This window comes from Camelus ferus, chromosome 36 (genome assembly GCF_009834535.1).
Source record: "Camelus ferus isolate YT-003-E chromosome 36, BCGSAC_Cfer_1.0, whole genome shotgun sequence".
NCBI lineage: Eukaryota > Metazoa > Chordata > Mammalia > Artiodactyla > Camelidae > Camelus > Camelus ferus.
Window position 1 is genome coordinate 13307439 of NC_045731.1, and position 125317 is coordinate 13432755.

Below are 125317 nucleotides of genomic sequence, written 5' to 3' on the forward strand. Positions count from 1 at the left end.
ATGGCCAAAAGATGACTCCTGAGTAAGGATGAGGGGCGTGGCCAGCTCCCGCTATATGCAGTCGGGGCTGCCCAAGGGTCACGAATGGAATTCTAAGTCACAGAATCAGTGACGGTGAGGGTTAAGTGGAATCTGACAGTGCATCTGAGCTGATCCCTCATTTAAAGCTCAAGTCTCCTTTATAAGATTCTGAACATCAACAAAACATGCCATTTTCAGCCTGCTGCACTTAAGTACATCAATAATGTCCATGGCTCTGCCTTAATTTCTGCCCGAAACTGCTTCCCTAAAGGTCCCAGTATTACTCGTATTCTGCCCTCTTAGATGGTACAGCACAAGCTTAACTCTCTATCCTGCAGCAGACCTTGTTGGTATTTTGAAGAAGCAATCGTCTCGTGCCTCCTCAAACCACGACCCCCCACTGCACCCCTCAATATAGGTCTTCATTTTTCTAAGATAAACATCTTCCTTCCTTTAAACATCCCTTCAACTGGAACCACTCCAAATCCCCTTGCTGTTCTGATTCTTTGCTACAATTTTTAAGTACTTGATTGAAGTGAGGAATAGTAAAAACATTCTGGGTATAGTCTAACAAAGTTAATGCCACCACCTTTCCTATTTGGATGCTGTGATAAGCAGAATAATGGGTTCCCAAAGAAATCCACACCCCAATCCTAAACATAACCACATAATCTGTGAATATGTTACCTTATATAGCAATATTCTGGACTATACAGGTAGGTCCAATCTAATCACATGAATGCTTAAAAGAAAAGTAGAGAGTCTTCCCTCACTGTAGTCAGAGAAAGAAGTGTGACCACCCAAAAAGGGTCAGAGAATTGCTGGTTTGAAGACGGAAGAAAGAGGCCACAAGCCAAGGAATATGGGCAGCTTCTAGCAGATGGAAGAGAAAAGCAAACAGATTGTCCCTGAGAGCCTTCAGGAAGGAACGCAGTCTTACCAGCGCCTTGACTTTGTGGATTTCTGACCTCTGCAACTGCAGAACAGTAAATCTGTGTTGTTTTAAGCCACTGATTTTGTGTTAATTTGTTACACTGTTACAGCAGCAATGGGAAATTAATAAAGATACTATTCTATAACTAATGCAATATAAAATCAAATTAAGGGGTTTTATGGGGAGGGAGGGAGAAATTACCTTCAAGAAGTGCTTATTGAAAACTTGTGAGGGTCCAGGCATCTTATCAGATACACAGGCCCTAATTTTGAGGAGTTCAGGAGCTAATGGGAAAAAGTGATTCATTAGAACGAGGTGCATAGCGGTTGTAATAATGAGCTTCCAGCCATCCTAGACACACTCTCCTGCTCACCCACACACCCCTCTCCCAAGATCTGTGTGGTTGTGGTTGTGCAGTTTTATTGTAGGTGACAATGCTGCTGTTTGGAAAGGAAGAGGGATCTTTTAAGAAGGTTCTATTTATTTTACTTATATCCTTATTATTTATGGTAAAAATCTAGACATTAATATTAAACCTTCAACACATTCACAAACACACACATACACAAACAACTAGATTTTTTAAATAAGTAGAAAAGAATGTATTCATCTCAATTTTGGTCTTTATCACACACAAAAAATTGTCTTTCTGGATGAGATCCATCAACTAATTACACTTTTTTTAACCATTTTTGGTTTATCCAAAAATATATAAGCATCATTATAAAATGTATATTTATCAAAGTAGCTATTAATGTAACCAATATGGTTGTTTCTAACAATTCATCTGTGGGCATCTATTTGAGAAAAATACCATAGATTACTTCTGACATCATAAAGCTGAACTCCTTTAGCTCAGTTATCCCCAGTGCTTATCATAGTGCTTGACACACAAAAGGCACTAAAACAAAATAAAAATCCATTTGTATTAGGACTCTTGGCTGAGATGCAAATACATGGCCTCTTGAGTTGTTCAACTGGAAATCCATCCCAGGAGAAATGGCCCTGATCCGACCTGTTCTTCGTGAAACTGGAAACGGATTTTAGCAGATTATTTGCTTCCTCTATAGATGCTTGCAAACCATCTTCTTAAAAATCCAGAGCGGGCTCTTATTGAGAAATGAATGGAACTTACCATCAGGGGTCAAAAAATTATCTTTCTTCTTTAGAAACCTGGATAGTTTGCCTATCGTTTAAAACTCTCAATTTTTCATGATTCTGAAAATATTTCCAACAGCAATTCAGTATCTCTTCCCTAAGTTCTCTCAGCAGCTTAAAAAAAACTGTACTCAACAGTGACTGTACATAGCTGCTGTGTTCTCATGATCTCTTCCCTTCACCCTCCTTTCTAGTGGAAAACCAGGAGATGAGAGGAGACAGACGTCCCTGAGCACCAACCTCAACTCCTAGTAACCCTGTAACAGAACAACTCCACTGCTACTGTATGTCCCTGTCCCTTAGGTGAATATTCAGTCTATTTTACATTGCTATGACTGTCACTGTGAATCTGCAAGCAGGGAGCATGAGCATGAGGTCTCAGGTCCAATCCTACGGGAGAGCCTGACAGTCAGAATTGTAAAGGGAAGTGAATAATAATAACGGTTGCTCATGAGCACCCACCATGTGGCAGACACCACCCTAAGTGTGCAAGATACCCTAAGGACAAGCAAGTCTTCAGTAGGCAGAACATCAATCAACCAGGTTCTTGGGCAGGAGTTTCAGCATCTAAAGTTCTTCTTGGTGGGAGTTAACGATGTTCTTGGTCACATGAAGAAGGCCAGAGGTAAGCAGAGAGACTTGCATGGGGCCCCACTGCCAAAGGCAATGCACACTCATTCATAGGTTATGTGTCTATGTTTAGTTCCTAAATGTTGCTCATTGCTTTGTTTATAACTTTCAGCCTGTTCTCTGGGCCCATGAGGCTAAATGAAGAGGCAAGGTGGCTGAGTGGTGGGGACCTGGGAGTGACCCTCCAGGAGCCGCTGAACCCAGGACAAGAATAGGAAATGCAGGTACCAGCTCCCATTCCCATGGGCTGGCTGCCAGTCTTTAGGATGAGTATTTCACTGAATTGAGGAGGAGAGTTTCCTTTCACAATTGACTGATCTTGCGCAAATGGTGCAGCTCTCTGAGTCTCTGAGTGGTTTTTAACACGGAAGATGGGAACAACATTGCAGAGGATGACCAGGGGTATCAGGTAACACGACGTGTGTCAAGTGAGCTGGTGCACCATCCACATTAGGCTTCTCCTCTATCCTGCCTCTAGCTGAAGATCATTCTTGATGAAAAAAATTTAAAAAACAAAAATAAGATAAAATTCCCTTTGTTAGCATTCCAGATCTGACTCAGGTTTATTTCAACAGGCCAACTTCTCACCAAGTGCCCACAGTTCTCCACACCCCCATACACCCATCCTCCCGCCTAGGTCACCAGCAGTTCCCCAGATCTTTGCCTGTTCTGCTCCCCTCTGGTTAGAAGGCCCTTCTCTTCCATCTATATGATAAGCTCTTTGTTAATCCATTCAACAAACATTTACCAAGTCCCTACTGTGTGCCATATGTTCTTCTAGGTGCTGAGTTACCATCAGCACTCTCCAAGGAGGCTGTATATGCAACATATACCACGTTCCCATATTTGTTTAATTGCACTCTTGCTCTTCTAGACAATTTTGAATTCCTGGTCTCAAAAAAAATTGTGTTAAGAAATATATGTTCAATAAATACATTAATTTAATAATGAATGAACAAATGAATGGAAAATTTGCCCCACTATCCTTCAGCATGTTACTGGGGATAAAGAAGCTGTGGTATATTTATACAACGAAATACTACTCAGCCATACAAAAGAATAAAGTAATGCCATTTGTAGCAACATGAATGGACCTGGAGATTGTCATACTAAGTGAAGTAAGTCAGAAAGAGAAAGAAAAATACCATATGATATCACTTACATGTGGAATCCAAAAAAAAAAAATTTACACAAATGAACTTATTTATAAAACAGAAACAGACTCACACAGAAAGTAAACTTACAGTTACCAGGGGGAAAAGGGTTGGGAGGGATAAATCGGGAGTTCAGGATTTGCAGATACTAACCACTCTATATAAAACAGATAAACAACAAGGTCCTACAGTTCAGCACAGGGAACTCTATTCAATACCTTGTAATGGCCTGTAATAAAAAAGAATATGAAAAGGGATGTATGTGTGTATAACTGAATCACTATGCTGCAAACCAGAAATTAACATAATCAAGTATAATTAATGGAAGGAAGAAAGGGAAGGGAAGGGAAGGGAAGGGAAGAGAAGGGAAGGGAAGGAAGGAAAGGAGGAAGGAAGGAAGATGTTACTGGGGATATTGATCCCTACGTCTGCAGTGTCCCATTATGAAGGAGAAAATTTCTGAATGCTTAAAAAATGTTGTGTTTCCACATTCCAACGTTATTTTTACTCTTAGAGACTCTGTACTTAATTCATGTGACAAATTATCACTTGCCTGTCCCAAGACAGAACCATGACAGTGAATAAGATGTGCTCTCTAACCTCTATGAGCTTATATTCTCATGGCACTGAGGGCATTAGAGTCTCTTCATTTTGGTACCTGGAAAGCTCGGAGGCAAGTGTACAACACGTGACGTCCCAGCTTCCTGCTTCCCTCCGCCACCCTGACTTACTTTGTTTCCTTCCTGTGTGCCCCTGACTTTCTCCCTCACACACCTTTTTCATCTATTATTTTGTATGTGTTTATGTAAGCAGCTTCAAATACTTTGGAGAACAACATAAACACTATACAATGAAGTAAACAGAAATGAACACATTAGGAGGCACAATGCACTGGGCTAAGAACACTGGTTTGGTGGTGTTTTTCCATTCTGAAAGATCCTTGAATTCTCTGGTCATCCCTCTCTTTTCCCTTCATCCTGATTATTTCTACTATAAAATTTCATTTGGTGATTCTCCTGACTTCCTGGAAATAATGTCTCTTTCAGAGTCTCTGATTTGTCAGTAAGAGAAATTGTGGCAAAAATGCTTTTAATTTAATTTTTAACCTGAAATTTCTAAAAATCAATCTTTCAAAATCTAGAGGATACAGAGATCATTAGTGTTCCAAGATAGTTTGGTAAATTTCCCCCTTGTTTTTACAAATTAAATAAAACTTGACAACCAAAGGCTAGATGACCATAAACAATGCCTGTTTTGATTCAATGTATTTTTATTTATCTAACTGTGTTTTTTAAATTGGTAAATACACTTAAAATTTTGTGAGTGACAAACAACAAAACATTTTTTCCTAAGGTCATAATTTCCAATCTTGATACTATAAAACTCTAATCTCAAAATATCTAATGAAACTAAACATCCTCAAAACAAAATTAATTCTGGTTCACCTTAATTTAGAAAAAAATGCAAGAATGGCAACGCTCAGCACCCAACAGTGCTGAACAAATGTGTAAACAAGTATAAAGTCAAACTTTCAGAAAACCGGAATGGTTTTTTTTTTGGAGATTTTAGGGTAGGTTCTTTTTTGTCTTGGAATAATATATTATAGATCCACAACACTTCTCTGCCATTCCAACAACCAAAATCTCTGAAAACTGAAAGCTTTTGGCAAAGCAAGCCTGACTGCCAGGAGGGTGCACGTACACTATGGTGTGAATCCTCATTCCCTGGACTGCACAAGCAGGATGTGCTTGACCGCAGGGCTCCCCGGGTTCCACCGTGGGTGTAAGGCAATGCACAGTACGTGCATATTGCTACCTTTCAAAAATCCCCGAAATTCTGAGTTCTAAACACATCTGGCCCTAAAGATTACGGATAAGGGATTGTGGCCCCATAGTCCTAGACGTAAGGCAAGACTGAGTAATCACCTTAAAATCAACTGTTTCCCTATGATCATTATTGAAACAGATTTTTACTGCTCATGAACCGTCACTATATGTCTCTGCCACTCAAATGACCTGTTTAATCTCTGTTTTGTATTATGACATTTAGTTCTTGAGTGTCATCCTCCCTGCTACCTCCCCCATCCAACAAACAATATGACAATAGGACAACAATCTGTAATTTTAAATAACCTGGAAACATTCACAGGCCTTCGCATCTTACATAGTACAGGAAGAACAAACTCTACAGGGGCAATGAGAGGCTTTGTTTTTGTTTACTGCTACGCCCCTAACGCCTAGCACAATGCATTATGTAGGTGCTCAGTAAAAACCTAGATGATCCAGTATCAGTCTTATTGAGTTGAATTAAATTGGGTTGAACATTGCCACCTGCTGGCCAAAGGTAAAATCTGCATTCCATGGTACACTGTGATCCCTTGTTGGAATTTTTATATAATGCAAATATTTTAGGGCAAGGATTTACTATTGGGATTTTTATATCACACAAATACTGTAGTGCAAGGATTTAATATTTTCACAGGATTTGATGCCGAACAGCCTTAACTAAGATAATGCCATCAAAGCACCAAGGCCCTGAAGAATAGCTTACACTGAACACAGCCGTATCAGGATCCACAGTCTCATTCACCTCATTCGTGGAGGCAGTTTACACGCCATTAAATCGAGAGCTACTCACACAAGTAACTCACACAAAGGGACTTATATTACAAAAAAATCCTTCATTTTGAAAAAAGAGTCCAATGCCTAGCTCCAAGTTCAATTCCATAAAGAGCTCTATTAGTGCACTTCAGTGCATTAGCTCTTGAAAAGGGCAAAAAACTTGAAACTTATTTTTTAAAAACCTGACTTCAATTGCAGTCAACACACCATAAAACATTTCAGAAACAAAACTGAGGACCAAGGGGGAAATTTTTTTGATACATTAAAGTAGAAATGAAAATTACGTAACATAGGAATATACCTATTATATAAATAAATGCACATTTAAGGACTGTAATTTTGATTTAATATACTCACTCCTGTGTTCTGTTGTTGTATCTCTGAGGGCACATGTTACACTCCATATACCAGTTCCCCTCTTTGGTCTCTTGGCTGTGAAAGTGCTTTGCATGAATCTTGCGTGCATGACTTAATTTAGAGAAAGACGTTTTCATCTATTCTTGTTCTAGGGTATGTTGCCTTCGCCTTAAACACTTCTGCCACTGGGTCCTTCTTTATCTGTAAAGATGAATACAGACTTTGTAATTTCCACTCCGATGACTTTTCCAAGGAAGGACTTGTAAGAGGCTCAAATGAGCCCAGGGTCCATTAGCCAGTTCAGATCATCCCCCAAAGGAAAGGCAATCCAAGTAATGAGAAAGTGGGCAGTGGGGAGACATATCCATGTGACCTTAGTGCCCCCAGGTCTCTGTGGGGGTAGAACAGCTGGTGTTGGAGTGGTGTGAAAGCACAGTCAGAAGCAGCCAGATTACTGCAGGTGCTCCAGCCTTCTCTTCATGTCTCACTCAGCCAAGTCCTTTAAATTCTGTTCAACTACACATGTCATAAGGGGTAAGCACTTGAAAATTAGGACCTATCAGGATATTCAAATAGCATAAAAGCTAAATAACAAAAAAGAAAACAGCATTAAAAAAAACTAACACCTAGTACTTACAGAGCTCTCACTTCCCCCAGCACGATTCTAAGTGCTTTGGGCTTATTAAATCATTTAACCTCCACAACAGCCCACTGCCATAAATGCTGTGCTTTCTCCCATTTTATCAATAACAAAATCAAGGCAACTCTGAATCTCTCTATGGCAGAGTTTCTTTGTATGAACTGATTTGTGTACCCCCCAAATTCATATGTTGAATCCCTAACCCACAATGTGACTATATTTGGAGTCAGGGCCCACTAGGTGGTAAATAAGATTAAATGAGGTCAGTAGAGTGGGGTCCTAATGTCACCCGAAAACATGGAAATAAAGTCAGGAGTTAGACGCTCTAGACAGATCTCAGTTCAACATCAGCTGTCAAAGAAGTATTACAAAGTGAAAAAAGTAACAAGGCTTCCATTTTCATCTTGGAGGTTACAGAACTGGAAAGAGCATTCTGCCACCTTTTCCACAAGTAAAAGGTTAGACACACTTCAAATTGATTACTTTTCTTGAACCCGAGGGATAATTGAGGTCTCAGGTAAACAACTGCCTATAGGAAGAAAAGGAATTCAAGCGTTTGCTAACTTACAGATTTACAGTGGAAAATGCGGGATGGCGGGTACATAAAGTTCTAGTGAATCGCCAAGGCCAAGTGCCTAGATAGGCCAAGGGCAGTTAGCATGAGGACTGTGCAGCTTCCATTCAAGGGGTCTAATGGGCAATCATGCTATTGTATCACTAGAGTCCCAGAGGGAGAAGACAGAAAATGGGGAAGAATTAATGACAGAGGATGTTCCTAAATTACATCTCTCTCGGTTATAAATCACTATTATTATAACAGAGCCCTGTTGGTATTTTCATAAGGTATGGGGGAGGGGAAATTTTTATAACTTTATGATGAAATCTCAGCGTCTTAGTGGGCTTAAGTCCTTGGATAGCAACTTCCAGAAGCACTTCTTAGCCTTTTTTCCCTCTCCCACTACGTGAGACAAAAAGGCCACAGGGTACCGGAATGGTCGGACTGTTCTTTTCCCAGGTCACAGAAGACTCTGGAAGTTTCCCTGGAGGGACAGACTTTTATGGAGAACTCCCTGGGTGTATTTCATTTCCCCTGGATGTATTTTCAAATGATTATTTTTGTCTTCTCCCTGCTGGAAACATATGGGGACTTATTTAAATGATGAATATTTGTACCTCAGTGCAGCATACTATAAATGGGGATGCTTATCTTAACAATATTCAGTCTTCCAGTTCATAATCATGGTATAGCTCTCCATTTATTTACTTCTTTTTTCACCTCTCTCAGCAGTGTTTTATAGTTTCAGTGTACAGGTCTTTGTTGAGTCTTTAATTTGATCCTACCCCACTTAAAACCTAAGCTTACTACAGTTTCATAGATGCCAGCAAGACATGAGACACCCGTATCAGAAACAAAAGATTTTATTACGACACAATAAACAGCATAAACTTCACATCCCATGCGAGTGATGCCCTGGACCCACACGGATTCTGCACATGTAGCAGTTTTAACGTTAAGTGCGAAACACTGAGCTTGGTGTATCTATCACTTTTGTAACCTGTAAGTAAGCTTTATCTTTGACCAGTGGGGATACATTACTTTACCTTTCAAAGTTACTAGCTGTATAATCAGCCCTGGGAAAATGACACAAATAAAAGAATGGTTAGAGGCTTACCATTTCGGTATACCCCTAAGAAGCATAAACATTAATAGATCCAAAGAGGATTGTCTCTTTGCACATTTGTAGATCAAAGGTATCCCTATTTCATATTTAATGTATTCAAGATGACTTTTTAAACTCCAATGTCTATTTGTTTATTGTAGCATATATGAATAAAACTATACTTGTATACTGATTCTGTATTCTGCAACCTCATTAAACTTACTTGATTAGTTCTAGTAGATTTTTGTGGATTCCGTAGTGTTTTCTACATAGGCAACCATGTGGTCTATGAACAAAGAGCTTTTACCTTCCTATCAAGCACGGATGCCTTTTACATCCTGTGCTTCTTACTGCGTTCAGCTGGGACAGGGAAGAGACGCGCTGGGGAGCCACCAGTGGAGTGCCTGTGGAAGTGGCTGGGAAATGACTTGCGGGGGCACCTGGGAGGCTCCCTTGAAAACCAGCTGGGACGCCAGTGGGACGTGCCGCCTGGATGGGCGCCACTGACACTTGCTGGGGGAAAGGACCACTAGGGGTCTCACACTCTTCTGGCTGCCACACCCCAGAGGAGCAAGAAGAGAGAAAAGCCCGTAGGTGTGGAGGAGACGCCCCTCGCTGGGGCAGTGTCCCTCCGCACCACCTACTGACAGAGCTCACCATCGTGTCCGCTGGCCGAGGACACGTGCACAGGCCCCAGCTCCAGGGCCACACGCGGGACAACGAGGCGTGGATCTGGAGCGGACAGCACCAACCTGGTGCCTGGCACAGCGCAGTCCTCCTGACTACTCAGCCTCCAGATGCACCCTTCTGTTCACATTCCAGCTTCTATACAACAACTCTATTTCCCCACCTAGCCAAAGGAAAATCGTCCCAACAGTAGTCGTACCCATTCCGGTTCCCTAAACTGCTTCTCCAAGTCAGTCCGTCTTGTGACATTCACTGTTACCTAAGGACTATAAACGGTCAAGTTAAGCTCCAACGTCTTGTACGTAAAAGCAGACGGAAAAAGACAAAGGAAACAAACGATTCGCAGGTGCAAAACACCCAAATACTCACACTCGTAACACAGAGAGGATTCCCGAAGCTTCTCCGGCCCTCACGGCTGTAACTGGCCCGCGGGCTCAGCTGCTATCTACTTCCATCTCTGCTCCCTTTTTTTTTTTTTTCTTCTTTCTTTTTACAGGTTAAGGTTATTTATCTAAAAAAGAAAACTTTTCTAGCGATCTAATGTCGCTGACCTATTTCAAACCGACCACCGCATATAAAGTAACACTGAGACGTTTCGTGTCTTTACATGACGCCTGAAACTAGGGCCCTTTAATCAATGTATCGCAGGAAACGGCTATTAAAGGAATAACAGGGGGGCATTTACTCCATCAGTCAGATTTTTTTTTCCTTTGAATTCTTTTTTTTAATTTATTATTTTTTTTTATTTTATTTTTTTTTAACTACCAGTTACTTCACTTGCCCTCGGCCTAACCTTCGGCTGCTCGGGGATCTTTACCTCACGCAAGGAAAAAACTTCCTCCCCGAGTCCCCGAAGGGCCTCTCGGGACCCAGCGCTCCGCGCCTCCCCCGTCTCTCATTCCTGCGTTTCAGGGCTTCCCCTCGGGGCGTCGCTCCTCCCCTCGCGGCGCGACCACCGCGCACCTCTCCCGGGGAGACGGTCCCTCTTCCTCCCGGGCCCGCGGCGCCGGGGGCCCGGGCAGCGGGTGACGGTTCCGTGTCCTAGTTCACGCAGGAAGCCCTTTGTGAGGCCCCCCGGGGGGGGGGTCCTGCCCTCCCCGGGCCAGACCCCCCGAGCACAGGCCGCTGCAACCTGCTGAGATCGGCAGCGAATGTTCTAGAACTGAGTTGGCGTCCCAGGCGCCATCTGCGGAGTCCTCGCGGCTGCGCGAGGCGGCCCGCACGCCTTCCCTGGCGTTTCCTTCAGGCGAAGCCACGCTGGGACCCCAGGTCCGCCACAGCCAGCGAGGGCCCTCAGTCTGGGCGTCTTCCCGCGCCGACCACCGGGGCCCACCCCACCACCTCTGAGGTGAAGCTCATCACAGTCCCCTCCGGCCCTCAAAGGCCGGGTCGGCTGGCTCTCGACCCTAGGAAGCACCGTGCATCAACACGACCGTGAGAAGACCCGCGCGTTCTCCACACACGTCCAGTCCCCGCCCGGGGCGCGAACCCGCGGTGACGCGCGAAGCTCGCCCGCCCCGCCCCGCGGGTGCCGGAACCTGGGGCGCCGAACGGTCGCCTCTGCGCTCGGCTCTGCGCAGGCGCGGCCGCTCGCTTCCGCCGGGGGCGGGGCCCGGTGCGAAGGCACCCGGGCCCGGTGCGAAGGCACCCGCGCCTGTGCGCATGGAGCGCGGGGGTCCTGGCGGCCCGGCCCCGGACCGGGGTCTGGCCCCCGCGACACCAGCGCCGCGGCAGGAGCCTGGGACAGGGGCCGAGGCCGGGGCTCCCGGCCCGGGTGCCGTCGGATCCCGCCGCCTCCTGCTCTGCCTCTACCTGGTGGGCTTCCTGGTGAGTGCGCGCCGGGCTGGTCGCGGAGGGCTGGCTCTGTCCGCGACCTGGACCCGGTTAAGGCTGCTTTTCTTCAAGCTCCTCGGGTGGTCGTCGGGCTCCGCCAGGGCTGGGAACCTGCGATCTCCCTGGTGATGCCTGCCCCCTCTTGCCCCGTAACCCACTCACTCTGCACCTGGCCACAGGTGAGGTTTGCATTGGGTCCATCCTGCGCCCCCTACCCTACCCCGCGGTTTAAGACGCTCCAGCACCGACCTCAGTTGTGACTTGGTGACCGCGCCACCCTCGAGGGTGACCGCGGGTGTTAGATACTGGGGCAGGTGCATCGCATGCAGCCTGGAGAGCTGGGGCGCAGGGGCAAGCTTGGTGGCTGCCGTGCGGTAGGAACGCGCCGGCCTTTTCACCAGGTCACGTTCTAGGTATCGCTGTGATGACCCCACTTGGGCAGAATGAGGCACATTTTCCTTAGAGTCCCTGGTAGACTGCAGTGTTTAAACCTGCAAATCACAGTGAATTATACACACCTGCCTTCCCACAAACTGTTTATATATTGCACAATGCAGATTTGTTTTTGTTGTGACGTTGTGTGCATGTCCTGGTTTAATAAGCACAACTACGGATTCCCCAAGAATGGAATGGAAAGATTTGAAAACTGAGTGTGTGTTCGGCCAGCCAGCTGTCCCCTCATTTCTTCATGGAGTTTCTGAAAAGCTGTTATGTAGTAAGGGTTGTGCAACTCCAGTCACTGTAATACACAGCCCTGCTCGGAGGAACTTGCAGTCTTAGTAAGTTTGTGTTGATAGTTCCTATGCCATTATCTGTGGGAACCCTATGTACCCCTCTTCACTCCCCACTTCCCAAGTCTAGAGCTGGTTCAGTTGCCCTGCTTGTGAGCTAGTGAGCTAATCGAGGTTAGGACAGACTGGGGAAAAGACACCGTAGGATTTCCTCTTTGCTGGGTCTGGGACTTTATCTTGAGGACAAAAGGAGCTGGTCAAGTTCAGTGTCAATGGGAGGAGGCTGTCTTCTGAGGCCTTGAAGATGGTCCCTGAGGGCACTGGGCCCTGACAAAGAGGAATTACTGTTTTCTGCTCCTGTGCAGGTTAGGACCACTCCTCCGCAGTCTAATGCCTGGCTAGAGTTAGGGTGCTGAGCCGTGCTTGGCTGGGAGAGGAGCAGGGAGCCAGTCACCCTCCTCAGCCTCACTGCAAGGTGTTCAACAGTTTGTAAAGTTTCCTTTTGAATCAGTAGTTGTTAAGATGATGACGAAAGCGTACACATCCAATTGCTGTGGACACAGAACCTCCAGCAGGTGCTGTTTGCAGTGGGATCTCTGCCTCCTGTTCGTATAGCAGACTCCACACCTGGGATCAATGCTTGAGTTCAGAGCCTGGTGCACCTTCTAATCCCATTTCTTCAACCTTAGTTCTCAAGATGCAGGTCCCTCTTCAACCTTCCAATCCAGTCATCCAGAATTCAAAACCATAGAGGCGGATGGTTCTTCAAACTTGGAAAGGGAATTAGTTGTCATCCATGACTGCCCTGCTGGATAGTACGGCATCTGGCTCTGCCAGGCGAAAAGGATTTGGACCCTCACCTGGAAAGTCCAGACCAGAGTTTAGAGAATTTTGGAGACCAACCTGACCTAAAATTCAATATAGTTTGAGATTTTGAAAATAAATTTGCAGGTCATTCATGATGGGCTTCTGATACAGATTTGAGTATCCCAAGCTTTCCCTGTATGTTATCTACATGCTCTGCACATGGTACAGTCCAATCTAGCAAGCCTGATGGAAAGTTCTAATAATTTGAATAATTTATTCAAGAGAATCATTAGGTCTTTAATATCTTCGGGGGGAAATGTAAGATTTTCACAGAGTTAAAAGAGAGTAGAGATTATTTTAAAATTCAAAATATTGTAAACAATTAAAATGTACACCACTCTGGGTATCCTTGAAGGACCTAACGTCTCTTCGTTAGGTAACATCTAAGGAATGTTATACATAACTTAGTTATTACTTTGACTATATCTAGAGATGTAAAGAGCCCGAAGACTTCTGGGAAGATGGTTTCCAATGGGGAGAAGGAAGGGAATAAGATTAAAGCTTTTGCCAAAATGTTTTGTTTTTAGCTCTGATCTGTGCTTCCAGATTTTAATTTGTTGAGGAAGGAGGACTAATGAGCCTTCAGGTGCTTTTTGGTTAGCACACTAAGCAGCGCTAAGGTCTGTGATTGTGGTCCTTCCCTCCAGATACCCGGTGAGACTTAATTCCATTTCATCAGCTTTAGTCGGGTGATAATTCCTTTTTTTAAGATAATCTACTAATCAAGAAATGTTTGAGTTCCTACCCTGAAAAGGTCCTAGAACTTTGGAATGTATTCTTCAGGTATCATTGAGAGATGGAGCTCTTCAAGGAGAGTTGCAAGCCTTACCTGACTTCCTTACTAAAGTGCTGTTTTGCTAAGAAAGAGGCATTAGCTTTACCTCCTTCCCCGTTTCATTACACCCCCCAATTTTTTCTTTTTTTTTTAATATATACTTTTTTTTATTGAAGTACAGTCAGTTTACAATGTTGTGTCAGTTTCTGGTGTACAATATAATGCTTCAGGCATACATAAACATACATATATTCGTTTTCATACTCTTTTGCACTACAATTTTCTTTTCTTTTTATTTGAAGAATGTCTGTAGCACATCCTCCTTGAATATTAAGGACCAATTAATTACAAAGAAGCTGAAGTTACATGGATTCCAGGTCAGGGTGATCCAGGCATTGACAGGTGGCAGCTGTTATAACACATTGTATTTGGATTCCCTGGTAACGTTAACCTGATGACTTTGACATACTTAGAGTGCAATTATGAGTTCTTGATTGCTCAACACTTTAGAGATTGGTTTTATTTTTTAAATCAATTGTAATTAGGATCACCACTTTAAAAACACCTAGACCTCCGTTTCCAGTGCATGTTTGTTTTGCTGTTTAGGATTTGTTCGGTGTAAGCATGGTCGTCCCTCTACTGAGCCTTCATGTCAAGTCTCTCGGAGTAAGTCCAACAGTTGCTGGAATAGTAGGTGAGTGGTTAATCCCGCACATTTTCAGAGAGCACTGAATTTTTTAAACCCCCTGAACTGAGTACCTGAAAACAAGTTAGTTTTGTTTAATGAATGAAGAAATAGTATCCAAAGGTAAACTGAAAAGGGGAGGAAATGAATTTTCAGAGGATTTCAGAATATGACCCTGAAGCCAGTGAAATTCATCTTTTCCTAGACTCACTGTTTTCAGAGGGGTTTTCAGGTATAGCATCATCTCCATGCCCCGTGCCACCAGTGACGTCACAGATACTTCCTGAGCCTCTCCAAGGAGCTGACTGTGTATATGAAAGGGTAGGCATGGACTCCTGCCCACGGGAACCTGTAACCTCACACAAGACCAGAGAGACGTAATCTGCAGAAATCATACCAGGAGGAACGGGACTCGGGTGAACCTTGACGGATTGGTTGCAAGCTTCCTGCATCATCACCAGCATATCTTAGAGGCCTTCTATCCATGTGCAGCATAAAGTCTCCATCCAGAAGTCATTGATGTACCAAGGAGGCAGGAAATAGCAGGGTTTAGGACTATGCTCATGAGTGAGAAATTGTTAAAATTAACAGCACTTTGTCTTCCACAAGCTGGATGAGCAAATGTTTGGGGGAAGTTCTGCACATAATACTTGGTTAAGTTCTGGGCCGTGCCATGATTTGTATTTCCCTGGAGAAGTGTAGTTGGAATTATACCAGCCCATGCAGCAGTGTGAAGGGCTCCATGCAGAGCAGAAGGAACTTGTTATGTGATAGAATGTAGTTAGAAGTACTTTGTAAGTTCTTTAGATGCATTTTATAAGACTGAAGTGTTAGACACATTTGAGGTAATGTTAACATTTTAAGACTTAGTAGAATTTTTGCGGGATTCAGAATTCTTCCCCTGTGTACTCATGCTGCCGCCTTCTCGGCCTGGGGTATGCGCTCCTCCCGCTGTGTGAGCAGGACTCTCTCAAGGCCCCTAAGGGTGACCTTGGCCTTTAGTCGCTCTCTTCTGCTTTCCCTCAGTTTTAGTTTGAAGGCCTTTTATTAAACATTGTATTCCTTTACTCTTCCATCTGGAAAAAGATAATTGGGTAATTTCCTTTTTAAAAAATGTTTTTTTTTCTCCTAATGTTTTTCTGTTAATTTAAGCCATTTTTGTGATGAGTCTAGCTGATTTTTGTGATGTTACTTATGTCTTCTTCAGGCTCCTCCTATGGCATTTTGCAGTTCTTTTCCAGCACATTGGTGGTAAGTTGTCTTCCATCCGGCAACATAACGGTATGCTTCTGACGGCCACCCGTCGGGCTGCTGTGGAATCGGGGTGTGAGGTTAACCACAAAGCAGACGTGCAGGTGGTGAGGACATGCAGTGTTAGATCAAGGCGGACCCCTCATCATCTCTCTCCCTCAGTTGACATCTGAGAAGACGTAGGTCTGAAGGGCTGGGATGGCTGAATCGGACAGGACCTCGTTGAGTTGGAGTGAGAGCCCACTTTTTCCACTGTAACGTGTTCTTTTCCTGGTTCCCTGCCACCTTTTTCCTAGGAGAAAAGAACATGAACAGAAGTCATTACCAATTTTGTCTGTTTCAGTTAATTGGCAGTAATCGAATCCATCGAGATCTTAAGGCTCTATTGGAAGTTGTACCTTTCGCACTACATGGCTTATTAATTATAAAACTTAGGTGTATAGACAGAGGAGCCACTGGGTGTGGTTGGTTGTATGTCGACCGCGTGGGATAGAAAGACCCAGGGCTGACCTTGTCACCTCCACTTCTGGTCCCTCAGTGGTTTCAAGTCCAAAACCTTAACTGACCTGCCCTGCCCTTCCCTCTGCTGGGTGCTCAACACTGTGGCCATGCTTGTCCTGAGCCCTCAAGTCCGGTGGTTCCGGCAGTTGAAATAGAACAGCCAGCTTAGTGCCAGGGATGGATCAGCCGTGGCCTTGTCTGAGTAGCTGGTGGTCTCACAGCAAGTCAACACCAAGCACACACAGCACTGTCTTTCCCAAGAGTGGCTAGTGGGTAAAATATATTTTAAAATAGAAATTCGGTAAGAGTCCATCATGAATTCTGAGATAACCAAGTAGCTACTCCTGGACTGATCTTCGTTGAAGTGTTTCATGTTTGAAAGTGGCATAGCAGTAACAGCCTATCCTCACTGAATTGTTCCCATAGCCCAAGAAAGTAGTTCGATGTCTCCTTTTTACAGAGTAGGGCATTAAGACTCGCAGTTTAACCAATTTGACAAAGTCACCTAATCTCAGTATCTAAACTCTGAGCACATACTGTTTTGTTCCTACGCATAATCTGTCATTGCCTTGATGATCTAAGAAAGTAAATAGATAAGGACCATCAGGTTATACCAGGGACACATGCACCTGCTCACAGGGGAGCTCGTCATGTTTCATATTCTCTTGTGAGAGAAGAATTCAGGATACATCTTGTAAATATCTTTTCTGTTTTATTTGGAAACTGACTCCCAGAATACTTGATATGCATATGTGTATCAGATCAGTTGAGTCCCAGTGGATTTTAATTACTCAAGTGCCTTTCTCCTGGTGGACTCTGACCTCCCCGAGAATGAAGGAGACCAGGCTTGATTTGTTTTCTTGTGTTTATCAGTAGCATTTATCAGAACTCTGGAACATGGCAACATTTTATGAATGTGGATTTTTTTATTGCCACTGGTGGCCCAACCCTCTTTTTCGAATTGATCCTTTGCTTTATTAGGTTTGTGCTTACAAAGCACATTTCGTGTATGTCGTAGCTGTAACTTAATGAGAACTTTCCTTAGAAATCCTTCAGATAGAGGCATACCTACTTAAAATGTCCTTTTTAACCACTGCTTTTACGAATACATATCTTAATTCAAAGTTTTATTAAAAAAACAATTTAATTTTAAAAACAAATGTTTATGAAGAAAAGATTTGCTAGCTCAGATTAGTCTAATATGTTTAATACATGTATTTTAATAAAGATGACTCATATTTATTAAGTACTTACTGTGCATCAGGCCCTGTGCTAAGCACTTTATTACATTTAGTTCTCATAATGACTCGTCTTAACCACCAGTGGTGGTTGTGGGTTTTTAATGAGTCATATTCCATAAAGCACATAGCAAGTGTTGACAGGGGAGGAATCTCCGAGGCAGATACTACGATTACTCCTATCTTACGGGAGGGAAACTGAGCATGGAGATACACCTCTGTTGTGTAATTATGCTAACTGATAACATGCGTGGCATATGGAGGGATGAAAGTTCAGAGCTGCACCCAGACAGCTGGCCCAGGGCCCAGGCCGTGACCGCCAGATTGTATCGCTGCCCTGTGAACCCAGGAGGCCAGTGCCCTCTTACCCAGCTGGAAAAAGTATGGAGAATTTCATTTTAGAAACTCCATAGAAATGAAAATGGAGGAAAAGGATGGATGACTTCTGTAGAAGAATGATAGTATTTTCAAGGATTTACTCTCAAATGTTTTATAAAGGAATTTTACAGCAGTTTATATCCTTATGTAAAGAGATCTTTTGGGTCCTTGAGAAAAGGATACACCCAACCAAAAAGATAGGGGGAAGGGGGTGAACAGATGGAGCTGGCTTCTGTCCGGGAAGAGGGGTGGGCTTGGGTCACAAGAGGGTCGGGGAGAGTCACCAAGCATCACTGAGGACATGGTGCTGACCCCTCCCGGCCAGGTCCAGGAGCCAGCGGTCACTTGGGGGGTCACAAGGCTCTGGACACCCTTCTCAGACAGTGCTCTGTGGCTATTACAGTGTTTAGCTTTTTTTTTATTTTAAGGCAATTACATGTTTTTTCGAACAGAGCCTCACCCAGAAACTCAGTATATAAAGTGGGTCAGTGTGGACACACTGCAGGGGGCTGGGCGTGCGGTCAGGCTCGTGTCCACCTGCTCGGACAGAGCACTCCTGAGGCACCAGGAGGAGCAGCGGGCCAACTGCCCTTCTGCCCAGTGTCTGAGGGACTCCTGGGGGCCCGGCTGGCCGGCCCTGGGCATGTTCTCATCAAGGGGAGGGGAAGGACGAGGCAGGAAAGGCTGTTGGCCACCAGTCCCCACCCCAAAGGGACTTTCTCAGAGGCCTGGCCAGGACTGGTGGCTGGTCAGGTGGAGAATGAGCTGCCAGGGCGGCCCTGATGCCCTGATCACCTGCTGTCCTTTGTCCTCCAGGTATCCGGGGCCTTAGACAGAGGAAGACACATACTTGTGTGATCTCACGTATATGTGGAATCTAAAAAAGGAAAAAAAAACATAGAAAAAGAGATTAGATTTGTGGCTACCAGAGGCAGGGTATGGGAAGTGGGTGAACTGGGTGAAGATAGTCAAAAGATACAAACTTCCATTTATAAGGTAAGTAAGTACAAGGATGTAATGTACACATGGTGGGTATAACTGACCCTACTCTATGATTTACATGAAAATTGCCCAGAGAGTAAATCCTGCAAGTTCTCATCACCAAGGGAAATAACCCATATTTTCCTTTTGTGTCTGTATGAAGTGATGGATGTTAGCTAGACTCTCTTGGATCACGGTACAGTATAGGCAGGTCAGGTCACTACGCTGCACCCCTTAAACTTCCGCAGCGCTGCAGGGCAGCTATGTCTCCATGAAACCGAAGGGGAAAAACAACGTGGGAAAAGGTGCATTTCAGTGGTAATCAAAGAAACTCACATTAGAGCAGTGACAGGTCATTTTAATCTGCAGATTGACAAAATTAATGATAAAAGATATGGTTGTCAGTGATGGTGGGGAATAGACAAAACAAACAAAAAAGATAGAAAAGATAGGGGCAAATTTTTAATGACGTGGAATGATCTTCAAGATATATCGGTAAGTGGAAAAGCAAGCTATAAAATGGAGTGTACCGTGTGATCATTTGGTTAAAAGCATGTAGATATGGGGATTATGAGGTATGTTTATATTCATTTTGTTTTTTAGTATTTTCTAAATTTCTAAATAGTGAATGCAGTTACTAAGCCGTTGAGTTGCATAAAGCACTGAGAATGAAGACAAAGTGAGGCTTTGTAAATTGTATTTCACCATTTCTCAGGCCATTCTTCACTACCAGATCAACATAGGCACTTTCTTTGGTATCTCAGGCTTTTTCAGATTTAAAACAAAACAAAACAAACCCTATGTTGTATTTGTATTTTCCTGCTCAACACGTGGAAGACCAGAGATGACTTACTCTGACAAGGGGCACAGCAGACTCGAGCATCTAAGCATCTTAAACCAAATCCCCCGATGTCGTCCCCTGGGTCGCGTCTGAGGGGCATTTCCGTGGTGCTGTGGCTGTTCCACGGGGAGTCAGAGATTTTGTGCCTTGCTCCCTCAGGGCTGCTGGAGTGACGTAGCTGGCAGGCAGTCTTCCTTGCTGGTGTGCATCCTGTTCAGCGCCCTGGGGTATCTGATTCTTGGAGCATCTACCAACGTGTTCCTGTTTGTCCTTGCTCGAGTGCCTGTGGGTGAGTTCTTGCCCTGTGCCTGCATCTTCATCCAGAATCAGTCAGTTTATGGGTCTGTACCAGGAAAGCCCGCCTTGCCTCGCAGTGCCTCTTAGATGAGATCTTGAAAGAGAACACAGTGGCAACAGCAGTTATCAGCTGTAACAGCAGGAGCTGCTGTCGGTTGAGCGCTTAGCATCCGTCAGGCTCTGCCCGCCTGTCCGGGGCTACAGACCATGCACATGACAGCCTGGGGCCCTCGGCGCCGGTCCGCACGAATGTCTGTGCTGGCGCATCAGGACCCGTCTCGGGTGCTGGGCGGTCTGGCGGGTAGGTGGTTACCGTGAAGGCTCTGTTCCAGTGCTCGCTGCCTGGCCGTTCAGGGAGTGTTGGCTCACCTTGTGCGTCAGGGCAGCGACAGACCCTGCCACCCTTGGGCACAAGTCTGCAGCCCTGGACCTCGGCCCACATTCAGTTAAGCCGATTGTTTTTAACTAAACCTGAAAGGCTTAGAGCGTAAAATAAGTCATTTTAACATAGAATTTTGGCGATTTCCACCCCATTTCTGTGACACATACACTTACTCTTGAGTCCCCCTCCAAACCTCATACTGAGCCTTTTTGTTGACCAAGAAATCAGTTTATGAAGGTCTTTGCTTTTGGTTTTTGGCTCTCTGTTCCTCACATTATCCTCAGGGTCAGGGTTAGTGCTGGGCGTGCAGGAAATGTTTATTCACTGAGCAAGTAAAGAGTCTCCGTATGGAACCCGCCATGACCTGCACTTGGGTAACAGACAGGACTGGAGACCCTGGGACATCCTGGCGGGAGGTGGGCAAGCTGAGGGGTCAGGGCTTGGTTCAGATGAAGTTGACCGACCAGGATCGTGAGGCTGGACTAGGAATCCAGTCACGGTGGGTGGAACCTGCAGGCCACAGAGGATCAGAGCAAATGGAGATCAGGACCCCAGCAGGGCTGTGGATGAAGGGCAGCGTCCCCAGGGAGATACTTTTGATGTGGAAAATGCACAGAACGTGTTTCTTGTCTCCTTACAGGTCTCTTTAAACACACACTGTCCATTTCAAAGGCTCTGCTCTCTGATCTGGTTTCAGAGAAGGAACGGCCACTGGTGCTCGGACAGTTCAACACGGCGTCCAGCGTGGGCTTCATCCTGGGCCCTGTGGTCGGGGGGTACCTTACTGAACTGGACGGAGGGTTTTATCTCACAGCCTTCATCTGCTTCTCCGTCTTCATTCTCAATGCTGGTAAGTGGATGTGGGGTCACGACAAGGTTGTCAGGTTTGCCTGCATCCCAACCCGCCTGGCTGCCCTCTCTCCTTACAATTTGTTTTTCTTAGAATGGGCGGACTCGTCGTCCACGAACGCCGGTCAGATCACGGCATCCCCTGCTGCGGACCCCCAGGGGCTCCATTGTGCTAAAGCCCTGTGTGTGTGTGTGTGTGTGTGTGTGCATGCGTGCGTGTGCGTGTCCCTTTCCTCACCCCTTGACCCCTTCAGACTTAACGTCCATGCTCTGATCTGCCACCTCGCCTGAGAAAGGCCTGTCCTGTCTTTTTTCCCCATGATTTCTGTTTCCGTAGTTAGGAACTCTGGAGCCCCACAGACTGGGCTGCCTCGGGCTGTCACCCCAGCTTCCTTATGTGTGAAACGTGGTCACGGGACGCAGGTTTGTCCTGACAACTGCAGGAGATTCTGCATGTAGGCAGGTGACCCCGCGGCCTCTCAGATGAGGACACAGTAAATGCAAGCTGCTGTCATTGTGATTGTTTTTATTATCATTTAAATTACACTCTTCCTTTTAGTTCATCAGCAATAGTCCTTTCACGTTTTTATCCAGATTCTGTAAAACAGCCAAGGACCCTTTTAAAAATGAGAATAGATAAAAAAGATGTGCAGGCCTGCATTCTCATGTGGTTAGTCTCCTGCCATGAGTTACTCCCTGGCTAATACCAAGTCCACCAGCGTAGTTGCTGCAAACAGCCTTTAGCAGCACGAAAGAGCTCCTGGTCCAAGTGGTGCTTAAGTGCTGAAGGGCTAAAACCCTGCAGGGCTGAGTTTGGAAAGGTTTCCTAGAATGGCAGGCTTGAATTCAGTTTTAAGAAAGTTTGGGGGCACAGATGGGCAAGAGGCCATTCTAGTGGGAACAAATGAGGCAGGAACGAGCCAGTCACCTGAGGGCGGAGGGTCGGATGCCTGCTCAGAGCTGCAGCGTCAGGCTGTGTCCTGGTCTATGAGGACGCCCCCACCCCCAAGGCTGTGGGGTTGACTTGCAGAAGCACACAGAGGCCCTGGGTGGGGCTGGATCCCGGCCGGTGCTGCCCCAAAGGTTGTGGTCTGAAGCTGCGCCTCCTCACCCCACGTCAGGACCTGCATCTCTGTCCGAAGCATCATGTGCCCCCTCCCCCACCAACAGCCCTCACCTGTAATCTGATTTCCAGGTTACTTGTCCAAACCCCCTTTTAGGTTGGAATTTCTTGAGGGCATGGATGTCTGAGGTCTTGTTTGTTAATAGAGCCTGGTATTTAGTACAAGATTCAGCATTGAGGAAGCATCAGTCTTCCCTCTTGGAATGGATGAAGGAAGGGTGATGCACAGATGATGCTGGGGCAGACAGTGGACACACAGAACTGAAAAAGTACGGAAGGGAGGAGGAATTTCCACATGAAGCAGGAGAATGTAGGTACGAAATGATGGGTCAGGAAACCACAGAGGCTCTTGAGCTAGGAAAAAAGTGACTATTTTACAGGTAGAGATTTTTTTTATTAGGGTGAATAGCAGAATTCTGGTATCGAAGTGGAGTCTGAGGAGCTGCGGGAATGGTTACAAACAGGACTCCAGGATGCAGCTTAGTGAATTTACCTATTCAGAAATGCAGAGTGGTGGCCTCCCCACACAGCTGCTCGTCCCCCCGGGAGGTCCTGCTGGAGCCCCGTGCCCCCGCCTCTGTTAATGGGTCTCCTGCCACTTAACAGGTCTCGTGTGGATCTCTCCATGGAGTGACGGGAAACGTGGCGGTGCGAAGGATGGCCCGCGATGGGGCCAAAGCCATGCGCTTTGGGGAAGGACCGGCTCTGGGACGCAGGCAGCGGCCAGGCCGCCGCAGGTGGAGGTGGTGGCCACCCTGCGGGGCCTGTGGCACCTGCTGGGCTCGGCTGCATGGGACGTGCTCCTGGTGCGCTGGCTCATGGCCCTGGCGGTCATGCTGTACCACAGCAACTTCGTCCTGGCCCTGCAGGAGCGCTTCGGGCTGCGGCCGCGCATGGCCGGCTACCTCCTCGGCTCGGGCAGCGCCCTGGGGGCCCTGGCCGGCCTCGCGCTAGGGCCGGTGCTGCGGCTGGCCGGCCACCAACCGCGCCAGCTGCTGCTGCACTCGAGCGCGCTCACCTGCCTGCTGCTGCTGGCCTTCGCCGCCACCCGCAGCGTGGCCGTCATGGTCCTCTGCTCCACCCTCCTGTCCGTCTCCACCTCCATTGGCAGGACCTGCATCACCGACCTGCAGCTGAGCGTGGGTGGCGCCGGCGCCGGCGGCGCCCTCCTGGGCCTGGGGCAGTCGGTGACGGCCGTGGGCCGGGTCATAGCCCCCCTCCTCTCAGGGGTGGCCCAGGAGGTCAGCCCCTGCGCCCCCCCTGGTCTGGGGGCGGCATTGGCCTTAGCGGCCGTGATCATCATGTCACTAAACAGACCCCACTCTGGAAGCGATGGGAGTGACAGGTTAAAAAGCGAGTAGGTGCATTTGGACCACGCCAAGAGACAGAGTCCGAGCTGTGTCCGCGAGGACAGAGGCCACACTCAGGGGTGCTCTGGAAAGGGTCACTGGGACAGCACGTGGCCATGCTTCGCTGGTGGACATCCAGTCAGACCTGCCAGACGAGGAGAACCAGCATTGGACACGCGTTGGAGCAAAGCTGTGCAGGAGGGGAAGGGATTCAGTGTTTCTCCACGGGTCTCCCCTTCCTCCTGGCTGGCGGGGTTAGAATTCTCCAGGGGAGCAGTGTATCCCCAGTGCAGGATAGGGAAGTGGTGGCGAGGCAGCGGACTCCAATATGTGCAAAGAGGGAAGCAGCCATCAGGATTTCTCTGATAAATAAAAGTTGGGTAACATGAACACTGACCAGCTTGTCCCTCGTGTCGGGTGAAATTCTCTCAGCTGAGAGGGTCTTTCCTGCTGTTGAAATCCCCGAGATTGAAGAAGCTGCTTTATTAAAACCAGCCTGTCACATTCTCAGATGACACCAAGGGCCCACCCGGGATGCTGGTTTTAAACCAGACGCCCATCCTCACCCCCAGAGATGGAGCCCGTGGGCCTGGGAGAGGCCCAAAAGTCTACTTTGAGCCCCACTTGCAGTTTGTCCTGGAGCTAGAGAAAGGCTCGTTCTGAGACCTGGTTTTCATTAAAGGCCAGAGGCTTGTTGTCTTCCGTGATCACTAAGTCAGTTTGGACTGTCTGTTGAGATCATGCGACTCCAGTGTATTACACTTTCCCCTGCTCTCAGCACCCACCTCTTCACCGGGAGAAACAGGTCCACGGGGCTGCTCCCCTGCCCCGCAGGCAGCCCAGCCTGTCCGGGACCACAGCTCCCTGGCACCAGGCGCAACCATCTGCTCCTGGAAGCAGCTCTCCGTGGGGCCGCCTCAGTCTGGTGGCGAAGGAAGCTGGCGGAGAAGCCAAAGCTCAGGAATGCTCTTCAGGTGAACATTTTGTTCAGAGCACGAGAGAGTCCCGGGTCGGGCCCCATCAGAGGAACTTAGTGCTATGGTGTCTTGTGTATTTATGATGAAGACTTAGTTAGAAGTTTGAAGATTGTCCTTTTTCCTATCTAGCTACAAGAAAAACACTAACTTTTTATTAAGTGGTATAAACTTCTATGTAAGTGCTGGGTGTTTTTGAGGAAGCCAGAATATTAGATGGCCATGCTCCAAAGGGGCCACCAAACTGTCATGCAGGGTAGACTCAAAGGGACAATAGATAGTCAGAGGTTTATGAAATGAAGTAGAATTTCAGAGGAATTTCTCCAAAGACTCTTTTTTTCATCCTCAGAAATAGATAAGTTTCTTTTAGAAGCTCTTAATATAGTCATTTTTATTTCTTAAATCATAGCAGTTTGATTTTGAAGTCAAATAAAAGCCTGTAAGCTCAATGAGGCTTTCTAAGTAGAGACATGGAAACACCAAGGACCCTGAAGACTGACCTTCGTAAGAGCAGAGACACGTTTTTGTTATTCTCCACTACTAAGTTTAGTGTTTTGTTCACGTGACTTTTTTTAGATAAATGTTTTCTTGGAGTTCCTCTTAAATCGTCTAACGTGCTGTTACTCAAAGTGTGGGCCAGGGACCAGCAGCGCCCCAAACCCTGGAGGTCGTCCGAAGTGCAGACACCCGCCCCCCTCAGGCCTGCGGGGGCCACTTGCACAAGACTCCCAGCTGCATTGTTTGCAGAGTGAAGTTTGAAAACCGCCAGTCTGATGGGCCATTTTTGTATAGTTTACGGACTGTGACCTCAGGGAAATTAAATCTGCTCCGAGTTTGTGTTTTTAAATTCTCTTGGGTACCTTCTGTAATCTTCTCCAAGTGTTAGGTTAAGCCACGTGAAATTGCTGTTTTTGTTAAGTCAGAAATATCCACAGCTACATCTGGTTCAGCTTAACCATTGCGTGGAGCCTCGCTTCAGAGGCCCCGGGCTTGCCCAAGAAGTCGGTGAAGGAAATGGTGCCCCTTCCAGCGCTTTGGCAGCCCCAGCTGTAAGTGCTCTGAAGCAGCCTGGGGCTCAGGGCTCCAGAAGAATGGGCCTTCTCCCCAGAGGGAGGTGCACCTGTGCTCACGTCCGGAGGGGTGAGTGAAGAACGGAAGGGGACGGGCATGCCTGGCACAGAGTGACACATGGGGGCTCCCCCTCCCCACCACGGCCCTGAGGTCTGGTGCGAGTTCTGCATGGAGCCCGGGGAAGGGCTGGACTGAGGGGGGGCGTGGGGGTCCTCTGTCCTGGCTGCGTGTTAGAGGCACCTGATGCCCAGAGCCTGCCCTGGACCTCGGGAGGCAGATCCGAGGTGCCCAGGTGCTCGGTGCCCACCCCGAGTTGAGCATCACAGGGTTGGATCCTGAAGGGCTCACCTGCCATGCCCGGGGGTGACTTGCAGGCCTACGGAAGACGGGAGCCCTGAGCACCTTCACCTTTTAGGAAGGCCCCTCTAGCTGCAGCAAGGAGACTTAATGGAGGCCAGGAAAGGGGCCATGATCCCAGCGCCTGGGGAGGTGGGGATGGGGAGAGGTGGATGCAGGGATGGAAGGAGGCAGGTGGGGGAAATCCCAAATGCCTCAGGGAGACCCTGGGAGGGACTGAGGGCTGCCCAGGTTTCCGGTCTGTTAGAGCTCAGCAGGCCAGGTTAGAGAGGCTGATGAAGAGAGCAGAGCACACCGTGCTGTCCTGTGTTGCCCGCAGGGACACCTGTGGGCATTTAGGGGGCATTTACGAACAATCAGAACGTTAAGAAGGCGTCTTTTTCTGAGGACACTTCTGTGAGGCATCTGGGCGGCTGTGGAGAGACGACAGCTTGTAACTGGGAGGGCTCAGTTTAGCCAGCATGGTGTTTCCCTGCCCGTCCCCCCAGGACCAACATTTAAGAGTTTGAGGCAAGGTTCCTGCAGATCTAGCCAGGATGCAGTCTAACGCAGCTCTTCTTGGAACAGGGGGAGGGGTTGGAAAAAAACATTGTCCAGTCCAATTTTTTTTCCTGAAGAATCTGCCAGTTACATGGTAACAATTTTTTAATAATAAAATCCCTTTGAAATGTTAATGAGGTGTCATTTATTCTAATAAATCACAATTTTTAAAAGCCATAGTTGCATCTTGATGTATATTTTAACTCAGGGTTCTGAAGTGCTGGAAAACTATGGCCGCCTGCATGCTAAGACATGTCTTAGTAACAAAAACAAGCCTTTGGCTTGTAAACCATGTAATACCAAATATATACTTAATCTGAAATGTGTTCTACACTGATGGTGAGCAAAGAGAATGGACCCACAACTGATTGACTGTTCTTAGAGGTAGTAAAGTAGAATTTTATTTGAAAAAGAAATTGTAGAAAGTTAGAAACGGAAAAACGATGGACCAGTGCAACACTGAAAACTTTCAACGACCCCCTAACCGTGAGGGCGTTTGGCAGCACACGCGCTGACATGCCGTCAGAGGGCGTCAGCCACGTGGGGGAGAAATCTGAAGGGAGGTGGCACTCCTCGTGGACGAGAGCTGTGGTCGCTGCCAGGCAGCTGTCACCTGCTGGGCTTCTGCTGGCCTGATAGGTGGGCTGAAGAAAGAACCTGGTCTAAAGGTAGGATATAAAGCACTGGCCAGGTGCACCCTTTGATCTAAATGTGAGATAGAAACATGAACCCGGAAACCCCAGATCACCGGTAACTGAATCATGAGCGTGACTTGTTCGTGGTCATGAAGGGACTCCATTTTCAGGGTTCAGGCCTATGCAGATAATGCCAACGACTACTTCCACTGCACAAAGAAACCCTTCAGTCACTCCTGAAAGATTAAAGTTCAGTGTGAACTTGGAACTGACAAAACATTACAGCCCTCATCCTTGTTTGTGAAATGCCAGGTTTCACATAAACGTGATCTGGACAATGCAATAAATGCGGAGCACGCTGAGACGTGTAGTAAACCACAGGGCTTCTCGCTTTTTATGGAAACAGACCTGCCCCCCGCCCCAGGCAGAGCAGCACCCCCCCCCCACTACAGAGCTTAGCGGAAGCCCAAGGGAGTTGCAGCCTGGACGTTTGGGGGACATATATAGCAAACGCATGTCTTTTTAAAAATGTCAGACTTTGAAGCCAATTTCTAGTTTTTTGCTAGCTGACACAGCTGCTCCCAACAGTTGGCCTTGGCTTTGTACGTCAAGAAATAAGCCCTGACTCTTGTAAGTAGTTCAAATCAAATTTGTCACAATAAACGCCAAAGACCCATCAAAATTCCGTAGTCACATTGGAACTTTGGTTGGATCCATCATTATTGAAACCAGAGAATCATTTGAAAAGGATGCAGATGTTTCTGTGCCAGAAACACAGAAATTTAGATTGTTAACAATATTTAGTTAAAAGGTTTCAACTCCATACCCTTTCCTTCCGCAGTGTCTGGAATTAAATAATTTCATTAAAAAAGAAGAAAGTATATAGAAAAAAGGTAAATAAAGTCAAATTTATTTTTCATTTTTTATATCATTCCACAAATAAGGAAAAAATTTCAACGGATAATAAAGATAAAATGACAGAAGTGTTCCTTTTTAGAAATTTACACAATGTCATCCATACTTTTTATCTGATTTTTAATTAGTGAAAGCGGAATTTGGTCTACCTGCTTAACAAGATGAAGTGTCATAATAAACATTTGCATGTTTTTTCCATCATTTCCCGAAAGTTAGACACCTTAAAATATTAACGTAGGACACCAGGGAAAATCAGGAAATTTATTTTTAAAGTCATTTTCCATTTCAACCTTCCATTTCAGATTTCGTACACCGTCACTTCTGAGAATTTACTCGTCAGATTCTCAAAAATACACATCACGTATCTTGATGAATCACAGTCCTATAATAAAATTCTAAATTAAGTCAGTTTTCATTTATTTTCAGCAGATGAAACATACATATTTTATATAAATATTTTCATTTAAAATTAAGAATTTTGGCACAGAGTCCTAAGCTTGTAGTTTAAATTGTGTCTACACTGCTTTCCACTGATCAACTTGGGAGAGTGTGGGCAGGAAATTGTACTCTTTATGAACTTGTACCTTGTGTGTTTGCCCTCCCCTCAGTCTCACGCCCAACAATCTAACAGTATTCCAGCATTTTAGAACATGAGGAAAAAAAAAAAAAGGTAGATTTACTTCTAGAAAAAGGAGATAAGAACCACGGCCAAGAGTTTCTACGTACAATATCTTTCTGTTTAATTTCCAGAAATTAGACAGCTGTCACTTGGATCGTTTGCTGTATCTCCAGTGTGAATCCAAGGGACCACATGAGTGGCCTCATTTCATAGCTAAACCCAGAAATTTAGTCTTGTTCTGGTTAAGTTTTAAAGAGGGGGCTTTCTGGGAAAATGACAGGCCAATGAAATCTATAGCTTACGAGAGAGATTTCAGTATTAATCCTAAATGACCATACTCCACTTCTTGTCTTTCTTCTGTACTTTTAAAAAGTACTCAGAGGAGCAGAACCCAATTTTATATGAAGAATTTGAGCTACTACTTTGTTGAAGGGGGAGAGGTAACAAATTACAGACTAGTGCAAAAAAAAAAAAAAAAAAACAAACAAACCCTAGAACGCCCACATTCTCCAAAGTGCTTCCTGAATAAAATCCAAAACCGGAATTCTCACCCATCTGTTAAATATTTGGAATCCTCTTTATATAAAGATCCATCCTTGTCTGCTCGGAGCCTCTGACCTGGATTGGAAGCTCTAGAATGTTCTACAGAAAAGTTCTGGAGCCAGGTGGTCGTAGGTGGGCATGACAGGGACTCTCCTGCCTCGGCCTCCCAGGATTGCACAGTATCAAACCCCCCGCCTGCCACAAGCCGGTGCTGCCCTGTCCCCTTCCTCACACACCCCATGGGGCCCACGTGGATGGCACTTTGTCACGAGCTGGCACTGAGTCTCACTGGCTTCCCCCCCGGCGGTCTCTCTCCCCCCCACCCCCGGCGGTCTCTCTCCCTGTACCATGTAAACACGAAGGGGAGATGGAATCTGTGTCACCCGCAAGTCCGCTGTAGAAGGAGGAACAAATGGAAAACCAGCCGCACTCTCGTAACTCGGGGAGCCAGGCCACCTCGTCTGCCTGGATGTTCCGACGGCTGGAGTCCTCGGGGGTCTCTGTGCTGCCTCCCCCCAACCCGCGGGACAAGGTCGGCCCTCCACGCCCAGCCGCCCCTCCCCCTCCATCCCCAGGAGCTGCCCCTGACGCCCAGGACAGGCGTTCTAAGTACTTTTAGTGCCAAGTGCTTAAACACGAATGACAGATACACGTAGTTTTTCATAAATAAAATCTGAGGCATATATGCATATATTAAAACTTTTCACCAACAAAGGTGTGTTAAAAATTTCAAGTTCTGTCCTTCAAGTTCAATAAAGGCACGGGTGTTTTTTTCTTTTCTTTTCCTTTTTTCTTTAGGCTTACAAAGACTACAACTGCTCGCAACAAGTCCTAAAAGCCACTTCATGGGACTTTTTTAATTCGATTCTCTTCTTCTCGGGTTAAGCGCTGGCCCCCTGAATCCTGGCCTGATTCTACTACCAAAGACAGTATTTAGATGCAGAGAGGGTTGCAAGTGGACTCCCCGCTGCCGGGCGGGGGTCACCCCAAGTCTGCTTTGGCCTTTTCCATCAAGGCTTCTCGCTGCCCAGCCGGCCCTTCCGGTGTCCAGGTTCCGATGCCCTTCGCACCAGCCTGGGTGGCGCCTTGGGTCGGAGGGCTTGAGTCACCCCGTCTCCACGCACGGAGCCAAACTGGCCTTTGGAGAGGAGGGGCTGGCACAGTACCCCCGGGGCCTGGGCGCCCCCCTCTTTGCCGTGGGCAGCTGGCGGGGTGCGGGGCCGCCCCTGGTCGCAATCCACGTCTACCTCGTTCTTCCATTCCATCTTATAGGCCTGGGAGCTTCTCTTCGAGAACTGTTCTGGCAAGAAGCGCCTCGCTCGGGGCTGCAAGTTGAGGACGGTGGTCCCGACATCTGGGTCTGAGTCGCTGCTGTCGTCACCTGCAGGGGAGCAAAAGGACAATGTGGGCGGCATCGCAGGAGGTGTGACAAGCGACGGGACAATACGATAGTAGGTCCGGCAGCTGCTGCGCCCCCTGGTCGTCGGGCGCGGAGGTCAGAGGGCACAGGCTAACGCCCCCGAGTCCTGGGCATGCGCATAAGCCCTGTGAGCGTCTGTGTCCACGTGTACACGGACTGATTCTGAAGAGCTTACCACGTGCCAGGCACTGCCCTAAGCACTTTTAAATGCAGTAACCTACTTAATCCTCACATTCACCCACTTTGCAGATGAAGTAACTGAGGCTCAAGAGATGCTAGTAAGTGGCGGCGCTGGATGTGAAACTGAGACCGCCTGGGGGCAGCAGCGAGGCTCTCCCCTGCCCCGACCCAACAGTCCCAGGAGGGCTCAGCTCGGTCCCTGGCACCGGTAAACAGACCACTCATTAGCTGTTAATATGAAGATTCTTGTCTTGATCTCGGATCTCAGGCACAGCTTTCTTTCCTTTATATTTTCATAAAATGGTCAAAACACCAATATGCACTTTCCAAACAAAGGAAGGAGGCATGATTAGAACCAGCTGTCTCCCAAAATGCAGGTCTGAGAGCACTGAGGGTAACACACTGAGGGTAACACAGTCTTAACACAATGCTAAGACTCTTGGGAGCCAGGAGCCTGTATGACAGGTGCACAGTGGTGACATGCCCACTGTTGGAAATAGCCCCCCTCCTCCCCTGGTCCCCCTTCTCATTGGTCACCTCACCCTCTATTTCCATCAGCCATCATCAGACTTTCCTCTTCTTGGTTAATTAAATAAACAAGCCAAAAAGAGGAGGGGTATTACTGATACATTCCACATTTTAATAACATGATATCCTAGCATATTTCTTCTCAGGTTCATAGAAAATGGAGTCATTACCTGCGTTAGAAATATTCTTTTTCTTTTGTAGCTTTTCTGGAAGTTTTGTATTTTTGGGTAAGGATAAATATCGAGAAGCTGAAGTAGAAGCCTGTGGAAAAAAACAAAAACAAAAACAAAACCTTCACGTGTCATTTATTGTATATTAGAAGTTTAAAATTCTATGGCAAAACTTGGTGTTAAAAATTAAAAGTTTAGTTCTTGATTCCAAAATTACTGGGTGAGGAGCTGTAGGGGTGGGGAATGGCATTCCAAGCAATAAATATTTTATTTAACATAAGTAAACTTCTAAAATATAATGGAAATCAGGACTAAGGAAAACAGAAGTAAAGTGGAAACAAGACGTGAAAACCACTGGGTTCTCTTAAAGAAAAGCTTCGGAAACACCCACTTATAAGGGCATTACTAAAAGAGACTTGGAACCTACGTGGATGGGGAAGAAGTTATATGGAAAATGTAGCACGTTCAAGCTGTATTTACTTAATGTCCTGAAAATGGCATTCAAAAAGTATGACTTGCGATTTTACTGGCATTTCCAAAGCTAGTCTCTAGTAATCTTCTTGTTCACACATAACCGTCTTGGTCTCTGACAACCCAATACAGAATATTATTAAAAATGACTAGATTCAATTTCTTGTAATAACATATAATGGAAAAGAATCTGAAAATAAAAACATGTATGTATGTATGTGTATAACTGAATCACTTTGCTGGACACCTGAAACTAATGTTGTAATCAACTACACTTAAATAATTTTTTTTTAATGAGATGCAGTGCCTGCTGTGTTCAATCAATCTATCAGTATATCATTTTAAAGTGGCTTCCTTATCAATGGTGATGCCCTGGACCAAGTGCACTGCTGAGCGCACTGAATCGGAACCTCCCCTGTCCCGTGCATGTGCATGGGTGCGTGTACACACACACACACACACACACACGTTCTTTTTGAAGCTCCCATGCACACATGGGGGCCAGCCCACCTTCAGGCTGCACCCTCTCCCTGGAAAGGGCAAATATTGCTTAAATGAAGCCTGGCCCCGCCATTCGGTTTAAGACGGGAACTTGTCCAACACTTCCTTGTCCTCCCAGCCTCCTTCCACGGCCCTTCTGTGTTTTTGCACAGCGCTTCTTGCCTCTAACGTAACAGATAATGTTCTTACTCCATCCATCACGGACCACCTTCTCTGCTAGAATGCAACCCCTGCAAGGGGAGGGGCCTTTGTGCTTTTGTTCACCCGTGCCCTCCAAGTGCCTGGCCCGCGTCTGGAACGTAACAGGTGTTCGAGAAACATCGAGAAAGACTCTATAGTTCACTCCATCCCAGATTCCTGTGAATCAACCCCCAACAGCCACTCTGTCTGTCGGCAGACCCTCTGGACGGGCTGCAGGCTCCGCTCTTGGGAGCCTCGTGCACCCCAGGGGGCGCAAAATCCCCTTACCCGGTGCTCCCGATTCAGGCTACTGTCCTTCCGAATGCTTTCCCGCAGGCTGTGCCTCCGGCGGATCAGAATCTCCTTGGCCTGCCGCTCACTGGTGTCGGCCGTCAGATTGTGTCTGTTGTACGACAGAGTCTGAAAGGGAAGCACCAGCGACATTTCACAAAAACACCCATCGCTGCCAGGAAACTCCCAGACTTGACTGCCTTTCTTTGGCTTGGCGCCTCCGAGAGACACTTAACAATGAATGGGCAGAGGGGGAGAAAAAGTATAAAAGTTAACATGCTTTCAAATTTGGAAAGAATTCATGTTCTAATCAAAGTCAGTGAATACTTTTTTTTTTTCATTGAAAAGTGTGATCCTTACACATGAGAAAAATGATGGAATTCATCAAGTACCTTTGACCATCTTGAAGGATCTTGTGTTTATCCATCATGAGTGGCTGGGGGAAAACTCATGTCATCTTCTACTACATTCCCTACCGAACAGTAATTACAGGAATAAAAACCAACCACTGTGGGCCACTTGGTGGTGCCACATCCCTTCGATTATTTAAGAACATTTCTTCTTTTCAAATTGATAAAGCCTCCACCAGCAACAATCGTGTCCTGATATTTGAAGCAGTCAAATGTAGATGCTCGGGCTGCCCAGGACATACATTTCTAGTTTTATACTCCATGCAGAAAACTGTTCTCTAAAATCAATTGTAATTAGACATTATGTTCTTTTCCTGATAGACTCACTGGATACTTCTTGGGAAGATCGCTTTATCCCCAGAACTACAGGACATCTCATGGCAGTAAACAAAAGTAACACAGAACAACACTCAATTCCTGCCTCGAGGAGTGTGCTATCCAGTCGGGCACTTAACGCTAACACAGTAATAAGAAATCACGAGGTGAAGTGCTAAGGTTACATAGTACGCATGAGCTCCAAGTGCCATCCCGTTCAAAAATAGGCCTGGGAATAACAGAGGCTGTTGGGGAAACCTTAAAAATTGGAGACTATGGACCGGCTGACAGGAAGGAGTGGGACATTCCAAGCAGAGACACAGCAGAGCGCAGCAAGGGCCAAGGAATGAAAACAGAGCTTGTCCCTCCGTGGGGCGGGGGGTGGGGGGTGGACCTAAGGTTGGATAAGGTGGAATTTAGATCCCAAAGGCTGAAAGAATAGTTGAGCCCGGAAGCCACAACTGTTTGTTTTGTCTCATTTAAAACAGGAGGATGCACAGGGAACTGTGCTCCATACCTTGTAATGGCATATAATGAAAAAAATTTTAAAAACCATGAAAAGGAATACATACACATGTATCACTGAGTGACTAGGCCGACGCCAGAAAGTAACGCCACACTATAAACCAACTACACTTCAGTTAAAAAATAAATTAATTACATTAAATTTTAAAAAATACAGTAAAAAAGGAGGATACACCCATTAAAAGGTGATTTTGGCAAAGGGCGTGGGGGCAGCAGAGTTGCAGGATGGAAAGGGGATGGCCTGTGGGAAGGCCAGCTGAGAAGCAACAGAAATGACCAGACGTGAGTGACCCGACCCCTGACCAGCTCTGTGGCCCATGTGTCACTTCACCTCGCTGTGCCTGAGTTTCTCCATCTCTGAAACGGAGACGACAGTAACACTTACCACCTGCTGGAGGATTCAGTGAGTTAATACACACAGTGCGCTGGAACGGGGCCTGGCAAACCGTACGATATTATTAGCAAAGTAGTAGAATAAGGTGCTGACCACGGCAATGTGCTGAAAGACTGGACTCAAGGCACAGGAAAGGAGGAAACGATTGCCCTTTGTGAATAACTAAGAAGGTTAAATGCGTTTTTAAAAGTCTTCCAAGTGATAAAGCTATTTCATTAAAAGAAATTTAAGAGCCATCAGTTACTTTTTCCACCATCAGTTAACACACACATATCTATTTTTTTTATCTCCAAGCCCATAGCAGCAGAACTCCCAGCTCCCAGGGACTCCAGCCTCCAGCCTCTACCCAGGCGTCCATCTGGGAGGAGAGTGGTACGCAACAGCACAGGCCACTGAACGCTGAAGTGGGTCTGAGGGAAAGAAGACGCCTGGTGTGGGACCTGAAGGGGCTGCCGTGACGGTGGGACAACAGCCATTATAACTGCTTGGCATCAAATCAGAAGGCAGATTTTTCGTCAAAGGCAAGTACACATTTTGCTAAATAAATTATTCTTACTCGCTGACGGATTTGGTAGAGATTTCTCGATAATAGTTCTCGAATTTCATCCATTTCACCAGGGGTGAGCTTCCTTATCTTTTCTTCCCGACAGTCACTGCAAAAGTTCAGAACAAGACTATTTTACTATCAAACGAGTATTGGAATCATCAAGTTTCTTTCTTACAGCTATAATATCACTATAGAAGAAGAATCTTCAGAATAACACAGGGATGATTCAATATTTTTAAATTAATTCAGAATCTGAAAACGTTTATTTCGGTGTCAAAATCATTCACACACGTTTAATCATGCACACGTTTCCAGGGTCTGTTCATGCAATTATTATTTTTTTAAGGAATAAAGATCATAGTAGCTTGTAATGCTATTTCTATTTCTATAGAATGTAGTAATGTAGTACTATTTCTAATACTCCATGAATAAAATAGTATAGGATTTTTTTTTCCAACAGAAACTTAATTAGTTGTATCTTACTATTATGACCCATTCTTTTAACTACTTCATTAGCAATGTTTGCAAAGACACCATTTATAATATGTATGTATATACAGGGAACTCTCATTATTCAGGGATTCCATATTTGCAAATTCACCTGCTTGCCCCAGCTTATTTATAAGCACATTATCAACACTCAGAGCACTGTCCCAGTCTCTCACACACGTGCAAAGTGCAAAACATTCGGAGTCGCTGGACACGCAGGTTCCCAAACAAGGCTGAACGCGCCAGTGTTTTGACTTCTTGTCTCAGCTCTTGTGCTGTGAAAAAGGTCCATTTCACGGCCTATTTAGTGACACTTTCGTCACATTTTTTGTGCTTTTTATTGGTGATCTTGCTGTTTTAAATGGTCCCAACATAGTTCCAAAGTGCTATCAAGAAGGCTGCGACATGCCCTCTGGAGAAAATTCATGATCAGCTTTGTTCAAGCATGCATTAGGGTGCCGCTGGTCAAGAATTCAATGCTAATGAGTCACAACATATATTAAATAAGGTGTCTTTAAACAGAAACATACAAAAAAACAGATGTATGTATTGACTGGCTGATGAAAATGTTGGGACCAGAGGCTCACGGGAGCCCAGCCCTGTATAGGATCAAGTCCAGCCCCATTTGTCACTTGAAGAAACTCAATCCCAGGGAAACAGACGGACCAGCATAAGGTCACACAGTGAATTACTTGCAGAGCTGGGACGATAAAGTCAGTCCTTCTGCTCCATCCATCACTATTTCTAATGCAGTGCGATGGCTTTACCTCTGAGCCTCCCTCACCACTCTTTCTTTTTATTCCGCATTGTGTAAACTCCCATAATTTTTATAGGGGACCATAGTCCTAGTAAAAACAATCATAGTTTATATGGCTGGGTGTGATCTGGAGCTAACTCGCTCATTTCAGCCCTCCCATAGGTAGCACTTTAATCAGGTGCTATTTTGTTTAAATGAGCTCCAAGCTCACCCGTGAAAGAAGAAACCAGTGGAACCCCTAATTTCCGTCACTTTTGTGACAGAGGAGGATCAAAGCTTACACGATGAACTCATTTGCTGTTCTGCGGTGGAGCTGCTGTAGGAGTCCGAGCAAGGCCCTTACCCCTTCTGGGCCTTCATTTCCTCATTTTTTAAATCAGAGTGACAGATTAGGCCAACGCATCTCACTCCTGGCTGCATGTTCGGAACTTCTACATAATGTACAAACATACCTACACCTGGGCCTCGGCACCAGAGATCCCGATTGTCTCGGTCTGGGTGGGGCCCAGGCACTGGTGCCATGTACATGCTCCCGAGGCATTTCTAGCACACAGCCTGGGATGAGACCCACCTCACTAGGTGACCACTAATGCTCCTTCCGAGCCTTAAACTGTGATTCTGTGAATAATCGACGAGAAAACAGTCGTGTAATTACATGCATATTTATAACAGTGAACACAACACGTCTGAAAACATTCCGTTTCAAAATGCCTGCTAAAGAGACTTTAAATTACTTCAAAAGGCGGCGACTTGCCCAAAGCAAGTATAATAAAGGCATAACCATCTTAAACATGACAAAATGTGTCCTGACTGGTCAGTTCCAAAACGACCAAGACACGGTGTGACGCCACGTGATGTGCACATCTCCAGGCTTCCACACTGTAACCGGAAGCTCATTTTGCCGTGAGGTCTTAAGGTACCATGCTAAGACATCAGTTAAATTTGTCATTCCATCTTTACGATGTCAAATAACTGTAAAGACACACTTGGTAATACGAACTCATCTGCAGAACGGAACTTACTTTAGAGACGCAAAAGAAGGGACGGCACTCATCATCCCGGTCTCCGCCATCTCAATGGCGTGTTTTATTTCAAGCTTTTTATATAAGGACACGATGCTTGACTTGGGTTGGTTTTCCCGAATCAAAAGCTTCCGCAGGTATTTGTCATCAAACTTCTTAAATCTAGAAATAAAGAAAATCAAAGAAACAAAGAAAATCAATTAATTAATACAACACTGAATAAGAAAAAAAAAAACCTGTTTTTGCCAATAAAATCAATATATATGTATAAATTGGTAAAACCAATGAAATATACATATGAATATATGTATATAACACACACACACACACACATATATATATATATATATATCATATCAGTATGTTTTTATGTATAGCCATGACATACAGGCATGTAATGTTCACTAATTATAGATTAAGATGCATATATTTCTATATTTCCTACTTCTCTGCTCCTCCCTTTCAGCAAAATTACTCAGAATTGTTGCTGATACTCCCTATGTCCAGTTCCTCACCTCTGACTCTCTTGAACACGCACAGATCAGGATTTGCCTCCAGCTGTCCACTGAAGCCACTCATACTGAGGTCATCGGTGATTCCCCCACCAACGGCCAACTACTGGTCCTCACCTCTGCTGACCTCTCCTGCTTAAAGCGCTGTCTTCCAGGACACACACTCCCCCGGGGGTTCCTCCTACCACTTCCTCAGCCTCTTTTGTTGGGTCTTTTCCTTCTTTCTGGCCCCTTAAGTGGGGGTGGGCTCAGCCCTTGGTCTCCTTCTCCACCTCCACTCACTCCCCTGGCACACCTGTCCAGTCTCATGGATTTTGATAGCATCTCTATGCCCATGACTCCCAAACTTGTACCTCCAGCTCCAATCTCCCTCCCAAGCCCCAGAAATGAGACTTTAGCCCCCTGCTCAGCTTGGCTACCTAACAGGCATATCATACCTGACATGCCCAAATGGATCTTCCCCCACGGTCCTCCCCATCTCAGTGAGTGGCCACGCCACCAGGTCAGAACCCCTGATGTCCTCTCTGAGTCTCCTCCTTCTCTCATATCCCATGTTATGGCCTGAATTGTGTCCCCCCAAAAAATTCACGTGTTGAATTGCTGCTCCTCAGAACGTGACTGTACCTGGAGACAGGATCTTTACACAGACGATTCAGCTAGAGTGAGGTCACTCGGGGGCCCAAGTCCAATGTGACCGGTGTGCACATTACAAGAGGGAATTTGGACACAGGCACACACAGAGGGAAGGTGATGTGAAGCGGCAGGAAGAAGGACATCTACAAGCCAAGGGGGGCGGCCTGAAGCAGATCCTTCCCTCATAGCCCTGGAAGGAACCAAACCTACTGACACTTTGCTCTTGGGCTCCTGTCCCCTAGAACTATGGGAAAATGCGTTTCTGTGTAAGTCCCCAGTGTGTGTACTTTGTTACAGCAGCTCCTGCAAACGAATACTTTGTATCCATTCTATCAGCCATTTCTGTTGGTTCCACCATCAAAACACATACACCATCTAACCATTTCTCACCACTTCTCCCGCCACATCCCTGGTCCAGGACATCATCATCTCTCAGCAGATTCCTGCAACAGGCACCTGACTGGCCCCCCTGCTCCCTCCCCTGTGTTCCTGCAGCCCCTCCTCAACACAAGCCAGAATGATCCGGCTGAAAACGTAAGTCAAGCCACTCAAGTCCTCAGCTTCTCACTTGAGCAAAAGCACAACCACCTGGAGGCCCAACCCCCCAGGAGCTGCACCTCAGTGCTGTGCTGTGCTGCTCAAATTCGGGTCCAGCCTCTCTGGTGTCTCTCGAACCTGGAGACTTGACAGCGCAGCTCCACCTCTGGGCCACCATATACTCACTACTCCTGCTAGGACCAGTCTTCCCCCTCCACCTGCAGGGCTCACTCACCGACCTCCTTTAAGTCCTTTCCTCCACAGTCATTTTCTCAAAAGGGCCTTTCCTATCCATCCTGTTAGAACTGCACCCACAGAACTTACTATTCTATTTCCCAGGTACATTTTTTTCTCCATAGCAGTCATCAATTTCTAATATTCTATATAATTTACTTATTTTTTATATTTTTATTGCAGTATAGTCAGTTTACAAGCAATAGAAATAAAAGCAAAATAAACAAACAGGACCCAATTAAATTTATAAGCTTTTGCACAGCAAAGGAAACCATAAGCAAAATAAAAAGACAACCTACAGAATGTGAGAAAATATTTGCAGAAGATGAGACTGACAAGGGCTTAATCTCCAGAATATATAAACAGCTCATACAACTTAATAAGAAAAAAACAACCCAACCCAAAAATACCTTACTTATTTATCTTATTTTCTGTCTCCTGGCACTAGAATGATCCATATGGGCAGAGGTTTGTTTTGTTTGTTTTCCTGTGTCACCAGTGCCTAGAACGGTGCCTGGCGCATCGTAAGCACACAGGTGGACGGGACTGTCCGGCCCCAGTGCCTCCCTTTATCCATAGCCTCTGCCATGTTACTTGGCAATGTCCTTCCACCACGGCCTAGGTGGCCTGCTCTGCCCTGCTTCCTGCCCCTGGGCTCCCTCACGCTACTTGCTTTGGTCACTGGGCTATCGGCAGACGCGATGATGGGAAAAGAGGCTTAACATGGGCTTGCTCGTGGAAGCTCACCTCTTGTGTTTCCTCATCACCATGAGAAGGACGTGGAGTGACTCCTTAGTCCCAGGACAGAGGTGACAACCACATGAAACAAGAGTTAACCTACCCCAGCTACACCAGAATCAGCGCAACCAGCCGACCCACTGAGGCAAGAGCAACACCAGCAGATCAGCCAGTCCCAGCTCTGATCAGCCAACACTCAGCCTCTTGACTCAAATACCTTAACAACAAGTGACTATTCTTTAGAGCAGCTGAGTATTGGGTGAGTTTGTTACGTAGCACGATTGGGCCGATATTCAAGTGAATCAGCCTGCAGTCAACATTGGTCGAGGAAAAAAGACTAATGTATGACAGTGATACCATCAGCCCAAGGAGGTCTATGGGCACACCTGTGCTATGAACAGAACCAGTGCTAACCCACATCCCCGGGGCTGCTCCTTTGTTCTAGATACTGGACGACTGAGAATCATTACACAGCGGCATCATGAAAGGGCTCATGCTATGGACTGGCCGCTACGTGAAACACCGGACCCACTTCTTTCCAAGTTCATTTTGAATTTCATGTGAAGACCATTGAACCCGGTTACCTGGAAGCAACACGATCTTTTTAAACTTCTCTTATTATTGTTACTATTGTGTTAGCGTTTCACTAGAGCCCCACAAAAGGAAGAATAAGCATTAAAGACAATGACATCCAATCTATTTAGCGCAGGGACGTGCCCTTTCGTTCTTTGCTTTATTTCCATCCCTTTCATTTCTCTGCCAAGTTACACAGAGGAGGCTTCTCTCACTATCATTAGACTACTTCTGCTGCATGCGAGAAACTTCTTTACTGCATGATCCTTTCAAGTCATTCTCAACCTGGCAAACAAGTCCAGAATTCTCTGGCAGGACTATTCGAAGTCCACAGTAGAAGGATTTCAGAGGAACGGGAAAGATACCCAACATAGCTAAAACAACCATTTGCCTTTTTATGCCATTTTTAGTGTCGTCAACAATCATGCACACACCGGAAATAGGATCTGAGAACTAATTTTAAAAGGAGCCTCTGTCGGCACCGAGTCCCTCCGGCCCAGCTTCCCTGCTCTACCTGCAACACGCAGCGTGCTTGACGATCTAGAAAATTATTTGAAATTGATTTGGAAAACCTCATGCATGGAAACATGTAAGGGAGGATGAAGTTATTAAGTAAAGTATGTCCACTGCAGAGAACAATGTTAGGCACGTAACAATAGTACCTTTCAGACATCGGTCAAAGGTGGCTCTGCCACCTCTAGTGTTTAGAGTCCAGTTGGCCGGGAGCCTGCAGATGTCTGCCTGGAACAGACTCACATAGAAAGCATCTCTGCCCGGAAGACAGGACGTAGCCAGGCTTTCTCTGGATCCCTTCCTTGCCCTGAGTTCCAGCCCAAATCCACAGGATCACAGGGTTCACCTCCTCCATCACCTAACGCTGCCCCAGGGCCTGCTCACCTGATCCCTACAGCGCATCCAGGTCTCCCCGTTCAGGAGGCAGAGGAGTGGGAGAAACCGCGAGCCCAGGCTTCACTTAGGAAAAGAACAAACTGTTCTAGGTCCCCACTCTCACCTACCAGTCAGGAAAGGACTGACAGGATGTGAGAGAAAGAGAAAAGTGGTTGGGTGGACAGGGAGACAGATAAAAGGCATGGCTAGGAAAAAAGAGGCAGAAACGTCTGTGTCACTGGCTTGGCGGAGATGAGGATGGTCCCAGGGCTGTAAAGCAGGGGAGGGCGGAAAGTCAGAGGCAGACAGAGAGGGTTGTCTGGTCTACCTCTTGCCTCCACAAACGTGAACACTGCCCAAGACAAGTTGCTTTTTTTTTTTTTTTTTCATATTTTTACAATGGAGATTTTCAGTTTGCTTTATTTTATGATTCTGTGCCCCCATCTGGCTGCTTGGATACTCTGCCCACACAAATCAAATATTTTTCCTTTAGTTATGAAGTAAGGCTAAGTCCAAGGGGCCTTTCTACATTAGTAAACAGTGTGGTCAGGCTTGTAAAGGTTGTCCTAGTACTTACAGACTCTGTAACTCATGTTATTACTTAATGATGTCACACATGCACACACACATACACACACACACACCTGTTTGCTGTTTGATTGTTCTGTTGCCTTTAGTATATTGCAGAATTTTAAAAGCCTGAGTCTATGGCTTATGCTTTTCATGTAGTCCAGAATCATGTCAGAATAATTGAGCAAACAGTAAACACTCAAAAATGCACGTAGGTTAAATGGCATAAGTCAGCAGGTTGGTCAACTTTGTGTAAACTAGCAGCGGGGGCAGGGGGAATCTGTTAGCAAGTTAGGAAAGGACAAGAGGGTGGTAGGTTTCCACCAAATGTAGTTTAGAACCTGCCCCTCTCTCTGCAGGGAGCAGCCAAAATGCTATCCTTCAAAAGTCTTTCCCAGCCAGTGAGGTGCCAGTGAATGTTAACAAATTGCTTTATGAAAAAAAAAAAAAAAAGGCCCTGATTTGTAGCATTTGTCAGTTCGATGGTACACTCCCACCATGGCTGAATCAGGTCACCAACGTGGACGGCACTGAACTTGGAGCTGGCGGGAGAGGCACACGGTCAACTCCCATTAGCCCGTGTGAGCTGGCCCTGCACCCCACCATCCCAAACGCTGCTGTCAGAATTAATCCTTACCTTTTGATGCCCTGTTTTTCAGTATATATCAAAAGCATGCACCTAAATCTGCTTGGCTGTAACATCCTTGAAGAGAGACACTGAATCTTAATTAGCCACACAGAGCCTTTAAAGGCACTAGATATATATATATCCAGATACATATGTATACCCATATAGGGATACACATTTGTGTAAATGCACACTATCTTTCATTATATAGATGCACATAATCTTTCAGGTAAGTTTAGCTTTGAAAAATATTTGTTATTTCTGCAAGTTTCGTTATCTCCTGAGGTACTCTGAAGCCCTGCATTGGACAAAGCCCCTCAACATGTGCACAGGAACAAATAGTAATAAAATCTCCACTTTTAACCCAACAGGCTGCATTCCTCAGCCTCCCTTGCAGTGAGAAATGCCCACATGACTGAGTCCTGGTCATACAAGGCCACGCCATGCAATACAACTGGAAGAATTGTGTGGAAGCTTCTGAGAACTGTGGTTAGGAGGAAGCTGCATGTCTTTACTGACTTTCTTCCTACTTGCTACCTGGAATGTGTATATGATGGCTAGTGCTGGAGCAGCCATTTTGGTCTGAGAGGCAACCTTGGAAACGGAAGTTCTTAAGGGCATCAACTAGTTGGAAGGGTCCTGGGACCATAAGGGGTCTGTGGAGCAAAGTTCTCTATTAAATGTACATTGCAAACTTGCTGTTTCCATAAGAGAGAAATAAGTGTCTATCTGGTTAAAGCTACTGTTGTTCCAGGTCTCTGTTAGAGCTGAACTCTATCTTAAAGGACATACCATGACACAGTATGAAAGTCCTGTAACTCCAAAAATCAGCATGAGTCAATCTGTCTGGCTTCCACAGTGAACCAGAGCCACTTCAAAAATAATGGCATAAAGCCTTCTTACTTGTCTCTCCAAAAGTTGTGACCCCAGTGTCCACAGACATCTTCAATCCCCGTCTTCACGTGATCAAAAAACTAAAACAGAAAAAGCCAGCTGATTGATTAATGTTTACCTGAACTCAGTCATTTCCATTTCTATTTATAGAAAAATTACAATGCTTATTTTTATTTGTAGACATTCTAATTATAGAAATTTCTCTTTATATCAAGCTTGAACTTCCAAGACCCTCATAGTTTTTGCTTTTTGGTTGAATTTTTAAACTGAAAACCATAAAACAAGAATTCACCTTTGAACACACTGATGAGATGTTTGGCATAGCAATCGCAGGCAATTCTTAACACTATTTTTCTCACCACAACAGTTTGTTCATAATTTTGGAAAGTATGAAATACAGTAATAATTTTCCAGTAGAAACATTTCAGATTGAAGGAAGGAATGTGAGGGGCCATGTTCATTCTATGCCCAACACAAGCCTTTCTCAGTCCCCTCCCCCGGCCCCTTCCCTGCTCCCCCTCCGCCACCTCTTCCTCAGGAAGTGCTGTCTGACTTAATCGGATAATTTCCCTTTTTCTATTGAAATGGTTATACTACAGTAACACCTACCCGACAATGGATTTCCTCACTGACAGCTTGCTGCTTCTTGTTGGACCTCTTAACATCAAGGAACTCCACCAGCGGCCGGATAGTTATTCCCTGCACAAAAAAAAAAAAAAAAAAAGGCGGGGCAGAGGGAACCCTCCTGTAAAATTCAAGAATAACTTTTATTCTCCTAAGCTTTGATAACCAATAAAAGATACCCTGTTCCCAAGACTTAACACAGCCTGTGTAACATTTTGTTCATTTTTTCTTCCTCTTTAATAGCTGGCATATTTTCAGAGAACCATGTCCCCAAACCTGCTATTGGAAGTGAAACACTGGACAGAATGATGTTTTCAACTTCTCGCATTTTAAGTCATTCTAAGATATACAAGAAGAAAGTAATTCCAAGGAATAAGAAAGTATGATCCAGCTCAGAGGAATCACCTCCTTGAACTACCCTACCCACAGAAAACATTTCAGTGATTCTTTCATTCACTCATCTTTTAAAACAATTTTAACTGATGAGCTTCTACGGCAGACGAATTAGGGGCTTGGGCGTTTGGGAGCAATCTTTGCTGGTTAGTTATCTTTGCTAGTTTGATAGTTAAGGACCTCAGCTTGAGGACTCTAGTCTTACACGGAGAGGGAGACACACAAAACCAGCTACAGAGTAGGCACAGGTGGAATGAGAGGGTCAAGGAAGGCTCTGTTGAGAGAGAACCCGGGACCCGAGTCTTACAAGACGTTGGAAGCCTACAGACCTAAGACCAGCAGTGAGAAAGGACCCGGCGTGAGTCTGGGCAGGTTCATGGGGCACTTGGGAAATGGAGAGAAAAATAAGCCATGTAGTAAACTAGGAAGAGAAAAAGATTCCTTAATACGATAAAAAAAAATATATATATATATATATATATCTGTTAGGAATCCATAGTGAGCATCTGACTCAGTAATGTAACACCAAAAGCGTTTCCACTAGAACCAGGAACAACGCAAGGGGACTCCCAGCCTGCCGTTCCACACGGTCTGCTTGTCCTGGTCAGTGAAACAGGGAGAGACAGAGGGAGAAACACAGATACTGAAAATGAAGTGACAAGGTTTTTGCTGCTCATGGGTGACCCAGATTCTGTCCTGAAAAATCTACAACAATCTTTTCTCATTTAAAAACTACGAGAAAGTTTAGTAAAGTGACTAGACGTAAAACGAACGTACACAAATCCATCCCCTGTACTAATTAAAAAAAAAAAAGAATAAATACCTACAAAATAGCAATGAAAAATATATGTAGAGAGAGAGAAAGAGAGAGAATATTTATAACACTAGTATATATGAGTATATTATATATATTATTCTATATGGATACTAAATATATAATAAAGTAAAATTTATATAAAGTATGTATATATTTTTATACTATCTTTACATATGTATATAATATATTATATAATCCTATCATGAAATACACAAAAAACCTTTACAAAGAGAACTATAAAACTTAATTAAAGGATATTAAAAAGATGAGTTTTAAAGATACGTACAGGTCCTGGATAGGATTCCGTATCAGTATAATGATGATAATTTTATCTCAACGGATATGCAATAAATACGATTCCAGTAACATATTCCAAAGGATTTTTAATGGAACATGAATATTTGGAGGTCAAGAAAATGTTCTAAATTAGGCCCCCACGGGGACTCCTGCAGGTCCCTGACCCGGATGCATTCCAGGATCTCACCCCTTCTCCCCATCTTGCTGCTGCCACCACAGAGTCTTGCCTGACCGTGGCCCTGGCCCCCAGGCGGCATTTCCTACTTGTACCCCTTCCTTTTACCGCTCTCTTCTCACGGCTGCAGCCAGGGCATTCTTTTACACATAAAACATATCAGGCGTCTGCACAAAACCTTCAGGTGGCTTCTGTTTCACTCGCAGGAGAGCCAGAGTCCCAGCGTGATGCGGGACCCCAGACCCTCCCCCGCCGCACGGCTTGCCCGCCAGCCACGTGGGCCACAAACACACTCCTTCAGACCTGTGCCTGTCCTCTTGTTTGCCTGGAATGTTCCAGCCTTAGCTAATCCCTTCATCTGCCCCCCACCCAGCCTTGACTCAAGCGTCATCTTTTTTCATCTTGCCTGCCATGAGGTTCTGTTCAGCACCGTATCACCCCGTCCCCTCCCCACCCTCCCCATGCCTGATCCCGGCCACTTGTACAGCATCTTGCACCTTCTAACACACTATCCAATTTCCTTACTTATTATGTTTAGCTGCCCCCCGCTCCCTGGAGCAGAAGCTTTGCAGGCTCAGGGACATTTCTGTGTTGTGCTCACTCTTGGCTCCTAAGTGCCCAGAGCACTGTCTGGCCCACAGCAGGAGTCCCAGACATATTTCCTAAATGAACATCGTCAAAGCAGAATCTCCTGAGCGCTGGCTCATTAACTTAAAGAGATCAATTAATTGGCAAGGCCAGGGTGTTGACCCAGGCCCCTGTCCTCCCCTCTACACTTTCTGCCTCCTAATATCAAGTGTGCAGGCACCCCTCCCACCATTTCAAATGATGTGCTGCTCAGCGGAGAGCCCACGTCAGAGAGCTGCTGGCAGGTCACCACACAACCAGCATTTAAGGAGCCCATTTACTGGGTCCGGGAGTAAGAGAAACAACAAGGATTAGCAAATTCAGTTCGTAAGCTTCTTAGGTCATGCAGCTGAGTTTCCTTAAATAGGAATTCCTCTGCATGGGCCAGGTGACCACACTGGTCTCTCCTGGGCGCCTGCACAACCCAGTGATGTGAGGAAATACCGTCTTCCCTTCTGTCCTCCCCTCTGCGACACGGCACCCTGGAAGAGGAGTTCGTCCCAGACATCTCGCTTCCTCCCAGCAAAGGAAGGGACCTCGCCGGGAGGCAGGGCTCCACTCACCAGGATGAAGACGGTGAAGAAGATGACCACAATGGCCGCCGTGATGAACAGCTTTTTCCGGGGAAACACGGCAGCGGGCAGGAGAAACACCAGCGCGAAGCAGATGGCGCCACGCAGGCCGCCGTAGGCGATGATGAACTGGTCCTTGAAGGTCAAGGGGATCGTCCGGAACCAGTTGATGACCTGCGTCAGGACAAAGACACCTGAGAAGAAAAAACAACACCAGAGAAAACAGACGGTGTGAGGCCAGAACACAAACCCATGAAGAAGATGCATTTCTGGGGTGTCAGTGACGGGGCCCCATCCTGCCATCTTCCCCGCGCGCCTTGGCCTCCGGGCATCACCAGGCTCCTAGGCCTCTGTTGTCTCCAGGCGGTGGGTGAGAATGTGGAGTCAGAGAAGTCAAGAGAGGTCAATTCAACTTAGAGGCATGAAAATACTCAGGGAAGAAAAGAGTGTGTCAGAAAGCAGGGAGAGGAGGAGGAAGAGGAGGCGCGGGAGGAAGGAGGTAAGAAAGATGGAGAAAGCCAGATGCAGGAGAGAAGTGGCAGTGGCAGCAGCAAAGGGCAGGGGACAAGCAGAAGGGCCAGTCTCTGCGAGGAAGCACGTGCTCATTACCCAGCGCCCTCCAGATCAGGCAGAAGGCCAGGGTGAAGCAGACGAACGCCCAGTTCCACTCGTGGTTCTTGCCGACGGTGGACACGCCCATGAAGATGAAGATGAGCGTCTCGCTCACGCTGCTGAGCATCTTCATGAAGTACTTGATGGTCGTGTAGGATTTCTGGGACACGTTCTCTTCCACGTACTTGTTCATGGTCATCGCACAGGCTGTGATTCTGCAGGAAGAGATGTGGCTTCTGTTTAAACAGGACAACGGTCCAAGTCGGAATAGACGGGGTCTGCACTCGGCCAGATGATGGCTCTACCCTCTGCCCATGACTACAGCAATCTCAACTAATTTTTTTTTTTTTCTGGATGTGATTTGTATCCTTGGAAACCTTACTGTCTCGGGGGGTTTTCATCAATATCCAGGGCTTCGACCACTGGAATCTGCCCAGCTTTCTAGGCTGTGGGACATCGGCACCATCAGCTACACAAATTAAACACCATCAGAATCACAAATAAAACAAGTCCATGATGCATTCAAAACCCACTATCTTCCTCTAAAACCAGCCCCAACTTCTCTAATTCCTCTGGTGCCCCAAATGCGAAGCTATTGCCTAAAATGCTAAACTTGAATCTGTGGTCATGCTGGCCACCTCTCTGCACCTTCTCAGTGCCCCCTCACCATCTAATTGGTCACCTAAGTGGTTTTTCATCCCTCATCCTGAATCTCTTGGACCCACTTACTACTTCTCATTTCTACTTCTCATTTCTACTTCTCTAAGGTATCCACTTCTGGGAAATTCAAAATGTATTAATAGGCTCTGAAAATTCCTAAAGGAAAGAAACTCTTCCATTTGTTTTCCAGCACTTCCAAAACTCTGGGACCCCAGGGCTCTCCACGTCCCTGCCCACGACACCTATTTTAATGTATTCCCAGGTTCTGAGGACTCGGATCTTTGGAGCCATGGTACAGCTGACCGCACCGTTGTTGGCATTCCCTGACCTTGTGTGGTGGCCGCCACCAAGTGCATGTCGCCCGTAAGCCGGGCCAGAGCTGCTCACACGTGCTTGGTGACAGAAGCTGGGGGAGCACTGTCCCACGGGCCTGACGCAAAAGCCTAGAACCTCCACCAGCACCAGTGGGCAAGAGGGACTGGGGACACCACCCCCGGCACCCATCTGAATGTCAACCACTGGTTGACTACACGTCTGAACACCTCCATCTTTCATTTATTTCCTTAAAAGCAAGAGTTGCCTGATACAAAGTAACGAGGGTAAAAGCCAGATTAAATCGATGAGGAATCTGAATCATAGTATGTTTTATAAAGAAAAGACTTATATACAGCAACACAAACGAATGAGCCTTTCTTAAATGTTGCCAATAGTTCAATTCAAAGAGTGAACGTTTGTAACAGAAACAATCAAGGCCGTGAGTACTTCCTGAATTCTCTAATCCCATGGAAAATATACTTTAAAACAGTTTGACTGTAAAGCATGAAAGCTCACAGACAAATAGGGAGAATAATGAACACCAAAGGACTGCCCGCCCAGCTTTTTCCACTCACTTTTATTTTTAACAATAAAGCATCAAAAAAATAATAATAAAGCACCAGCTGTGGAGTTGAAACCCGTACCTTTCTCACACTAACCCTGTTTCCTTCTGTCCTTCTTGGATTCAGGTTTCTGCTGTTGTTTATTATTCAAAAAGTGATTTTTTTTAGATGGAAAATTGCTTTGGGGGTCTGTGCTAGTGCATTCCCTCTGAGATCGTGTTCGTGTCACTCACTGGGAAAAATACAAGCCACACGGGCAAAAAGTAATCTTCAGTCCATTCAGTGAGTGATTTAGCAAAAATTTCTATCCAGAAATTATTGAAAAATACAACTCTGGTGAAGGAATGAAAAAAACACATGAATTTCACATGAATGCCTACAGGATCATTTTCCACTGCCTTGTATCCTTAACTTGACACCAGAGCGATGCGTATGTCTGCCAGACTCCTCCCTGTAACTCAACGCTGCCTCCGACCAGCACAGGTGAGACCCTGGAGGGGGAAGAATGCCCCTTGGCAGGTACCAGAGGCCCCAGAGTTGGGTAGTGCCCCGTCCAGGAAATATGGGTGTGCCTGTGACCCGGATGGGGACGTCCCGTCTGGTCTGCACATACAGCTCAATGCACACGTCCTCTCAAGCAAAGACCAGGAGGTGTTTCATTGCAAAGAGGGTTCTTTTTCACCGTAGGATGCTCTGACCTACATCAAACCACCTCACCCTCATAACATCCTACATACATAAAACTACAAGTGAGTTAGTCTCCCTTCAGTTAGCAGGGTACACACAACACAGTCTCCCTGGAATAGGGGGTAATAAAACCTTCCCCGCCCCTTCCTGGATCACCACCTACAGCTGATAGTCTGAATCATGGCCATAAATTTGAGTCTCCTTCATTTTTCTAAAAGGATTAGGAGAAACTTCTCGAGCTGGGGGACGGTGCAGGCTGGCTGGTGCCTGGCTGGCCTCAGCCACACTGGGTTTGGAGTACGTGGCCAGAAGCATCCTTGCGTAAGCGGTCATGTCGCAGCACATCACAGCAGCACGTACAGAGAGGGGAGATTTCTTTCTCCACCAAAGCGAGCCCATGAAGATTTCCTGCCTGAAGTCCACAGCTCCTCATCCTCATTCTGAACATCACTGTGACAATACTCACACCAAAATAATAGCCCCAAAAGACTCATTTTACATTTTAGAAAACTAGTTGAATTTCTCAATCCAAAGCTCCTTCAAACATAAAGCCACTGGCTTTTAGTATTCCCGGTACGACCTGACTTTTATTAGCTCACGTCATTGAATCATCTTTCTCCCCACTTTTCATGCAACTCTCTCTTTCACAATCTTCCGATTTAGTTCAAAGGATTGTGACTAAGAGTTGAATATCAACCGACATGTTCTTAGCATCTACTCTGGGTCAAAGTCTGTGCTGGAATCCAAGAAGACGTGAGCAAGTAAGAGGCGACTCCTACTTTCAAGAGTTCGTGGTCTTCTTTCTGCCGTTAGACCTGGTTCCACCATGTGGGTGGGACCCCGTGGAGGTAAGGCATGGACCGAATTCACTGGTGCATTCCTCTGTGTTACTGCCTCGCCTCGTATTATGGTTTAATATAAATGTATGACCATTATCACCCACTTAGAGACAGAGAAGCCATGACTCAGGCAATTCAGTTTGTAAATACAAGTGTGCTTTCATCTTTTTTTTAAGAGCGGTCCATTCTCTAATTTCTATTCCCACGTTAGGAGACCTGTTCCGTAATCTGAACTGCTTGAAGTGAGAATTGGGCTGATAGAAAGAATGTTGCAAAATTCTTTTGTGCCCGTTTCATACCTGTGTGTGATCTTACCAAGTATGGATTCAATTGTGGGAAAACACAGCCCGAATAAGAGTTGCAGATTCTCAATAAAGACTTTGCCAAACATACAGGCAAACTCCACTCACCAGCACCAAGCACCAGCAGAGACAAAGAACCATTAAAAAGCTTTCTCTGAATTGAGCCAGGTCTTGTGGTGACTCAGGGTACACTGTATGTTCTCAGAATAAAGTACTCACTCATGTGAGGTAAATTAATTATTCCAGGGCATGAATTTACTACGTAACAATTGCCTCTTCTAGGAAATCCAACAACCAAGAGAGAGTGAGTTTGACATATGAGAAAATGAAAAAAAAAAATTGTTTTCAAAGGAATATACAAGCATTAAAAACTGAAAAACCTTTCCTAAAATATCAAAAATGAAGTAAGTTCAAACTCTTATAGACGCCTGATTAGTCATACAGCTTTGCACATTTCATGGATTTTCCGTATCTTTTTTTTTTTCTCTCTCCTTTAGATGCTTTCAATTCCATTCAACTACTGTTTACAGCCTATTTCCTGGCACCTAAAGCAATCATGGCTTTGCGGAAAGAACACAGTCAAGACCTCAACTCATGGTCAAAAGTCACAAGGCATCGACTTTCAAAATACACGGCGTCCACGGACTCTCGTCAGGGACTGCTGGCAGAGGCATGAGAGGCAGGAAGACTGGACCAAGATCTTGATGATAGAATGGAAGTCTTCCAGCTGGGGAGCCCCTGGTGTGCCCTGGGGGTGGGCTGCAGGCAGGGCCTGGGTGTGAGACACGGCCAGGCGGCAGCCCTGCGCCCAGGAACGCGCGGTGTTCTCAGGATTCCCGAGACAGGTGCTCCGGGAACGCCAGCGGGGGATGCTGTGTTCTGGAAGCTCTTACTGCTCCTCCCATGGTGCGTGAGCCACGTGACTATGAGAAATCGTGGGCAGAACACAAATGCCTGGACCCCATCTCAGACCTACGGAGTCAGAATCTCCAGCTGGAGCCAGGGATCCCGCACCCCTGACAACCTTTCCAGGTAATTCCGGAATATATCAAAGTTTGAGGGGAGCAGAGGCAGACTGTTCAGAGGAGGAAGAATGAATGAGAAAAAGGGCTGAATCGTGGTCTTTTGGAATCATGGCATTAATCATGCCACTTGAATCATGTTACTTAAAAATCTACTGGAGAGTGACGATGAGGGCAAACGTGAGATTCGAGGACTGCACTGGATTCAGTTACACTCTGCCACCTGTTTTCCCTTTCCTTCCCTCACTTTTCATCACTTGCTTCTGGGCGTACGTTCCCACCTTCCCTTGCCCGGACCGACCCGGCACTTCCCCGACCCTCCTGCCCAGACAGCGGTTCCTCAGCTCCGGAGCATCCAGGAGCCCAAGGCTGTGCCCTCCAGCTTCTACTGGAGTCTGTTAAATATTATCAGGTTTACGTGTGATGGGGTAAAAAGGTTTCAGAAGCACTCCAATCCTGTATTCACTAGAAAACAGAATAAAACAGATAAACAACCAGTTTCTAACGAAGAGCCCAGGGAACTCCATTCAATCAATAACTTGTAGTAACCCACAATGAGAAAGACTATGACAACGAATGTCTGTATGTATATGTACGACTGAACTGCTATGCTGTGCACCAGAAATTGGCACAACATTATAAACTGACTAGACTTCAATTAAAAAAACAAAACAAAACAAAAAGCTGATGGTGAGCACAATGGAACAACACTAAGAGAGACAGAACACAAGCCATATGTGTAATTTTAAATTTCCTAGTAGTCATGGTTAAAAAATGTAAAAAGAAACTGGTGAAGTTGATTTTCATACTATCTTTATTTAACTCCACAGATCTAATACACTGTCGTTTCAACATGCACGCAATCTAAAAAAATATTAGTGAGATACTCTGCCATCTCGTCCTACTAAGTCTTAAAAACCTGGTGTATAGTTTAAACTTGGAACACATCTCAGTTTAGACTGGCCACATCCGAAGTGCTGAAAAGCTACCTGCGGCTGATGGCCAGAGTCCTGGACAGCACCCAGGAAAAAGGGACAGCCTACTAGTTTCGCCTGTCCTTTGAAAAACCAAGCAAAGGCAGGAGTTCACCAGCTGAGTCTATTCAGTTAAACCTTTAAACCGTAAAAATAAATGAAAATAATTTCACGAATCATTTGCACAACTCTGGGCAAATACAGTATGATCTCACTTCTGTGTGGAATCTAAAAATAGCAAAGTCATGGAAACAGAGAGTGGACTGGTGGTTGCCAGGGGTTTGGTGGGGGGGTGGGTGGGGGGGTGATGTAAGGGAAACAGGTGAACGTGATCACAATCTACAAACTTCCAGTTATAAGATGAGTAAGTTCTGGGACCTAACAGACAGCACGGTGACTGGACGACCCCGGATAGTACATCCGACAGGGCAGGCAATTAACAACACCACACTGTATCCTAGAAAGGACTTTTTGGAAGTTCTCACCGCACACACACAAAGGAGGGTAACCACGTGAGGCGATGGAAGTGTTAGCTAACTTTACTGGGGTGAGCATTCTGCAATATACACACATTATCTAAGCATCACGTTTTACACCTTAAACTTCCACAATGATGTGTGTCAATTACATCTCAAGAAAGCTAGGGGAAAAGAAAAAAGGTTTATAATTTCAAATTCCTTCCTGCCTTTTCTAGTGTTGCCCTGCACGCGAGGCAAAATTATACAAAAGAAAATAAAAGATGTGAGTCATCATAAAAAAAGAATAATACGGTTTTGTTTCTTTTTTTTACTTTATTCCTGAATGTGTCCAGAAAATTAATAGAGGCATGATTTGTTTTTCTATTATTTAATAATTTCCTGCCTCATTTTATTCCCTTCCTCCCCACCCTGCACCCTGCTCCATTTAGTCGTTGTGGTCTATAAGATTTTAAAGAAGTCAGTTTGGGCCAGTTTGAGCTATCTGTGAAGGTATACACCAAAATCAAAAATAATGCTTTTGAGGAGGGAAGGTATAGCTTAGTGGTAAAGTGCATGCCTAGCATGCACAAGGTCTTGGGTTCAATTCCTAGTGCCTCTGTTTGAAAAAAAATAAACAAATAAATAAACCTAAAGTTACCTCCCCCCCATTAAATTTTTTTTTTTAAGAAACAAGGAAAAAATATAGCTTTGTTTGCACAGGCAGTATCAGGCATACTGAGATGGAAGTTTGTGTGATGGTCCCCCTTCTCCTTCCTTCTACTCTCCCTGCTGTTCTTCGTGACTCTGAGGGTTGATAGAAACACGATGCTCTATCTGTGAGGCTGAGAGCCCGGCGTGGCCGGGACCAACACAGCAGAACAACCAAGCCCCGTTCTTCCTCCCCGACTATAGGAACTCCCATCACAAACTCCACACGTTACTCTTGGGAAAAGGGACCCCTCACCTGGAGCAACTGAGAATTTTAAACCCGAAGGCTCTTTCTGAAAGCGGTGGCCATGGGAGTGAGGCATCTGGGAAATTCCCAAGGAAGCCTGTATTAGCGGCTGGAGCTGGTACCTGCCTTAGAAATAGGTAGAAGCTTCGCTGGTTACACTTCAGACCTTTGCCATCATTGCTACTTTGTATAGCAAGTGCTACTCTGTTCGTGTTCACCTCTGTTGTTAGACATAAGATTGTACCTTGAGTGTTTAAGGTAAGTTCCTGTCCATTTCTATAATAAAAAATGTTAACATGTTACAAGCTCTAAAGCACCTTAGAGAAACACTGCTGAAGGAAGGAGGTGTGTATGTAGGTGTGTGTGTAGGTGTTAGTGTTCTTGGGTAGACAAAGGGGACATTAGGAATTATCAGTGTTTTATCTCTGAGCATTTTTGAAAACATAAAGCCCAAAACACAGGAGCCAAGACGCCAATTTCTAAAATCAATGCTATGAACCCCTCCCCACCCCCCAACATAGTGCAGTGATATTTGAAGGGGCCGATACTACTGAGACGTGAAGGCTCTCGTTGAGAAGACTAGAAACTGTCCCTGAACTTTAGCTCCAGTGCTGTGCAAACACACTCTGAAATTCACACGCACACGCACACGCACACGTACACACCTTCCCTACTGTGACAGCTCACCCCAGCACAGAAATGAGCAGGGAAATACTAGAAAACAGGGAATCTCATCTACCCTCTTAGGGCTGGAAGCTAAAACTCTCCTGAACACACAGGAATTCATGAGCATAAATAGTTCCTTAACAGTAAATTAGGAATGAAGTATTAGGAGAGGCCACAAAGGGGAAAGAAAATCGAAGAATGTCCAGAAGTCGATTCTCCAAACAGCTTCCACGACAGAGGAGAGGACAGATGGAATGCACCGAACTCCAAGTTCATGACAAAAACCAAACAGCAGCAGTGGTAGGCTTTGGGGGTGCCAAGGTGCACGGCTTCCAGCATCGTTCCAAAGCCATGAAGATGCTGGAATCTTGCCCCGGGCTTTCCTACCTACAAGACTGACTGCATTTTGAACCCAGGCCCACCTTCTGCACTATAGAAAGATGTATTAACAGACTTCTGTATTAACTCCCTGGTCATTAAATGATCTCATTCTAGGACAGGCTGACCAAGAGTCCACCCAAGACAAATTCAGAGAGAGGTGCTTTAATCTTTCCCTCAGCTCTGGCTGCCTCACCCCAGCACAAGGCAAGCTCGGCAGTCGCATGCCCTCCTCAGTCCCATTCACCGTAACATGAGCTTTTCCCTGGGAAAAGCAGGTGCGATTGGCATGACGTGGGACAGGAATTTCTACACTCGCTACAAGTTAAGTGCAGGAAAAATGACAAGTTCTATAAAAGAGGTGTCCATGGATGTGCAGTCTTAATTACATCATTACCCTGGGTCCCCTGGACCAAAGTCCCCAGGTAAGGGCAGTAATTACGCATGTGTGGAGGTGCACACAACACACTCGCCACGGTGGGGTGTGCACACCTGTGATGGACCTCAGGCAGAAGCATCGCTCGTGTTCAGGTCCTGAACGGCATACTAATCACCCCACATTAGAAACCAGATAAATTCTGAGAACACACGCTCCGGGGTAAATCTGCCCCTTCCTTTGTCATCGCAGGATACTGGGGGTGCATGGTAAAATAGAAAAGTGCTTAAATCTCCCGTAATACTTCATTTAACGGTTAACACTATTTTAGTGCACTGTGTGCCATGACAATATTCATTTAAATGCAACAAAGGACTTTTCTGTGCACCAAGTTGTGCAACCAATGTTCACTTTGAAGGTGGGGAGGGACAGAGATGGTGTTTTTCATACACCAACAGCACAGCAGAGAATCACTGTGTGGTTTACCCGGAACGTGTGGCCCTCCTTGTCCCAGATCCCCTAATTCCCAGAGCAAGTAAACCCCCGATCTCATCTTCACAGGAGGTCGGGGACTCGACACAGCAAAAGCCCATCCAAGCTCTGTGGATGCCGGGCCTCCCGGTCATTTCTAAGCAAAGACGCACCAGGACCCCACCCTCAACCAGCACATCAATGGTCCCCCCACACTCGGGACCCTCCCATCCCAGTTCCTGCCCTTGAACTTCAGGCAAAATGACCAGCGTCTTTAGATAACTCTGTGGGTGTCCTGGAACTTCTGCAGAGGCACATGGTCAAAATACATCCAAGGTTATTCCACCAGCCGTTGCTAGAGTGCCACTGGGAAACTTGACACAAAGTCCCGGCCCTGTAATCTCTGGGGAGACCTTGTAACCAGCTGATGAGACACTTTCAATGACACGAGTCAAAGAACACCGAGGACACCGGAAGTCACACACACGACGATATGAATAGCAACAAGGAGGATGCAGAAGCTTTCATCTGGGTCACCCTGGATTAATACCACACTTTATTTAGGTTCCCTGGGATACAGAAAACCACACCGCCTTTTAATGCCCGCCTTTCATTGCCCTGGGTTCCACTCTCCTTGTGGGGGGTGCTCAGCTTCCTCCACCACCAGCCTCATTGGCTTCTGCTGTGGAAGTGCCGATGTGAGGTGGAACACAAAGCAGCCCTTAATCAAAGCATCACCTCTATCAGGGTGCAAGAGAAACTTCCGGAAGACCTCAGCCTTATGGTGACAACACCAAAACTCTCAATATATACAGTGGGCTCCAGTGGAGAGCCCAGCATGAATTTAGCTGAAAATAAATATTTGCCAAAATAAAAACTTTCAAAGGCATTCCAGCTGTACACAAATGTTTGTCAAAATAAAAACTCTGAAAGGCATTCCATCACTAAGCATTTCTCACTGGCCCTATATGAGGTGTGACCATAATATAAAAGGCTTATATTTGGAAGCTGAAAAAAATTTAAAAAGCCACACCCCACAAGTAGCCTCCGTCAGAGTGACCCTCCAAAGGTTAAAAGCGGATCCAAACACTGCCGTTCTTCAGCTACTTGTCAGAACTTTTTAAGAACATCCTTCCAAATCACATAGTGCCTGATACACTGTCTTTAAAAAAATAGATAATTTCTTGCTTTATAACCATACCTATTTATTTATTTATTTAATGGAGGTACCGGGGATTAAACCCAGGACCTCATGCATGCAAAACACACGCTCTACCACTGAGCTACATACACCCTCCCCTCTTTAAGAAGCTGACCTCAAATTACAGGATGACATGCCTTCTTCATTGACTTTTGCTTTGAATGACGTAAAGCTCATTCAGATTTTGAATCAAACCTACCACACCAAGGGGAGACTTCCCACTGCCAACGCTGTTCAGATGGACTTACAGAAGCAATCCCAGAGCTGCAGACGCAGCTTGGGAGACGCCGCCTTGGCAGAGAAAGATGACATGGACAAACCGAAGGGGCATCAGACCCAGAACGTTCTTGGTGCCTGACCATCAACCCCAACACTTAATTGTCATGTTTCCTATGAGACCCAAGAGGTGACTTCCAAGCCGTTTTGCATTTCAGCACCGGCTGCATCACTTTAGTACAATTTGGCCGCAACATCCTTTTATTTCTTTGAAACCAAGAGTAAGAAAATCCACTTTGAATTTTCCTTCAAAGAACTGAGGAACGCCTGCCCTCTCGCATAACGCGCTGGGCTGCGGCGCCCCCACCGGGCAGACGGGGCCCCCCCGCGCCCAAGCGCCCGGGGCGGGTACTCACGCCATGATGCCCGAGAGGTGGAACATCTCGGCCGTGATGTAGGACAGGTAGCTGTACAGGAAGACGAAGAGCGGCTCGATCACGCGCACGTTGTGGGTGAAGCGCGTGGTGAAGGCCGCTATGAAGCCCAGGAAGACGCCGATCAGCACGCCGCCGACCCCCACCGCGAAGAAGTTGGCGATGCCGGCGAACACGTCCACGGGCTCGATGGTCTTCATCTGGCAGAAGGACTTGAACAGGTTGTACAGGACCTGCGGGAAGGACAGCGCGGTCAGGGCCCTGCCGCCCGCACCGCCGCGCCCACGTCCGCCTGCCCCGCGACCACGACGAGGCCCGTGTCCCCGAGGAGGCGCGGGGACCCTGCACGTGCTCAGCCCCGGGTCAGGGCGGCAGGGGACAGCCCTCCACAGAAGGCCCGGACAACCATAAATGAATAAATGAATGCCGAAAATGATTACTTACATATCTAAATAAATAAAATAATAAAGTAAACAATTGTATGTTTAAACAATGACTTAAATATTTAAATAAATAACAATAAAACAAATATTTGTTTAAATATTCAAATTTTTAATTAAAAAGTAGGAAAACAAACAAGTATTTATTTAACTAATTATTTAACTAAATAAATAGTTAAATAAAAATAAAAATATTTGGATGATTATTTAAATATTTAAATAAAATTAAATTAAAATGTTTGTTTAAATAATTATTTAAATATTTGAATAAATAAAAAATAAAACATGTTTGTTTAAATAAATATTTAAATATTTAAATAAATAAAAGAAAACAAGTATTTGTTTAAATAATTAAATACTTAAATAAGAAATAAAATTTTTGTTTAAATAATTATTTAAATATTTAAATAAATAAACTAATAAACAAGTATTTATTTAAATAGTTGAATATTTAAATAAATAAATAATAAAATAAAATTTTTGTTTAAATAATTATTTAAATATTTAAATAAATAAACTAATAAAACAAGTATTTATTTAAATAGTTGAATATTTAAATAAATAAATAATAAAATGAAATATTTGCTTAAATAATTAAATTTTTAAATAAATAAAATAATAAAATTAACCAATATTTAATTACTTAAATATTTAAATAAGTACTATAATAAAATAAACATTTGTTTAAATAATTGTTTAAATATTTAAATTAATAAAATTATAAAGTAAATCAATAATAAAATAAGATAAAATAAAAGAAAATATTGTATCAGTTTCCAGTGTACAGCATGGATGGACTTGGAAGGCATTCTGCTAAGTGAAATAAGTCATCCAGAGAAAGACAAATACTGTAAGATGTCACTTACATGTGAAATCTAAAATATTACAACAAACTAGTGGTTATAAGAGAAAAGAAACAGACTCACAGATGCAGAGGAAAGGGGGAGGGGAAAGATGACAATGGAGGATGAAGAGGTACAAACTGTCAGGTATAAAACAAGATACAAGGATGTATTGTACACCATGGGGAATACAGTCAATATTTTATAACAACTGTAAGTGGAGTATAACCTTTAAAAATTATAAACCACTATATTGTATACCTGTAACATATAATATTGTACATCAATGATACTTCAATTTTAAAAATATGATACTGTAGAATAAATACTTAAATAAATTAAAAATTAAAAATTAAAAAAAACGAAAGCTTGGATAAACGCGTGTCATCAGGAAAACTATTTCTAAACCCGAGAGACAGGAGACTTCAGAACTATTACACGACTTACTCCTAAAACACTATTTTTTAGATACAGCCTAAAAGATCACTTTTAAAGGCTTGGTTGGCGTCCGACCTGCCCTGCTTGTATCACCAAGGGAAGCAGAATGTCACAGAGAAAGCTTCTCAGTGTTGGCTGTGAATCTGGTGACCTTCCAACGTCCTGTTGTGGGGTCTCACGTGGAAGGGACCCGCCCATCAATACAGGTACCCTCCCTGAAGACATCCTGCTCCCAAGTCGCTGAGGTCCTCGGTCGGAAGCTCCCTCCTCGTCCCACCCACACACGCACCTCTGATGAAACACGAGACCTGACTGGTTTTTCATACAGCAAAGGGGCAGCAATCAGCGTACATGAGTGCGTCTGCTCTAACTTCACACATGTGTGTGCCTCTAAAAGGATGAGACCACACTGTTGCTTGGTTTCTGAGAAATCTGCACAGTCTTTACATAGTGTAATTAAGTCTTCAAAAACGCCAGGCATTCATATCTGCTAGGCACGATGCTTTCAACCACATCTCTCAGGGCCACTGAGCAGCTGACATGGGAGGTGACAGCTCATTCTTTCCCCTTTTTGCACAAAACCAGCAAGTGAAATACATTCCAGGCATGTGCTTGCTTCTTTTCACTGTCATGTTTGCAATCGGGCTCTCCAGGAAAGGTAGCCGACGGGACACTGGGGTCTTTAGAGCACAGGCCATCTACACCCTCCCTGGGTTCTGAGAATCTCAACATTGAACCCCTCTGTCCACAGGCACAGAAAACGTCAGAGGCGATACCAGAATCCAAGTGTCCTGACCTTCTGGGTCAGCTCTTCAAGGTTTAACAATGAGAATGAGTCAGAGACTGCTAACCAGAAACTGTCCTGGCAAAAAGCCATGTCACTCTTTTCTACCTCACTTGTGGTCCTTTGTAACTTACACACTTCAGATTTCAGGTAATGTTTTCCTCTTTTGATCGTAAACTCCTTGTAGTTAAGGATCACACCTTATTCTGACTGACTTCTTCTCTGTTGCCTAGCAGATGACAATAAACATCTGTTGGTTTTGAAAAAAAAAAAAAAAAAAAACAGTGGATTACAACTTAGAAAGCCGTGAGCTTTTCCCTTCTCCTGAATGTTGGCATAACACTCAAGAGCCTCCGGTAAGGTACCACCAAGAAATGACTTGAGTACGGGAAGAAAAAAGCAACTCACTAGCCCGAGGACCTACATAGCCTGAAGAATCATCATTTGCCAGAAAAGAACTGGCTTCAAGTAGCATCGCTTCCTACCTTCAACCAGACCTGCCGTGCACTTCAGATTTCACCGCATCAACACGCCACAACTGCATCCTGAGGGGGATCGGAGAGGCGCTATATTTACCCCCTGCCTCCAAACAGCCGTGGCCAAGAAGAGACGGTCACCCGCTGCCTGGGGAGAGAGATGGGTCTCCCAGGCGTCATCTCTGCACAGCCAGCCTCCCCGACCACTCGGGCTCTGCATTCCGCCCCCACACACCATGGTTTCTACTCCCCTCCCTCCAGCCAATCCCATCTCTCCCTCATCCAAGCCCCCTATAGCAGCCCCAAGACTCGCTTCCTTTAAACACTACGTTTCCATTTCTCACTTACTCTCAAATGTAGAATCTCTGACTGCCTGACTTGGGGAAGAAGGCTCAATACACCTGGTGCTTTTTATTCTATTTTATTTTATTTGTGCTGCTTTACAACGCCCTTCAGTTTTGGAGAGGGGAACCTCCCCTATCTTCCACAGCTCTGTGGAAGCTGCTGTTCCTCTCCAGCCTTCCTGGACCCCGACCCCTTGCAAATCGCCCTTCCCTCCGCCCTCCTGCAACACAGAAGGCCCCCCAGACCATCCAGCATTTGGTGATACCCTGTCTTGTGTGACTGGTGCTGCTTCTTGAACACCGACCTCATTTCCTCAAAAACATTAGAAATTCCTTGTGCACAGAACCCAGGTGTCCTCCCCCTCTGTCTCATCTCCCTGTACCCACCCCCAGCACACTGACAGGGCTGCAAACGACGCCCAGGTCCTCATCCCCAAGGAACACCTGGGCAGACAGCATACTCTTTCCAAAGCCATTTTCCCAGCAACCCAACCCATCAAATCTGTCAGAGGCACATTCTGTCTTTAACATCCCTTTGGGTTTTGCAAAGAGTGAGGCTGATCCACAGGCTCTGGTCTTTACTGTCAGGACACTGTCAGAGGCTCCAGGCTGATCACTCAGCTGCTTGGGAGGCCAGGGCACCTTCCAAGGAAATACCTTAGGTCGAGGCATTACCATGACGACCAGAAAGCTTTCCATAACCTCCCATGTGTGGTCCACTGAACCTGACACCTAGTGATCAGCACAAGATAAAATTCTTTTAGTTACAACTGGCCATAACCCCACAATTGGTTCACTCCAGTTAAATCTTTAATTTTATCACCAGGGAATCTGTATAGAAAAGTGCTTTTGAGGTTATAATTTTTATATAGTATATGTGTATGCGTGTCCCTACAATTTCGTCTCCAGTTGCTCTGTGCAAAGTTGACCTCAACTTGACAATCACAGTTTTAGAAAACTGAAAAGCCGGTGGTGCCTGTTGGCTAAATTCTGTAATGGGCTGATGTGACAGCTGAGTTCTTTCAAATGTTTCTATTCATCATTGTTATTTAAAAAGTTGTGTATATGAAAGTTAGATATTATCTGTTCTGAACTTTGATTTAATATGTACAATAATGCAGTGAAACCGTGCAACGCAAGGATGCAAACAATACAGAGGTCTTTATCAGACTAGCTCTGCTGAGAAAAAAAGAGTTTTCACGTCACGTTTGCTGAGATGAAACACAAAGAATAATCGTTTCTGCACAGGAGACTTTAAATCTATTCTCCTACTTGCAAAAGCAAAATTGAGTACCAAGCGGTCTCTGCTTATCCTTCCTCTTCCTGAGTTAAATGCCCCCGCACAGCACACAATGACCAGGCGACTCGTGCACATCCCTGTGCTCTCACCACACAGCCCGCTCTCCTTAGCCAAGCTCAGTGATGACAGACTGAGCACACTCCCTAAGGGTCCTTGGCCAATGCATTAGAATATTCAGCGGTTGCATCAACATGTTCTGTTGATGCAGAAATGACGCTGGAAACTACCCTGTGAGCCTAACTCACTGGACTATGGATGGATAACTGAGAATCGGAACATCTGTTCATAAGAAGGGAAGTTTAGCAAGGTTTTCCTAAGATGTTTCTTATAAGGGAGAGAACAAAAATCCTATTTTAAAAACTCACCTTTTTTTTTTGGCTGTCACTTCTCCCGTCAATTCCAATCTACCATAGCCCTGGACAACAGGACCCAGAGTTTGACTTCAACTGATAGATTATGAATTTTTCTTTGCTTTGAGACATGTTTCTGGTGGGCTTTTGCCCCTTTGGATTTTCTAAGCTCAATACCGAATTCACCGTGACTGGGGAGGGAGTTAATGGCACTGACCACCACCTCACTCATCCTCATCCTATGCTTCCAACCTGACTTCTCTCTGCTTAGTCTCCACCCCTCCAGGGACAACACTGAGCGGCACATCCTTTCCACTGTGCACAGCAAGGTCCGCGAATTGCACACCTTCCCCTGAGCCACGAGCTCCTTCAACCTCTCCTAGAGATAAGACGAGATGAATGAACCAAAGAATCTTCTATAAAACACCCCAACCTCTGTCCTTTGAGGGCACCTGACTAGGAGGGAAAAAATTATAATTTTTTACACTATTGCTCTAATTATTCCTGACCCTGGAATAATTGTGGGTCAGTTCAGCCCCACAATTCAGCCAGTCCCTGGGGTGTGTTCTTCAGTGTTGGGTAGGCGGACCTCGAGCATGCCCTGATATCCGTGGGGGCGGCTTTAAGGGTCCTGGCTCTCAGCCCAGGTAAATGAGCTACTGACAAAACTGTCACCGGACACCATGACACTCGTTGTGGCTTCCAGGCTTCGGGCTCGTCGCAGGGGCTCCGTGACAGAGCCACCGTGCCCTTTCCCCATCCTTGCCCCACTTCCTGCGCTGGGATGGCCGGCCCTCAGTTTGGCCCACTGCCCTCTCTGGGCCAGCCCTGCCTCTTCGTCCAGGAAACCACATTTGGTGGCTCCGTGCCTCATGACAGGAAGCTCAGGACTTGCTTCTGCAAAGCCCCTAGGGCTTTGCACCCTTTAAAGAGTGGTTCAGCCAGATCATTTGCAGGGACCTGATCCTTGACACCCTCCCAGGATGCTCCAGTGAGACGACTGAACAAGAAATCTTGGAAGAGACGGGGAGGCAGCGTGAAGACAGGGCAGGTCATTCTGAAACTCACCTGACGTCTCCACCCCACCCAAGGAGGGGTGCAGCGGGTGGCACGATTGCTTTGTAATGTTTCCTATATCCTAACTGACCCAAGATTTCCACAGTCTCCCTCAACAAAGGAAACAATGTATATATCAAACATTAGTCACAGTGGAAAACCTGATGCCTCCAAAAATTAGAATGAGTTGTAAGACACCTTCATTGTTAGACGCTGGCTTCCTGGTTAAAATTTACTATTGGTGAGTTAACGCCTAACCGCTGTTCATGCGCAGTGGGGTAAATGAAGTGGATTCATTACCTGAGTGAAGTAACCTCACTGTCTTAAAGCAGCTCTTAGCTATTCTAAAAACTGGGATTTCCTCATCCGTAAATAATTTTTTATGTAATAATATCCCCACGGAGTTAATGGACATCCTCAAATATGGTATTTTATTCAGTTCAGGGGCCTGAACAGGGGCTAAGAGAAAATAATGTTGGTTTCTATGCTAACTTTTTTTTTCTTTTCTTTAGGGGTGTGGTGAGGTAATTAGATTGATTTATTAATTTTTTTAAATGGAGGTACTGGGGATTGAACCCAGGACCTTGTGCATCTATGTTAACTTTTAAACGAATCAGGAATAGTATTTTAATGATAGGAACTAATGGGGGTCGGGTGATGTAAATTACTTAAGTTGGGGTCACCAGAACATCCTTAACTGGTGGAGGAGCTCCGTGCACCCCTATGGGGAAGGGAGCGGCTTCTTGCCTGAGCTCAGGATGCAGGTAAACCCTGCTAATGTTAAGCTCATAACAGCCCCTGACTCTCTAGTTATGTGTCAATACGTGAGAATTAAAAATAATTTGCATTTCTTGAATAAATACCTAATTATGGGGAAAATGGTGAGGACCCAAAGTATGCTGCTTGAGTAGGAACTAGAAGGGGGGTGGGTGATGAAAAATTTGCTTAACATCAGGAAATAAATAATGCACCAGCCCCAGATGGGGAGAAGGCACTCAGCGGGCGTCATCACCGCACTCCTACAATACGTATCGCATCCTGAGAGCATCACTTCTCACAAAGGATGCTGGGACCGTGGGTGCTCTGAGTTCTGATCAGGGACCATCACTGCCAGGGACACACGGGTCACGGTCACTGTGATGTTCCGCTGGCAGCCGCAGAGTCGTGCAAGCAGGACCAGCCACGCAGCTGGCACCACCTGGTACAGAATGAAGACGAGGGCCCGTTGTGGAATCATGAATAAATAACAAATTAGAAATTCCCTGAGAATTTTATGACGGCAACAACACAGCGCTGGACCCAGTGAGGGGCCCTTCCCAGCACAAAGGCCACTCTGCCGGCCGCGTGGTGGCCGAGAGGCCTCACTCACCACCGTCACGGCGTCATTCAGCAGGGACTCCCCGAAGACCAGGATGTAGAGCTGCTCGTTGACGTGGATGTTCTCAAACACGGCCAGCACGGCCACCGGGTCCACCGCCGAGATCAGGCTCCCGAACAGCAGGTTCTGGAGCAGAGTGATGTCGCTCAGGCCGAAGGCTTCGATCTGGCAGATCCCGAACAGAGACACCCCGATGCCGATGGAATTCCACAGCGTCCCCACCACCGCGTACCAGAAGATGGTGCCAATGTTCTCGAAGAACGGCCGGGTGGGCATGAAGTAGCCCGCGTCCAGCACGATCGGGGGCAGGAGGTACAGGAAGAAAACATCCGTCTTCATGGCCGGGGGCGACTTCTCATCGACGCCAAAGATGATTCCGCCCAGGAGGAGCCCAACCATGATGAGAAGGCAGCTCTCGGGCACTATGGTGGGCAGCTTGTGGTAGAGGTGGAAGCCTGTTAGGGGAAAAATAAAGGCACGGAATTTGGGTCATGCAGGCATCATGGGGAGAAGACAAACAGTCTAACAGAACCAATCAGGTCCATTTCAGAACCTCCCAGCTCAGTGTAACTGGCTACAGACCAGCTTTAGAGATTATGATGTCAAAGTCAGATGATCTCCTAAAAACTACCCACAAGGGACACTCAGGTGCAAATTTAACCCTAAACTGCAAGTAGAATGCTGTAAGAACACGGTATCTGTACAATACAGCTTTTGTCAAAATTCCAATTAAATTTTTTAAAATAAGGCCATGCAATTTTACATTTAAAGCAATATCGTGATTCCCGTTTTCAGATGTGACGTCTCATTTCCTCCCCATAAAAAGCGGAAGGAGTAGGCAAAGGCAGTCATTTTCACCCCCTTTTTTATTTAAGTGGAAACTGAGGCTCAAAAAGATGCAGAGTCTTGTCAAGGTGGCCAGACCACAGGCCAGTTTTTGGATGATGGCTGTCACCTTCAGGACTCAGAAGAGTTTGTGACTTTTTTAATATTTTTCATTTCCAATTCTTTCATCTGGAATGCTGATCGTGTTTAATTTTTCAGATGTCTGCCCCTTCAGAGTCAATCAAATCAACATGAAATGTATATCGAACAACTACCAAAAAGTGAGGGCTGTAAACACGCCATGATCTCCAATCTCAGACAGCTTCCAATCAAGACAAAAGAACAGATGTGTTTATGATTTACTCCAGTACAAGGCACCAGGCGATAAAGCCCCAGTCCAGCACTAAGGGAACAGAGAAGGAGGAAAATTGCTGAGGACAGCCTGGAGGAGGCAGCATGGGGCATGAAACACATAGAGAAGGCAGGAACAGCCTCCTAGGAAGTGAAGAAATGGAAGAAAATGCTTCCTCCTACTTCACGTGTGCCTGGGCCAGCACGGCTGCCACCCAACCACTGCCCTTGGCTGAGGATCCAGCACCCCGACTCTCCGCACGTGGCCCTGGAGGGGCTCCTGCCAGGCCCCGGCTGGGTGTGCTCATCTGTGAAATGGGGACAGGTGCACCTTCCCATCAGGAGCTGGAACAGGAACAAATCCCTGGCCTGCAACATCACAGAGGCCCCCTAGTGTTGTTTCTCCCTCTCTTCGATGTGAAAAAGCTAGAGGAAAGAACTGTAGAGGAATGCCCAGGGTCAGGGCACAGGCTCTCTGCAGACAGACTGGAAAACGGACAGAGCCTGGTTTGTGCGGGGTGGAGGGGGTCTTCCTACTTCCTCTTCTGCCTTTTTCCTTCCTGTTCCTGTCACCCAGCCTCTGGTACCCCAAGTGGGGGTGCCACCTCTCACGGTGTTGCCAGGAGACGCTTACCGCTAAGAATGGAGGATGGGAAACCAGGCAGATGGAAGGAAGGAAGAAACACTGCCTGCTTAAATGTATCAGATGGACAGACCACGTGACCGATTCTGACCAGGCCCCCGGGGATGAAGGAAACTGGGATGCGGTCCAGCCCCTCATAGGTCTCACAGAATTTTTAGATCCTTCCAATATCTCTTCAAAATCTATGCCAAGGAAGGGACAAGCCCAGACCCCAGCTGCTGGATGGCTACCTCTGTGACACAGTAACTCACTATTCGTCCAGGAATTTTCAGCGAGGTTGACATGCAAGAGACTAGTCAGCATCGAGGTAAAGTACGCGTATCATAATAGTTTCGCGTAATGACCTTGTGAAAAGCAAGTCCATCTCTTCCTTTCCCACATAAGAGATAAACTATGCTTGAAGTTTGGGGGAAAACAGTGAAGAAATAGTAAATAGATGAACACACTGTATTTTTCTGTCATCATATTTCTTATTTTTTATTTAGAGTTATTCATGGTTTTGAATTTTATATTAAATTGTTCATCACTCACTGGCTTTCAGAAAAAAAAAAAAACCCAAAGCAATTATGTCTTTACTGCCTTGGCTACTTCCTGCTAAGTAGATCATCTTAGATTACTCTGTTCACGGGTCACATTCTTCTTTTCGAAGCTGCAGGTGGGAGGGGCCGGGGGATGGACGCAGGGATGTCCAGTCCTCGCTGTCAGCACCCGCAGCTTCTCTGGCAGCCAACAGAAGAACAGTGTGAGGTCTGTGTCATACGAATGTTGCAAAATGTCCTGTGAGCCCAGTGCAACCCAGGGGGAAATACACAAACCCCACCATCCAGACAGCCCAGAAAACACCCCGGGCTCAGCCGCACCGCACGGCCCCGCCACGGCCGCAGCTCTGCCCCACGAAATAAGAACGACACTGGACAGTTTTCAAAGTATTTCCGTATATATTGTGTCCAAGTGTGAAATGCGTGCCTCCCCACGCCAAGTAAAGTGATCCAGGAGGACTTTTGATCCAGCCAGGTGGGAACTGAGACCCATGCTGTCAGAATGCTGAGTGCAGCCCTGGGCACACAGAGTATCCTTAATTAGAAAAGACTTCGGCTCGTGTTTCATGTGAAGTGCAGCATAGAGTTGCCACAGAACTGGTTCTGAATCGGTCCGTTTAGATCCTGGGGGTACAAAGCAGATTCTACAGCCCTCATAAGGTGCTGAGCATTTTTTTTTTTTGAAGTACAGTCAATTACAATGTGTCAACCAACCTCTGGTGTTCAGCACAATGTCCCAGAGCATCTTTAATTTTACTGAGTCTCATCTCCTTGTGGCTCTAGACCCTCACCTTTTTCTTTTTCTTTTTCTTTTTTCCTTTGTCTTCATTTTCCATTTTTGTAACAGAAGGGTGTTGACCAAGAAAGGATCAGGTTTGAAGAGATTGTTCTGAGGGTCACTTTTCAGTGTGTAGGTGTTATTTAGGGGAATTACAGAATCCAGGCAGTAGTTAAGTTCCGGTGACTGTTTCAGAAGAGATATTTGCATAGTCTGCTGGAGGGAGGGAGGGAGGGAGGGAGTCCTGTGCTGGGGATGGTGACAAGACTGGTCTCCTGTAACCTAGATTCAAAACTCTCCATGCAGGCCAACAGTTGAAAGCAATTTTTATTTTCCTGCCCTGGGTTAGATGTTAAATTCCAGGATCTGTCCTTCAACCCACACGTTAGTAAATGATTGATGCCAGTTTTGGTTTTGCTGTTTGCCCACTGCCGTTGTTACCCAGGGAGCTCACCCACCCAGCCAGCCACCTTGTGTCAGGGTTTTATTTTCTGTTTGGTTTTGATTCCTTGAAAAGCCTGTCTTCTAAACAAACTGACCACTTGTCTAAAATAAATCAATCAAATTTTGGGAGAGGAACCCACAATTGCCCGTCATTGCTACTGATTTCATCTTTCAATCAAGCTGTTGCTCACACTCAGCTGTGGTTTACATGGTAAAGACCGATGTGCACGCTGGTACCTGGGGCTACACTAAGAAACTGCCCTAATTTGGTGAATTACACTATTTTCCAAACTTCCTAGAATCAGAACATTTTCATTCACTTTGCCTCCTCTCTGGCTCCTGATCACCAGCTCAGTGGTCTTTGTACATCCACAAATTGTCCCCTGCACCTGTCGTTGCAAAGACCAGGAGGACTTCCACGAACATTAGGATGTACACATCTCAAGGATTCCCAGGTAGATTCTTATGGCCCCACCTTCATCCTATTCATTATGCGTCATCAAAATTATAGCCAAACCTACTAGCACATTTAGTGGAGAAATGGAGACTGGCATCCTGCCAACTACACACCTTTGTCCAGAGATATAAGCACAGTAACAAGTCTCCTGATTCCAGGGACCTCAAAACACAAAATTCAAAACATTAAGATCAAATGAAAGGGGGAAAAAAAAGCAAGCAAAAAAATCACTACAGAGGGAGTGTAGTCATTAACTACATAAATTAGCTATCTTATCAACCATCCCTTTGGCAAAACCATTAGCACTCCTGAGCCGAGCTAAGGATAAAACAAAACAAAATACAACAAGGACCTACTGTATAGCTCAGGGAACTATATTCAAAATCTTGTAATAACCTATAATGGAAAAGAATCTGAAAAAGAATATATATATAACTGAGTCAGTTTGCTGTATACCTGAAACATTGTAAATCAACTATACTTCATTAAAAAAAAATTAAACAAAACCCAAAACAACAAAATAAAGACTCTCGTGAGAATCAAAATTGATGACAGATGTGAAACAACTCAAAATATAAGACAGTATTGAGAATTTAGACATTGTAAGTTCTGTGCATCCTAACAGCCACGGAGGTAGACAGACAAAAAGGACACAAGGTGTCCGCCCCTGGAGCCTCAGCATGAGAAGGGAGGGACAGCGAGCGCGCAGAGGCTCGTAAGTTAACGATCACATGTTCAGTAGGGATAAAAGCACTGCAGAAAGGAAGCCCCTGGGCCCAGAGAGACTGGGGCAGCAGTTACTGCACGCGTATTTTCAAATTCCCTTAAAAACGTGAGCTCAGGCTAGAAGAGGCCGCTTCCCAGCCTTCCAGACGGTTCACAAGAGAAGGCACGGAGGGTAATGCTGCTCTCCCAAGGAGACCAGCTGACACAGTGTAACCTTACCAACCCCGAAGAACGAAAACTACAATCAGATAGGAAAGGCTGGGGGGGGTCTCATGAGCCCTCTCACCATCCCAGTGTTCTGTTAGGGAAAATGTGCACTCAGCCAGCGTGCGATTCTGCCTTACAATCCTGGTGATAGAGAAAGTTGGTGGACGGTTTTAAAATAGCAATAATGACTTTTGGTAGCACTTTGTTTTTAAACTCTTTCCCATCCAGATTCCTAAAGGAACCCTGTTTGGACAGAAAGTACAAAGGGTCTTGGAAATCATCTGTGGAAAACCACTTTCTCCTGCCTTTGTGTGACCGGATGTGTCTGGGGACCCTGATGACACCGAGGACACCCAGCAGCCCAGGCGGTGTCAGGAGGGTTGGGAAGAGAGGCTGTTCCTGCAGAGAAGGTTGCCCGTGACCACCAGCCCCCTGACACGGGGCCTTTCCTTCTGCCCTCACCTCCCATGCCCGGCTCCCTACCCTTCAGTGTCAAGCCAGGAACCTGGGGCAGAACAAACGGGGTGCACTGTCCTTCTTTTCCATTGCAAATTAGCTTCCAAAAGCAGAATGATGGCTTTTCAATTTGTACAACACTAGAAACAGAAATATGCATAATTTGAAGAGAAACTTACGCTTAAGACCAACAGCAGGAGGCTGGATCTTGCAGACAACCTAACAACCTGCTACAGAGCCATTGTGCAGAAGACGCTTTCATGGGGTAACGATGTCATGCTTTGGAGACGGAAGCAGCACATCTGTTCCCACCCAAGGGCTAACCACACTTCCAAGGTCCGTAAAGGAGCAAGCTTTGTAAGAGGATTAACCCTATCCTCACAGCCACCTAATCAGGAAGCTACTATCATTATCCTATTTCACAGATGAAATAACTGAAATTATAGAGGTATATTAACTCATCCCCAAGTCCACAGCCAGTAAGCGGCCGAGCCCAGATTTTTGGCAACAGAGCCTAAGGCACCCCTCAAAGCACGGACAGTTAACAGCAGGTGTGTTGTAAGTGGAGCGATCAAGCACGTTACCATCCAGACTCGAGTATTTGAGGGGGAGTGGGCACGCAGCACTAAGATGTGTGCCAGGACAACAAGTGTGAACCGCGGATAATCGTGGACAAACCAGGATGGACGGTTACCTTAACTACCACGTGATTAAAGGGAGATGAAACCAAGAGTGCCTCTAAATATTAGTTACTTATGTCCACAGTGGTTATTCACTGAGCACCTACTATGCACCAGGCACTGTTCTAGGCCGTGAGTCAAACACCCAAGTCCCTTCCGTCCTAGAGCTCACATTCTGAAATGTCACTGACGTGTGCACAGGTGTCTGTGGTGTGTGTGTGTGCAATTCAGTGTGTATGCGTGTGCAGCAACGAAGCCCATTTAGCATCTTTTCTCCTGTAAATCTGTTGAAATAGAACTTTGGCCACTGAAAATTTACACAGTAGCCCAAGTTGGGTTACCTCTAACTTACGACTCCTTAACATGTTAAATATATATTTCAAAAGCATTAGAATTCCATGTTGCCTAAGTTTGGGAAGGTGGAAAAGGCTAGATCAAGATTCAGAAATTCTGGACGCACATTCTAGGTCTGACGCTACTCCGGAGATAGGCAGCCTTGCCTTTTCGTGGCATTTTCTCTCCTGCTCCCCGTACAGAGTCGCCATGAGGACACACTGACCTTAACTTTGCAGTATCAGCTTGCGTCCACAGATTATTTCAGTCGGGTCCGCACAATGTGCCTGTGGGGCAGGCGGGATGGCATTCTCATTACTGTCTGATTTTACAGGGAAAACCTGAGATGCACAAAATGAGGCAACAGGGCTCACGCGTGAAACTCAAGCGCTGGCCTCTGGGTCCAAGTGAAGGGCGAGTAAGAAGGGACACCCAGTGCTCTGGAGACCACAGACGATGTCCAGCACTCTACATCCTCCTCCAGGAGAGGCAGGGCACAGTGACAAAGGACACCGGCCTGGACCCACCTCTCCCACTTAATAGCTGCGATACTTTGGCAAGTCGCGTAGGCTCTCTCAACCTGTTTCCTCATCTATTTTTTTAATACTGGGGGTAATGATGGTGCCTACCTCCCAGAGTCACTGTGGGGATTAAATAAGATAATGGCACAAAGCACTCGGCCCAAATACCTGGCGCGGGGTCAGGCTCCCTCCTTGCCGGCTGTTATTTTATTAGAGAAGCCACAAGAGGCAGATTAGCCGGGTCACCCATCTCCACCCTCCACGCCACAGCAGAAGACTCTGCACGGGCACACTGTGCTACCCAGGCTCCCTGCCCAGGGACCACAGGGACCAAGCTCTGGACCAGGGGGCAGCAGCAGTGGCAGAGTCACAGAAATACTGCGACGGAGTGGTACCCAGCCCTGAGCCACCACGGGGGACAGTCCACAGTTAACAAGATCTGTAAGCTGCTCCAGGACGCCCTCCATGCAGGGTGGGCCTGTGCAGTCTGTTTCATTTCCACACCTGCTGAATATAATTGCAAATTTGATTCTTCTTTCCTTTAACCCGTGAGCCTCCGTATGCCAACACTATGGAAGAACACAAAATTCACCTTTAAAATACGATGCTGTCGCAACCACAGGGAGGGAGGGCTTCCAGAGGAAACCCCATGTCCTCCTCTGGAACTATTGAAGAGGGACGGGAACACATGCATCTTCAAACAGGGATGAACGATAAAAATCAAGACTAGAAAGCCCCAGGGCAGTGATGAACAGCGTGCAGGATTGCTGCAGGAAGTACCTCAATTATGATTCATTCCATTTAAAAGATGTAATTGCGAGAGAGCAGGTTATAATTGTGCACGTCCCATTTAGGATGACAAGACACCGTGTCTACACAACACTTGAATAGAATGCACACATGCTTCTCTGGGCTTGAGTTTCTTTTGCTTTTTAAAAGTAAAATCTTTGTCAGCAATGTTTTCTTTCCCTGCAGAGTACCTCCTAGTGTCCCTGTAGAAATATTAAACAGAGGGTACAGATGCCCACTTCTGCTACTTAAATACAGCAACCAAGGAGGTGACGACTTGCCAGGGTCATAAAATAAATTTAACAGCAGAACTGGAACTGAGCAGGGTCCTCCCACTTCTGGTCGTGGGACTTCTCCACCATGTAGGTCCCACACTTCTTCAACTGCTGGCTATTTCTCTTCTATCCAAGTAGATAATAGAGCGGATAAAACAAAGGCAGAATAATCACATGATGCAGAGAGAAGAGCCAGAAAAGTACATATTATTTTCACAGTAAATTAAAGAGAATCCACTATGATATTCTACAAGCAGAACTTAACCAGAGACGTTAAATATTATACAGAAAGCCACGTAAAACGTCACTGGGCCACCCAACAATGTGGGCACATATAGAGACTCCTTTTACTACAAACGTGTAATATTAATATCCACCACATTTGAAATAAAGAAAAATGTCTAGGAGGCAAGGAATAAGGAGAGAAATCAAGATATGTCAGTAGGATTTCAAGCCACAGTGAACCAGGGAGATTCCAGGCAAAATCTCTGCCCTGTGCACTGGGACCTGGCATTTAAAGACCTACGTGAGGACAAGAAATCTGATTTCATACCAGTAAGGGAAGGACTTGTCCATAAATTCCTGAGTTTCAAGAGCTGCTTTGTTCTAAATAAACAAACCGTAAAAGATGCTCATAGCCGGGGAAAAACAGAAGGAAACATGTCAACTCTGTATAGCCTTGGCAGAGGGGAAGATTCACCTGTGAAGTATGAAATTCAAGGTCGACACCACATTCAGGTATAAGATTTATTAACCTTGAGTCATTTAGGAAAACCAAGTTGTTGAGTCACCTAGGAAAAACGATCTGGGAACTAAGCTAAAATCAGGCTAATGCAAAAACCAATCACTGAGACCGAGTCCCAGCAAGAACATGAAAACCACAAAATAAGAATCTTTCACAACTTAAGCGAAACAGACCACCACCAAGAAGACCTCCCCTGCTGAAGTGAAGTTCACAATAAAAACTATAATCTATATAAGGAAATATATCCAAAAGGGAAAGTCAGTAAATATGATAAACATAAGAACTAGCAACCCAAGAACTAAAAACAACAATCTGGAAAAAAAAAAAAAACCCTGATAAAATGTATATAGTTTAAATACATAAAAGACTTACAGGAGGAATTGAAAAACTATCATTAAATAATAGAACAGCATGAACAAAATGCAAATAAACCCCCCCAAAGCACAAATGAAAATATAATTAAGATAAAAAATCCGATGAGTAGGTTAAACACAGATTAGAAACACAGAGTAATATGGTAGGCTGGAAAGAAGATCTGATAAAATCCCCAAGAAACAGATAGGAAAGAAAAGAGATGAAAAACAGGAAACAATAGTTAAAGAAACATGGAAGTACAACAAGTTCCAAACAAGAAAAGTAAAACAAACCCATATCTAGATACATTAAGGAAACAGCAGAATATCAGAAATAACCAAGTACAAAAGCTTAACTATAAGCAGAGAGAAAAGTCAGATTAATTTCAAAGGGCCACGTAACAACATATGTAACAACATAATTCTCCATAGCAACAAAAGAGAACAGAAAATAATAAAATAATACCTTCCAACTGATAAGCAATAATGATTCCAACACCTGTACTCTGTTACATAATCAATCATTTAAGAAGATATTCAAAATAAAGACATTTTCAGACAAAGGCCAAGAGAATTTATCATTCAAAGCCTCCTACCCCAAATTATCCACTAAATAACATATTTCAGGAAGAAGAAAGCAATCTGGAAGAAAAAGGGAGATAGAAGAAGTAACAATGAAGAAAAAATGGTAAGCATGTTTACAAATCAATTTAAACATTGCTTATAAAAATTAAAACCTAATTTGGAGTAAATTAAATACAAATCAGGTCTAAATTATAAGGCAAAAAATTAGAATTCTAAAATGCACAGATAGCAGGTATTTTTTTTTAGAGTATTATTCAGGACAAAGGTAAAGTAATAATCAAAATAGCAAATAATAAGTTTACTGTGGTCTAGAAAGTAATTTTAATATCTTACATAAATTAATTAATTTTCACAACAGCCTATGACATTGGTGCTATTGTTATCCCCTTTTTTCCAATAGCTCAACTGAACCCAGAATTTAAGTTATGTCCCCCAAATCATACAATTACAAAATATGAGGAAAAGGCACCTGGGATGTGACCCAAGGCAATCTGGCATGATTTCTATAAAATCAGTAATCATATTAAAATTGAAGAACAGCCACAAAAAGAATGGAAACAGAATATATGATAATGTATTTAAAAAAAAAAAAAGGAGAAATTTGACTAAGCCAAAATATGGCCAGAAGAGAAAACTAAAGATACCAAGCAAAACCACAGTAAACAGAAAACAAAGTCCAAATATATCATTACACACAGTAAATGTAATTACACCTCTCTTTAAACTACAGATATTTGAAAATTCAAAGATACAAAATGCAGTTATATGTGGTTTAATGAGATACAGCTAAAGCAAAATTACCCTTTAGATAATCCAGTTTATTTGGTAGTAATGGTTAGGGAAAAGATATGTCTAGAATATTTATATATATATATACATGGAATATATATATAAATATGGAATATATATATATATATATATATGGAAAACATTGATGCAAAAATACATGTGCAAAAAGAAATTCTATTTTGAATAGCAACTGTAATATAAGAAAAAAAAGGACTTTGAGCCACAAGAAAATAATTTAAAATAGAGAAGTCAAAAATTAACCTAATAATTAAAGGAAGAATTCACTCAGAATATGTAACAATATGGAACTAGTATATACTTAATAACACAGCATCAAAATATATAAAGCAAAAAATGACAAAATTACAAACAGCAACTGACATCACAACCTTAGAGGCTGATTTTAATGTACCTCAGAGCCTAATAGATAAAGTAGCCTAAAAATTTGATAATGCTATTAAAGATCTGAATACCATAATTAGAAATTTGATCTAGTCCTGTATGTACATGTATGTGTGTGTGTGTATATGTGCACATGTGCCTGCATGCAATAAATACAGAACACACAATCTTTATCAAGCAAGCCTTGACATAAAGTTTTTTAAATGGCCACATATTAAGCCACAGAGAACATCTCAATCAATATCAAAAAATCAGTAATAGGTCTAGATAGCCAAAATGGACTAAAATCTGAATAAAATATAAATAACCTCATATCTCTATATGTTTATTAAGTAAAGACACAATTCTAAATAAATATCAGGTGAGAATAAAAAAATAACAAGGAAATTTAAAAATACTGAGAACTGAACAACAGTGAAAAACTCTACATATCAAAACCATGCAAAGCAACTAAAACAGGACCGGCAGGATATATTTCTAGCCTTAACTACATAGATTGCCATTCCTATAAGATATACTCATTTGGATCACAGGAATTCATCTTTAAGAAGAGTTTCGTTTAATATTCCTATTTCATCTCATGGGGCACTTATTTGACTTCATAAAGACCAAATTGGATTTTATGGACTTTGGTAGCTGATACATTCAGCAGTCATCTTTCCAGTTTTATCACTAATATGTTGTGTTAATTTCTCCTCGGAATACAGATGGTTTGCTAGTTAATAGCAGTAATGATTTCACACAATTTATTAGAAAAGTGTAATTTCATTTGCATCATCTCCCTGAATTCTTTAGTCTTCGCCATTGTCTTTATTGTTATTATTACCATTTGCAATAAAGATAAATTTACATAAACTTAGAGTATCATGGATATGTTTTGTTTGGAACATGGTCTTAAGTGTCAGTTTACCACCATAGCCTTGAATTTAATGAGAACAAGTAAACAGCCAGACTCTGAAGAAACTGATGAAGGGAAAATGGCTTATTAGGAGCAATAACAACGAAAGAAACCTACTGAAATAAGTTGGTCTATTTTAAAAAGACTAATGTCATTTTAGCTATGCTAATTTTGGAGCTTAGTTCATTAAAATATTTATCATTAAAAATATTGAAAGTAATGTTAATTATGTTTTCAACCATAAGTGTTTTCTCAGGGATTAATTACCCTTGTATGGTGGGAGTCAACATATTGGAAAACAAATACATTTGAAATTAATGAGCTAAGCTTTCAATTTAATAATTATTAAAAATAACAAAATACACCCAAATAACATAGGAGTAACTGAATAATAAAAAGCAGAAATTCATCAATTAGAAGCCAACCAATATCTAATTCTTTGAAAAAGAATAAAATAGATGATAAACTTCTACACATTTTGATCAAAGTAAAGAAAGACAAAAATAACAATGTTAGGGATAATAAAATAGAACATGAATACAGATAAAGTGGAAAATTTTTAAATCATAAAAAATAACTTTTCTTCCTATAACCAAAACCCAAATGAAATAATAACTTGCTAGAAAAATAAAAATACAAAGAGCAAAACTGATCCAGAAAAACACAAATAAGCCATATGGAATTATAAATTTTAAAGCAATTGACTCATTGGTGAAAATTCACCCATATGCAAATCATCCAACTCACTTGGTTTCATAGGTGAGTTTTTACAACCCTTCAAGGAAGAAACACGTTTATACAAAAGGCTCTTTGCAGACCTGCTAGGGCTTCAAGCTATATGAAAGAATTCTGTAAAAAAAAAAAAAAAAAAAAGGGCATCTCATTAATGATAAATTAATGTTATTTTCATTTTTAAAGTTTATACAAAGAGTAACATTTTTGGTTAAAAAAAATGACCTGCTATTATTTCAAAAGGTACAAAAATATTTCTGTGGTAGGGTGCAGTGATAAAACTCTAGAAGGCACCAGAAAGCATCTTTAGAAAGTCACTGAACTCATCCTTCGGACTGAAAACAGGAAATGTATGGTTAGCCCAATGGGAAGAGAGGGAGGTTGAGACAGTAACACATTACAACTCCTCTTTGAGCTTTTTAGGAACAAACACATGCCATCAAGAGGACCTGGCTTCAGAAGTGTGTTCAAAGTGAGATGTGGTTCAAATCCTAAGTGAAGACCATGAGCTCCGTTTGCTGACCAACCAGTTGGTGAATATGCTTCCGGAAAACCAAATATGACAAAGAGAAACAGATCAAAGGCAAGCACAGGCTTTTCCAGAGATCAAGATCTCAGTAATTAGGCAGACATTAACCAAAGAAAATCTCTGGTTTCACATTTTAAATTCAGGAGAGTCTGGAGCCCAGAGGAGAAAGCTTCATGGACCAAACTGTTTTGCCTTTCCCTTAAAATAATAATACAAGTTATTTAATTTCAAAAAGATGAAGAGAAGGGGAAAGTTCTGTATCCTGACCCCAAGTTCAAGAGCAAAGGAAATGAAAAGGACAAGGTGAGTGCGGACACCTGGAAGAGGCAAACGGGCCAGCCCCACAGGACTACAAGATAAGTGCAGGGGCCTCTAGGGGACCACTGAGGACAAAGATAGGAGCTTTGTTAAACAGCAGGGAACCCAGATACTTTGTCCCTGGACCTTGGATAGAGGTAGAACACATGCCCAAATTCACTCAGTTTAGGAAAAATCCCTCTGACCTACTTCACGGGCAAGGAAATCAGAGAAGATAATCTTAGAACACTCCCCCAATTTTTTCTCTTCTTAATTCTTTGGCTCCCTATCATTCCAGGCTGCAGAATTCCATCCTGTGTACAGGACTTACCAGGCAAAGTGTGCATTTACAACTGTTAAAAAAAAAATCAACGGTTACTCAAAATAAAAACATTCAAAATGAAAGAAAAATAAGAATTCACACATGTGAGGATCTGAGTGAAAAACAAACTGAGACGATGTTTTTTGCCAAAATTTAACAAACTTTTCAAAGGTGCCCTGGATTGTCTATGTTCTTTGTTTATTTAACCTACTTCACACACACATACACAACATTATCACAGTTATCATTTTAGGAAACGTTGTAACTACAGAACTCTCTTTTTGACCAAACGATTAGGAAGTCGATTGTCCCTGATAATTGAGTAAAACAATGAAAGTTAAGTTGGATCATTCAACACTGCCAAAAATGCATTTTCTCCCTTCTGGTTGTAGTATTTCTAAGGCTATATTGTGCTGCGATCTAGAAAACTATTCTGAATTCACCACCTGGCATGATTTAAACCTCCTATGAATGCTGTTAGGAGCCTCTGTTGGGGGCAGTCTGTTACTAATCACTAGCAATGTTTCTCCATGTTCTACTGGGCAGGAAAGTTCAGCTACACGAGGCACATGGCATTAAAGTGCCCCAAATACATAGTAAACAATCTTACGGTTACTGGAGGAAAGGGGGTGGGAAGGGATAAATTTGGGAGTTTGAGATTTATAAATGTTAGCCACTATATGCAAAAATAGATTAAAAAAAACAGATTTCTACTGTACAGCACAGGGAACTATATTCAATTTCTTGTAATAACCTTTAATGAAAAAGAATATGAAAAGGAATATATGTATGTCCATGCATGACTGGGACATTGTGCTGTGCACCAGAAATGGACACGTTGTAACTGTACTTCAATTTAAAAAAAAGGGGGGGGAGTGCCTAAAATAGAAACTGTGGCATTTTGCATGAGTTAACACTCCTGTTACCCAAAGCCTCACGTCCCTTTGTGCTGCTCAATTCATCACCCTACCCAAATATGAGCAAATTAAGTCATGTAAGTCACCTCAAATAATAGTTGTTTCCAATGAAAAAGTTAAAATAGAATTTGAAATGACTATAGGACTGTTTAATGGGCTGTCAAAGTGTCCCTCAGTACCAGCACTCCTTCCCACAGCCAAACAGCACGTTTAGGACTGTGAGGGGAGAGGGGAGCGGGGGCCGGGGGTCTCTGAGCATCTCCCAGCTCTTCTAGGAACAGAGCTGCAGCAGGAGCTCAGGGCTGGACTGTGTACAGGAAGAACCTAGAAGAGACCCCAAGCACCAGCTTTTGGTACTGCAAAAAGCTGCACTTATTTCTCTGAGAACCATAGCCTTCATCCCACCACAGCCATCTCCGCTCCACTCAGACCCTTCTGGCCGGGAGACATGAACGTCTGTCCTCTTCCATCTCTGTGTCACCCCAAAAGCAGGGAGGAGATAGGAAACAGTCACCAGAGAAGTTTCAGATTTGGGGGGAGGCAGAGAGAGGGACGAAGGAGCAAGTGCCAGGGAATAAGACACATCTGGATGAGAGCACTGCCGACGGGCAGAGACCTACACCTAGGAACTCCCACCAGCACGGATGCCTTTTAATGAAATACCGTCCAATTAACATGATGAGGGCAAAGACGAATAGATTATGATGGGAAAAAAGCAAGTGTAAAAAAGACAACCCACAGAATGAGAGCACTCAGAAAAGGCTGAGCCTAAAACCAGAAGCAGAGAAATGCAGGCAGCAGCCCAGCCCAGTGGGAAAGGAACCAGAGTGTCAGAAAACTACCCGGGTGGCCCCTGCAACTCTTCCTCCGCCCCTACTAAGGATGTCAATGCTCAGGGCTCACTGCACGCCCCGCACAGTCCAAGGTTAGACATATCTGTTCTCCTTGAATCCTCACAACCAAACAAGGCCCCAGGGTAGACATGAAGATGAGACGTCAGGGAGAAATGGGTGGCATTCAGGCTCACCACCCCCCACCAAGTTAACCTCCCAGTTTTCGGGGTCCTCGTACATGAAGTGTGGTCATGACACCTCCCCAGGATGGTTGTGAAAATGAGAGATAATGAACTTAAGTGCCAACTAGCGGCTGTTATTAGTGTAATTAATCAGATTAAAATAATCAAGGGTGAAGAACAGAAGAAAGAAGTTGTAATTGAATAGAAATGGCACCAGAGAAGCAGTAATGGAAACAGCACGGAGGCGGCCCACAGGTGATGGAGGCTCAGGGAGGGGAAGGGTGGACTGAGCCTGCACGTGCCTCCCCGCTGTGTGTCCGCGGGCAACTCATGTAAACTCTCCGAGCTTCAGTTCCCACCTCTACCAAGTGGGTATTAATATCTGCCCTTCCCACTTGGCAGGGCTGTTGTCAGGACAGTTATGGTCCCCAGGTTTACAGGCAACGAGTTTATCGTGTGTATCTGTTTAACAGATGGGGAAGTCCATTTCCCCTTATCCCATTTCTCAGGCAAAATTCAAACACTCAACTAGTGGAACCATGTCAAAGTCAGGCAATTACACGTGGCAAAGCCACGACCTAGCACGTGCTTCCTTTGGTCATCACTGACAGAACTTAGTTAATTTAACCTGATACTGAAGGTTCGCTTCAGGCTAACCTCCCGCAACTTCTACCTTCTATAAACCACCCCTTTTACCCGCTTTGCACTTCCATCCCAATTTATGCATTTATTCCTCTCTGGAATGTTGCTCCGTTTCATCTCCAACTGACCATATCCCAGTCATCCTTGAAAACCAGGTTTAAATGCTTTCTGGGCACAAGGAAGTAATTCACTTATCTCTACACTGCATATTATCTTTTCTGAATGTCTTATTCCACCAAGCACTTTCCTGTATTAGGATCACTGGAGTGGATGCCATCTCTCCCACCAATCTATAGATTAGAGGATGCTGGCAACGTGTCTTTCTATCCTTTATGAAGACCTGCCTCACCTTAGAGCATGAGACCTTTCACAGGGAAAATGTATAAAACCTATGCAATAATGCAGAAGTTTCTCTCTGTTGTCTCGATAACCTTTTGGAATCAGTGCAACAACAGTAGGTGCCATATTTTAAGATTTTAAAAAAGTATTTAAAATGTAAAGTAAAAAAAAAAAAAAGAATGTAAAGCACCAGGCTCATAATAAAAGTTTATGCGGGGTGACAAAATGAAAATGAGAAAATACATTCGGAGTCTGCTGCTTTCCAAGTGAGCGTTAAAGGTAGTTTTGAAAAGTGGGTTAATTATTTTTAAACATGCATCTTACTTCATTGGCCTCAGTCACCAAGAAAATGCTTCCTGGAGAGTGACAGCCTCAGCCCAGAGGAGGGAGGAGGCAGGGCGTCGCCGTCGTGCTGCAGGCACTCAGGTGTCCCTGGTCCCCTTCCATGCACCTCAGGAGTCAAGGTACGGCAGGGTCTGTGTCCCTGCCAAGACGCATCTCTCCGGGCATCCAGGCTTTTAACCTTTAAACTGTTCTAGCCTCGCCCCTCTCCCAAAAGGTGACAGCCATAAACTTGAGCCCACCGGCTCCCTCCCTCAGTAAGGACCTCAACTTTGGCAGAAGGCTGTCACTCCCGGCGTCAGAGGCAGAAGGAGCGGTAAATCGCTCAGTGTGTGCGGTCTGAAGTTGGGGGCTATTTCAAGGCCAATGTCCAAAAAGAACCAAAGCACGAAACGGCTCCTCCCGGGGTCCCTCTCGCCAGATGAAGTTGCTCTGTCGTCCCGGCCCTGGTCCACGGGAGGCGGCTACGACCCGGAGGTCAGCTCGCCAACCGGGGCACCCTCCCGGGCTTCCCCTCGCGGCGGCCCCCGCCCCACTGCGCGGGCCCGCTCGCTCACCGATCTTGGCCAGGGAGGCCAGCAGGATCCACAGGGTGATCTCGAAGGGGATCTGCACGTGGGGGTAATCCAGGGTGAACACCGGCAGGCGGCTCTCCTCGAACGGCGTCGTCCCGGGCGCCACCACGCTGGCCGGGCTGGGCGGGCTGGAGCTGGTGCCCATGGCCCGCGGCGCGTCCAGCAGGGTCTCGGCCAGGGCGCCCGCCGGCCCCGCCACCTGCAGGAGCAGCAGCAGCAGCAGCGGCGGCGGTGGCGGCGCCCGCCTGCTCGGCCCGGCGCCCGCCGGCTCCATGGGCTCGGCCCCCCGCGCGCGGCCCTCGGTGCGCTCAGCGCATCGCCCCGGGCCGCGCCGCCCGCCGGGCCCCACAGGGAGCGGCCCGGGTGTCTGCCGCGCACCGGCCGAGCTCCCACCGCGAGCGGGAGCAGCGCCTGGCGGGCGCGCACGGGACGCGAGGACACGGCGCGGACCCTCGGCGCCCTCAGCCGCCCTCCGCCGCCGGCCGCCGGCCCATGTCCCGTCCGCCGGCCGCCGCAGCTGCAGGCCCGGCCCCGGGCGGCCCGCGGGCGGGGGCGGGGCGGGGCGGGCGCGGCGCCCAGGCCGCGGGGCGGGAGGACGCGCCCGGGGCGGGCGCTTGGTGCACCTGCCGAGCCCGCCGGCCACACGGGGCCCCGAGCCGCGGGGGCGGCGGCTGCGCTCCCCTCGGGCCCTCGCCGCGCGCCGCGACCCGCCACCCCCGGAGCCGGTGAGCTCTGGGCGGACCGGCCGCGCCCGGCGCGAGGTGGCCGGAGCTGTCCCCGCCCCGGAGGCCGCGTCGGGCATCCATCCAGGGAAGCGGCCGGCGCGACCCACGCGGCGCGCGCTCTCCCCGCCGCTTCCAGAGAGGGGCCCGGGGACCCGGGGACCCGGTGCGCGGGGGTGGGGCTCGGGGCGCGCGCCGTACGGAAGCTTTAGAACAGCCCCATTTTGTTCCCCTTCCCGGAGCCGTCAGCTGGCGCACAGGGCGCGCTCTCCGGGCGCCGAAACTCCGGCGCAGAACTCAGTGTTCCCACGCTCCCACCGAACCCCCTCCTTTGCTTTTCCACCGTGTTCGGCTTTCACTCATCGTGCCCCTGTGGCTCCCACTTCTCTCCTCCCCGCCCCCGGTCACGAAAAGGAGAAACTGCTTTTCTGTTTTCAGGCTTAGAGGTGTACATGTCCGCGAGCAGCAGAACCATAATTATTCCGTGGAAAACCCGTGATTTGCCGAGCTCAGATCGCCTCGCGCCGCTAATTACAGGGCGGGCTGCGGGAGGAGGGGGAGGAGAGGAAGCCTGTTCTCCTGGAGCCGAAAAAGCTTCATCCCCCAGCGCCCAAGGTCCTCCCGTTCCCAGCGCAGCCACTGCAAAGGCGTCTTAGACCTCGCTGCCTGCAGTCTGCTGTCCCAGCGTCTTCATCTCCAGGAACCCAAGGAAACCAAAGAGCAGACCAGCCGTCAGTCAATTACCTGGAACCATTTCCCCTTCCATAGGTAGAAAATAAATTCCTTCCCTTTTCTCATTTTTTTTGTGGCTAAATATGGCTGCTGTTAAACACTCTGCAGTTCAATATTCAAAGCAAATTATTTTCAAAGTTCTAACATGGGGAATCCATGAAATGTCAGCAGAAGGTACAAGATTAAAAAAAAAAAAATTCTCCACCTGAACAGAATAGTAGAAGAAACAGCACTTCTTGGACTTAAGTAACGCAGGGCCAAGTCCAGGATAAAAATGGGACTCTAGGAGAGAGCACAGAGCCCTTCGCTTAACACTTCACATAGCACAACTGTTTCCAAAGCGCAACAGAATTGAATGTAAGATGTTCCATCCTCTTCAAAAGAATGATGGAGCCGTGCAGAAATCTACCTTCCCTTCTTTACTGGAAATTTTAAGGAAATCTGCTGGAAATTTGTATTAAAGGGATGAACTTAATATTCCCCTGCAAGGAAGGAACAGCAAATAATAACCACTTTTTTAAAAATTGTGAATCTCTGTATGGGAAGCTCCGAGAAAGGCATTTTATGTATATATTTTTGTTAATCATTGTAAAAGCCAAAGAGATAGACACATTCTTTACCCACTTTATAGGTGAAGAATTATAGATGCAGAAAGGTTTAAGGCCAAACAAGCAAGCAAGCAGTCTTACCCATGTTTACAAATCAAATAAGGGTCTAGAAGACACTCAGGTGCAGGCCTGTCCCTGTAACACTGGTTCCATCCCACCCTCCACCCCGTGACCAGTTGCCCAGAACAGCAGGTTACTTTCTCAGGTGCTTTCAGACAGAATAGTGGGGTCTATTTTAGGAATTATCCACAGAAGCCACAGCAGAATAAAGTTTCATTTACAGTAAGCAAATCGCTTCAGTTCTACACACTTAGCGAAATAATGGTAGGGCCAGAGCACATTCAGAGAATCATTTCTAGGAGTCTGAGTCACATGATACTTTAAGAATAATTGTGGATCATAATCGGGAAGGTTAACGACAAATCTATGTTTCTGGGATCTTCCCGCCCAGAGTAACTGTAGGGATTACAGCGTCTGGTATGACTTTAGCTTTATAAATTCAGGCTGTGGTAGTTCAAGGTTATCAACTTTTTCTTAATTTGGAAAAATGTTCATTTATTTATTCTTATAAATGAAAGATGAAGGGCTCAGTTTAAAAAACACTCTTCATCTTTCCCCTAAAGCAAATAAGAATGAGTTCAATCACACCCTCTCGCTGACAAGCACTTGGCCTGTCATTTCTTCAAAAGTCCCCATGACTAGGAGGGGCCCAACAGTGATAACCCCATCTGTCACTGTACCCGTGGAGTGAACAAAGGTGAGATCATGGCTTTAACCAGCTAAAGTCCTTCAGTGGCTTCACAGGGCCATTTGGAAAGATTAAAATCCTGCAGCGACTTACCTGGTTCGACCTTTGCCTCTCCCTCCCACGCCCTTCCTCCCCGTCCCCACCCTCAATGCTCTATGAACTCTGACCAGTGTTCCCAGGCTCCCTCTCACCTCAAGACCTTTGCACATTCTGGGCCCTGTGCAGGGGAGCCTTTTCTGCCCTCTGCCCTTCACCTTGTCATCTCCTCCGAGGGTCTCAGCTCAAAGGTAACTGACTAAAGGAAGTCCTAACCTGGCTCCTGTCTTTTGGGGCTAATTAGGATCCTTCTGATGCCCTCTGAGACCTCCCCCTACCTTCCCTTCTTAGATGTAATCCTTTTACTTTTCTCCCACCAGACTGAAAGCTCTGTTTAATTCATTCTTTTATCGTTAGTTCCTGGCACAGGGCCTAAGGCACAGTAAGTACCCACTGAGCATGTGCTGGGTGAATAAATGTGTGATTTGACCCAGAATGACAGCTCTCCTGCCTTAAGACCACGGGCTGCAGGACTTTCTTGTGATTGGACCAGTTGCAGGACAGATAAGAACAGCTCCACATGAAATGTTCTCCAGTGATCCCTGGTCCACATTTTGGGATCTCACACCTCCTTTTTTCTCTCCTACTTAAATGGGGTGAAAATCCAATTCCATGACAGGCTTTCTAAATATGTTTATTCAAAATGATTACCTGGTTTGAGATTAACCTTCACATTGTAGCATAGAAGTGTTTACTAGGGGCATATGAACCTTCTCAGAGAAACTGCTACATTTTTTTTTTCCGCCCTTCAATCTAAAGTGGTCTGTCAGAAGATTCACAGACATAGAAAGCAAACTTATGATTACCAGGGGGGAAAGGGGTAAGTTGGGAGTATGAGATTTGCAGATACTAACTACTATACATAGAATAGATAAATAACACGTTTCTACTGTATAATACAGTGAACTATATTCAATAGTCTGTAGTAACCTATAATGAAAAAGAATATGAAAAGGAATATATGTCTGTATATGTATGACTGAAACATGATGCTGCGCACCAGAAACTGACACAACATTGTAAACTGACTATACGTTAATTTTAAAAAAGAACTTTGGAAGGAAGGAAGGAAAGAAGAAAGGAAGGAAAGAGAGAGAAAGAAAGAGGGAGGGAGGGAGGGAGGAAGGAAGGAAGGAAGAAAGAAAGAAAGAAAGAAAAAGAAAGAAAGAAAGAAAGAGAAAGAAAGAAAGAAAGAAAAAAGAAGAGAAGAAGAAAAGAAAGAAGAAAGAAGAAAGAAAGAAAGAAAGAAAGAAAGAAAGAAAGAAAGAAAGAAAGAAAGAAAGAAGAAAGAAAGAAAGAAAGAAAGAAAAGAAAGAAAGAAAAAGGTTTGTTAGAATATTAATGTATTTAATGGAATATTTTAACAGGAATAACCCTCCTGAAGCAGGACAGTATCTCCGGCATCACTAAAGCTCATCAAGGATTTTGGAATTTAGCTTAAAAGGAAATGTACCTTGAAAAATAAAACTGTGAGCTCTGCAGAAGAGATTGCAATCGCCCAGCGCAACACTGGTCTCAAATCCCCCTCCCCGCCCCACCTCCTGCCGTGGAAGGTTCTGGAGGACCTGAGATTTGACTTTGTGTCTCTTGCCACACAGAACTGGGAGCTTAGTGATGTGGCTGAAGGTTGAACTCCCAGGAAACTTCTGTGTGATGGAGCAAGCAGAGATCTCCACGCGCTGGTGAACAGCTCCAGAGGGCTGAGTGTTTTGCCTGTTTGGCAGATGCAGAGTGGAGGCTGACAGAGCGGAAGTGATTTGATCCTGAGTGTCAGTGGCCCCCCTGCACCGCTGCGGGGCGCCAGCACCCGCTCCCGGGTCAGCGGCTCCCTGAGCTCCAGGCGGCTGTGCGAGCCTGATCAGGAGACGGGAAAGCCTCCGCCTTGAGGTACTAGGACCTTAGTTCCCAGAGTACCTAGTGATAGTTAGCTAACACTGACAACTGCTATTTTACACTATTTTCCACACATTTTAATAATATTCCTATCTTGACTTCCCCTTCTTTGAAATCTACATTGTACAACCACTAACCCTTAGTTTCAGCCTAATATTTCAACTCAGAATCTTTACCAATAAAGTCAGCTTGTAGTGCTGTTGACTTGATACCATTACTGTTATATTTGAGGTCTTAAAATCTAAAATCTGGCTTCTTTTTATTTTATTTTGACTTAGTCCTCAGCACACATCTGGAGCCCTCTTCTTAGAGAACAGCCCTATCAAGCATCAGGCAGTGATGTGAATGTTTCCTTGATGCACATGGAATTGAACACTTTTCTCTCTTTCTTTTTAGCCAGAGCTGTTTGTTTCATTTCAGCAGAGAAATGGTCTGCTATCTCAAAAGCTGTTTGCTGCAAATCCAAGGTTATAATTGAGTGGTGTTTTTACTATGGAAATTTCCTAGTATTTTTAAAATAAGATTCTGTCTATAGATAGTCAACCACGAAGTTTTCCAGAGCCTCAGTTTTCCTCCACAAAACAAGAGGCTTGGAATAAGAAACTTTGTTTCTTTCTAAAAGGCTCTACAAATCTAAGATTTGAATCCAACGCATCTGTGTGAAAGGGACTCACACCTGCACCCTGCCTCACCCTCAGGCTCTCAGTGTCACCTGTGGAAGGGGAGCCTCCCTGTCCTTTAAACTCTGCCCTGCTTTGTTTTGTCTGAATTCTGATGTGCAGAGGACCTTCTGAACAGTATCCATTATTAAATATAAGGCACACCCAGTCAGCAGTTCAACATACATTTATAGTCTTTACAATAGCTGGGCACCTGCAACTAAAAGAATCTTTGTACCTTTGGAAACCAATAAATAAGAAGGCTTCAAACAATTTTCCTTCTACCATTCTGAGGATTTAGCTCAGACCTCTACCATAAAAGGCTAACAAGAGAAAAACAAACAAGTTTATTAACATGGGTACCTCACATATATGTGGGAGATATCCGGGGAAAAATGATCTCTCTCTCCGGGGTGGCTCAGAATTTAGGATGAAATACCATCTTTGTAGGGAAAGGGGAGGGAGGATGTAGCCTCTTAGAGGAGAGTAAATGATTTTTAGGGAAAATGAATGGGCCCTTGGAGAATAGATGGGGGCATGATGGTGACACTGTTTGACAACAACCTTCTAGTCTCCTGTCCTGTGATGGGTCAGTCTTTCCTGGCTTGAGAGTGGCTCAAACATCATAGGAGCCACAAGAGAAAGAAAGGTCCAAGCTGTGGAGATTCAGAAGTGGCAATCAGGGTGGAAGGAGGGGCTTTATCACAGAAGGCTCCGGAAGCCCTGACAAGGACATTGGCATTTACACTAAGATAAGAAGTCTTCAAGAGGTTTGAGCAGAAACGAAAGAGATGTTCTGACTTTTAAATTTCCTCCAGTTCTTGCCCCAAGAAGTATATTCCTACGTTAGGAGGCTTTTATAATAATTTAGACGAGATGATGCTGGTTTGATTCAATATGGTGGCTGGAACAGTGCTAAAAGATGATTGGACTCTGGAAAGATTTGAATTCTAGACATATTCTGAAGGTCGGACTAACATTAGAACCTGAAAGACCAGATTTGGAATGCGGGAGAACCAGAAGAATCTAGGTTAGCTGTAAACTTTTTTTTTCCTCTGAGATGAATAAAGTTGCCTCAGTAAAGTTTTATTTCTTTACCACAGACAGGGAAGGCTGGGGAGGAACTGGTTCAGAGATGTTTACCAGGAACTTTGGAGATGGTAAGCTTATGGTGCATATTAGACCTCCAAGTGGAAATGTCAAAGATGGCTGAGAACTCACGTTTGGGGTCTAGGGGGGAGCCTCGGATGGATGCAGAAATCTGGGAGGCATTGGCCAATAGATTGGTGTATTAATTAGGGTAATACCAGTTCCTACTAGCAAAAACCACAGCCCCCTAAGTGACAAACCCAAAATCTTAATTAGATTCAATTAATAGAAATTTCTCATTCCTTTTAAATTCCAATCCACAGTGGGAAGAGGGAGGAAGGGAAGGGCTCACACTGTTATTCAGGGACCTAGGCTAATGCAGGCTCACCAGACGGAACCATCACCCCACTGGTATGGAGGAAAAAGAATTACGCCCATAGAAAATGCATGGGGAGTGCAGATCACTTCTGCTCTTGTTCTATAGGAAAAACAGACTCGGGGGCCCAGTGAGATGTGAGAAGAACTTGGAGGTAGTCTCTGGCTGGGCAGTTTTTCCCCCAGTCCACAAGCTGCACTGAGGAAGGGGAGCACGTGTCTCGGGCAGTTAGCTGGACAGCTCCCCCACGGAGAGCGTTGAGAGTGAGAGCAGGAGGAGGAAACAAGATGTGCAAGGACTGAGCCATAGGATATGCCAGTACTAGGAGGCTGGGGAGCTGGCGAGAGGCCAGCAGAACAAGACTGAGAATGGACATTAAGGACGGAAAACTCATGTGAGTGCTGTGTCCTGGAATGAAGGGCGTCGTTCATGGACAGAAGGGAGAATGACAGCATCAAAGGCCACTGACGGATCAAGTAAGATGCGGATGGAGACAAGACCTTTAAGCTAGAAACATGGAGGTTTGGGGACCTTGAGAAGGACCCTTTTTGTAGAGGAGTAGAAATAAAATCTCAATGAGAGTGGCTTCAAGAGAGAAACAGAGACGTTAGAGACAGCATCAACATCTCCTCCAGGAATGCTACTGAACTAGGAAGGACATAAATAGGACAGTAGCCAGAAGGAAACATGGGGTCAAAGAAATTCAAAAACTGTAGACTGGAGGAAAAAAACAGTATATTTGCATAGTGATGAAAATGACCCAATGGAAAGGGGAAAAATGAATGACTTGGGGGGGTGGGGCGTATTTCAGTGGCAGAGCGCCTGCTTAGCATGCACAAGGTCCTGGGCTCAATCCCCAGTGCCTCCATTAAAATAAATAAATAAACCTAATTACCTCCCCTTCCCCCCCCCAATTATTTTTTCAGTGGATGTCTTAGAGGAAGGAAAAAAATGGAAATTGTTGCACTATTCCAGTGAGATGAGATGGATGGTATTTAGTGAGCTGGTGGAGGCATTAGGCTCGGCTAGAAATAAGGGAAGTTTACCTGCAGCAACGGGAAGGGGAGGGCAAAGGGGCAGCGCGGTGAGCGTCTGGGACAAGAGCAGGTTTATAAAGCCCTGGTCTCATGGCTTTCATTTATCAGCGAGAGCAAGGCTGGGGAAAGAGGAGACTTGAGGGGAACGTGAAAATATGAAATGCCTGTCAACGGGAATGGACGAGAGAATGGCTAGGGATATAAATGATGAGTTTCAAACAGAATTAGAGCACAACTCGAGGTTGCTAACCATGAAGATAAAGTGGGACCAGGCAGCTCAGTTGTGTGTTTTCGGTACCTGCCTCCTCTTGCGCAGGCAGTGGGCGGAGATCAGATTTAACCGGCATTGTGCTCGCACCAGGCACACGGGGAGGAGTAAGGTGGTTGAGGGCTTGTGCCTGGAAGCAGTATGATAGCGGACTGGATCACAGAAGTTGGGGAGGACTGATGGACTCAAGTGCCTGTAGGGGGCCAAGATAGCTGCCACTGGGGCATTAGAGGGAGTGAGCACGAAAGAAAAGAAGAAAGAGTAGAGAGAAGGTTTAACATTAGAATTTACTTATTTCTGAATTTGTTTATTTTAATGTATACTTTGGTTTATGAGAAAAGGGCTACAAAAGATGAATGTAAATAATTTGCAAACTGCGTTCACCCACAGATACATTCATTCGACTCACGATGATTCAACTGAATTTTTTAAGACCTGGTAATAGGCACTCATAATTGCATGGGGTGAAGTGCTCCAATTAATGCAGCTCATTTTCTAATGGGTTGGCACAAAGCCCACATGTTAAGCTTGAAGAAGGTTCTGACCATAGAAGCAAATGAACTTCTAGTACGATAGTGGCCTTATAAGCTCAAAGTCATACACGGAAAACGTCCATCACGAGTGGTTTTTGCACAGGAACACAGCCTGGGATTTCTTCCAAATTCTGTATTTGGGCAAAAAAAAGTGCCACTTGTATTAAACAGTAATTCATCTCTAATATGGGTGTATGCATTAGTAAGAACTATACAGTTTTAGAGCTTGGTTTAAATACCACATAGTGCTGAATTCGATACAGTATTTCCAAATAATTTCCAGTATGAGCTAGAATTCATCCAGGTTGTTTAAAAAAAAAAATCACCCTGACCTCTGAGGAACCTACTTCCTCCTGAGTCATGGACATTGCTCAGGGAGTTTAGCCAATTCTGGAATTCTGAGGACTATTATAAGGAGAGAAATCCTTGCAGATGACATAAGACAGCCCTTAATTAGCTGCTTACCAGGTAACCTATGGCTCTAATCCCTGGATTCATTCACGACACCTACACCCCACTGTCCCATCCACTGATGTGTGTGGTCCTCTCTGGAATGTGAGCTCTGACGGAGCAGATGTCATGGCAACTGAGTCATGGGGCTGGTAGAGATGTCGCTGCACATAGTAAACACTCAGCCCGTGTTTGAATGAGTGAAAAACAAAATCAGCCAAGGGCATGGATTTGCTTTCTGGTTATTTCCTACTTAATTCTCAGAGTGTTTTGTTTCCTTCTGTTTGTCGTTCCATCAAATGTTTGCCCCCCTGCAGTTTCTTCTAAACTGATTAGTCTTTCCTACGTATTTTTCTCATTCTTGAAAGTATCCAGATAAGGGAAAGGAAATTGAGCCCCAGAATACACAAGTTCTTGCTTGGAACTGGCTGCTTCTGCTTGAGCCCTGGGAGCACCCTCTCCAGTTGTGACTGTCCCCCTCATGGCTTCCCTCCTTAGGTGAAAATGACCACATGGAACACCCAAGACAGTTACTCCCAAGCTACTGCTTTGAAGGTAGTCATGGAACCAGTCTTTTTCAAGCGATTGATGGGTTTTCCAGAATATCCTTTCCTTTTTCATGTGATTAGCAAAGTTCTTCAAAGCAACGCTGTTTGGTGTGTCACTAAGTTTGCCCACAGTCCAAGTCCATTGTTGTTGGGCAAAGGACCGAGGTCATCTCGAGAAAGGCTGCAGTGAGGTGAGCATATTCGGGCAGAGTCACTGCAGTCCTGAGTTTCAGACGATGCCATTCTGATCCCAGAGCCAGAGACTCAGCAGAACACAGCCCCACTGACACCCCAAGGAGGACGTTCCCTCTTCTCTCTTCTTGTCGCAAGCTGGGTGTCAGCAGAGCTCCAGTTTGAGATGTCAGTTGACTAAACTGAAAGGGAAGAAAAGGATCAATGTATGTGAGAACCTCGATGGAAAGTGTGAGAGCAGCTACACACAGCGATTCAGGTGAGCAGCAACTGCGTCATCGCCCTGCTCTGCGTCACCCTTTCCAACGGGGCTCATGCAGAGCTGCCTTCAGAAAGCGAAACCTCTTCAAACGTGACCTTTCCAAAATGGCGGAGAGGATAAATTGGGAGTTTGGGATTAACATGTACACACTACTATATATAAAACAGATAATCAACGAGGACCTACTTTATAGCCCAGGGAACTATATTCAGTATCTTGTAATACCCTATAATGGAAAAGAATCTGAAAAAGAAATATATATGTGTATTATATATATATAATGTATATATATAATTGAATCACTTTGCTGTACACCTGAAACTAACACAACGTTGTAAATCAACTATACTTCAATTAGAAAAAAAATGTAACCTCTCCAACCCTTCTAAAATGAAACTGTTACAGCAGTCAACCTCCCTATGGGCTGCCTGAGTCCCAGGACTGCTTTCTTGATCTCCCAGGTCAGACTGACCACAGCATGGTGGAGCCTCATGAAATGGACCAGGTGAGTCAAACCCTTGTGTTTTAAATCTTAAATTTATTTAAAAAAAATTAGAGCTCAAATTTATTATGACAGTAGGGGGTACAAAATGAATGAACCTGATAGACATAAAATCAGGACGGTAGGCAACCAGGACAAAGACATCCCCTCATGGAAGGGGTCCGCTCGCTCCCTTCTGGAAGGCAAATTGGAAGTTAATGCAGAACCACGCTATACGTTAACTTCTAACTTGGCTGACATGTTATTTCCGTTTTCACTTTTTATACTTTTAGAAAACAGTACAAGGGTGGGAAGGGATAGACTGGGATTTCAAAATTGTAGAATAGATAAACAAGATTACACTGTATAGCACAGGGAAATATACACAAAATGTTATGATAACTCACAGAGAAAAAAATGTGACAATGATTGTGTATATGTCCATGAATGACTGAAAAATTGTGCTGAACACTGGAATTTAACACAACATTGTAAAATGATTATAAATCAATAAAAAATGTTAAAAAAAAAAAAAAAGAAAACAGTACACATTTCCTGTTTATGCCACGGTCCCAGGGAGAGACCAGTTGGCTCATTCTGGGCTTGGAGAATTGAGGTCATTTCCGTGCACTGTTGGCAAAGACACCTGACACAACTTCTACACAAATCGTGTTTCAAATATCAAGAAAGTGTGACTCTTTAAGAACTTTTAAATGCCTATTTTATGACGTGCATTTAATATGTCCCGTGTTCTTCTAGGTTAGAGTACAAATTTAATTTTATGGAAAACACTGCAATAGCTTCGAAGAGATGATTTATAATTTAGACCAACTAGCAGGTATGTTGTTTGCTGTATTAGAAATAATGATGATACTAATCATATAATGGCATTATCCTCCAACTGTATTGTGAAGGTATATGTCCAATAAAACAGGCAGCCTATAAACACCCAGAGAGTCATTCCTTTATGAAAGGCTGTATCAACATCAGTGACTCAAATTTGCTGAACTGCTGGCCCTGGAAATGACATTCCACACCACAGCGGGGCTCCCTGAGGGCTCTACCGAGGAAGTAAAATCATCCATCTATAAATGTTCCCTTTCCTGGAATAACTGACCGATTATTAGACTTATTATTCGTGCTTCTTATTGTCACCCTTCCTTTGATGATTCAGCTTCAATTTTATACTTATATTTTTGTCTTGAATTCTTCTTTAACTTTGTAAATGTGAACATCTTTTTTTTTTTAATCCCAGAATTAGTTGAGAAAAAAGTGATACACACATACAAATGGATGGATGGCAAGGAAAACACAGGAGCTGTCATGGTGTGCCGGGTGCTTGTGTGGGTCTCAGGGTGGGCACATTCCTGCAGCCTCCCAGACTCAATTTCCCTATTTCCTCATTTATGAAGTCAAAGTAATCATGTCTGCTTTAGAGAGCTGCTGTCAGCTTGGATTGTGAAAATGTGTATGTAGATACCTGTCCAGATCTGCAAAGAGTACACACTAAAGAACATTGACTATCCTTCCTGCATGGTCCTTGGAGGTCCCTGCCAGCCCCAAGATTCTCCGTGTCACATGGTGCAGTGCCTAACAACCATCAATATTGGTCACTAACACTTGGATCCTGCAGGAATCCCAGGGCATCATAAGAATGTGTATTCAGACTAGGCCTCATTCCACTTGCATGCCAGTCTGAAGTGGTGGAAATACAACTCCTTCGCGATGGTGGACAGGAAACGGAATTCTTTGTCTTAATAGATCCGAGGGACTTAAATGGTCAATGATTCCAAATTAACTTGTAATCTTACTTCTATTTTTCTAATTACTTAGGCATTAATGGAAACAATCAGAAGGAGATAAAAAGAATGGAGGTGGAGGGTATGACTGGCCCAAGCACCAGTCTAGATTGTGAACTCAACCTGCCATTCACCTTGACTCTGTAGGTTCCCTGCACATCAAGGATGGCTAGATCCTACTGGCTCTACAAACAAAACCTTAATTTTAGCTCTACTAGGCTTAATTCTAGGTCTATTTAGGTTTAAGTTGAGGCCTTTTCAGGCATGATTTCTAGATTAAATCTGTGCCTCTTTGGGTTCATTTCTAGCTTGAAAACTTCAACATCGTCACTAAGCTAAGGAGTTAATGGTTCAGTTATCCAAGAACCCTGTAGTCCTTGAAGTTAAGGGGTAGCAGAAAGGACTTCCAACAGCAATTTGTTAAGAATACATTGACTGATATTACTAACTGTTAGAGAAATGCAGGTCAAAACTACAATGAGGTATCACCTCACACCAGTCAGAATGGCCATCATGAAAAAGTCTTCAAATGATAAATGCCAGAGAAGATACAAAGAGAAAGGAAATCCCCCCAACACTGTTGGTGGGAATGTAATTTGGTGCAGCCACTATGGAGGACAGTATGGAGGTTCCTTAAAAAACTAAAAATAGGCTTAACCGTATGATCCAGCAATCCCACTCCTGGGCATATGCCCAGAGAAAAATAGAATTCAAAAAGACACAGGCACCCCAATGTTCATAGCAGCACTATTTACAACAGCCAAGACACGGAAGCAAACTAAATGTCCATTGACAGATGACTGGATAAAGAAGATGTGATATATTTATACAATGGAATACTACTCAGCGATAAAAAAGAATAAAACAATGCCATTTGCTGCAACATAGATGGACTTGGAGATTGTCATTCTAAGTGAAGTAAGCCAGAAAGAGAGAGACACATGCCATATGATATTGCTTATATGTGGAATCTAAAAAAAAAAAAATTGCACAAATGAACTTATCTACAAAACAGAAACAGACTCACAGACATAGGGAACAAACTTATGGTTACCAGTGGGTACAGGAGATGGGAAGGGATATATTGGGAATTCTAAATTTGCACCTCTGGGGGAGTGATGGAAATGATAGCTCTCTGGATTGTGGTGGTAGTTTCACGGGTGTCTACATCTATCAAAATTCATTACATTGTACTTCTGTGAAATATGTGTCATTTGCTGTACAGGAACCATACAACAATAAAGGTGTTAAAAATAAATATAAATAAATAAATAAATAAATAAAATTAAAATTAAAAAAGAGTACATTGCGTGAACTGTAACCATCTGGGAGGAGGCACTTCAGGCCTGTGAAGACTGATGCTGACCTGGGACACTGGTTTCCCAGATGTCTGTGTTTTGTGGTTACATCATGGGTACAAACCAGATGATCCAGGCTTGTGAACTGGAGCCCTTCACTGACACAGGAAGGGCTCAGATGCCTTTTCAGTAGTAGTTGTAGAGGGTGTGACGGTCTCCACCATACGAAATAGTAGAAGGAAAACGTCCACGGGCCACTTCTAAGGAATGACATGTTCAATTCCTCTCCTCTCCTACATGAGTCTCTGGGCATCTCACTGGAAAAAGAAGAGGCGGAAAAAGAAAGAGCTGGGTCTTCCTCTTATGGGGGAAACTCACACATACACACACACACACACACACACACATACACAATCTTTTCCATTCCAACTCTGGCATTTACAGGGGAAGAGGATGAATGAGGTCCCAGATGATGCCCTGAAAGATCAGTGCCACATGCCACTAAGGAATTCTAACCCCGTAACTCACAGCTTGACCTCCTGCCGTTCAGTTTAATAGACCAGGTAGCCTGATGGTCCAAAAAGGTTACTGAACCTTAAATGTTTCCAGGTATCCATCTGGAATTGACTGGGACATTTTTCATGTACATGTGTGGCGTCCACCATGATACTCATTGAATGAAACACGATCACAGATGCTGTTCAAACATAATGAGATTCCACAGTCCTAGGTGGTCATCTTGAAGTGGCTTATTTTTATCAAGGCAAATGGGATTTAGGGAGAGAGCGTTCGCGAAGGGCAGAAGAGAAATTCAAATGATGTTTCGGATCCCAAAATATGCAGAAGAGCGTGGTCCATCCTCCTGATCTACAGCAAAGAAAGAATTGTGGAAGATTCTTTGTGGATTTGCCATGAGAATCCAGGCTCACTCAGAAGCTGGAACCAAATCAGTCTAAACTCAAGAAACTTTTGCAACATGCACACACACACCCCCCTCGCTCGGCCGCGGCCTGGAGTCTCAGCAGGGAACTGACACCAGCACCTGCTGCCTGGCATGCTGTCTTTTCTAGACGCCCACAACCTTGCCTGCTCCTCTTAGGAAAACAGCTGCAGAAAAGGAGCCTTCAGTGACTCAGCGGAACTGTCCCCACGTGGTCAAGCTTACAAACAAAGGTCAGCTGTGATACAAATCTCCATAGTGGTTGGTAGGAGGAAAGCAAATTAGAAAAGAAATCTCAACCTAGCTTCTTTCTTGTTCTCTATTTACTCACTTAATGATGTCCTCACTAGTTTTTAAACTTTGGGTACCTGTCTATGGACAAGTGGAAAATTTTTAAGTTATCTGGAACGATGAAGTAGAAGGAACAAAATGATCATGTCTATTACCATGCTTTTTTTTTTCTTTCTAAATTACCTGTGTAATTAGCTCTCTTTTCCATTTAGTTTTTCTGATGGAGAGCTGACCTCCAATGCTACCCCGATAAAGACATTCACTCCTCATTCCTATACGATGCTCTCATTTTATGTTTTGTTCCTGTTATGAATTGTATTTCAATGCAGAGCACACGTTTTTAAATTTACTGATTTTTCAATCGATCCTGTATGTTTCTGTGTTTTGTTTTTATAAATTTTCACGAAGGAGGGCAGGGAAACTAATATGATCCCTTAGGGTGGGCAGGGACCGACCCTGCCCTGTGCTTTTCACGCGTTTTTCTCACGGTGTGTCTATAACCTTCCTCCTCCCCTTCCTCCTTCCTCTTCCTTCCTCTCCTCCCCTTCCTTCTCTCTCTCTCTCCTTTCACACACACGTGCACACACGCATATGTACGCATGCATACGCAGGCATCTCAGTTTGATGCCATGTGTAGAGAATTAAATGATTCCATCTGCTGATAATATGTCAATTTCCAGCTTGCCCTACCAGTACGTCTTCTGTCTGTCTGTCTAACTGACTCCATCCCCGTAACTTTCCCACATCTAAACAAGGAGATGTGCTTCTTTCCTTCATAGTCCAGCCTAACTCTAACCTGCTCCAAGGTTTCACCACATTTCAGCCACTCAGAGAGTGCTCTCTCTGATTACACCCCACTTCTGCACATCATTGACATCATTAGCTGTGGTCCCAGAGAGAAGATATTCTAGGAGCTGGCTTGTACAAAACAACAAGGGAAACCTGGAAATTAGACTTCAAGAAAAAAGAGGAAGGATATGTCCATTGACCCAAAAATAGTGGTTACTGTATTCACAAGCTTAAGAACAAAATATTTGGCTTCTATTTAAGTCATTTTTAACAACTGGTCTGGCTCCCTGCCTGCCTGAGTCGTAGATTATGAAGACAACCAAAATGTATGGAATCTTTGGCTCAGTCACCTTGTGTATATTCAACTCAAGGTAAGAGTTAGTTTACTTTCGAAAAATGTGCCTACAGTGTAATCCAGGCCTTACTATTTAAGAACCAGTTCTTATAAACCTGTTCTTGAGATCTGTTGTTGAATTCGCAGACACCAAACAAAGCTGTAAAACCAGTTCCTCTATTAGGCTATGACAAGAAGACAAGAGCCTATTTCTATAATTTTTTTATTAGATCATGTAATTGTCTCTGTAATTAGACCTACATTCTTTTAGCAGTACCTGCGCCCACCTTTTATAACTAGATCGCTCCCATTTAAACAGCCCATGACTTGTTGATCACAAGAGGCTTCATCATAATTTGTGAATGTAGTGGCTTCCCCGGGTTTCCCACCAACATCTCAGTGTGTTTCTATCCTGAGATATGTCTGTGCTCCAGGAAATGGGGGAAGACGTCATCAGGTGTGGCTGTGCTTCGATCTGAAAGGCTGAGGTTGAAATTTTGCCTCTTTAAGGGTATGTTTTCTAGTTAGATGGTTACAATATAAAATCTTGATCAGTATAAACTTTTTTCAAAAATTTTGGGAGTATCGTGGTAAATTAGCATATCACTGTGTAGGATATGCTCATAGGTACTTGGACATAGAGAATAAGAAAAACTAATAAATTCACTGTGTCCATGGAAGTCACCCAAAAATAAACGTAAGAATTTCAACCAGAGATTGACAGCACGCATTGTCGTGGGAAAACCCATTCTTATTTCTTTACTGTTGACTAAAGAGGTGATTATTTTTGAGATGCCTCAAAAATGACTAAAATTCTGAATTTTTCAATCAGTTCTAAGAAAACCTTAAAATTACAAAATAAGGGATCAGCTTTGCACAAAATAAACAGAGTATCTTCAAATCCCTTGCTCCACTGCCCCTGCGGCAGGCACTACACCTGGCAGACTCTTCGCTGGATTGAGCCAAACGTCTGCTTCCTCTGCGCGGGCGCCCACACGTGGCACAACACAGCACAGCCATGAGGGTCTGGGACATGTCCCAGCGCTCCCGGACACTTTATGGTGCCGCCAGGACAGCTAGGTTTTCTTGTGTTTTCTCTCCCAATTTGTATTGTTTTTTTCCCCAAAACTTCTCTGCTTCCCTTAGGAATGGTGATTCCCCCCCTCCCCACACCACTCTAGTCTCCCTTAAAAAAGAAATGAAGGAGAGAAGCCACCAGCAGCAGGAACTCTCTCAACCACTGTGGATTAACCATTTATTCCTTCCTTACCCAGCTTTTTCTCTTTCCCCTCTGAAGGGGCCCTCAGTTCCCATCTACATTTTGTTCTTCAAGTCTCCTCCTCTTGGGTCTTGTCAAGAAGTCGCTGTGCTGATCATCCGATTGCTCTTGGTGAGTCGATCTCTCCCTCCGTACAAGCAGGGTCCTCACTTCCTCCTCCCTTGGCCGTGGAGGCACATTCTAAGGCTCCCTGGCAAGACCTGTCCGCGCGTTCATCACTGAGCTGTGGATTGACATCCTTTATCGTTCTGTCTTCTTATTCTTGTATTTTCCGTGAGCATCTCCCCCCTCTCCCCGCTGTTGAAATCTGACAACCCTTGTGCTATGTAAACTGACCACCAGCCCTCAAGTCTCTACTGCACTCAGATTCACACTGACTGCTAACTGTAAGACAATGCCTCCGGCATACCTCCCAGGTGCTGAAGGGAAGACAACAGCCCCAAATGGAGTCACTTCTCTAAGCCCCTTGTCTCCAAACCGAGACTTAATTATAATTTCATCTCCTCCAGAAGTGGAATCTTAAACCAGCCAATCAGGAGTCAGCTCACCAGCACCAGTTAGGGCATCTGCCTGATAGACGCCTCCCGTCCCCCAAAGGAAAGCGATCTTACCCCAGGCAGCTCACTTCTGTCTAGTGTAACTTCCTTGTCGCTGCTTTGGAATCGATTTTTGCCTTCAGTTCAAAATAATTCTTATACCAAAGTAGCCTTTTTTGGAATGACATCTTCTGATCCTGTACACTGGTTAATGACATGAAATGAAAGTATATTTAGGGCCAAGTCTTTATTTTATTATTGTTTTTTTTAACTATAATCTTGGCACCCAGAGATCAACAAGCTTTAGTTCCCAGCAGTCTGTTCCATGTTCTAAACCCTAAACACCATTATGTGTGTGTGTGTGTGTGTGTGTGTGTGTGTGTGTGTGTGTGTGTGTGTGTGTACTCCATTCCCAGTTTATACTGTGGTGTAATATTTTTGTTTAAAATAATCCCCAATCCTTAATGAGAACTGGTAATTCCTCCTTTACTTTGCTGAGTACCATAGATACTTAGTACAATTCCTGAGGAAGTTGTATATAAATCAATTATCAAATCATTTTCATGCACTGGAAAGACTCTATTTAAGGGCTTTGCAGTTTAGTGAAATATTACAGTGAACCTCTGTATGATGGTGGCAGTGTCCCCGGTTATAAGCAGAAGGAACACTTTGATTTTCTCAAAGAGGAAGTGAATGCCCTGGAAAGATATCTGGGGCTCAGGGCAATCACAGCTTATGTTCCAAACCAGATAACGCCCACAGAGCACGGTGTGGCAAGAACCACAGCCAAGGTCACGGCGCAGGCACCACACACTCACAGAGCCGCTGCCACGCCAATGGCTGTGGCTTCAACCAGTGCCCTCACCCTTGGGTCGTGCTCTCAAGTATCAGAGTCCCCCAGATGGTTCAACTGTCCAAAGGACTCTTTCCCACATGGGACCCCCTGCTTTGATGAATGGGGAGTAGGGAGGATTTGCACCCCACAGTTTCCAAAGAGAGATCTGATTCTACCGCCTCATCTGACGACACAGGAAGGCACAGTGCTCCCAAGAACGATCCTTGGTGAGTGGGAAGTGTGGAAAAGGACTGGCGGTCAGGGAGGGCTGCGGGGCAGCCCCAAATGGACAAACGTCAACTGCAACTTCATTCATAATTAATGCATTCAAATCCATACAGTAAGGAGGTGTAATTTCCCTCACCCATCGGATTAAAAGACCTCTAAGATTAAAATATCCATGGCGAGTACTGTTCCTGAGGGCGCTGGAAAGTGGTCTCCTATTCTGTGGGTTGGCATGTGAATGGATTTCATTTATTTAGGGGGCAATTGGCAATTTCTAACGAACTTAAAACTGTGAAATCTCTTTGAATTCACAATTGACTTTCTGAGGCTTTAATCCACAGCTATCCGAACACCTACCTGCAAAATGGATTTATAAGGGTGATCCTGGCAATGTTGTTTATACAGCAGAAGACAATTTAAATGAAGTGTTCATCAGTAGAAGCGTTGTCAGGTACATTCTGGGGCCCCCAAACAATGAAACAATACACAGCTTTTAAAAACTGGGTAGATACAGAAAGATCTTCAAAGAGTCTTTTGTGTTAAAAAAGCAAGTTGTGAACACATTTGTTAAAGTAAATATGTTTAAAAAAAAAAGATTGGGTGAAGGAAGGGCATCTGTAACATCTATGTTTATATGATCCATGGACATGTTCTTAAAGGCTCCACAAGAAACCGCCAATCAGCTTTGCCTCTGGGTAGGGACCCCTGGGTTTGGAGTAGTAAAGAAACCTTTCATTGTGAATCCTAAATCCTATTTAGTGTTTTTAAAACATGAATTGTCATACTTTTTCAATTAAATTAAAAAAAGAGATTTTTACATCGCATATGTTTGTAAGCTGAATATCCAATATTTATCTTTTACTCAAGAAAGTACCTGAAGTAATTGGTAAAAGAAGGATCAAATTCTTTAAGCGAGCAGAGGTTATTACAAAATCCACAAAAACCATAACACTGAGTATTAAGTGTGTAAATTAAATGTTATAACATACACGATGTTTACTGGCAGGAAGCTCCACGTTGGAAACTTGAAAACTGGAATCAGAGAAATGAGCTGACTGAAACATCAGAACCAGCCAAGGTGGGTCAAGGACTTTCACGGGCTTTCAGATCCCTAGTCAGACTGCTAATTCCTTTTTTTGTCCCAAGGCACTGCTGATCTGAGAGATCAACTTTATTTTCTACCTAAGACTCCGTACAAACTTAATTAGAAGAAATTGCTTTGTTGATGAACTGATTCGATGAACTCATTGATGAGCAACTTTCCCATAGTTTTATAAAGAAGCTTGGCACTAATCAACCTGGAAAAACTGAATTCTTCATTGACTCGTAGGTAGCATCACAGATTCACAAACATCAAGAAATTTTAAACTCGCCATTGTTTTGTGAGTTCACTAAAATTCTCGAATGTCGAATCAGTGATCGATTTTGAATTCTAAAGTATTGGGAGTGAATTTTGTTACTACAGATACAAAAGTGTCGAAGGCAGATTTGGAAAACTATCTTGAAGAGTATTTTTTGAGTTGAATGTGAAGAAAGAGAAAATTCAGTCTCCCGTCTTGACTGTGTGTTTTTAAGTAGTTACACTGAGAGCATACAATTCTCGCTTTTTTGCAGACTACAATTAATACAGTAAGTTATTAAATGAATAAAGGAGCTACATGTGTCCTCCCTGATGTCAACAACTCGCCGTAACAGGGGCAGCCCATCCAGAAAAAAGAAGGGGGCGGGGGGACCCAGATGGCTTTGGTGATGGCATTTTCTTCCTAAGCATCTAAATTCATCACATTTATTAAAATGTGATACTGGTTAGTCAATAGTGTTTAGAAACGTCTTTGAGATTTATTTCATACATAGCCAGCTCTAGTGCATTCAAGGTCAAAAACACTTAAAAATCGTGTGCAATGTCATTTTTGTCAAATGCCTTTATATCAGCAACTCATGCTTTAAAGTGCATTTGAAACATCTCACTAGGTTCTCGTGTCCCGTTATATTGATTGGAAGCTCTCTGTTAAGGTATTAATCTATGTCAGTGTCCAATCATTTTGTATGATACAAAACAAAACATAAAAAATAAACAATCAAAAACATTCGTTTTCAAAAAATCGTAGGTGAGCAGTAGGGACCTGCTGATATAGTAGATTTATACTCATTTTAAAATAAAAGCTCCTGTAATTCTCAACTACCCCAAGAAGGGCTTTCCCAGCAAATGTTTTAATTTCTGAGTTTCTGGGACGATTTTCCCCTGGATACTCACGATCACTAAGCCCCAGCACTGACCCTCCTGCTGCTGGTCCCTGCCCGCTCTCAGATATTTTGATCAATACCATAAACATGCAGGAACTTAGGGATTTGCAGTTCTGCATGAGGCTTTTACCCAGGGTTGCCAGATTTCGCAAATCATGTACAGGGTGCCCGCTGAATTTGTATCAGAGTTAAACAATGAATAATTGTTTTGCGGGAGTATGTCTCCCTAGTTTATCTGGAACTCGAGTTAAACTGGGCACTGCATCCTGAGGAGTAATTTAAGGAAAAGCCCTAGGAAACTTTGTATTACTATGTTGTTGAGAACATTGTTCATTCAAGCGTGTAGTTTCATTTTTTTTTTGCAAAAACCAAGCATAAGTGTTTTTTTTTTTCCCTGTCTTCCATGCAGTACGTTTGTTTTTCGTCTTAGAGGGTCTGCACAGGAGCCCTTGATGAGGATGCTTTTCTCACCTTGGCTGCTGGGAGTCTCAGAGATGTACTTGTGGTCCATGCAAGTGTAAGGGAGCACCTAGTCACCTGGCTCATGCATGTTTTTACCTTCTTTCTGCTCCATTTCCTGGCCCCATCTTTACTTTCCTTTCTTTCGTTCCTTCGACTTTATTATTGCTATCTTCTCGGGTTTTGTATCAGTTTTAGCTCTCTTCAAAAGCCTTGGGGACAGGGTGTGTGAAGAAAAATAAACAGACTAAACCTGCAGTCTTACAAAAATAGTTTGATCATTTGATACAGAATTCTTTGTTTTGAATTCCATCTAAAGTGGTCTGGCGACTCAAGGTTTACTTGTTGCTGTGAGGAGATCTATAACGTGGCCCACTTTGACGGTGGTCCTGGGACTGAAGCCCCCACGGCAGCGATGCAGTGAAGAGCTGTGTGTTTTCATTCTGCACGCAGGAAAGGTGTTTGAATTCTTCACCTGGTGTCTTGTGTATGCTTTCCTTTTCACTGCCTCTGAAATCATCCTTTTGTTCAAATAACATTTGTATTAATATAGCATTTCCAGTCAAATAAATACTCTATCTCTGGTTTCTTTCTTTTTTTTTTTTTTTTCTTAATTTTTTGGGGGGTAACTAGGTTTATTTACTTATTTTTAGAGGAGGTGCTGGGGATTGAACCCAGGACCTTGTGCATGCTCAGCATGAGCTCTACCACTTGAGCTGTACTCTCCCCCCTTCCTGTTTCTTTCTTAGCCTCAAAGTTATCAGTAAGCAGATAAGCATTTTATACCTTCTTTCTGGATGGGGAAATAGAATGCTGTCTGTATGGGATGCTTTACTTGTGGTCTCATCTGAAAGTCGAGTTTATTGGGCAGAAAGTTAAAGGATTCAGCCAGAGCAAAGGTTAAAACTGGAACACTTGAGAGCCTGGGTTTTCAAATTAACCCTTTTCTGGCTGACCTCCCCACAGCAGAAGGCTGTGATTTGAGGGCAGAATGTTCCCTTTTTACTTCTTCCATAGGATTAAGTTGTCTTGTATTTAATTTCTTAAATGGCTTAGAAAGGCTATCACCTTGACCATGTCATCAAGGCAGGCAGGGAAATCTTCCATTTCCTCTTCCTTAGTTTACACCAAGCACTAGGAAAGTGTGGGAAGTGGGGGTGTTAGAGACGGGGTACTGGATCGATGGCTCTGCGCATCAGTACACAAAGAATAGGAACACATTAAAAATTAAAAGAACAGTATTAAAAATTAAAAGAACAGTTTTCAAAAACTAATCTAAAGCATTGTGATTTTTTTTTTTCTTCTAAAATGTGGTACGGAGTTTTTAAACTGCCTAGGTTAGAGTGCCTTGGATGGCTCCTGAAAAATCAAGGCACCGTCTGAAATGCTTCATTCTTTGAATGATGCAAAACTGGGAAAATCATTTAAAAGAGTGAATTTAAGTTTGTGCCTCTGGAACATGGCCACAGAGAGACAGAATCAGACAAGGGGTTCAGAAAAATTCTGGGCTGACCCGCAGAGCACAGAGCTGGTCTTCCTTCCATCTGCCCTAAGTTCCTGCACGTTGGGTAGCAGAGCCCTGTCTGAGGCTGGGACCAGCTCATGTTTCAACCTCCAACAGACTCCTTTCTGGAGTTTCTCTCACTGCACTTTCTGGTTTCATCAAGAGAGGTCACTGTGGCACTGCTACTAATAACAGTCTCTCCAGCTCCCCAAACAATAGAAAAGTGCAGTCAGTCAGTCAGTCAGTCAACAATCATGCATTGGATGGGACCTGCCACCAGGCAGTAGGGATAAAGAGGGGTGTAAAGGAGGTGGTCTGAACTGCCTGGGAACGTGGAGGAGGAAGAAGAGAGTTAAACACACTGAAACAGTGAATGTGGGCCAGATTACTTGCAAAAGCACCAATATCCTGTTTACACCTGGTTGGCACCGTATTTAATGTAAAGCAGCGTTTATGTGAAGTCACAAATGTGAAGAACTACTTTTGAAAAAAGATTCGGTTAATTTGCATCCTTTTAATCTTTTCTACATTTCAAAATACCTTGTAGGCATTTCTTCAAACAAGCAAATAAGCAAACCAGAAAATCATCATGCGTCTCTTCCTGTGAAAAACAAATTCATATGTTATTTTCCATCTTTCATGAATGGCTGTCCCTACAACAGGGAAGAGTCAAACCCCATCCATTCTCCTCCCCCTGGAGTGCTGAGGGGTTCCCAAGCTTTCTTGAGGGTGTTTTAGAACCCCCACCCCCAGGCCAACTGGGGGGTGGGGACAGCCACTAGCATCTTTCAAAGACCCCAGGAGAGTCCAGTGTGCAGCCAAGGTGGAGAACCCCTGCCGTAGGAAGGCTTCGGCTGTGGTCACCAAACTGGGGTTCTTGTCCCAATGATGAGATTTTACATCGTCACTGACAATGAGATTTTATAAATGATTTAAGAAAAAATCCATTTCATGGAAGCTGCTTGACAAATGAAGGGTCACTTGGTTCTTTGTTAAAAAAAATATGCATGGACTACATAGAGCTGATGCTGTGGGTCCTTTTGAGGAAATGGAGTTATGTGAGTCAGTGGTTTCATGGTTAGGGGGATCTTCCACGTCTGAAGCAAGATCCTGGAGCAATATCCCACCATGGGCTGAGCTGGTGCCCTTCTGAAGGCTGCCAACCATCGTCTGTGGGTCATGCGAAGTGAGTTTCATGTCGATACAGTAGAAGACCTTTTTTCTGTGTGGTTAAGCACTTTTGCCTGGTTAGATAAGCAAACAGATGTGAGGCAGAGAGAGGAATCCAGTTTGATTAGCTTTGTGATCACCAGACCAGAGGCCTCCCTTTCCTGTCAGTTCAGTCTGGAACAGAAACTGTCTGTCCGGCTCCGCCCTGCTCTGTAATTGATAACAGGTGCCGACTGTTAAAGAGAATAATCAGGGGTTCTCACCCCAACAAGGAAAGGTACAGGGCTTTATTCTCACTTCTTCCTTAAGTGAAATTACTCTTTTCACTGAGGTGAGCTTTAAGCCATGTGAACACTAACTGCAGGATAATAACTGTTTTTTTTTTTAATCATTTTAAAAACTTAGTTTCTTGAGCTCCGTGGTGATTATTTCTAATGCATGAAAACTACTAAAATCTTTCCCACTACGTTATGGACAAAGTACGTGAAGGTAAAATACAAATGAGTATGTAAATTGAAAATGGTTCAACTTCATTTATAGCGAAAGCTCTCGAAAGCAATAGCGAAGTTCCTCTATTACCTTATTTTAAAAATTGTCGTGTGTTATACTGGTAAAGATACACATGCAGCTGGTCTATCTGTCCACTGCTGAGACCACATCAAGTGGCAGAAAATGTTGGAAAAATGATTTGAAAATAATTAAAGAGCTTTAAAAAAAATCATACCCTAATTAACAGCAACCAAGTTATATTAATATAATACATGATATTTGTAATGTTACCTTTAAGCACCATGAGAGAAAAATAAAATTTTAAAAGTTCTAGAACCAAATGTAAATACAGAGCTTATTTATCAAGTTCTTATACTGGAAGTCATACATTTTCTATGCATTAGTCAAAGAGTCTGAACACACTTGACTTTTCTTAATTATTTCTTCATGTATCCCACATGCATAAATGTCTCAAGAATGTTCTTAAAACCTTTTCCATGATTCATTTGCTATAAGAAGTTGTCTATATTTAATCCATAGTTTGTTAGGTAATATATTTACCTTCCTAAAACCATCTTCTCCAAGCTAGGACGTTTTCTTCAGAAGACCAGGCCAGGTGTGTTGCTCCAACGCACGTGTTTTTCAGTGACTTTGAAGTTAAGAGGCTGGGCCCGCTTGATCCCGATGGCACCAAACGGTCTGCCCTTCTGTGTTTGGGGTCTTACTGGGGAGTTTTTGATTTTCCGGATGAGCAGACAGTTACCTATTTATTCTGCCTCGTTTGAAACCTCCTGTACCATTTTGATCTTACAAGGTCCGGGGATTCCATGCATGGTGCACAGAGCTGAGCTCCCAGGGGAAGGGGCAGAGCAGGTGAGGTGAGGAGGAAGGGCTGTGGGAGGCTTCATAGTCAAGGCCAAGAAAGAAGGTGAGCTCCATGGTCCTTCAGGTTAAATGAAACCTTCTGGTTTACCCACGATTGGACACTTTGGGTATTTCTGAAAATGCAGGTGCCTGGGCACTGTACAGACCTAGTGGATAACGTTGGGGGAGATGGGAGGGAAAGTACTTGTGCTTTGAACTAATTCCCCAGGTGACTTAAGCACAATAAAAGTCTGAGAATCATTAAGATGAAATGTTTGTATGACAAGCAAGTGCTGTTTTTATGTGCAATTACCCTTGTTCTTAAGAAAATATTTAGTGTGTCCTAATGTCCAGAAACTAACCTTTTAAACTTTCAACTTATCCAATTGCCTCTACTGGAAGACCTCCAAAAAAAAAAAAAAAAAAAAAAAAAGGCAATCTAGAAATGTACAGCAAAAACAAAATGGCACATTTTCATATTCTTTTCAACTAAATTTACAGAGACACTCATAAGTGCTTTCTGGTTTTTATTGCAATAAGTTGGGTTTAAAGTGGTCACTTCAAGTCAATTCAAGTTCAGCTAAAGCATTGGTTCCGACCACTTTTTGTTCTGGTTTGTGTTTGTATGCAGATCTGAACACACAGTATTTCTGTTTTTGGAGTGGGAGGGAAGTATCTCTCTCTCAATCACTTTCCTTTTCAACCACTTTGATGGTGAAATTCATTTTTCTCAAATGAAAGGCAAATACTAAAATGCCAGATGCTCATTCAGAACTTTCCCAGGAAGGTAGCACTTTGATAAAGTAAGGAGAGGGGAGGACGAAGCCCCGGAGGAGGGAGGCGTACTCCCAGCAACAAGGGGCTGGATCTCTCCAGACAAAATTGCCCCCTCCATCACTTCCCGGGACCAGCCCTGCTGGTTTCCACTTGAAGGGAGCAGCCATTGGAAGGTGACGTCAAGGGCTACCAGGAGCATAGCTCCTGGAACTAAAGGAAACACTTGCTCCAAGTCTGGCCCCTGGTCTGAAAGGAGCAGAGGAAAGACTGTTTCACTTTACCCAGAGAGCAGATCAAACTGGGGCGAACTGATTAATCCATAAAAAGCTTTTCAGCCAGACTGTATTTGCCGTAGAGAAAAAGGAAGGCGTTCTATTTCAGCTCCCTGGGTCTCCTCCCCGCACTGAGCTAATTAAGGGTCACTCCAGGATCTCCAGAGTTTTCTTTGGTGGCTTCAGAGGGGAAAGATAGGAGGTGGCTTTGAACAAACAGGAACCTTACCCATAAAGCCAATCTCAGATTTCAGCCTCAGTTCTTTTGCCAGCGAAAGCATCCCGCATAGAGCAGGGAGTGGGCCATTGTGCCAGGGAACTCACCCTCCGGGAAAGACAAAACCCCAGCAAGCACGGAATAACAAAAGGTAGTCTCAGAAACACATTCTGGGTCTTCATCCCTTATCCTTGAAGATAACCGGACCAAACGTTGGGAGAGGATTCCTCCGGTGGAGGGGCAGGTACAACGCGTCCTTGGGGCTAAAAGTTGGTGTTCTCCAAATCGTTGCCGGGGGTCATCTGAAGTCTCTTGAAAACTTTTCCAGTGACTCCCAAGCTTCCTCTGGTTCTCCCCTAACTTAGAGCCTGGCAGGGCTGACACGTGATCTCCGAGTGTCACCTAATGATTCTGTCCTCAGCTCCACACGGCCATCCCCAAGCCTGAAGGCATTTCCTAGGAGGGTTTGAAGAAGAGCCAAATGGAAAAGCAAACAGGCAGAAAGCTTAGCAAGAGATTAGTTCACGTTAAATATTTGTGTTTTGGTGCCCTGCAGGGCAGTATAGCACAAGGAAAAGCTATTTGGAGGTTTACTTTGCTTTTAAAAGGTTGACAATAAATTTACTAATGTTACAAATTTCAAATTCAAATATTCAGTTATTTCTCTAAGCACTTAAGGTCAGTCCACATGTGATGACTCAAACTTTACAGTTACTGAGAATCTTGAATTCTCTTTCCATTGCGATTTGGAATCTTGCTGAGATGCCTATTTAAAAATCATGGGACTATTTCGGTTGCTTAAGGATTCATTTTAAATTGGAATTTAAGGCCTGTTTTCTGTTGTCTCTATCAGTTTAAAATCTCAAACAATACAAGTACACAAAGCAGCAAACATGCGAGATATCAATACCCCAGATTAGATCTCACAAATGTTTTCTCTGTTTAGTTTTAAGTCTTCGCACCATCGAAAGATATTTATCCACCATGGCATTTCACACAATTTGGTGAATTTCCTATAGAATTTTAGGGGGTGCCTTCTCAACTTGGTGGGTTTCTCGATGCCCAGGGATTTCAGGTAGGACATGACTGATCCTTGCACCCAATGCTAATGGGCTGTACCTGACCCTATTTGTGGTGGCTGGGTCAATGATTTCGTTATTCAAAGGAGATAGCTGGGCAGTCCCAGACCTATAACTAATTATATAAGGACAAATTATTTGGGAAAGATTCTCAGAAGTTGCCCCATAGCACAGAGTGTTAATTAGATTGTATATTTGGATCTTAAGATGCATACTATTTTTTCATTTAACTCTGAAGTTCTTTAGACCTGATGAAATCTCCATTCTTTTCCTTCTTCCTCTCTCTTACTGGTATTAAGTGATGCCTGCTTGAATTTTGACTCTCCTCTCATGAGTCTGATCACAGTATTCAGTCAGTCTGTTAATACTGAAATTAAGTTGAGAGCAGTGTTGAGAGGCTGCTGAGGGAGCTGTTTGAGGCTGAGTCACTGGAACAGTTTATTGTATGCAGACAATAAACCAGAGAGCGCCTTTGCTAAGAGCGGAGTGGGTTTCCCATGCTCTCTTAACTGGTCATTTCAGCCCTCGTTCTTCCCCACTACAATTCTTGCTGTCGCCAGAAATGGATGCAGGAACCACATTATAATGAAGCTCAGAAACCAGAATTGCCTGTTGTTGGGTTTCACAGCAAGGATTTGCTATATTCTGAAAAGCCAGAGAGGTGATGGGAGGTGCCCATGGGAGTGAAAACTTATTGCTCATATAATCAGAAAAGTAGAGATCGGGAGATGTCCAAAGATGGGATGGACCTCAATGGCTAGATGAATTCCGGTTACTTGCAGCGCAGAATGAAAGGTAACAAACAGCATCAATCCACCAAACAATCCACCAACCAATCCACCCGAACTCTAGCAAAAAATAAAAATTAAAGCTTCATCTCAAATGACTGAACTAACCTTGGTTCCAACTTGTGTGATCTTGGGCAGGCAATAACTGCTCTGATCTTTAGTTCATTTATTTGTTAAATGGAAGCATAACTACCTCCCAGAGATGCACAGCCCAGAAGGGAGACTTGTCACATGCTTAGGACACCAGGAAAAACAGAGCTTCAAAACAGAGAGAAGCTTTGTTCTGTTAATGTGACATTTGATACTTCAAAAGAAAACTGATCAAGGTCGTATTAAGGAGAGAAATAATAATTCTGCTGCAGGTCCTTACACATATTTTGTAATTAGTATTATTTTAATTTTAATCTTGTGTTCACCCTAGTTTTTCAGTCCATATACCATTAAAGGTCTGGCTTAGTTCCCAGAGTTACCATGAGAATTAGATTTGTGTGAAAATTAAGTTTCAAAAATATAATAGGTGGTTGATCATTTGTAGTGTGAGAGGACAGAAAGTTGTAAAATAAGAAGTTCACAGCTTCTCTGCCTACCCTTGACTGCTGGGAAAAACTATCCTTGACTAATGACACTTGGGCCTCTCTTAGTCATCCCACCCTTATCCAATTGGCTCCTGCAGTAAAGGTAGGGGATGCGGGACTTTAAAAAGGGGGCAGCTTGTTGCAGAGAAGAAAGATTAGGTGCAGGAAGAAAGAGAGAAAGCATGAGAAAAGAGCCTAGACCTTGCAGGATGAATGGGTTTGGAACCTCTTGGGAACATTAGATAAAAGGGTGACTTGAAGCACCACTGCAACAGGCCCTAAGAGTAAGAGAGACATTAAAGTGATTTTTAAAGTGTTTTAAGGTCTTTGTCTTTAAATGTTCTTCATATTTGGCCTTTGCAGGGGAGAAAAGTGAAGAACTAAATTGTTTGGCAGTTCGTGGTTTTACTGATGGACTATTATATCTTTGACTCCAAGTTCGTGGTGGGATGAGAATTGAGGACAGAACAAGCCATTCTGGCTTTGTACCAGTTAAATTATTATCATTAGCATCACGATCACCATTATTTCAAATACACAGAGAAAAGCAAGAGGGTATCCTGGAATCTACGTAGGCAAAGAAAGTGAGTTCAGGCCACAAAGAACAAGCGCATTGGAATGAGAAGCACTCAGAGCAGGACACAGGACCAGCCCATCCCACAAGTTCTGAGCACCTGCTTTGGCCCAGACGTGTGGGAGAGACTGCAACGCTTCTCAACAAAGGTCTCTTCTTCCAGATGACCCCGGTCCTGGGAAGGAAATAATCAAATACCCTGACATACCAGGTAGGAAGTGTTATGATGCTGAAAAAGCATAACAAAATTCAATTGTTACAGAAGGGATGAAATGATTTGTTTTTGTATAGAAGAATTAGAGACCAAATCCATGAAAGAGTTAGAATAGTTCAACTGAACCGTGAGTTTCAGATTCAGATTGGATTTGGGCTGGTATGGCTGACAGAGAAGGGGAAAGCTCATAGCTTGATATTGAAAAATATGTTTGTGCTCTTTTCCTCTCTGGCTGCTTGAAGGTCAGCTGCCATCGTGAATGACACAGTAACTATCCAGACCAGGAAGTTCGTGACCAACTGACTACTTCAGCAGAAACAAATGGTCATCGATGCCCTTCACCCTGAAAAGGCAATAGTACCTAAGACAGAAATTAGGGAAAAACTAGCCAAAATGTACAAGACCACGCCAGACGTCATCCTTGTACTCGGATTCAGAACTCATTTTGGTGGTGGCAAAACAATTGGCTTCGGCATGATTTACGATTCCTTGGATTACGTGAAGAAAAATGAACCCAAACACAGGCTTGCAAGACATGGTCTGTAGGAGAAGAAAAAGACCTCAAGGAAACAGCAAAAGCAATGGAAGAACAAGATGAGGAAAGTCAGGGGGGCTGCAAAGGCCAGCGCTGGTGCTGGCAAAAAGGAGTGAGCTGAAGACTGGGCAACAGAAGGAGTGAAGATTCTGCAGTGACTGTATATATGGTGAATATGCAGGTTTTTCATGAGAGGATTAATAAACTAAAAACTTTAACATGAAAAAAAAGAAAAATATATTTGTGAAAATAAATATAGTCCACTGTTATGCTTCCTGCTATGTATAAGATAAAATTATATATGTTTTATACCATATATATATAGTGTTCAATGATGAACACAAATATAAAAATCCCAAACAAAATATTAGCAATAAAAATCCATCAACATTTAAAAAACGAATATATAACAATAAGGTGGGTTTACTAGAAGCATGTACAGTTGGTTTAATATGAGAAAATCAATATAATTTACTACATTAAAAAGTGAAAGATCAAAATCCTATAAAAATGTGATAGGATGTAAGCATCATTCATAAGACAAATTTCTCACTGATAAGAAATTTCTGTAATCTGACAAGTGAACACTGAAGATAATTCACTCAGCCAGTCTAAAGCCAAACCATCCACAGAATCCCTGTGAGGCAGTAGAAAATTGCCTGCCAGAATAAAGCTCAGTATTATCTGGAGAAAGCTAACAATATACAAAATGTCTACCACATATAATCCTGAATATCCAACTATTAGACATATGAGGAGGCAGAAAACCACGACTCTCAATCAGGAAAAAAAAATCAGGGGAAGCAGAACCATGGATGACTCTGATGCTAGAACTGGCAGACGTGGACTTTCATACAGCTATCATAAATGTGTAAAGGGTATACGGGAAAGAGGGACAGGTTTTTGAGCAAGACATCCAGCAAATGCAGAATATACATTATTTTCAAGCGCACATGGACGTTTCACCAAGATTGATAATATGCTGGATCATAAACAAAGCCTCAATAAATTTCAGGGATAAACGCTAACACCATGGCCAGCTTTCAAATTACCAACACAACGTCACTACACAAAGAGTTGGAAAGTCTTCCAATAGTATAAATTTAACAAATATCATGTGATATCACTTATAGGTGGAATCTTAAAAAAAAAAAAAAAGACAAATGAACTTACTTACAAAACAGAAACAGATTCACAGACATAGAAAACAAACTTATGGTTACCAGGGAGGGAAGGGGTGGGAAGGGATAAATTGGGAGTTCAAGATTTGCAGATACTAACTAATATATATAAAAGAGACAAACAACAAGTTTATACTGTATAGCACAGGGAACTGTATTCAATATTTTGTAGCAACTAATGGAGAAAAGAATATGAAAATGAATATGTGTATGTTCACGTATGACTGAAACATGATGCAATGCACCAGAAATTGACACAACATTGTAAACTGACTAGACTTCAATAAAAATATATATTAAAAAAAAGTCCAGGTAGTTGGACTCCAGAGCTACACTTTTAACCACCGGTCTGTATCAACTCCCCCAAACAAACACTTTGCCTCTTTTTCTTGCCATTTTCCCCCACATTTGATCTTTGCAATTCTTGCTGCATCTCTCACTCAGCATACTGCTTTAAAATAAGCCTTAGCAGCCATGAGGTAAATAGATCTGAGGAAGCTTTCATAAAATTTGGCCAAAGGTACTCCTCATTTACACTCCACAAAGGTTGTGTGTAATTGAATTATTTGCAAAATACCAAGGCATTAAGTACTATTAACCTCACATTAATATCAAAAACACTGCTCTCACTTTTCCCCCATCCTCCTTCAACAAACACTTCCCTACCCTGTACTCAACCTCTGTTTTCCCTGTTACTGGTCTGTGCAGGGATGAATTGCTGCATTTTCTGAGTATGATTCGTTACCTCTCTTTCTGAGTCATATTTACCATTACTACTTCTTGGTTTCCATACTCTCCTTTGTATGAGGTATCTAAGTTTCGGAGAAACTCAAGTTCGTTTCCTTATCTTGTACCAAACCAAACAGGCTCTCAGAAAACTCACAAAATTCTTATATTTAAATAACACGGATGGAGTAAGAACTTGATATGTGGGACTTTTTTTTTTAATCTGAGTTTGTTTAATGTAAAGATGAAAATCACTGTGCTGAATGGGCTAGGTACCCTACCAGGCGAAATAAAGAATGGAGAATTAAAAATAAGTAAGACTTGATAATTGCCCTCAAGCAGCTAGTAATTCAGTGGCAGACTGGTTAATGGACCCTGTGTATTTCACGGATTTGGAGAAACACCAGAAAAGAAAACCCAGTTGGAGAAGCCATATAAGATCAAATGAATTGGCCTTTTGTAAAATTAGTAAATAGCATTTGAGTGTCTGCCATGTGACAGACACTGTTTCAGGGTCCTTAAGTAGAATCTAAAAAACTCACTGCGATCTTATAAAGTAGATATTAACCATTATTACCCCCCATTTCGTAGATAAGGAGACTGAGGCACAGAAAAGTACAGTAACTTGCTCGGGGTCACACAGCTGGAGGAGACAAAACCCTATTTTCAGTTACAAATATTCTGACTACAGAATCTGTATTTTTATCACCAATATCCCATATTTTCATTAACGAGGTAGTCTTGTGCAAGTTATTTTCCTATAAAACAATAGTATTCATTCTACTTCAAAATAATAATTACCATTAATTGAGGAGTTGCTATATCTCAAACACTAATTTTACACTCCAGAAAAACAATAGCAAAACTTGTATCATTGTTGTGCAGTATAGCAGGCCACAGATCAAGAAATCTAGCTGGCAGGTATTTATTTATTTCTTAATTTATTCAATATTTACTGAAAAATATATAAACACACTAAGTTGAGTTCTTGTCTAGAGGCTCTGGGGAAAGTTTGCATCCAAGCGTATTATTATCACATTATGATGATGATGATGATGATGCAGAATTCAGCTCCTTGCAGTTGTAGCACGGAGGTTCATGTTTCCCTGCCAGCCAGGGACCACTCTCAGCTCCTAGACGTCAATATATTCCTCACTCCATGGCCCCTCCATCTTCAAGGCAGCAATGGAGAACTTCACCTTAGTTGATTGCCTCTAAGGCTTTTCCTCTCTCTGGCTTCCTTTCTGTGACCAGCCTGAGAAAACTCTCTGCTTTTAAAGGTGATTAGATAAGCCCCACCCAGATAATCTAAAGTCAACTGCGCCATAGCTCAGAACCAAACCCCAGGTGTAAAATCTATCCAATTCCCTGGGCGGGGTGTGTTCACCAACAGCAAATCTTAGGGGCTTGGTTACTTTACTATTGATGCTATAACCAAGTACCACACATGCAGCGGCTTAAAGCAACACAAGTTTATTCTCTTTCAGTACTTGAGGTGAGAAGTATGAAATATGTCCTATGACCAAGGCGTCAGCAAACCAAGGCGTCAGCAGGGCTGGGCTCCTTCCGGAGGCTCCAGGGAGAATCTGTTGCTTGTCTCTTCTGCCTCCTAGAGGTCTCTGGCACTCCTTAGCTCTTGACCACATCACTCCAATCTCTACTTCCTTCCTCTTAGCATCTTCTCTGCCTTCTCACCTTGCTGCCTCCTTTTATAAGAATTCTTGGGATTACATTGGACCCACTTGGGTTATCCAGGATAATCTCCAAATCCTTAAGCTAGTATATTTGCAAAATTCCTTTCATCCTGTAAGTTTCCTAGAGTTAGCATACAGACATTTTTGGGGGGTCAGAAGTCAGCTGGCCAACCACAGGAGCCACCTTAGAATGCTACCCACCACATCTAATATTGGGTTTCACAAGACCAGCATTTTATAAATAAAGGTCTTTTTATAAATAAAAAAGAAATAAATTGCACTAGCATGTGGCTCACAATCCTTTCAAGTTTAATGATTTTTTTTCTTCTAAAAGCTCAAATCTACTGTTGGATCTCTTTAGTGAATTTTTCATTTTAGTTACTTGTACTTTTCAACTCTAGAATTTCTTTTTTTTTTTTTTGGTTGTTTCTCTGCTTTTAATTTTTAATTGATGTATTGTCAGTTTACAATGTTGTGTCAATATCTGGTGTACAGGATAACATTTCAGTCATACATATACATACATATATTCATTTTCATATCCTTTTTCATTATAGGTTACTACAAGATATTGAATATAGTTCCCTGTGCTATATACAGAAGAAGAAATTTGGTTTTTACTTATTTTTATATATAGTAGTTAATATTTGCAAATATCAAACTCCCAATTTATCCCTTCCTGCCCTCCTTCCCCTCTGGCGACCAAAATTTGTTTTCTGTGCCTGTGAGTCTCTTTCTGTTTTATAAATAAGTTCGCTTGGCTTTTTTTTTTTTTTTCAGATTCCACATATAAGTGATATCATATGGTATTTTTCTTTCTTTTTCTGGCTTACTTCACTTAGTATGACAGTCTTCAGGTCCATTCATGTTGCTGCAAAAGGCATTATTTTATTCTTTTTTATGGCTGAGTAGTATTCCATTGTGTACATATACCACAACTTCTTTATCCAGTCATCTGTTAATGGACATTTAGATTGTTTCCATGTCTTGGCTATTGTAAATATCAACTCCAGAATTTCTTTTTAGTTCTCAAAAAAAAAAAAAAAACCTACTGTTGCTTTATTGATATCCTGTACTTGGTGAGACATCATTTCCACTCATCCCTTTAATTCTTTAGGCATAGTTTCTTTCACCTTTTGAACATACTTATATTAGCTGATTTAAAAGTCTTCATCTTGCAAGTTCAGCATTAGAGTCACCTGGGGAATAATTTTGACTACCTGCTTTATTTCCCAGGGTATGGGCCAAACTTTCCTGTTTCTTTGCAAGTCTCATAATTTTTTTGTTAAAAAGTGGACTTTTCAGATAGCATAATATGGCAACGCTGAACATATCCTCCCCACTTCCCCACAGGGATTTTTGTTGTGGCTGTTTCTATGTCTTGTATCATGCAGTCACTGACGTCTCTGCTCTGTTAGCTTAGTGGTAACTGGTCATAAATTTCCCTAAAATACTGTAAGGTAGTAAATCTTCCAGTAGCTCTATGTGTTTGTTGCCTCATGCCTTCAATGCTCGTACAGTTTACAAGCCTTCATTAGCCTTTACTTTCTGCTTGTGCAAAAATTTAAAGACAGACCGAGGTGACTGGGGCCCTCTTAGATCTGTGCTGCACACATGTGAGGTCTTTTAAATCCCAGGACTATGTCATAGCTTTTTAAAGCCCATATGGGTATCTCACTTCCCAGATCTTCCCAGGAAGGCGCTAATGTTGTAATGTGATCACGGTCGTACCCTTCTCCTCCACCGAACTCATCCTTCCTCCTCAAATCATTATGCCAACTCCTAACCTGCCTCCAAGGTCCTCTTCAAAGAGCTTTTGCTCTGTCATTCTTTTATTTTATTTTATTTTTTTTGGTGGGGGGGGACAATTAGGTTTATTTATTTATTTAATGGAGGGACTGGGGATTGAACCCAGGACCCCGTGCACGCTAGGCACGCGCTCTACGCTGAACTACACCCACCCCCACGTTCTCTCACTCTGCCTGAATGAATTACCCCAACTCGCCATAGATGCATTTTACTTTTCAAGCATTCATGTTCGTGCCTGCAGTGTTTGTCCAGATATTTTTTTAGCAGAGAGAGCTGCCCGAAGGCTCGCATGCTGCAGAGTGAACCTGCAGGAATTCCAGCGGTATTGTCTAAACTTGGAACTTGAAATTCAGCTCCAGGGGTGTGGGTGGAGGACAGCAGGCATTGTTTGCTAAACCCTGTGCTCAGTAAGACTGCTGGCTCGTCCTGCCCTGCCCCTGTGACTTTCCCGTGGGCGGAGCCCTGGGTGAGAGGACCCGTCTTTTGTCCTCTTGTTTCAAGAATATCCTCTCTTTGGAGGACAGAAACTTTATCTTCCTTTCCTCTTTCTGACTTTTTTTTAACTTCTGCATTTATAACTTTGGGGACACACCCCCTCCCCATACACAGAACCCCTTTTAAAGATGGCATAGTTAGATAACAGGGCTGCATTCTGAACCAGGTCCAGGACCAGCACAAACTCAAAACAAGGGCAGCCTTCAGCGGTGAAACAGGACACCAGCGAAACCCAGGACCCAAGTTTCACTTGCTCTTGGTTACCCAGAAAAATTCCTGTAAGGAAGCAAAATAAATGAAACGCTGTGGGGCGTTCCTTCCTTTTAAACTGGTCCAGGGCAGAGGTGCCAGGTGACCCCTTATTTTAAAAGTTTCTAACTGGCTCTATTTCTAGTATTTCCACTAGTTCAAAGATAACATTCCAATAGGAATAAAAATGTTGAACTAAGAAATTGCTTAAAGGATAATTCCTGGTCTCACTTCACTGTACTTAATCCAAGACGCAGATTCTTGAATCTATGATCTGGCTACAGCCACTGTTAGCATCAGTTAGCACTTCGACATCAGGTAAAAGCGAAAGGAAACTTGTGGCGGTGGCAGCAGTGCCTAAGCGAGACCAAAACTCTTACTTGGTTTAGTGAAGTGGTCTTAAGGATGCACATGGTGGTGGCATAAGGCGTATCCACCTTTTTAGGTTATTCAGTATAGTCTTTACACCAGCCAGCAGGCTGTGACTAGAGCTTGGTGGACAGAGGTAGTGGCTTTGGGGTCAGACAGCGCCAAATGCAGACATCCCACCATCCGTGTGTCCTTGATGGAAACGTGGACCAGCTCTGTGTCTCTATGGAAAGCTTTTGTGAGACTCAGTTTCTTCATCTGTAAAGTGGGGATAAAACTAGAGATGGTCACACTAATTGAAGTCAGTCCATCAGAGAAAGACAGATATCATATATCACTTATATGTGGAATCTAAAAAAATGACACAAACTTATTTACAAAACAGAAACAGACTCATAGTCAGTAAAAACAAACTTAGTTACCAAAGGGGAGAGGGAGTGGGGTGGGATAAATTTGGAGTCTGGGATTTGCAGATACTAATTACTACATGGAGAATAGAAAAACTACAAGCTCTTAGTATATAGCATAGGGAACTGTATTCAAAATCTTGTAATGACCTATAATGAAAAAGAACATGTGTGTGTGTGTGTGTGTGTATATACACTGAATCACAATGCTGTGCACCAGAAATTAACACAACATTGTAAATCAACTCTACTTCAATAAAAAAATTAATTAAAAAATAAAGTAGGGATAACAATCACAATAACGATTTCATAAAATTGTTATGGAAATTAAATTTTTTAAAATGTGTCCTACAGTTCTTAGTAAAAAGCGAGGCTAATAGTACGTTTTCAATAAATGGTCCAGCTACCAAGAATATATGTTCCTCTTGCAATATTATCAATGTGTCACTGAAGTCATTCCCCGTTATCCTCCTCCATCTTTTCAGTGGGTTTCTGGTTGATGCTTCCATAGTATGTAAATCGCACAGCCCCGTAGTGCGGAGCTGCCCAGGACTGGTGATTGTCTGGGGGGGGGGTCTCAGTTGGAAACCAAGAACAAAGGTCTTTGGAAACAACATATGATTAACATTCAAAAAAACAACTCAGTTTAAAATCACTCACACAACATTTTATTTGTCTTAAAAAAATAATCTTAACATCACAAATGATCAGTCTCGCTTGTCATCTCATTTCTAGATCATCTGGTAAGTTTGTAAAATCAGATTTTCAAAATCACATCATCTTCCACTGTAATTATTTCCCTTTAAAGCAATGGGGTTTTTTTGGCAGGACCAAGTTCTTCTGTCTCTTCCCATTGGATTTTCCCCGAGTGAGACACATAACTCCATGTGGATCTGAGTCACTGAGCAAATTCCCAGTCCTTCTCAGGGAGTAAGTTCAGGTCAGTGGTTTTAAACCAGACAGACCTGGTTTCCAAGGTCTTCCTTGGACCAGTCATTTAATCCCTCTAAACGTGTAACCTTTCACTTAAGATGGGGTGATGCTGCATCTACGCACAGGACGCATTCTGGATAGTGCCTGGTTGCAGGAAGCACCCTGTAAATGCGGCCTCGGAGTCCGGCTCTGTTTGAGTCTGATTTCCCAGCACACAGAGAGCATGCCTTCCTTTGGGGGCCACCCGTTGTGATTCGAGATCTGCATGACGCTGCCTGGAAACAGAGCAGTGACCCTCTTGGTTCAGTTTACACCACGGTTCCAGTTTTTGAGTAAGAGGCCGGCGGGATGGAAACTGTGACTTCTAACCTGTCACTCTTCTTGAGTACCCTGTCTTGGAAACTGGTTACAGAATCTCAGAAAGAAAAAGAATCTGTTAAATCTAATATTGTGCGCAGATGAACCAGCATATCTCTCGCTAATCAGCGGAGTGACTAGCCCTGAGCCAGGCATCTCTTTTATTTCCCTTGGCTTGTGGCCCAAGTAACAATTAACAGTGACTGATGTTCTAAGGGGAAGCTTTCTGTCTGCATGGCTGGGTTTTCTCAGGGGAAGTTAGAAATAAGATACTTGACAGAGTTTACCTAGAAAAAAAAAATTAAAAACTACAAGAAACCACCTGTATTATTTGTGGATAAAATATACTTGGAAAAACTTAAGACAGAATCAACACATTCATGGATTTTATTTATTAAAAATTACCTTTCCAAACTTTAGAAAGTTATGAAACATACTAGAAACTAGTTTTTTCCTGTGCTTAAAATTCTAGAACACTTATCTCTGTAGTTAATGTTCACAAGATAAGAGAAGCACTTTTCTGGAGGGTAGGTCCCCGAATCAGAGATTCCAAGCTGAAGAATTACAGCCCAGGAGTATTTCCCCAACAAAGAGGTTTCCATTTCTCACTGGATGCTTATTGTGACATACAAAGATGGGGCTTCTAAACTCACTGTCTCTTGGGGAAAAAAACCATGATTAGAATTGGACACCAGGGTACCTGTTCCCAAAGCAAGAAAATGCAGTCATCCTGAAGTAAGGACACCGACATACACCAGCTTTGCTTGAAAAACATGCATCCGTATTCCAGACTCTGTCTCTGGTTTTGCTGTTGGTTGACGGATGCTGGGTGGAGACTCCACGGGGTCGAGCTGTACTCACGGTTTTCCATTGCCTGTAATTCTGTCTCGTCCTTTTCTTGGTGCCCCTAAGTATCCTCTGTTCTGTCAATCAAACTGCCTCTCAGAAAGGTCTGAGTGTCTCTTATGAGTAAATCAGTGCATGTCCTCCCTCATGGGTTCATCTATTTTAGCCTAAACAGTTAGAGCTGTGAGTGATCACGTCCTTACTATAAAACAAGCCCTGAGCCACTGTTCTCCCAGTTCACCTTCTCGATCACTCTATGATCACGGTAGATAAAATTATTGCCTTATTTTATCAATCGGTAAGTTTCAGCACAGGGAAGACAGTGAGGTTTGCCCAGGGTGGTCCCACAGCTAAAAGTGGTCTGACTGCAAAGCCTGAGCTCTGAACTAACTATATTGATTTAAAAAGCCGAATGATTTGAGGGGCAGGCACCTTGATAGGTGAGGAGCATTCTAGAAGTTTCCGTGCAGGCTGAGCCCAGTACCGTGGGCTGAAGGCCTGAGCTCTGCCACACACTGGCCGCAGGAGTCACCGCCCATGGGGGGGGGGGGTTCTACCACTGAATGGCGGGGGGATTCCAGCCCTACCTTCCATGACCCTTTTGCTATGAATAGGTTTGAGAAAGTCAAAAACAAAGCAAAATAAACAAACAACTTATGGAGAGAAATGGGATTCTGTGATTGTGTCGATTTTTTTTGAGGCTAAAGATGCAACAGCAGATTCCGCCCTGATTGAGAAGGTGTGCTGCTCAGCGAGCCAGCAGCCAGGCGGGGGAGACCCTCACGGGTGTCCACCCCCTCCCGGCACTGAGGAGGGAGCAAGGACCAGACCTCTCTCAACACTCAAGAGGGACTCGACTTTCTCGCCTGTGGTGCTTGGTGCCTGTTGGGAAAACTCATCAAGCAACATTGATGCTCAAGGGCCTGGGGCACCTATTACACCCCACAACCGACCCCCATCCCGGATGACTAAACAGAGAGGCCATCTCCACCATGAGCTCTCCGGGTCTGCCGGAGCTCCCTGGATCACTGGGGCCCTCAGCCTCTCACACCTCTCAGGGAAGGAGCTCCAGGCCCACTTCCCAGACCTTGCAGCCCTGGCCGGACAGCGTCTAGGTGAGCAGATGGCCTTGGGGAGGACACCTCTGTCATGGCTTCTACCGATCCAAGAGGTGAGCTCCAATCGACCCACTAAATCTCACCACTCCTCTCCCCACAGCGCCAGCATCTCAGAGGAAAACAGCAGAGTTAGATGGAGTCCACTGATCTTACACTTTGCCAGCTGCTCTAGGAAGGGGCCTCTGCAGCCTGGATTTCAGTTGTGATGGGAGAGGAAGGGACGTGGAGGGTTCTCAAGAATCCGCTCTGCCTGTGGCTTTGGAAAGGTGATGTCAGGCAAGCCCTCTGTCTCTGTATCTCCATTCAGAGTCTATGGAGGGTGATGCACGGACGCCCTCTCATGGGGCGTATGGTTTTTCTGTTTCTTTGACTGCTTGTTCACATAAACAAAAAGAAAACCTCCGAAATTCTGAGGTTTTATGTGTGCTTCTATCCCTTTGGGCTGATTACTATTTATGCAATAGTTACTAAAATCAAAATATTTAGACAACTTAGAGGCAGTCTTACATCGCAGATGCAGAAGAAGAGAGACCAGTGGGCTTCTTTGATCACCGCGTCTACCACAGGAACCCGAGGGAAAGCCATTTACGGAACAGGAATCGGGGACAGTGAGAGCCCTTCGTCAGTTCCTGTGGCCACGGATTGTACCAGAGGGCAAGGCGTGTCCTTCAGGGGAATGCAAACCCTGAACCGGCACCAGGCAGCTTCTCAGGACCTCATTTTTTGTCACCTGGAAAATAAGAATGTCTGACAACATCTTCTCTAATGTCCTTTCCAACTCTGAGATGTCCTGCTTGCA

General features: G+C 44.3%; 2 protein-coding genes across 4 annotated transcripts; one reads left to right on the plus strand and one right to left on the minus strand.

The window, feature by feature from the left end:
• The first annotated feature begins 11444 nt into the window (after positions 1–11444).
• Positions 11445–24658, plus strand: MFSD9 (major facilitator superfamily domain containing 9). 3 transcript variants are annotated; one of them, XM_032474176.1, is made up of 6 exons: positions 11445–11690; positions 14676–14763; positions 15962–16005; positions 20104–20233; positions 21321–21473; positions 23202–24658. In XM_032474176.1, exons 1-6 carry the CDS (start codon positions 11526–11528, stop codon positions 23954–23956), a joined length of 1335 nt encoding a protein of 444 aa, XP_032330067.1. In that variant the 5' UTR covers positions 11445–11525; the 3' UTR covers positions 23957–24658. The 3 variants fall into 3 exon arrangements, with proteins under 3 accessions (XP_032330067.1, XP_032330066.1, XP_032330068.1); XM_032474175.1 differs by having other exon boundaries at positions 11446–11690; positions 21264–21473; XM_032474177.1 differs by lacking the exon at positions 11445–11690 and adding an exon at positions 11697–11875 and having other exon boundaries at positions 21264–21473.
• Positions 24659–30273: 5615 nt separating this feature from the next.
• SLC9A2 (solute carrier family 9 member A2) lies at positions 30274–84444 on the minus strand. The gene is made up of 12 exons (XM_032474204.1): positions 83536–84444; positions 66039–66502; positions 58622–58872; positions 48120–48337; positions 47502–47704; positions 44615–44704; positions 44015–44085; positions 37799–37960; positions 35540–35636; positions 33337–33468; positions 31897–31987; positions 30274–30979 (listed from the first exon to the last, which is right to left on the minus strand). The coding sequence occupies exons 1-12, from the start codon at positions 84353–84355 to the stop codon at positions 30609–30611; spliced, it is 2970 nt and encodes a 989-aa protein (XP_032330095.1). The 5' UTR covers positions 84356–84444; the 3' UTR covers positions 30274–30608.
• Between the last annotated feature and the right edge of the window lie 40873 nt (positions 84445–125317).

What these genes read in the sequence shown, in the direction of transcription:
- MFSD9 (XM_032474175.1), top strand. Translation starts at nt 11,526, where the DNA reads ATGGAGCGCGGGGGTCCTGGCGGCCCGGCCCCGGACCGGGGTCTGGCC. An exon ending in TCTACCTGGTGGGCTTCCTG is followed by an intron (nt 11,691 to 14,675) that starts GTGAGTGCGCGC and finishes TTTGCTGTTTAG; the next exon opens with GATTTGTTCGGTGTAAGCAT. An exon ending in AACAGTTGCTGGAATAGTAG is followed by an intron (nt 14,764 to 15,961) that starts GTGAGTGGTTAA and finishes TGTCTTCTTCAG; the next exon opens with GCTCCTCCTATGGCATTTTG.
- SLC9A2 (XM_032474204.1), bottom strand. Translation starts at nt 84,355, where the DNA reads ATGCCCGACGCGGCCTCCGGGGCGGGGACAGCTCCGGCCACCTCGCGC. An exon ending in CACCTCTCGGGCATCATGGC is followed by an intron (nt 48,338 to 58,621) that starts GTGAGTACCCGC and finishes CTCTTCCTGCAG; the next exon opens with AATCACAGCCTGTGCGATGA. An exon ending in GTGAGGAAATCCATTGTCGG is followed by an intron (nt 44,086 to 44,614) that starts GTAGGTGTTACT and finishes TTTCTGTTTTAG; the next exon opens with TTTTTTGATCACGTGAAGAC.